The sequence below is a fragment of the Mesoplodon bidens genome (genome assembly GCF_964165515.1).
Source record: "Mesoplodon bidens genome assembly, chromosome: 1".
In the NCBI taxonomy this organism is placed as follows: Eukaryota; Metazoa; Chordata; class Mammalia; order Artiodactyla; family Ziphiidae; genus Mesoplodon; species Mesoplodon bidens.
Window position 1 is genome coordinate 53,797,131 of NC_138176.1, and position 144,179 is coordinate 53,941,309.

The 144,179-nt window shown below is 38.3% G+C and overlaps 1 protein-coding gene and 2 pseudogenes across 6 annotated transcripts; all 3 read right to left on the reverse strand.

Moving 5' to 3' along the window:
• Positions 1–1,041: 1,041 nt before the first annotated feature.
• On the reverse strand, positions 1,042–116,303 carry LOC308623518 (recombining binding protein suppressor of hairless). Of its 4 annotated transcripts, none has more exons than XM_081246001.1 (12): positions 116,143–116,303; positions 77,099–77,281; positions 44,925–44,963; positions 29,237–29,332; positions 22,148–22,313; positions 17,506–17,680; positions 13,550–13,687; positions 13,282–13,394; positions 7,119–7,259; positions 5,894–6,049; positions 5,420–5,523; positions 1,042–5,259 (listed from the first exon to the last, which is right to left on the reverse strand). In XM_081246001.1, the coding sequence occupies exons 2-12, from the start codon at positions 77,113–77,115 to the stop codon at positions 4,944–4,946; spliced, it is 1,461 nt and encodes a 486-aa protein (XP_081102127.1). In that variant the 5' UTR covers positions 77,116–77,281; positions 116,143–116,303; the 3' UTR covers positions 1,042–4,943. The 4 variants fall into 4 exon arrangements, with proteins under 4 accessions (XP_081102127.1, XP_081102126.1, XP_081102125.1 ...); XM_081246000.1 differs by lacking the exon at positions 116,143–116,303 and adding an exon at positions 115,910–115,995; XM_081245999.1 differs by lacking the exons at positions 77,099–77,281; positions 116,143–116,303 and adding an exon at positions 115,910–115,993.
• LOC308620070 (large ribosomal subunit protein uL6-like) lies at positions 36,444–43,399 on the reverse strand (annotated as a pseudogene). The gene is made up of 3 exons: positions 43,324–43,399; positions 41,189–41,358; positions 36,444–37,001 (listed from the first exon to the last, which is right to left on the reverse strand). The product of its transcript is annotated as a large ribosomal subunit protein uL6-like (transcript).
• LOC308624509 (H/ACA ribonucleoprotein complex subunit 1-like) lies at positions 98,079–99,326 on the reverse strand (annotated as a pseudogene). Its single transcript has one exon. The product of its transcript is annotated as an H/ACA ribonucleoprotein complex subunit 1-like (transcript).
• Positions 116,304–144,179: the final 27,876 nt, after the last annotated feature.

Here is a 144,179-nt window from a genome sequence, read left to right on the forward strand (position 1 = left end):
GGTTTTTCAGGGGGTTTTGTACTGTATCTTTCGAGATTTTTGTTTGTTTAAGGAGAGGACTTGCTTCTGTGATCCCTCACCACTAGCACCTGATGTAGCTTGCCCTCTGCATGTTTTTAACTGGCAACCATCTACGGGTTCAAGGACAAAAGATATACACATTTATACACTTAACGGACCTTTCTTTAGGTTGCTTAGAAAGTGATCATATACTATTTATAACAAGGGGTAGAAACATATTATTCCCATCTAAATTCTAAACCAAGAAGCTATTACCCAATCTATACATAGACTGGGAGTTTGGAACTGACATGCACACACAGCTATATTTAAAATAGATAACTAACGAAGACCTACTGTAAAATAAATAAATAAATAAATAGTTTTTTTTAAAAAGAAGCTATTACCAATCCTAGCCATTAAAGCCTCACAACTCAAATTCCAACTATATTGTTTCTAAATTATTTAACAATCACTATTTTTAGATGTATTTAGCAAAAATCCTGATAACTTTGCTTATATTTTTTTCTTTTGGGGGAGGTCAGATAAATGAACTTGTTATGACTGAAAAAATATGTAACTTCCCCCCTTTACTTTCCCTATTAAACAAAGTACGCTTTCTCTCCAACGAGGAGCTCCCACCAAAAAGGAAAAAACATTCTATGTTCTTTCAAACACCAAACCAAATGACAACCTTACACTGGAAAAGCAAGCTACTGTTAAATAATGCTCTCCAATCTTGTTGAGATTAGCTCGAAAAGTTCCTGAATTGGGAGACAACCCTTGAGTGGCGAAGCCCATTTCCCCGTGAAGAAGGAAGAACCACCCCCCGCAAAAAAAAACTTTCTCTTTTTAAAGCACTGTGTAGTTTAAAACATTAAAAAAAAAAATCAGCACAGCCATCACTTTGATGTGATGTAGATTAGATAGCAAGGTAAGACTGTAAATATACCAACTGTAATATGGAATTTAATTTTATCTCTGTGAAGTATCCTGAAATCAAAGACGATAATACATGCATCAGGCACATCCAACAGAAACTTTTACAATGGTTTACATTTCCTTTTTATTTATTTCTTGAAACTGCCCATATTGCAGGTTTCTCATGGATGAAATATGGAACTGAGCAGATTCTTTTTTCTACAAAATTATGGTATAAACTTGCTCAATTTTCTATCTTATTGCTAATAAACCTTACAGGTGCACAGTTTGTAAAATAAACCCCTTAAGGACTGAATGCATAGAGCATGCTGCAAGGTACAAGAAATAAGCTAAAAATGAGCATATAAACCTACATCTGGACCAACACAGTACTGAATGCTGGCAAACATTTATCACAACACATGGAAAAATTAATAAAAGGAAATACAGTTCAGTCCTGAAAGGGTTAAATAGAAACCCTAATATATTATTGTTTCTAACCATCATCCCACATTACAGTGCTTGAAAACAAAGTCGAAAGTCTGGCACAGAAAATTACACACATTTGTTCAGTACTCATCAGAAACACAGCTGCTTTTGAAATCAAAAATAAGTAACTTGGTTAATAATTGAATAACATTTTGTTTCAAAAAGGAACCCCCCCACCCCCTGCATGGATTATCTGATTAAACATGACTAGTTAGTTTAGTTCTTAAAAACTGTGTTGGAAATTGAGGGCACAGATGGTACTAGTTTCATTAAAAAAAAAACCCAAAAAAACTAACCAGTTACAATTGCAAATAAGTCTGTGCAGTACGAGTGACAAATATTTCACTAATTAATACATATATGAGGACGCCTTTAGTTGCCACAGTTTAAGAAATGTCAGCAGCAGGGTAAATTTTATACTAGTGTTCAACTCTGAAATTATTTAAAATAAAAAGGGCATTTTATATTTAAAGCCTTTAGCTTGCCATCCCAATCTACGTGATCAAATTCAACAGAACTAATAAAAACATATTGGATAACAGACTCAGCTTCTATGCATATTTTCAGAAACTGCATAGAATCATAAGAGCATAGGCTACACGTCTAATACAGAACTTTAAAAAAAAAAAAAAAAAGCTTGAATGTACTATACTTTAACTGAAGTGGTTACCATTCTGAGAGTCTTTATAAGGGAAAATGACCAGCATCTCTAACAATGCCACCACTGGAGGAGGGGCCGTGTTCTACCATAACCAGAGGACAAGGCTCCTGTAAATTAAACACTGAAAATAATTCACAAAAAAATTTTTAATCAGCTGACAAAAGAACTACTAGTAAACAATAAGCCACAACAGACAAATCATTTCAGTCTTTAGTTTGTGGTATGTAGAATGTCACAAAATAGTGGGGGGAGAATGCCTGTATAAGTATATTCTTGGACTTTTCAAAAAGAAGAGGAAAAGGGTTTACAGTCTAATATTTCAATTATCTTATTAAAATAAACAAAGAGCCAAAATTAGATATAGTTAAGCAGTAAAACAGCAAAAGTTCATTTTAATAAAGCCATAAACTTGAAAAAATTATTTTGAGTTGCAATGCTGGGTAGGAACAGTTTGTTCTTCAAAAGCATCTCATCTGTTATCAGTTAATTTAATATAATTTGGTAACTAAATACCAAACCTGGGAAGTGGAGGAAACTTGTGGCCCATTCAAAGTAAGGCAGCACTGAAAACATTTCGGCGCTCTGAACAAAAAGCACTGTGTAAAGACTACTTCCAGACTCAACAGAGAGAAGAATAAATACTACTCAGAAATAAGCAAGTTTGCAAGAAAAAGCCAGTAAACAGTTAAAACAAAGAAAGATAAGGCCACAATGAATTCTGCCCTTGGTCACTGAAACAGATTTAAAGTGTGAGGCAGGATTAGCTTACAAGAGAAGCTAGTGACGGGAGCAGACTTAAAGAGAGAAAGGCTATATATAGTATAATGCAGCCTGTGAGTAATTAAAAAGGCTTGCAGTAAAGAGAAGACCACAATAACTTTTATTTAACCACTAACATGTTTTACAAATGACTTCCCCCTTGAAAACTGAGGAAAAAGTGATGTAAAGATGTTAGGAATTGTATTTACAATGGCAGAGTCTGAGCAAAAGAATGAGTAATGAAGATATCAAAGCTGGGGGTGGAGGGGAGTGGGGGGAAGTTACTAACAATGATGTTTTAAAAAGTCTACTGACGGAAACTTTTCAAAATAGCCCAGGACACCAGAAAGACAATTTCTGTATGGAAACTGCAGGAAGTTAGTTTTGCATTCTTAAGGTACTTGTGGCTCCTGTTTTATGGGACAGTAAAAGCTTACCACAATCTAGAGGTAGTTTTTACTCAAAGATAGATGACTGTATTATTACTAGACCATGTCCTGTAACATCACACACATAGTTCCTGTAGAAAATGTAGCCCAATGAGTCTGCTGCAACTTCTAAGACACCGAACACAGGCGTGCCCGAAGTGCAGGAACAAAACCAACGTGAAACCGGTGAGCCCAGCACACACAGCCAGCACACAACCCTGAATGCAGCCAAATCTTAACTGAATGGAGAAGAAATGCTTTCCGAGTAGGAGACATTTGTGAAGGTGCTCAGTACTGGGGAAAAGAAAACAAAAAAAGGCAGGGAGAGAAATGGAAAGATAAAGTACATTTGCATTTTTATCATCTTACAGCTATCTGTTCCTAAAGCCCTGTCTTCCAGCTATTTTAGTTGGTCATCTAGTAAAAGCATCTTGTTTCAAGGTTACAATGATGTTTTGGCCTAGGCTACCCCCAACAAAAAAAGTAAGTAAAAACATGCTTTTGCTGAGATTTTCCTCATTATACAATAAGGGCACCATCTACCAACTGGTAGCAAATACTTCTGATGATATTTTTTTGTTATATGCCAACAAGGCAGAACACCCTGCTGAATGAAATCACTGGGAATATTCTAGCTTCAAAATAAAATGTTTAACTTACACATAATACAAGTTATGTACAAGATTAGGAGGAGGAAAAACCTGAACAAATCCTGGACCGCGTAGATACATTTCTGCACAGGAAAAGGGAAGGGAACACTGTAAAAACCAACATGTTCCATGCCATTAACTCATTAATGACTAAATGGCCACATTTAATTCCAGGTAAATGTTAGAACCTCTTGGATTACAACTATAAATACATTTTTTTTAAAAAAAGGAACACACAGAAATAACTATCAACGGTGTCTGAGAATAGAGACTAAGTCAACGTACGTTGCATGTATTGCAGGCAAGGCAGAGGCATTTTTTTTAAAGCTTTTGCACAGACTTCAAATAATCTTAAAAGAAATATGCAGGCCTTTACAAGATTTGACTTGCTGAAATCAAAACACCTTCCACTCATGAAAAGTCATAAGACTTCAGCTTTTAAAGAAAATAATAAAATAAAAAGAACAGTTCCAGCCTTAGACCAAAAAGACCTGGAGGAGTATGGTAATTAGATTAAACAAGCATGGTCAGGCTTGGAACCTGAATGTACTTAAGAGCAAAAGCTCAAAGGGGGTGGGGAGGAGAACAACCTATTTGGTAACAAAGGTGTACTATATATACTGTGATATAAAAAAGGTATGGTGAAAATGTACCTTTTACTAAAGCTTATACAAGTTCCTTGGTCCATAAAAACTATGTTAGATTTTTGTCTTCTAGTTTGATAACCTTTTACTCCAGCCACATCTCTATTTCTTGCCCATTTAAACAAAAACAAACAAAAACCAACCAAACAAAAATAACAGCTGAAAAAAATCAATTTCCAAAAGTTTGCACATTTTGATGTTTTTTTGTTTGTTTTACTGTGGCTTCTGCACTTCAAATCAGCACTTGCAGGTAATGGGGTTTTTGAATAGTATCACCGGGTATGAAAAGTTTTCCCAAGAAACCACAAAAGATTGTTCACTTTTTTCTTTCTTTTTTTGTCAACATTTTGCCGCACTCAAGTCAGTGTAAGTCCTAGCAAAAAGACGGTAGTTAGGACACAACTGTTGCTGTAGATGACGTGACATTGGTTGAATTTGTGCTGACATTTGTGTAACTCCCCTCGCTGTTTGTGTTTGACTCATTAGGGGGCACTTGGCTGGAGTTGGCTCGAAGGATTGCTCCCGCCGCACTGCAATGTGGCCGTGGCCCCGGTTCTGGGGTGTAGGTAAAGGTAAGGCTGGTGGAATAAATGATTCCATCATTACGGACCAAAGTTACTGGAACCTGGACTGGCTGCCGGACCCATCTCCAACCTTCTCGGAATGCAGAAATGTCTGGGACAACACAGAGCATACTCTCTCCACATCTGAGGAGGAAATAGAAATCACTTAAAAGCACAGAAAATTTTAGACCTGAAACTTAAAACAAGGTTGCTTAAATACAGGACAACCAATATCAGGAAAGAGTCTCATGTACCCACACCCCCATCAAAAACTCTGGATGATGTAAAAAATTATATTAAGTACCTGTACATAGTTTCAGCTTCTACATCCCCAAACCACACTCGTAAATTTGGAGTGAAATTCTGTCCTGTAAGTTCAAGCATTGCTACGTCCCCACCGCCATTCAACTGCAATTCACAGAAAATCAGAACAATGTTGAGAAAACTTTTCATTTTTCATTAAAGTACAGTTTCTCATTCGATTATCATGTGCAAAAATATGGATAAATAAAATGCTTCCTTTAAATGACATGATTATAAAGACAAAGTGAACTAAAAATATCAAGATAATATACAAACTGATTTACATTTAAATTTTCTTGCATAAAATTATGTTCCTCTCATTTTCTTTTTTTTTTAAATCAACAAATGATGTGTAACAAAACCTCCAAATCACAAGATTTGGAGAAAAATCAAATTTATTGTGAAATAAAATTATGCCATGTCATAGCTGAGAGCAGTTGCAAAGAGCTAAAAGTCAAGTTGTAAGTGGTCTCACCTGAAGACTTTCTACAACAGGCACCGGTGTGACTGGGGCAAGGACAGGGCCCATCCCCTCGTAAAATGTATACTCTGCCTTATCCGTACTAATGATTGTCCAGGAAGCGCCATCATTTATCATCTCTTTATTTGGTTCTTTTGGGCATGGAGTGGCCTTATGAAAAAAAATTGGTTAGAAATTGAGTTTTATATACACTGCAGTATAAGACATTTTAACAAAGTAACACTCATAGACTGGCATTAACATGAAGAGAATTTAGTACAAATTTATAAACTTCCCAAGCACGATGCTTTGCCAATCCCTAAACAAACAGAATATTAACATGGAAACGTCACACATGGCAGGTTTTATTTTAATACAAAATATTTCAGTGACATACTAAAAACTAATAATACCTTCAGAATAACCATTTAAGTAAGAGTATACCAGTACCTGTATAATTTCTTTAATAAAAGATCAGTATCTGTGATGTAAATAGCTGTTTAAAACTCTTTAGGGATCCCTGAGAGAGAGAGAGAATGGGAGCCCCCTCCTGCTAAGAGAACAGTTAGAAACTTACGTACTTTCAGCTGGAAGGAACCAAGATGTTGACTGACAATCCCCTACCCCTACCTCGCAACACCTAGGCCAGACCATCAGTGCTGGGTTGAGGAGACTGGCTGTGTGTGGCCATCTCTCTGTAAAGTCTCCAGATGTTCAGAAATGAGTTTCATGTGAAAGTATAACTATTCTATTAAGTCATCTGTTCATGTCATAAATGTCCTCATAAAAGCCTTCTGAGTAAATATAGTTAAAAATTAGCTTTTGAAATGTGTCATCATTACTATCTTAGAAGACCCCAATATAAATCTGATGAGAATTATGAACGCTCCTCCAAAATAGGCATGTATCATATACAATGTTGTCTGCACATAATTTCAGGTGATTTACTGAATACCCAACATCTACTTTTGGATAGTCTGAGGGGCTCTTTGTTCCTCAGAACTAGATGTTAACTGCTTCTTAGAATATCTTCATAGTTTTGAGTTTTTCCTTGATGTAGGATGACTGCTATATCCGAGGAACATGTGGGCTAAGGACCCTTGAACTTGAGATAAATATCTGAACACACAACCTCGTGTATTTGCATACAATTAACATTAAGCAAGAGTTTCATGTTTCTAAATGCTGCTAACCTAATAGTTTGTACATTTTAGATTTTACCAGTAATTTAAAAACATACCTGAAACTGAATTATTCTTTCTTGAGAAAGGCACAAGTACATTCTTTCTGTATCCTTAAGGTAAAATGCACATTTATGGAGCTGTGACACAGGATCATCTGCATCCAGTAATGCGGTCTGCTTATCAACTTTCCTAATTATCTGTATTTCAACAATTAAAAAAGAAAAGATCATCACATACGGAGTTTTCATTTGGTACACTGTCAAGAGTACACAGAAAGAATCTGCTATGTAATAACACATCACAGGTATTTGTCACACACCTACATACACAAAAGAATTTATAAACAATAAAGCTAGGTATAAGAATACTTTTAGATTGCAAGCATGTTAAGAATGTAGATATGTTACCTTTTTCCTTGAACTCCTAAAAAAATAGGGCAGACTGGCACCTGTTTTCTAGATCAGTGGTTTTCAAACTTTAATGTCCATACATATCATCTGGGGTTCCTGTTAAACACACATCTGTTCCGATCCCACAGATCACATACGGGGCCTGATATTCTGCATTCTAGCAAATTTCCAGCTGATGTTAATCCTGACCTTTCGAATAATATACAACGACAAATATTCCAACATCAAAGGGGAAATTATCTCTAAAGGCCACTGTGGGTGTGCTAGTCGGTACCTAAGTCCAGTATCATACTTATATGTTGTTTTAATTTTAACCTAAAAGAGGTTATCATTTTGCAGATTAGGAAACAGGCTCAGAGGTCAGGTTAATTTCCTCAAAATCACTTGGTTAGTAGCTCAGGGACCAGAATATGATTCCAAGGCAGGCTGCCTGTCCAGCGCGAACTCTTCCCATTACACACTATGACTTTATAATCCAAATATTCCACAAAACACATATGGATATCTGAAAGATAATCCTATCAAACCTTAGATGTTACTTATCACATGGAAGGTAATCACTAAGTGTTTGAGGACTATGAAAATCACTCCCAACAGCATACAAACATGTTAGAACCATTTCTCATCTAAAATCAGAAGAAACCCCTTCCTTGACTACACATCCCTGTCCTTCCCTCTCACCACCCTGTTTCTCTGCTCTCCTTCACAGCAAAGCTCCTCTTCCTCACCACCCCAACTCCTGAAATCTCTCCAGCCTTTTGTCTCAAAATTGCTCTTGGTGAGGCCACTAAGGAATTCAAGACAGTTGAATCCCATGAGCACTTCTCTGTCCTCATCTTATTAGCTTTCTCAGAGGCATCTGACCCACACATTCTTCCTTCGGGGATACACCTGCTCTAACCGGCCTTTAGTCTCCACAGCTGAGTCCCCAAATCTCTTCTCCTCTAGCCATACTCTATACTTTCTATACTATTTAGAAGTTGGCAACTCCTAAATTTGTATTTCCGGCCATAGCCTTTCTCAGGCACTCAACATGTATATTTAACTACCTATTCAACAGTTACACTGAAAATTTCTATTAATAGGCATCTCAATCTTAATCAAAACCGAATTTTTTATTTCTTCCTAAATGTGATCCTCCCTCAACTCATAGCTCAATAAATGACACCACGTTCACTCAATCCTAAAACCGTGGAGTCATCCTTGACTCCTTGCTTTCTCTTACACCCAAGCTGTCAACAAATTGTTAGGTCTACCTTCAAACAGATCGGTCACCTCTCATCACCTTACCAGTACCATCCTAGTCTAAGGTACCATCATTAACTTCTTGCCCGAATTTTGACAAAAGCCCAACCACCTTTCTCTTTGTTTCCCCAGCTATGTCCCTATGCTCTTATCCACAAAGCAGCCAGAATTTATTCTTCCAAACATAAACCAGCCATCATTCCCTGTTTAAAACTCTCCAGTGGGGACTTCCCTGGTGGCGCAGTGGTTAAGAAGCCGCCTGCCAATGCAGAGGACATGGGTTTGATCCCTGGCCCAGGAAGATGCCACATGCCACGGAGCAACTAAGCCCGTGTGCCACAACTACTGAGCCTGTGCTCTAGAGCCCATGAGCCACAACTACTGAGCCCATGTGCCACAACTACTGAAGCCCACACACCACAACTACTGAGCCCATGCACTGCAACTACTGAAGCCCACGCACTCTAGGGCCTGTGTGCCTCAACTACTGAGCCCACATGCCACAACTACTGAAGCCCATGCACCTAGAGCCCGTGCTCCACAACAAGAGAAGCCACCGCAATGAGAAGCCTGTGCACCACAATGAAGAGTAGCCCCCACTCGCTACAACTAGAGAAAAGTCCGCACACAGCAACGAAGACCCAACGCAGCCAAAAAAATAAAAATAAATAAAAAACACACACAACCCTCAAGTGGCCTCCTATCTTACACAGATAACAGAAAGTCTGTACTATAGATAGAGAGAGGGACTTGACAAGATGTTGCCCATGGCTAACCTTGCAGAATCATTTCCTGGCACTTCCCCCCCGCACCCCGACTTGGCTCTAGCTACAATGGCTTCCTTGCTAGTCCTCACACATTCCTGTTTTAAGTTCTTTTTGCCCTCATTCTGTCAGCCTGAAATGCTCCTCACCCAGTTTCTGCTTTCCCAACTTCATTCTGGTCTCTGTTCAAATAGCCCCACTTCAAAAAGACTTCTCTGACCACTCTAAGCACTCCCATTTCCCTTTCCCTTTATCCTGTTTTAATGTCTTATCACTTACATTAACCTTTTAATACATTATATGGGTATTTCTTTAGTTGGTTTTTGTCGACCTCCCTTCCAAAATCTAAGCTCCAGGTTTCCCTGGTGGCGCAGTAGTTAAGAATCTGCCTGCCAATGCAGGGGACACAGGTTCGAGCCCTGGTCCGGGAAGATCCCGCATGCCGCGGAGCAACTAAGCTTGTGCATCACAACTACTGAGCCTGTGCTTTAGAGCCCGCGTGCCACAACTACTGAAGCCCACGTGCCTAGACCCTGTGCTCTGCCCCAAGAGAAGCCACCACAATGAGAAGCCTGCTCGCCACAACTAGAGAAAGCCCACACGTAGCAACAAAGACCCAGTGTGGCCAAAAATAAATAATAAAATAAAATAAATTAATTAATTAAAAAAAATGTAAGCTCCAAAAGGAAAGAAAGTCTACCTTGTTCACCAATATATCTCCAGCATCTAGACAGTTCCTGGCCCATGGGTTCAGGGCTATTTGTAGAATGCACGTATGCATGTAGGACTGTAATACTTTGCTCCACAATGAACATCCTTAACAGTAGCTACTCACAGGATATTGTGAGGACTAAATGAATCAATATATGTAAAAGTCCTCAGAACGGTGCTATTAATATTATGCAATATTATTGGGTTTTTATGACTTGATTCACACCGGACATATTCCAAGATGATTTTTCTTTACTTAAGCCACAGCTATTAAAAATCCCAATCTTTTAAAGTCAACATTCTTCATATTTACACATTTTTAGCTCTGCAGTTTATTAGTCAGAGTATTTGTCATTTTACTCACATCACCACTAATTTTTGAGTTTAAAGGGAGACACTACACTTTTAGCAATTACAGTTTCTAAGATCTTCTGTGAGACTAATTAAACTCAAGCAAAATGTTGCCATTCAATGCTAGTCTTAAAGGTGTATTTAAATTTAATGTTTGGAGTTTATGGAAATAAGTGGATTTTGAATGATGTAAGTTTAAAGCTTACTGTAAATCTACCACACTCACCTATGACTTCACCACGTAAGAGTCAACATTTGCCTATGACACTGTCATTTCTGTAATCCACTGTTTCTCCACTACCTAGTAATAATAAGCATATTGAGAACATGGGCCATGTTTGGTTCAATTTTATTTCCTATAATAGTTCTCTGGACATAGACACTGCTGAATGACCTAGTCTCACCAATAAAGAAACCAAAGACGTCCCCTACTATTTGGTATCAAACTTGCTGTGATCATTTCTAATTATTAAGAATAGGAAAGAAATCTGAGAAACCAGATAGTACGAATGTTCTAACAACCTATGTGTGATGAATTCTACATTCATAAAACACCAGTGGTTACTCCAACCAGCTCTCTCTCTTCTATGCTGGCTTTGTAGGTTACTGGTACAGTATCTTCCATATTTCTGAGGTAAAGAGGATATAGCTCTTAAGGACAGAAAACATATCTTATTCATATTCCTAGACTATACCTGGTAAATGCCCAGGCTGAATTCATGTCACTGATTAGTTTACCTAACAGATTCTAGATGTCCCAAACCTCTGGGGCATCTGACAGCCTTGAGGAAGTGGGATAAATACTAACCAGTGTTTCTTGTTAGTTGGCTAGACCTACGTAGACTGTGCCTGTTTTTAAAGTACCCTAAAAAACAGGATTTCTCACTAGGACATTCATCCCACTGAAACTTGATCTTGGAGGGAGAGTGTTTTCCAAGCAAAGATCTCCAATAAGGCTAATATTCTAGGAAGCATAGTATGCAACGTTCAGCTATTAAGACAGTGTCATCCTTCTTGAAAGCACGTGAAAGCCTCCTCTGAAAAACGTGCCTTTGTTGAAAACTGCACGTAAGTGGAGGTAAAGGAGGGCATGAAGTAGTGCAGACCATATAAAGCCTAGCTATGACTCTGAGGAATCTAATTCCTCAGTCACACAATCTCTAGAAAGAGGTATTTATCGGTACATTGTTAACGATGGTACTGCAACTTTTCCTAAGGCATTCTCTGGATCAGGTTTTTTATTACAACATTTTTATAATCAGAGCCCCATACTTTTGTATGTTGAAAATATTCAATTAAAGATGATGTTCAAGGGGCTTCCCTGGTGGCGCAGTGGTTGAGAATCCGCCTGCCAATGTAGGGGACACGGGTTCGATCCCTGGTCTAGAAAGATCCCACATGCCACGAAGCAACTAAACCCGTGCGCCACAACTACTGAGCCTGTGCTCTAGAGCCCGTGAGCCACAACTACTGAAGCCCGTGCGCCTAGAGCCCGTGCTCCACGACCAGAGAAGCCACACAATGAGAAGCCCGCTCACTGCAACAAGGAGTAGCCCCCGCTGACCACAACTAGAGAAAGCCCACGCGCAGCAGCGAAGACCCAACACAGCCAAAACTAAATAAATCAAATAAATAAATTTATTAAAAAAAAAAAAAAGATGACCTTCAAGCAAGGCAGACCGGTACTTTACATGAAACTAAGTGTAAACACTATTTTAAGATTTGAGTCTGTCTTCTAAGTGGCCCATATATAAGCTGTTGCTGATCAGAGGCATAGGCCTCTGAATAGTGATTCTATAGTACAAGCATTTAATACCAAGCAAATAAACATTATCCTTGGAATACAGTGACACATAATGAATGAGAAGAGAAGAACTTGAGTAAATGTTGATTTAGCTTGTTTTTTGGTGTGTCTTTCTTTCTAATTTATGCACCCTTCTTTCCCTACCTTTCCCCTTTTTATAATTTGCCTCAGGTTCAAGGTTTTGTAAATTTATATTACTATGTTTCACGTATTTTGGCTTATGAAGTTGAAATGGGAAATAAAATCACCTTGTACAACCATGACACAGAAAAATATAACAAAACAAAAACAATAATATGATGCATCTACTTAGATAGTTATAGATCAACCCAGCTCCTGCTGAAATAGTCCCAGAAAATATCAGCCAATGAAATACTTCATCAAAGAGATACAAAGCATATTCAGGAAAGTAATACTAAAAGTTCTTCCATTCACTTAACCCCCTCCCCCAACCTGACCTTGAATCAAACTTACTCATAAACCCCCTCCATCTTTAATATAACTAAATTGTGTTCTGTTTCAGAAAAGGAGGGGGAAGATGACAAAGGGTATATGAGGGGCTTTTGCTTCATTCTGCTAAGAAAAGCAGTTTTTTACAGTTTCAAAAAGCCCCAAACACTATGCCTCTCTACCAGAGTAAGAAATACCAATTTTATTTAATTTTTAAATCCATCTTCCTTTGGGAGAATAAAATAATAAAAATTATGCTTATATTTTTAAAGAAATTTGAAATTCTATGCTTTTGAAAACTTGGTCCTGTGTTGGGATGCAGCAGGTACCATAAAGAATGAATAATGTATCTACATTAGTTAAGAAAATAACTCCTAATGTAACTTTATAGTGCCCTCTATTGAACATATCCAGATATACAACCAAAAAGGGAAAAGGCCACCAACATTTATTAGAAACAGTCATGAAGTCATTAAGGCCATACCAATCTTGGGAGTGCCATGCCAGTAACTGAACACACAAGTTTGACTGTTTGCCCATAATGGATGTATCCATCGCGGACTGTGAATTCTTCTCCTTCTGATTCATCATCATCCACTGCAGTGCAATGGAAACAGATCAAATTATCATCTTTTAGAACTTATTAATCTGCTTATAAAAATGTCAAAACTTAATACATCTGTATGTCTTATTAGTAAAAAGAATTTAACAATTTCACACGAAAAAAATCAAATGCATATTTTTATACTCACAGAGATGAATGTAAAATGCTCCCCACTGCTGAGAACTGGCATGGAAATTACCTCCTTCTACATGCAAGTATCTGGTACTAACTGTCTGGGATCGAAGTCGATTAAACAGAGCCACCTTTGTTCCTGAGGCAATGCATACTGCAAAGAAAACACAGCTCCTATTTATGTGAGTGGGGTTTGGGGGCGGGGCAACAGTGGAGAGCAAGAAGGGACCAGTACCCGGTGAATCAGGACTATGATCTACTATTATTCAATAATTAATGGATTCTGCTAACAATTTTTTTAACCCTCTAAGAAAATACAGATGATACCCCTCAAAAATCAAGGTAACTCTTTATCAATAATGTCAAGCTAAAGATACATAATATGTCCATAAAAATCTTTTTTTTTTTTTTTTTGGCGGTACGCGGGCCTCTTACTGTTGTGGCCTCTACCGTTGCGGAGCACAGGCTCCGGACGTGCAGGCTCAGCGGCCATGGCTCACGGGCCCAGCCGCTCTGCAGCATGTGGGATCTTCCCGGACCTGGGCACGAACCCGTGTCCCCTGCATCAGCAGGCGGACTCTCAACCACGGCGCCACCAGGGAAGCCCCTTAAAAATCTTTTTTAAGTGAGAGTTACACAGTATGTTTAATGCGGTGCTGTTTTTTAAAAGGAAGTTACTTTTAAAATAATAAGTGTCCAACAGTAGGAAATTGATTAAATAAATTATAATATCATTCATCTATTTGAATAATGTGTATTTAAACGCATTGGTAAGAAAATATCTCCCTGATACATCACTGAATGGAAAGTACACTCTTTATACTGTGGTTTCATTAGGTAAACATATACATTTTTATGTGACAGCATGTGTCTCCATGTGCTCACATCTATTTCTATGGAATACATTCATAGAGAGGGGTGTGGAAGGATGTTTACCAAAGTTGATGGCAACTGCCTCTGGATACTGTGATTTTAGAGATTTTGTTTCCTTCTAAATACCTTAAAGTATAGCACTGCATGAAATTTCTTGAAAAAACAACCACATCTATGTAAGCAAGAAAATACTCTGAAATATGTTCTCTGCCATCAAGTAACTTAGAGTCAATAGAAATACAAAATTAAAGAGGTAATCCTGTAATTTGAATTGGAAACAGCCTAAATACATGACATTATACCTCCTGATGCAAGAACACTACATCGCTGTGAAGTAGGCTTGCCCTCCAGTAACAAACAACAAAAAAGAACCAAAGAACAACCACCTTAAATCTGATCAAGTTTCTAAATTTACTGACAAAGACTCTCTCCTTGACCAAACTTTAGACAGGCTCCTCTGAGCCCTTTTTCCACCGGGACTCTTCCTTGGGCCCTGGCATTGGCATGCCTAGCCCGGTTATTGCCAAGAATCCTGCTAAACCATCCTCCCATCCTTGACAGCTGATCAAGTTCCTCCCCTCCACCCTTTATATCTGATCATCTAGGCCTGTCTTCATAAAAATTCTGGTAAGCTAGTTTGTCAAGAATCCCCCTTCCCTTCATGTCTCTCTCCTCTTAGTAACTTCCCATCCACTGATCCCTTCAACTCTGTTCCTTGGCTATAAATCCCCACTTCTCCTTGTTGTATTTGGAGTTGAGCTCAGTTCTTTACTGAAATCTCTTTTCCCTACTGCAACAGTAGTGAATAAAATCTGTTTCTAACCACCTTTAGTGTCCAGCTCTGTTTCTCTTTGACACTACAATTTACAGAAAATACATTAAACTACACCAAGGAAATATAATTAGCAAATTCCAGTATGTGGAAATCTCTCATGGTCAACTGACTCAGTCTCTTGAATAAATAAACTACAAGAAGAGAGAGAGAAAGAGAGAGATGAAGAGAAAATCCACAGATTAAAAAGAACTCAAGGACATGTCAACACAAGATATAGAATATCTGGTGGATCTTATTTGAATTTTGATTCAACCAAAGGGCTACCCCCCCCCACATTTTAGATGATTTTAAATTTGAGCACTAGCTAGGTATTTAATGATACTAAGAAATTATTTTTTATAGTTGTTTTATGTTTAGTTTTATGTGACCATGGTATTGTAATTATATTAGAAAACAAGAGACCCTATCTTTCAGAGATACACAGAAATATTTACAGATGATATAATGTCTTGAATTTGCATCAAACTAAAATGAGGGCAGAGCAAAGTGTGGTGGGGGGTAGGGTTACAGATGAAGATAAATCAAGACTGGCTTGAAGTTAAGATCACTGCTGCAAGTTAGAGGATGAACATAAGAGGTTTCATGTCATTATGCAACTGTCTACTTTAGTATGTTTGAAAATTTCCATAATGTAAAGTAAATGATGATGATAATAATGACTGAGCAGACTAAAAACCATCTACTACATAAAATCCCATTAAGTTCATAATAAAACAAAACAAAATAAAAACAAGCAAATAAACCAAAATCCTAAAAGCTCATTGGTCACCTTCAAAGAATACTATTGTTATTCTGCAAATTAGTAAATAAAAACTTATCCTGGCTTTTCTCCATAGACTATACTTAAAGCAAACAGCTAACAAATGCACAAGTTAAGAATAAGAGAATTAGAAAAATCATCATTTTGCAGCCCTTAATGAAATACTAGATTTAAGCAGCCATCATGAAGGGCTACTAAAATCACTAGGTTAAAGGTCGCTGAGGAACTTTATAACTGGTGGATTAGACTAACAACAGCTCAAATTACTATAACCAATCTTAACATAACAAGAAGTGGGATAACCAGATATTACATGACTTCTGATCTGATAGAAATGAACATACATAGGATCAGCTAATTCTAAAATAAAAGTTTAACCAACAGTTTGTAGAAAATATGAGAGACAGAGGAACACGTAGCCAGCCAGATCCAGAATATGGAAATTCCACAGGAAAAATGACCCAGTTTCAACAAATAAATAACACAGAAGGAAAAACAGGCTGGTGGAGAGAGAAGAAACTATTACATATTAAAATGTATGAACCTTGTTTGGATCCAAGTTTGAACAAGCCAGCTGTTAAAAACAACAACAACAGCACAACGGTAAAAAGATATTTCTGAGACAATGTGATAAATCTGCACACGGATTGGCCATTAGATGGCATGAACGAACTACCATCAACTATTGTTGGGTATCATGATGTTTAAAAGAAAATTATCTGTTAGAGAGTCACTACTGCAGAAATGGTTGAAAGGACAGGATGTCTGAGATTTACATTAAAAAATTCCAGCAGTTGGAGGAGGAAAGGGTGGTGGTGATAGAGATGATAAAACAGAATTGGTAAAACCTGTTGAGGCCGGGTGGTCACCTTATACTACTTTCTCCCTTTTACGTAAGTTTGAAAGTTTTCATAATAAAAAGTTAAATTAAGAAAACTGGGTACAGAGGTTGAAGTGTATAATTCAACCGGCATTCATCTGCTGTAGTCTAAAAACGTGCTGATGAGGCAGCAGTCTCTGCCAGTGCAGCTACATTAAAAGTGTTGTTCAGGTTCTCAGGACAGCCTTCCAAAGCCCATTTGATACAACGGTGTTTCTCAAAGGGGTGCTTTTGATATTCTAAGTGAATCAGTTCTTTGTGGAATGGGAACCTTCTTGGGCACTGCAGGACATTGAGACACCCTAATGCTAACATTACTCCCTCCAGTCACTGTGACAGCAAAAGGAAACTCCCATTTCTCCAAATGACTCTGGGTGGCAGTGATGTACCAATTCTGTTTAAAAACCACTTCCCTGCACCAGGTATTGCCCATTTTTAATTAAAGAAAAAGACAATAAAGCAGCAGTAATAACTGAATATGACTTTTTCAGATAAAGACCACAAAAATATCTGCAAAAAATGAACTGGCTACTGAAAACCAATTTTTAATTTAAAAAATAGTTGTATTTGTCTTATTAGTTCGTGTTGGGAGTTGAGGACAAAAAAGAAAACAAGTATACATACAGTCAGCATTTTTCAATGACTGCTTCTTTTTGGAAGGTTTGGAGATGACTTTTATCCGCTTGCTGAGGAACACACCAATGTCATCACTATTGCCATAGAACATCTTTACAGAGAGCATGAAGTGCTTTCTCTTGTCTGAATCAGATATATACAATGTTTTGGCCGTGCAATAGTTCTGTGAAAGAAAAGGCAAGTTTTAATAGCACCAAAACCCTGTCAGCTATGTACCTGCAACTCAGTATGGCCACGTCAAAGTTTGATCAGACTTAAAGGCAGTAATTCCACAGAAGAGCTGATAAAACCAACTGTGAAAAGTACTGATCTCTGAAAACAAAGTACAAAGTCTTCCTTATCAAGTCTACAAAATACTAACACTGTGTTTTCCCCTCTCAAAAAGGCTTTTGAAAAATAGTCTTTTCTTGTTTTATACAGCTCTACATCTATTTCGCAGAATTACCAATGTTATAGCAGTAAGTTTTTTTTTTTTTTTTTTTTTTTTTTTCTTTTTGCGGTATGCGGGCCTCTCACTGTTGTGGCCTCTCCCGTTGCGGAGCACAGGCTCCGGATGCGCAGGCCCAGCGACCATGGCTCACGGGCCCAGCCGCTCCGCGGCATATGGGATCCTCCCAGACCGGGGCACGAACCCGTATCCCCTGCATCGGCAGGCGGACTCTCAACCACTGCGCCACCAGGGAGGCCCAACAGTAAGTTTTTTAAATAAAATTTTACAGTTAAAAAATTCCATGACTGCCTTTCTGCAAATAAGATATAAAGAAGGCTATCAGAACTCAATTAAATTATGCAAAAGATTTTAGCACTGATCCTTCTCAAAATAGTGTATACAATGTTTTTTCTTATATAGCCGAACACTAGAGTAACCACCCATGAGTCTGAGGAAAACAATATTTTTTGAAATAGCTAACACTTTGCCCAATGGGATAATTCCTATTGCATCACCAAAAGAACTGAATTTAAAGGTACTAGAGAAAACAAACGCAGCAAAGTACTATGTCAGTTTACCAGAAATTAAATTCTGGTAACTGAAAGGATAGTATTAAAGAGTTATAGCACTTGCAAAATAACAAAGATATTTTGAAATGCTACTATTTCAATTATATATGACAATTCTAAAATCTTTCCTATTCCCTTGATCCCTGTGAATGAGGGAAGAGGCTAACTTATTGATCTCCTTTTCCAGATTGAGTACATAATGCTCAAGTACAGCTTAAGTATTTAAAAATCTGAAATACATATATATATATATATATTAAAAATCATTGCTCTACTTTAAAATTAAGCTAAACAAGTTTCTTGACTACCTCTGCTGTGCATTCCTTTTAAAAAGTAGTGCAAATGCCACTCATTTAGAAAACAACTAATGGGTTCTAGGTTTTTCATCTTTAAAATATTACTCACAGCCAATTTTAGTACCAGAACAAAAATCATGCCATACTTTATTTCATTTCTCAACAGCAAAGTTATATAAGAAAATTTAGGTGCCGTCTTGAATATTTTACTCAATTAAGTTTTTATAAATTCAAAAGGGTGATAAAAGCTTTGAGAGGCTTTGTTCTGTACAAGGCAAAGTTAAGATAAAGCTCATAATAGTAATAAGAAAAATTAAAACAACAGTCTTTGCACTCACTCAGCTCCTTTCACTCCAGGATCTCTAAGTGCTCAGGGATGCTGAACCATGGCCCTGCCGTACTTTAAAAAGCTCTGAAAGTCAAATAAAGCCTGAACTATGGAATTATTCTACAACGTAAGACAAAGTCTAGGAAGATGGGTATTGATACACTAAAGCAGAGTACTCCCATGGAACAAAAATAAAATGTGTATTTAAATGAAAGCAATTAAATTCTAATGGCAAAACTTAAAAATGATGAGATCACTTAATTTGAGTTTTAACATTAGGGGATATGATCTATATCAGAAAAGAGAAAATACTGAAATCTAGCATAAATGATAAGGTAGACTGGCAAACAGGAAAGGAAAAAAGAGCAGAGAAAATTGGGTCATTACACAGACACTCAAAGGGCTTTATTTTGTTTGGAAAAAGCAAACATACATATATCTCCTTGCAAGGAAAGGAAATATACCCCAAATTACAAAAGTGAGTAGTTTGAATCCACAAAAAAATTCTAATAAAGCTATCTCAGATACAATTTATTATTTTTTAAAAGCTATAAAGCTACTGACCACAAACTACTCAAAATTCACAAGAAAAAAAAAAGGACAAGTCACTGATTCAGAAAGAGTATTATTACGGCTTTAAGACACTAAGTAAATAAAAACTGAAGTTACATTTGCTTCATCATACCAAAAGGCTAAATTAGCTAATAAAATTCTAAAACAGAAAATGGCATATAATAAATCTGTCTATAAACAATGAACAGTTTAACTTAAAGAACAACTTTCTGAAGACAAGATCTTCAGGCAAGAAAAAAAATCTGCCCTGAAATAAAAAAGAAATACCAAATATAATGCTACAAAAGTTTATGGAAATATCTGAATTGTAGAATTTGAATTATATAAACAAAATAATACTAGCAACATAGGTGTAGGGGATGTAATTCTTTAAAATAAAAATACAAGTGTGCTAATTAGGGAAGTAATTCATGTTGCATAGCTTACCTAGCTCCAACTATGTAAGACAAAAACTGAGGAAATGAATAGTTAACAAATTAAAAACATCAGATCCAAAATATTACCAACATATAGTTAAATGTCATGACCATAAAAATAAGGGCTGCAATACTAGAACTTTGTTGAAATGAAGATTAAAATAAGGACAAATACCCAATAATGCAAAATAACATCCCTCCTTTTTCAATAATGACTAATTGTACCATTCAATGAACAAGCTGTTGAAAGAAAATAATATTACCTTAAATGAACGGAGGTTAAGTGAGATAGGACCAAAGTGCCTCTTTCTGAAGCTCAGCATCTATCCCACTGCTTGGTCCATCTTTGCCTACCTGGACCCACACTTACCTTGTTCCTGTACCTTGACAGTCCAAGCATATGATTATGTTGTTCTTTCTGCCTGGAATGACTTCTGCTGACTCTCAACCAGTTTTATTCTCTACAGACTTCTCTAATAGCATTTTTCATTATAACTAAATATTAACACATAATTTTGGCATACAGACACTGTACTACCCTGTAAGTAGGTATTTTAAGTACTATTTAATGCTCAAGCTCTCAGGTATTCTCTTCTGCAAATTTCTAGGGCTTGGGGAAAGGATATAATGGCAGAAGTTGAAGAAAGATGTACTAAGCCTATGCTGAGAAAAGCAAGTGGGGGTGCTGTTTGTTATTACCTCCCTTAAAATTGCTGGAAGCTGGAAGTGTTAAAGCAAGCAATGAAGTTCAATTAACACAATTATATACAATGGTAGCTAGAATCCCTGGCTTCTTACTACCTATCTGATCTAATTCCCTTTCACAGTTCCAAATGTATAGATGTACAGCTTAGAGACATATCACTAAGACTTTCTATATAACAGAAAAATAGATGAGACATGACTAAAGCCTATTTGTTCAACCCACTACTTAAATATATCTTTTACATTGGCTCAAGGGTCATAATTCAGAAATATTTTACACTGCTCTATTTTAAGATGAAACAACCTTTACTGTAGTTAAGTTTTATCCCAAACCTAATTTAAAATACATAGTTGACAAGCCTTAATGATAAAAATATAAAGATACAAATGACATAAACATACTCAAATTTGAAGGAGGTTGATATTAAGGCTTATTCTCAGTGCTCATTATCTGTAAAATGACTAAAATTGAATGAGAGTACAAATCCACTAGCTCACCACCCTCAACCTTGCCCTCCAAACTCCCATTCTTAGTGTCGGCTACAATACAGCAAACACTAAGACATTCAACAAAGACTTACTGAATGAGAAAACAGCTATTTATGCAGTACTTTAAAAGACATTCATGTGGTCACTGAAATCAGAAATAACCATTTTTCAAATTTTAATATCAAGAGCAAACAAAGTAATAGCTAATGCTAAGTCACTGAAGAGCTACTTTTGAAAACTAAAGGTACAGACTGAAATAACTGCTTTCTAAATCCATAAAATACAATTAGTAAAACTAACTCATAAATTTTATTCCCTGGTAAAGTAATCAAAGGAAATACCTAAAAGTTTGAGTAAAGGTAATCATGGCTGTTCTTGTCTACACAGCATATTTCTGTTCTACACTGAAGCTAAGTAAAACATTTATGGTGTTTATAACCCATAATACTTTGTTTCTAGTATAAGACTAAGATTAAATGAGTAGAATAAAACATTATTGAACTATGTATTTTCATTGTTGTTTGACTATCATGCCCCTGTCAGATGGATGAGCAATTAGCCTCCTATACTGGCCCCCAACAGAAATCTGATTCACAGCCTGCTAAAACTGCTAGCAAGCTGAGGAAGCTTATTGTGTGCCACCTTTAGATGTCAATAGCTCAGGCTCCATGAATCAGGACTAAACCACAGCTACTTGAGAAGTTTATTTCTGGTTCTGATTTATATATTCAAAAGAGTGCTACCAATAGCCATAAAAGGAAAAAAAAATCACCACTACAAATACAAGTAAGAAAACTGCATTCTGGTACCATGGTTCTCTTTACCTTTCCTTCCAAGTTCAGCTGCTGCATTTCTTGGTCACTATTTCCTATTCCAATAAATGCACATGGTTGAGACTCTTGTTCAGAACAACCATCGCGTTCCATTTGTTCTTTTTTTTTCTTCCATCCACTGCCCATGAGATATACACAAGGAGGAGGGCAAAAAAACCTGAAACAATGAGGGGAAAAAAACCACAATGCAATTACATTCAAGAAAGCATTTCCTTTTCTTAAACACATGAATACAAAATCATGCTGAACTGCACAAAGTTAGCTCCTAATGAAACATTTTGGTGAAGCCTTTTGTAATGCAAATAATCATATCCACAGCACAGAAATCAAGACTTTTCACTTCCATTTGTTCAGGTAAGGTTCATCTATATTGATGTTACGCATTCACTTAGCCTAGATATTTTTTAGAGCAGGGAACATCTCTTTTCACATAGCTCAGAGTTTTGAACTACTGCAGTTCAACAAATCCAAAGTACTCTAACATATACAAAACATGGTATACCATCACAGAATCTGCAGTTACTGATTAATGTCTACTCAAATGATATATCATTAATTAATGACATTCTTGGTATGGATATTACTCTTAACTTCATTTGGTAATTAACCTGGAAAACAGAATTAGAGCAATGCCCAAAGTAGAAAATTTTGAAATACTAATACAACTAAGTAAAAGAATTAAAAGCAAAATGGATCACTGAATTACTATATATCTTACATCCTGAACACCTGCTGTATGTGGATGACTGAAAGAACAATATACTGTATCCTTTCAACTCACAGACAACCAAGAGATTTGTTTTGCTAGTTGCCAAAAACCCGCCCTCACAAATTCTTCCCACCTAGAATAATTTCCTTATAATCTTCTCTTAGTAATTACAAAATATCTACTTCAAAGCCTAGCTCAGGCAGGCCCCACATTTTACATAGTTCAGACCATCAATCCAGTCCTTATGTACGGTGTAAGTCCTTTGCTCAATCACACACTGACTTACACATACTTTAAAACATTTATGTCGGGACTTCCCTAGTGGCATAGTGGTTAAGAATCCACCTGCCAATGCAGGGGACACGGGTTTAGATCCCTGGTCCAGGAAGATCCCACAGCCGCGGAGCGATTAAGCCTGTGCGAAGCCTGTGCGCCTAGAGCCCGTGCTCCACAACAAAGAGAAGCCATCTGCAATGAGAAGCCCTCGCACCGCAATGAAGAGTAGCCCCCCGCTTGCCGCAACTAGGGAAAGCCCGTGAGCAGCAACGAAGCACCAATGCAGCTAAAAAATTTTTTAATAAATAAAGTTTAAAAAACATTTATGTCATGTCTTGTCAAGGGGCCTGAAAACTCAAATACCTACTCAAATAGTAGCCAAGTAAATTCAAATAGCAGCCAGGTAAGTAATATAAATGGGTGGACCAGCTGTACAATAAATAAGTAGAAATATCCCTTAATTACCCAAAGAAGTAGGTTCCCTCCCTTCTTTCTTGAAACACACAGCCCTCATGGTAATTCCCACTTTTTGTATAGCTATAAGCATAGAAATTTCTTTCTTAATCTTTTAAGCCCACTGTAAGAAAAAAAAAAAAAAAGCTTAACTGCACAGAGCACCAGCCAATGCTGTGTGGCTCTGATGACAAGGAAACAATTGGGAACAGCAAGCATGTGAGTATACATTCACCCACCCACTCACAGGGCTGAACTATGGGCATGGAGGCCTAGTGCTGGCCACATCCTCCAACTTCCCAATAGTTGCCTGAAATCAATTTTTACATGAAATTCCTAATTTTAAAATGTGGCAAATAATTTATGCTTTTTAACACTTTTTAGGCCAACAATGTACAGACTTAAAAAAATAAAGCACGAAAGAACTGTACACAGGCATGTGTGTGTACGTACATACACACAGATACCATCATGCTGGATTTAGCTTTCAGGCCACCCTAAAGGTAGTAGATTGGGAGGCTGGGGTCAACATATATATATACTACTATGTATACTAATGAGAATCTACTGTGTAGCACAGGGAACTCTCCTCAGTGACCTGTGGTTACCTAAATGGGAAGGAAATCTAAGAAAGAGTAGATATATGTATACGTATAACTGATTCATTTTCCTGTACAGTAGAAACTAACAACACTGTAAAGCAACTATACTCCAATAAAAATTAATAAAAAAATAAAGGTAGTAGAGTAGTGTCTATTTGTTTGCCTCCCCCTCAGCACCTACTACAATATTGACTGAATTGAATCAAAATATATGGCACCTACTTTTTGCTCAACTCTACCAAAGACTACTTTAGAGGCAATCTACATACAATTTACAGGAAGTGAACTGGGTTTATTTAATTTTCATTAATTCACAAAAATCTATTACACCCCTTGTCTATACTAGATACTGGGAATATATTAGTAGTTAAAACAAACAAAAATTCTTTTCCTAATGGAACTCACAGTCTAATAAGAAAGACAATTTAAAAAAGCTAGGTGACTAAAATATCATATATACTCTGTTAGCTGATGGTAAGTACTGAGGGAAAAAAATAAAGCAGGGAAGGGGTACTTTAAAATGTAGAAGACCTGGGTGGCCAGAGGAAGCCTATTTAAGAAGATGACTTTAAGTCATGACCTAAAGTCATGGGTATCTAGGGTAAGAGCATTTCAGAAGAGGGAATAGCAAGTGCAAAGGCTCCAAAGTAGAAAGGACTATAATGGACAGCAGAGAAACAACAGACCAGCGTGGCTGGAGCAGAGATGAAAACAACAGGAGATGAAGCCGGAGTAATGGGGAAGTAGACCTAGTAGGTCGAAGGGGTCAGGCTGAGTTAGGAGGAAAATCTTCTGGGGTCTTCTCATATGTATCTAAACCAATAGAAAGGAATCAGAGCAGCCTTTGTTCCTGTATACTCTCTGTCACCATGGACATAGAGGTCACAGCCGAGGCACTGGGCTCAGTTCCAGGTCACTCCAAGTTTGGAGGGATGCCTGGATTAGCTGGGCTAGTTCAGGAGTTGGCTCAGTTCAAGTCTGTACCACGGATCTTTCTGGCCTCTAATGCTGGGAACCACCCAATACTTACCATGGCACAGATTCAAATATCTAGCTGGCACACTATCAGGAAGTTGAGAAGGCATCAATTTTGGAAGCTTGTCTACTATTAGTATTTTATTGACAGATGTTAAGCCTCCTTAGTAAGTTGGTATATCAGCTATAAAATTCGAAAAGCTGTGTTTTACTATAGTGTACCAAATGTAGTGCTGGTTTTCTCAAGAGTACTGTGATAAAATGGCATGAAACCAACAGGGCATAAAAATCAGACAGATTGAAAAGAAATTCTTTACCACTCAAAACACTGACCTAGGTTCTATATTGAAAGTGCTTTCCAATCTTGTAATAAATGTAAGAAAAATGAAGATTCTTCAACTGCCTCTGAACTAGCCTTATTTTTTTATCAACTCTACAACTATTCAAGAAAGCTATGATGCAAGAAAATAGCAAATCCAATATAAACATTAAGATTATTTCTACCATGTGATGATGAAATCATATTTTAAACATCCCAATATTGTCACTCCCTAAAAATCAGCTAATGAATCAAATCTTCATTTCCAGAAACTTCAGTAGTAATATAATAATCAAATAGAAGATAAGCATCAATACAAAAAAATTTACAGACAAATGAAAGGAAATTAAAGGGAGGAGGGTAAGGAAAAAATGCCACCTAATTAACAAAACAAAAATTAACATACACCTTTATAACGTGTATGTGAATCGATGATTCTTTGAATTTGGACAGCTGGTCAATATGTACCAAACATTCAGTGAAAGGTCTGACCAAGTGGCTAGCTTTTGGAGTTTAACAGCTGCTGTATAAGGACACTTTATGAAACATGTGCCTTTATTTTCTAATCTAAGCAACTATGACAAACAATGCTTTTATTTGCCACTTGATGGCGATATGCACACATTTATGATTTCATTCATTTCCTAGTTCAACAGTCAGTCTTTATTTTCAGAGAATGATTCAACAACTTTTTCCTCATATCCTGAGATGAGGTCTGGAAAATACCTTACAGATTCAAAGAAGCCTTTTTATTGAGCCCAATATATAAGATTAGACAAAATCCAAACACATCATTTACATTTTTTTATTTTGGCAGAATCATTACCCTTTGATGATTATTCATACTTCCCCTAACACAAAGTTGAAGAAATGTTAATATGTCTAATGGCATTTCCATATCTTTAATAGAAATTTGCCTCTAGACAAAATAATTTTTTCTTTAAGTTTATTTTTCAATTTGAAAAGACCTTCTTCGATGAAAAAGTAAAACTAGCCACTAACATACTAAGTGGGATACCAAATACGTTATGCAAACAAATACTCATCATTAGGCACAAAAGTGAATCCTGAGAATGATTTAAAATTTTAGGATAAAACTTCCTACCCAAATATTTCTAGCATCATTCACTGGAGTTATTTTGTAAGCCAAGATGACTGTGGTCATGTCCCCAGGTTACCTCATGCCTAATGCAAGAAAGAAAGCAGATCTTTCTCTTTCCGCTGCACTCCACTAAGGAGTAAGGGACAAGACCTCTTCCAGTAAGAAGCCCTGCCAGTCATCCAGGAGGCTGACCTGTGTTAGCAGCCCCTGACGACTAATACCTTTTTAAAATCAAGTAATTTTAGTAGGTTTTTACCTTTACTGTAAAACCAGTGCATGTCTCTTCTGGAAATTTTAATAATACAATAAACATAGGAAAGTAGTTACTCTGGCTTTTTCATCTTTTTTTTTTTTTTTTTTCATTCTTTGGAGTCAGAAGCTTAGATTCTTTGAGCTTTCCTCTGACTGGGGTTTTAGACCCACCAGGCTATACCCCAAATAATAGAAAGAAATTGAAAATAAGGGCAAACATAATAAGTTAACCATTAAATCACCTATTTTAACTTGATAAACCACTATAGCTTTGTATTTTCAACAGTGACTAACAAACAGGAGCCTTATCTGGACTCTAATTTTCTGAGTAGCTCTTCCCCTGTTGTTATCTGCACTGGGCCTCAGTTATCCACCGAAGTATTAAATGACTTAGTGACTTTTAAAATTCCCATCCAAGATGCTTTTTGCACAGTACCTGGAACCTAACAGGTTGTGAGAAATAAAGAATAAATGAGTTAATAAATGAATCCAATTGTATTAAACTGAGCAACACGGCCCAGGTTGGCAGCTTATACAATGAACATATGTTTTCCTATCTTCATTAGATTCAGCCCAATCTCACTCTGCTAATGGTAAAAAGAGAATCCCAGACAAAGTGAAGTTTACAAAGTTTGTGTTTTTTAGACATCTTTAGGTTCTTCAGGTACCTTTTCCATCTTCAAGCCTTGCTGTAGATAATTAACACTCAAACACAAAATGCAAGGCTATGAAAACTAGGGAAATGAAAAAAATATGAAATTTGGAATTACAGACCCAGGAGTTCCAATCCTGGCTCTTATCAACTCCTAACTAAAGTGAATCTGGGCATATTTAAAGTCTGATCTTTAGTCTCCTCACTCACAGAATGGGGATTAAAGCATGCCTACTTTACAAGATTATTCTGAGGATTAAAATTTAAAGACATTTGTAAGGCATTTCCAGAACAACGTCTAGCTCGTGACTGGATAAAGGGAAGCTGTTCCTTCTTCAGATTCACTATGAAATACAAGGCTGACCCTTTAGACCCATCTCAAGTAATGAGGGTACTGACTTATGCTGTTTTGCTTGGTGGGAGGGGAAGGAGACAATCTCCTATATACACGTGATTTCATTACTGGCGGGGGGAGGGGGGAAGAGCGGGCAGAACACCTGAATTTCCAGTACCAACTTCATGCAAAAAGGGGTCACTATCTCGATTTGATTTCTTTATCCCAAACTGTAGGTACCAACTTCTTTACATATTTAACTCTAAATCAGATGATTTAAGTTCCATTAGTAAAGTAATCAGAAATTTAGTAAACTTGAATAACTAAAAAAGAACACTTGGCAGTATGAGTCCTAAATGCTGTTTTCAGCTGTTCATCCTCTTTGAGGATAACATTATCAACTAAATAGTTTCACCTTTTTTTCAGCTCAGATTTAGAGGACTTTGAGAAAGAGACTATTTAAAATTCCTCCAGCCTGTAAATTAATATACTACCTTTTCCTTCTCTTATGCATATGCTAAGATCTCCTTTATCTCACAAATTTAAGATTCCACTCATTCCTTTCAATCCAACACCCAAACCTGAGTTTTCATTCCTTCTCCCAATTCAGTTTTGGTGCCTTTCTAGCCAATCCAAAAAAATCTTTCATCTTCCCCCATAAGCAGCCTTTGTCCACAAAATGCTTAACACAAAAATGCTGTCTGAAAGACAAAGGCTTGAGAAACTATTAACAAGAAAATTCCAGGAACCAAGTGAAAAAACAAATAACAAAAATCCACAATTATATACCAAAAATGCTGAAATTAAAAAAATACTAAGACAAACACTAAATATTAAAATCCCTATTATAATTTAATTTTGGCTAATCTGATTTATTGGTCATTTCTGTAGTGCCACATTCATGTGGTATGAGTACCAGCTCAGCTTTGCTTTTTTTTTTAACCTGAATAGGCACAGGGTCAGGGTGGAGAGGGCTGGGAGTACTTTTCGTCACAATCACTCCATAATTCAATTTGGGGGTTTCTTTAAGCCTTTTTCTTTTTAAAATGGTACTTTTGGGGTCACATTTCTTTATAAAACTACATTTTCCACCGAAAGGAAAGCTACTTTTTGAATGAGCTAATGTATCACAGAAATACTTAGGGAACACCATGCAGCCCCAAATAAAAACTATGGATTATTTCATTTTGTGAAATCACGGATTTAACCAGAGGATCTTTACTAAATAAGCTACAATTTACTTTGTTTCTCCCTCTTCAATAGAGACAAATCCCCTACTTTTCATTTTGCACTTGCAAATTAACCCAATAGAAACCATCCTCTTACTTGTATATTAATACATCACTTGCAAATTCATGATAGCTATTATTAGCGATAACTATCTACCAGAAAAACAATAATCTTACCTTTTTTCATTTCCATATGACTTCTGTGCAACTTTTGCATGAAGAATAAGTACTGTTTGATCCCCTCGCTCTTTTAAATAATTTCGCATAGCTTCCCTAAAATAAAATATAAATATCACCATTTACAGGGGTAAGATTCAGAGTATTACTATGCTCTGTAATGAGAATACTTAAGAATATGTTTCAAACAAGCAACTCCAAAAATGAAAACAATAAAGCAAAACAAACCCATGAACTAAATTTAAAGAATATTATACAGTGGGGAAATATATACTGCTCATCTTCAACTCTATTCTTTGTTCTTTGAAAGAAGCTGTCCCTCACTCTTGGAATTTATGACATAACTCAATTAAACCACAATTACAACTTAGAGAATAACTAGAATCACTATGTACACTGCTAATTAGGCTTTAAACCCTTTATAAAATTAATGACGTGCAATACTTTTGTATTTAATAATCTGATTCACTACCACCACTAGCCCTTCTCCTCCAGCTATTAGAATGAGTATTTTTTACTGAATACAAAGCCATAAGAAATCCTTAGGTCATACAAATTTATTATTATGTGTTATTAAAGTAACAATCCTACAAAAGGACTAAGAAAGGGCTACCATTTATATACAGATACATAATTTACTCTCAAGGATGTTACTAAACACATAAAGTTAATAAAAGCTAATGCAAATTAGTGAAAAACAATTAAATTTTGGAAAAAATACAATGTTAATTATTTCAAGCACAAAATACTCCATCTATTTATTATGCAAGTGTATAAAAAATTCAATGTCTTAAAAATATTTATTCACCCAATTATTTTGCTAAGCAATATAACAGAGTATAAAGTACACAAGGTATACAAAGATCAAACTCTACATTTCTGAATCAGTAGAATCCCAGTTCTTGAGATGTTTAACACATTACAAAATAAAGCAAAAGTGCTTCAAAGGCAATCATCAAGAAACTTTTAATAAACTGAATGCTATTTTTACTTATAAGTAAAAGACAAATGTATAGGGGATAGCTATAGAATAGTAGTAAGTTATTAAACATGGGGAATTCTAGACTTCCGGCACTTTGAAACTAAGTGGCCTGGGGCAAATCTCTTAACCTCATCTAGCTTGGGTTTCTGTATCTGATAATAACAATAATGCTGACATAACAAAGAGTGGTTGTGGGGATTAAATGAGATGACAGCGAGTATGTTTACTGACTGAAAACCTTTTGGCTCAAGGCAGGAATGGTAACACTGGAATCCCACAGATTGCACATTATTCCTTACCACTGAAACAAAGCTCAAAGTCCAGTAAAGACAGCAAAAAATGTTTGGAAAACAAATTGTAATGAAATTCATGTTCCAAATAGAGCTATGACCAAAGAGCTCCAATAGGGAGTGCCTATGTAAAGGAGGGGAGGGGTGATAAAGGACCACTCCTAGGAAAATTTTCTTAGAAGAGCTAACTTCTGAAGGAAAAGGAACAGTCACAGTAAGTGGGACAAAGAAAGAGTAAGGCATTCCAGGGCCAGGGAGAGAAGTATGGAAGAGCAGGAATGACCCTGCAAATTTGGGTACATCAGAGATTCAGGCTGAGGAGTAAACCAGCCACAGAAAACAATAGTAGCTAAGATTTCTTGAGTGTTTACTATGTGCCAGGCCCTGAATAAATGCATTATTTCACTTAATCCTCATAATCCAAAAGGTAAGTATTGTTAATACCATGCTGAATGTCTTGCAATTAATAAATGGTAGTCAGGAAACAAACAAATTCTCTAAAATTCTAAAGTGAGCCATGGCAGTGAATAAAATTGAGAAGCTGGGTACAGTCAAATTGTGAAAAGCCTATAAAATCCCTTGAAAATCTGATATTTGTAAACTTAAATACTAAGTATAAAAGTTTAAGCTAATTCAAATATCACCCTATGATAAGATGGTGATAAAAGTGGTAGCAGGTAATAAAAAATTTTAAGACACCTAAAAAAAACTTAAAATCTTTACAAAAAAAAAAAATCCATCTCTTTGAGAGTTAGGACACGATCATCATTTAATTTTATCTCCACTCCATTATAGAAAAACACCATGCTGTGGAAAGTGGATTTTCAATCTACACAAAAGGCAATGCAAGATCTTGAGGTTTCTTTTAAACATACAGTTAATTTTCCTTTTTAGTTAATTCTAGTGGTGAAATAGAGAAGGAGTTTTACAAACCATAGAGAAAAGAGGAACTTGAAAAAAAGGCTGCCACACCAAGAGGTAATAGAAGACAGTACAGGAGAAGACAGGTTTTAAGTCTTTTGTTTCAGGAGAAGCAAGTGTTAATAGGTTCTATTGGACAAATGTCAACTCTGAAGTGCCCCAGAACTCCAAGCTGGAAGTATTTAATAGGTTGTTGGAAACAACCATCTGTAGTTCCAGAGAGGGATCTGGGCTGGAAAAGTAGGGTTCATTGGTATACACAATTCACAAATAAAGCCATGGTAGTCAATGAAGTCTCCCAGAAAGAAAACACAGTGATAGGAGAGTCAAGAAGAAAATGTATAAAAGGAAATGAAGAACCGGTAGGGGTAGAACTGAAACTGTCTATTAGATGCTATGGAAGGAGACAACCTCAAAAGAGGGGAACAATCAAAAGGTAAGATGCTGGTGGGCTTCCCTGGTGGCGCAGTGGTTGAGAGTCCACCTGCCGATGCAGGGGACATGGGTTCGTGCCCCGGTCTGGGAAGATCCCACATGCCACAGAGTGGCTGGGCCCGTGAGCCATGGCCACTGAGCCTGCGCGTCTGGAGCCTGTGCTCCGCAAAGGGAGAGGCCACAACAGTGAGAGGCCCGCGTACCGCAAAAAAAAAAAAAAATTAATTAATTAATTAATTAAAAAGGTTAAGACGCTGGAGAGGTGAAGGTCACTTTAATTTTAGCAAGAAGTCTAACACGCACCAGCTAAAGCCTCACAAGTTATTTGTAAAATGAGAGGCCATTGTGATGCCTAACAAGTAAGAAAAGAGCCATAGGTACTATCTGGAAATACCCTCTAGGGAATGGAGAAAGAAGCTGACTATGTACAAGTAAATGATTGAAAATCGGTATTGAAGGACTGGCTAATGTTGAAATCCATAAATGATAGTGTCAAGTCCCACTAACATTCCAAGGGAATAGAGACAGCACATTCTCAAACCTGCTGGGTACTGGACAAGAGGTGCATCATGGAGGGGATAACGATTAATAAGGGATTTGAGGTGTTACTAAGCCACAGGACTGACCATAGCATTCAAGGTAGATAAGAAAACAAAAGCTAAGCCAGGAGAAGGTCAATATCTTGACAAAACTGGCACAGAAGCCCAGTCACTGGCATAAAAAGTGAAAAGTTGCTATATACTTGAAAAAAAAATTTTTTAAGAAACCATTTTAAATATATTTCCCCACGCTGAATTCTATCTGCATTTACTGTCTCTATTTTATCATTTAGCAATTACTTGATACGTTTGTCATATTTCATGTCTTTTTTCCTTGTCTTCCCAAACAGTATGCAAAGCCTTTAAGACACACTATTACGTACATTTTAGAAATGGAGGAGGGGTTAAGTAACTTTCCCAAGATGATACTGAAGTCCCAGGATTCAAATTTAGGCAGTCTGGCTTTGGAGGACAAAATTAATACTATCAGATATTTTTGCACTGGTATTATAAGCACAGCTTTGGTATAAAACAAACAGGGAGGGGTCTGAATCTTGACGCCTGTCAATTACTAAGCCTGCGTTTTCTCACCTGTTTTAAAAAACAAAAAAGACAGTAATAGCACATATTGTGAAAAATATTTTAAATTAAGTACCCCCACAAACTGACAAATATCCAGTGTCAGTAAACTCTACCAATTATTATTATTTTCTGAGAACAATGGCAGGAGGTAGGGGGAGATGGAGTTCAGAAGACTTACACTGAAGTTTGAGGGCAAACTTGAAAATGACCTGGAGGTAAATCATCAGGTGTCTCACCTGACTTGCAAGGCACAAGTTTTTGCAAGCATAATAGGTAAGCTGCACTTTTATCCATCTTCCCATGAAAGATTTATTGAGAACCTATTATATCCCAGGCACTATCGTGCTAGCTGAACTGTTCACAATAATGATTACGACAAAAGATTACAGATCTCAAGGTATTTATGATGAATGCAAGATGACAGCTCTAGTTTTCCTTGTCTTTTCCCTTCATATTTATAATACAAATTCTTGAAAAAAGCAACCAGAACCTTAAGTAACCATTAATAATAGTTGTCCTGTAGTAGTAATTTGCCAAATAGCTTCTTTCAACAAGAAAAAATTTTGCTTTGTTAATAGAATATCAAACATTAAAATTATGTTATCTGGCAGTTAAAGGTTGACAGTTTTGTTGTGCATAAGGAGCCGTTAAAAAAGATATAGGCAATATACTCAAAAGAAACACAATTTAAAAATAAAGACCATGGAACGACAGCCCATGTGCTCTTCATTTACTCTAGGGTTTGGTTAATTGAATAGGGTTTCAATTTCAGCAGTGTTGACATCCTGGGCTAAACAATTCTTTGTTGTGAGGGAGCTGTGCTGTGCATTGGAAGGTGTTTAGCAACATCTCTAACTTCTACCCATTAGAAGCCAACAGCACCTTTCCTACAGTTGTGACAACCAAAAATGTCTCCAGATATTGTCAAACGTCAGGGGGGTAAAGGGGGAGGTCACCTGGGTTGACAACCAGTGGATTAAAGAAAACCAAAAATGTCCCAACAATAAGATGAGAAAATCGCTCAATGTCTTTTTAAGAAAGAATGAGGGAAATTTTGTCATGTGAAAACATAATATAGGTGCTGTAAGAACGTTACCAGTAGAATTACTACTTTGTATTACTGAATTGTTAAAAAACAGTAACAACAAAGCTAAAACTCATAATTTGTTGTAACAGTTACTATCTAACAAGTTTTGAAGCTTATGTATTCTTTGTTATTTCATTTAATAATTCCTTATAAAATATTCATTCTGAATGAAAGCCAATTAACAATTATTCGAAGAACACCATGGAGCAACTATTTTTGAAAGTGTTTACTCACTTAAAACACATTAGCTTAAACGTTTAGAAAATCAGAAATTTTTACCAGTATTTTTACTCACATGAAAGCATGGCAAATGCCATTCTAGTTTGACATGTTTAAACTATCACCATCTTCGTCAAACTTTTGGCTCTTTTTTCCTTTATAAACGTCTACTTTTTTTTTTTAATATCGCAAACAAAATTCACAAAAAAGAACGTCCTTAACAGTGTTAACCCCTATTCTTCTGAAAACAGAACCCTTACTTCCTCACCACATTCATATACACCACCATGATTAGGCCAAGGGGCACATAAGTGATTTAAACCAGATGTACATGTGCGTGCACACGTTGGGGGCTGGGGGGAAAGCATTTGAGCTGGGAGCTAACCATAGCCAGTCCCAACTACTCAAGGAATGAAGTGGCCCACAAAGTTGGAAAGTCCAGACAGCCATCCTTACCAATAGGATCAGTCCCTGTACTACTCAAATTGGATTTTTGTCACTTGTAAAATCCAAATAATAAAGGTTCCAATGTGAACTGTCTTCTGGTAAAGAAACCTAGTTTTGTTGTATCAAGTGTGCCCAAGGTAATTCCATACACACACCTCTGTACCTGCAAACATTTTAGAGAGCTACAGAGCATACTTTGAGAAATACTACTACAGGCTACAGGTCAGCAAACCACACTAGCAGCTTGTTTTTATACTCTCTAGGAGCTAAGAATGCCTTTTACATTTTTAAAGGGTTGTAAAAAAGAACAGAAGTCTATGCAACAGAGATAGTATGCAGACCTCAAAGCCTAAAATATGTACTACTTGGCTCTTTACAGAAAACATTTGCTGACCCCTGCATAAGCAATAAAAAATAAAATGATTTTAAAAGAAAAGTTGCAAAAGTGGAATTTCCCTGGTGGTGCAGTGGTGAAGAATCCGCCTGCCAATGCAGGGGACACAGGTTTGATCCCTGGTCCAGGAAGATCCCACATGCTGCAGGGCAATTAACCCCATGTGCCACAGCCACTGAGCCTGTGAGCCACAACTCCTGAAGCTCACGCACCTAGAGCCCATGCTCGACAACAAAGAGAAGCCACCACAATGAGAAGCCCGCGCACCGCAACAAAGAGCAACTCCCGCTCGCCGCAACTACAGAAAGCCCACGCACAGCAACGAAGACCCAAAGCACCCAAAAGTAAATAAATAAATTTATTTAAAAAAAATTTTTTTTAACTGTGTCAGAAAAACTGTGCTTTTAGAACACTATCTAAAAGATCATCCTCTAAATAACAACACACACCTTTTCACTGTTGTTTAAGTTGCAAGATGGGGGTTAGGATAGAATAGGGCAGGTTTAAGAGATTTTTTTTAAGGGAAAGAAACCCTTTCTGAATTGAAGTGTCCAACCTCCATACACCCCAATGAAAAGTGATATAAAATTCCTTATTTATTCATTCATTCATTCATTTATGGCTGTGTTGGGTCTTTGTTGCTGTGCGCAGGCTTTGTCTAGTTGCGGACAGTGGGGGCCACTCTCCACTGTGGTGTGCGGGCCTCTCATTGTGGTGGCCTCTCCCGTCGCAGAGCACAGGCTCTAGGCGCCCAGGCTTCAGGAGTTGTGGCTCGCGGGCTCTGGGGCGCAGGCTCAGCAGTTGTGGCGCACGAGTTATACCTATATGGCTATTATAACTAACACTTCCACAAACATCTGTATTCAGGTCTTTGTATTAACATGTTTCCATTCTTCGTAACTGAATATGTAAGAATGAAATGGCTAGGCCATATGGTAGGGGAGTTTTAACTTCTTAAGTACCATTTTATTGTGCTTCACTTTATTGCACTTCACAGATATTGTCTTTTTTTAAACAAATTGGAGGTCTGTGGCAACCCTGCATCAAGCAAGTCTGTCAGCACCATTTTCCCAACAGCATTATTTTTTAATTAAGGTAGGTACTTTTTTTCCCCCAGACATAATGCTATTGCATTAGACATAATGCTATACATTATAGCATAAACATAACTTTTACATGCAACAGAAAACAAAAAAATTTGTGACTTTATCCCCCAAAATCAAGAGCTTTTATTGCATCTTTAAAATATCACAAACGAGTCCGAAGAATCATTTGGCATCTTGCTGTTTCTGTAGCCAGACCACTCAAATCTTATTCATCAGCCTGCTGAACTGTTTCTTTTTTCAGAAACATAGATACCATCCAAGAATTTTCTGATATCCTTGTTTTTAACTCTTGGGGCTTGTTGAATCAAAGCAGCTAAATTTGACACAAGCTCAATGTCATTTCCTTCAAGAATCAACTCACCTTTCTGGGCCTGATACTGAACAAGCAACGCCTGGCCTCATCCAAACCCTGCGGATGTATTTTTCACCCCCAAAATTTTGGATTTCAACAAGAGAACCATTCTCCTGAATATCAACATTGATGGGGAACTGATCATATACAGACCTCATAACAGAAGCCCAGTGTAACACCCTTGATCATGTTCTGTATATGACCACATACAGTGCTGCAAACAGTCGCCAGTTCCTTTCTATTTCCCCACCATTTATGAAGCCAGAGTCTCTTCTTTTTCTTTCCGAGGAGACTGAGTTCTACATTGATGTGACTGAAGTCCCTCCACAGGGTGCCTCTAGAAAATGTGTCTTGCTTGTTTTCGTCTAAAAGTTGTATAATTTGAAATTTTACATTTAGGTCTATTTTGATCTAATTTTTGTATATGGTTCCAGGTATGAATCATAGTTATTTTATGTTATGTAAGTGGTGGGTGCATATGGTTATCCAACTGTTACAGAATCCTTTGTTAAAAACCCTTTAGCTGACTAAACTGCCTTTGTACCTTGACTGAAAAACTTACCTCAAGAACAATTTCTGGCCACTATTCTGTAGCAATGATCTACTTGCTATCTTTAAACCAATACCATCCTTAATTACTGTAGCTATCTAACAAGCTTTGAAATCAGGTAGTGTTAGTTCTTACGGCCCTTTTTCAAGGTTGTTTTGGCTAGTCTAAGACATTTGCATTTGCATTATAAATTTTAGAAACAGCTTGTCAACTGCTATAAAAAGCCCATTGGGATTTTGATTGGGATTATGTTGAATCCATAGATTAATTTGGGAAGAACTGACACTATTGCGTCTTCTGCCCGAAGAACATTTATTTAGGACTTCTCAGCAATGTTTTGTAGTTTTCAGTATATAGTTTTTGCACATCATGTGTCAGATATTTTCCCCTAAGAATCACATATTTTTTGATGCTATTGTTTTTTAAATTTCAATTTCCCACTGTTCATTATGAGTATAAAAAACGTAATTCATTTTTGTATGCTTTATACGTTGACTGTGTAGCCTACCACCTTGTTAAACTCACCTATTAGTTCTAGTAACTTTTTTTTTGGGGAAGATTCCATAGAGATAATAGTAATGTCTACAAATAAAGTCAGTTTTACTTCTTTCCAATTTAGATGCCTTTCTTTTTCTGGCCTTACCCGTACTAATTAGAACCTCAAGTACAATGTTAAATGGAAGTGGTTAAAAGTGGACACCCCTGCAATTGTTCCTGATCTTGAGGGAAAACATTCAGTCTTTCACAAGTATGGTGTTAAATGTAGTTTGTTTATAGGTAAGCTTTATCAGAATGAGGAAATTCCCTTCTATTCCTAGATTGATGAAAATTATGATGAAGAATGAAATGTCAAAAGCTTTTTCTAAATCCCTGAGATGACCAAATGATTTTCCTTTTGTTGTTAATGTATTAAAATGACATTGATTGATTTCCATTTCTGAGATAAATCTCATTAGATCACGATGTATTATCTTTTTAATATATTGCTGGGGGACTTCCCTGGTGGCGCAGTAGTTAAGAATCCACCTGCCTATGCAGGGGACATGGGTTCGAGCCCTGGTCCAGGAAGATCCCACATGCCATGGAACAACTAAGCCCATGCGCCACAACTACTGAACCTGCGCTCTAGAAACCGCAAGCCACAACTACTGAAGCTCGCGCGCCTAGAGCCCCTGCTCCACAACAAGAGAAGCCATCACGATGAGAAGTCCACGCACTGCAACGAAGAGTAGCCCCCATTCACCGAAATTAGGGAAAGCCTGCGCACAGCAACGAAGACCCAATGCGGCCAAAAATAAAAATAAAATTTAAAAAAGAAATAAACAGATCAAAAAAAAATACTATTGGATTCATTTTGAAAAACTGTTAAGACCTTTTATATCTGTGTTCATAAGGGATATCAGTCCACAATTTCATTTTATTTTAATGTCTTTGTCTGCTTTTAGTAACAGGGCATCACTGTCCTAACAGAATGAACTGGGAAATATGTCCTGCTTTCCAGTTTTCTGGAAGAGTATGTATAGAACTGGCATGATGTATTTCTTAAATGTCTGGTAGAATTCAATAGCAAAATCATCTAAGCCTGGAACTTTCTATGTGGATGGCTTAGAATTACAAGTTCAATTTCTTTAGATATAGGGTTATTCAGGTTATCTATCTGTTTCTTCCTAAGTAAGCTTTAGTAGCTTGCCAGTTTCAAGGAATTTGTGTATCTCTTCAAAAGTTGTTGAATTTATCGGCAGAAAGTTATTTCTAATATTTGCTTGTTATCCTTTAAATATCTGTAGAATCTATAGTGTATTACCTTTCTCACTCTTGATGCTAGTAATTTATACAGAAACAGATTTCTATTTGATATGATTATCCTTCTGCATGAAGGATTTCTTTAACATTTTTTGTAGCTCAGGCCTGTTTATGATTAATTCCTTTTCAGTTTCTTATGTCTAAAAATGTCTTTATTTTGCCTTTGCTAGGTATAGAATTCTATCTAGGTTGCCATATTTTCCCCCCTTGAGTACTTTAAAGCTCTTGTTCCACTGTCTTCTCCCTAGCAAGGTTTCAGATGAGAAACCTCTGTCATCCTTATCTATATCTTTTTTCCTCTGTATATAATTTATCTTTCTTTCTCTGTTGCATTTAACATTTTCTCTTTATCACTGACTTCAAGCAATTTGATGATGATGTGGTTTAAAAACAATGATAGTTTTTGCACTTGGGGTTCACCGAGTTTCTTGGAACTGTGGTTTTATAGTTTTCAAAAATTTAGAAAATTTTCAGCCATTATGTCTTCATATATTCTTTTAGTCATACCTTCCCCTTCAATGACTCCAATTACATGTATATTGGTGTATTTGAAAATAAACCACAGCTCATTAATGATCTTTTTTTTTTCCAGATATTTTCTCTGTGTGCTTCATTTTGGATAGTTTCTATTGGTATGCCTTCAAGTTTGCTAATCTCTTCTTCAACAGTGTATATCTGTGCTTAATCCCACCAAGTGTATTTTTTTCATTTAAATAGTTTAGTTTTCATCTCTAGAATTTGCTTTGGATCTTCCCTTTTTTATCTTCCAGGTCCTCTATTTAAGTTGTTCAACCTCTCCTCTAGCTCAGGGATCTACAAGTACAGCCTGCACGTCGAATGCAATCCACTGCCTATTTTAGAAATAAAGTTATACTCCAGTACACAGAAATGTCCATTGGTTTACACATTGTATGAGGCTGCTTTTGTGCTACAACAGATTTGAGTAGTTACAACAGAGGCTGTTTGGGTCACAAAAATACCTACCATTTTACCCTTTAACAAAAATTTTATACACTCCTGACCTTAGCTTCTTTTTTTAAAAAAACATCTTTATTGGAGTATAATTGTTTTACAATGGTATGTTAGTTTCTGCTGTATAACAAAGTGAATCAGCTATACATATACATATATCCCCATATCTCCTCCCTCTTGCGTCTCCCTCCCACCCTCCCTACCCCACCCCTCTAGGTGGTCACAAAGCACCTAGCTGATCTCCCTGTGCTATGTGGCTGCTTCCCACTAGCTATCTATTTTACATTTGGTAGTGTATATATGTCAATGTCACTCTCTCACTTCGTCCCAGCTTACCCTTCCCCCTCCTCATGTCCTCAAGTCCATTCTCTACGTCTGCGTCTTTATTCCTGTCCTGCCCCTATGTTCTTCAGAACCACTTTTTTTTTTAGATTCCATACATATGTGTTAGCATACTGTATTGTTTTTCTCTCTCTGACTTACTTCACTCTGCATGACAGTCTCTAGGTGATCTTAGCTTCTTAAACATAAAGAAGACAAATGTAATAACTGTTTTAATGTCTTTGTCTAATTTTATCATCCGTGTCATTTCTGGGTTGGTTTTAATTGACTGATTTTTCTTATTATGAATTATATTTTCCCTACTTCTTTTTACAACTGGTTATTTTGATTAGATGTTAAGATACAATGAATTTCACCACCTTTTTGAGTGCTGCATATTTTTATATTCCTTTAAATATTCTTGAGCTTTGTTTTAGGACACAGCTTAGAAAAAGTTTTATCCTTTCAACCTTGCTTTTAAGTTTTGTTAGGTGAAACCAGAGCAGCATTTAGTCTAGGCCTAACTTTGTACCACTACTGAAACAAAACCCTTCTGAGTACTCTTGTTGATGCACTGTGAATTATGAGATTTTTTTCCACTTTGGCTATTGGGAACAGGCACAATTCATAGTATTGAGGGAGCTCTAGGAATTCTTTCCTCTAATTGTTTAGGTTGTTTTTCCTCCCAACCTTGGGTAGTCTCCTCACACAGGTGGTAATCAATACTCAGCTTAAGACTAGAGAGGACCCTCTGTAGGTCTCTGGAACTCTGCATAGCTCTTTCCTCTCCAGTTCTCTGCCCTAAGAGTTCTGGCCACCTTAGCCTCCTTATAGTCCCAGCTCTACCTCCACAACTCAAGGTGCTTACTAGGCTCCACCTGGATTCCCCTTCCCTACATCATGTACTGGAAACTTTCTCCAGGCACTAAGCTGAGGCAATTGTAGGGCTCACCTCATTTGTCTCCTGTCTCTCAAGGATCACTGTCCTTTCTTGCCTGCCATTCAATATCTTGAAAACCACTGTTTCATATATTTTGTCCAGGTTTTTAGTTGTTTTAGGCCGAAGAGTAATTCCAGTCCCTGTTACTCCATCTTGGCTAGAAGCAGAAGTCCTAAAAGCTACTAAAATTTTCCAAACAGGGAAAATTGCTTAAAGGGTAAATGGAAAATCATGATAAAGTAGATGGGACCTAACTATATTATTATTTATATTTAAGGAAAGGAAAGGAAATTTTACATATGCAGGTAACTATTCATCAAAATATATTTTATCAGGGACTTCCCTGGTGATCCAATGGTAAAGAATCCACCTTCCATAGAGTCTGTCATACAGAGTGAAGTAAGTCAGAAAGAGAAAAACAAATACCATATGCTAACACATATATATGGAATCTAAGGGGAAAAAAAAAACAAAGTTCCTGAAGAACCTAGGGGCAAGACGGGAATAAAGAAAGACACAGACCTACTACAGAATGGACTTGAGGATATGGGGAGGGGGAAGGGTAGGCTGTGACAAAGTGAGAGAGTGGCATGGACATATATACACTACCAAACGTAAAATAGATAGCTAGTGGGAAGCAGCCGCATAGCACAGGGAGATCAACTCGGTGCTTTGTGATCACCTAGAGGGGTGATAGGTAGGGTGGGAGGGAGGGAGACGCAAGAGGGAAGAGATATGGGAACATATGTATATGATTCACTTCAACATATGTATAACTGATTCACTTTGTTATAAAGCAGAAATTAACACACCATTGTAAAGCAAAAAAACAAACAACAACAACAAAAAAATCCACCTTCCAATGCAGGGGACATGGGTTCAATCCCTGGTCAGGGTACTAGGATCCCACATGCCGTGGGGCAACTAAGCCCACGTGCCACAACTACTGAGCTCATGTGCCTCAACCAGAGAGCCTGTGTGCCACAAACTAGAGTCCACGTGTGCCACAACTACAGAGACCATGCACCCTGGAGCCTGTGTGCCACAACTAGAAAAGAGAAGACCTGCACACTACAACTAGAGAGAAGCCCGTGTGCCACAACAAAAGATCCCGCATGCCTCAACGAAGATCCTGCATGCCACAACTAAGACCTGACACAGCCTAAATAAATGAATGAATAAATAAATAAATATTTTATCGTTAGGAGTCACTTGAACCTATTGTTGCTGGTAATGAAATTAAAATGTTTATCTATTAAATTTCAAATTTCAAAATGCCTATATATGTGAATTAAGCAATTCCAGTTAGAATTTCAAGATATATAAAAATAAGTAATTGAAAATACATTTACATGGACCTGTGAGATAAGTTATATTTTCCCAGCCCACTTGATCTGAAATACACCTTAATTTTTTTTTTATTTTGAATTTCAGGCATACAGAAAAGTTACGAAAGCACAAACAATTCCTAGTCTCCATTTCCCCCAGACTCTCGAATGTTAATATTTTACCATATTTGTATATTATGTTTTTAAAACCATTTAAGAGCACATTATAGACATAAAGTCCCTTTACCCAAGATACTTGTGTTTATTTCCTAAAAAGACAGTCTCTTATACAATCACAATGCAATTATCACTGATACAATACTTTTTTTTTTTTTTTTTTTTTTTTTTTTGTGGTATGCGGGCCTCTCCCATTGTGGAGCACAGGCTCCGGACGCGCAGGTTCAGCGGCCATGGCTCACGGGCCTAGCTGCTCCGTGGTATGTGGGATCTTCCCGGACCGGGGCACGAACCCGTGTTCCCGGCATCGGCAGGCGGACTCTCAACCACTGCGCCACCAGGGAAGCCCGATACAATACTTTTAACTATAGATTTTATTCAGATGTTTCCAGCTGTCCCTCTAATGTCCTTTATTGGGGATGGGAGTATGGAGCAGTATTGAGAAACAGCTGTCCTCAGGCCAAATCAGAATAGCCTTCAGTTTGTTTGTTTGTTTTTAATTAATTTGAGCTGGAACACAGACACACCATTCATTTACATATTGTCTACGGCCGATTTGGGGATGCAAGAACAGAGCTGAAAAGTCAAAACAAACTCAGTGTGCCCCAAAAAGCCTAACACTTTTATTATCTGGCCTATTACAGAAAACGTTTGCCAACTCCAGCTTTAGAGCACAAGAAAAATTTGTTCCTGGTCCAGGTTCAGTTGAATTTGCCATGTTTAACTTAGCTGTGATGTCTTTTTGGTCTCCTTTACTCTGGTACTCCTCAGTCTCAGTTTTTCATGATTTTGAAAATTTTGAACAGTAGATGCTGTTTATTTTATAGAAATGTCCTTCCATCTGTGTCTGTCTGATGTTTCCTTAAGCTTAGATTTAGCTTATGCATTTTTGGCAAGAACCACTACAAAAGTGATAGTATGTCCTCAGGATGCATATGATACTTATTTGTCCATTATTAGTGATGTTAATTTAGAACGCTTAATTAAGGTGGCATCTGCCAGGTTTCTTCACTGTCATGTTACTACTTTTCACTTTATAATTAACCATACTTTGTGAAGATATGCTTAGACACTATAAAAACACTTTGTTTCTCATCAGACTTTAAACCAGTAGTTTAAGCATTCACTGATGATGTTGGCCTGAAACGATTATCACTGTAATGGTTGCCAAAATGTGCTTTCCAAGTTCCATTCCTTCTACACTTATTAGGTGGAATTCTTCTGTAAAGAAAAGCTATCTCCTCTCCCCCATTTATCGAATTATTTATTTAACTCAGTGCAGACTTCTAAACTGTCATTTTATTTTATGGATTTTAATCTATTACTATCATTACTTATTTTGATGACCAAAGTGTCCATGATTTGGCTAAAAGAAGCCTCTTCAAACTGGCTCCCTTTGTGTGTACTTCTGGCATGCCCCTGTCATTCTTTGAGTGAAACAGCTTTTTTAACAATAGTAATAATGTGGAAATAACCCAAATGGCCATCAGTGTGAATTAAATAAGGAGCAGTGGGAAGACAAGGAAAAGCTATGGAGACACTAAGGAGAACAAGGTAGAAGATCTACAGTTAACAGAACAATGGTAGAGTATGATGCCAGACTTTAAAAAGAAAAAAGACAGGTATATGTTTATACACACATATGATTTTCTTGAAAGATACTAACGACACAGGGTAGCATTAACTCTAGGACTGTAACTGTGGAACTGAATGTCTTATTTTTATTTTACAATCACTGATTGTTAGAAATTTTTAAAATCATTTTCAAGACTAACACTTTTAAATTTAACATGTGTAATTAAAATGCATACCATAAAAATTACATAATTAGAATATAATATTTATAGTCTCATTAAAAATGGATAATATCTTTGTTTTAAAATTCTTTTCTAAAAGCATTTAAGTATCTTTCAAGTTCCAGTTGTGGTCAACAAATTGTGACTGGCTAATGAAGCTAGATATAGGAAACTATCTTTACATTGTAGCCCTTGTTATATTAACTATATAATACTCAATATTAATTCTTGAAAGGTTTCATTTTTCCCTTTGAACTGTATCCTCTTACCCTGTTTTTTGAAGGGAGAAAAAGAGGAGATGTGGGGAAGGGAGGATGGAAATATGCTTATGATCTAGATACCATTATGTGAATAACTTCTTGCAAAGAACCCCTAATATAGCTTCCAAAATGACAGGATCTAACACTTTTATGAAATGTTTGGGTGAAAGACTAACATAATGCTTACCTAGTAAGTCGTTTAGGTGGAGGCCGCTCACCAAATTTTCTAGAGAAAAAATAAGAAAAAAAAATTAAATAGGCTGTATGACATGCTCCACAGTTAAGCGTTTTAGGCACCATGAAATCTCCTTTATGACTTATATTCAACCCTACTAAAGTCTAATGTAAAAAGAAATCCTCTAGTAAACACCTATACCCAGTTATAACAAAATACATTCTTTAAAACCATTCCTAAACAAAACAACACACCCTAACTAGGCCTGACACATCCACTCTGAGCATGTACCATGCTGATTAGATGAGGATGACAGGTACCTTCCAGAGACACCTTGCTAAAAAAACATCTAACCAAAGACCCCCCTGCCCCAGTCTCACATAATCTGGAGCACTCAAAAAAATCCTCACAGCCCAAGAGGTGGTGTAGAGCTCACAACTGTTTACCATGTGCCAGGCACTATGTTACACATTTTTTTACCCTTTTTCATCATTATAAAATAATTCTGGAAGGTACATATTGACCCATTTTAAAGATGTAGAAAGCAAGTTGCCCAATGTCACAGAGTAAATTAAGTGAGAGTTAAGATTTAAGCCTAGATGTTGACTACTTAATTAGTTTATAGCATATGGCCCTTCAAAAATAAATATGCTAAATGTACTAGCATAGAAGCATTTCAGTTGCTTGGGAGAGGGCAAAGAGAAAAGCATGAGCAAGGATAAGCACAGTTTAGGTTGGAATTAGAAATACATACACCATGCAGGTTAAGAGAAAGACTCAAGAGTGAGATTAGCTGAATTCAAGTCTATGATTTGGTATTGGGTTGGCCAAAAAGTACCTTTGTTTTTTAAGTAAAAATAAAAGACACATTTTTCATTTTCACCAAGAACTTTATTGAACATATTCACCGTTTTGTTCTACTACCTTCTGCCATTTTTCAGGCAACTTCATAATTCCATCTTCCCAAAACTTTTTACCTTTTTGAGCAAAGAACTGTTCCAGGTCCTTTTACAGTCTTCCAAGGAATTGAAATTTTTTCAGTTAAGAGAATTTTGTAAAGACCAAAATAAATGGAAAACCAAAGGTGCAATGTCTGGCGAATATTCGAATGAATCAGAACTTCCCAGCCAAGCTGTAACAGTTTTTGCCTGGTCATCAGAGAAACGTGCAGCCTCGCGTTATCCTGGTGGAAGATTATGCGTTTTCTGTTGACTAATTCTGGACGCTTTTTGTCGAGTATTGCTATCAGTTGGTCTAATTGGGAGCAGTACTTGTTGGAATTAATCGTTTGGTTTTCCGGAAGGAGCTCATAACAGAGGACTCTCTTCCAACCCCACCATTATACGACATCACCTTCTTTGGATGAAGACTGGCCTATGGTGTGGTTGGTGGTGGTTCATTTCGCTTGCCCCACAATCTCTTCCGTTCCACATTGTTGTACAGTATCCACTTTTCATCGCCTGTCATAATTTGTTTTAAAAGTGGAACGTTTTCATTACATATCAGTAGAGAATCGCATAGGAAATACTGTCAAGAAGGTTTTTATCGTGTTATGTGGAACCCAAACATGAAAGCGATTAACATAACCAAGCTGGTACAAACGATTTTCAGGGCTTGATTCAGATATTTTGAGTATGTCTGCTGTCTCCCACGTGGTATAACATTGATTGCGCTCAGTTAATGTCTCGATTTGATTGCTATCAACTTCAACTGGTCTACCCAACCGTGGAGCATCGTCGAGCAAGAAATCTCCAGCACAAAACTATGCAAACCACTTTTGATGTGTTCGATCAGTCACAGCACCTTCTCCATACACTGCCCAAATCTTGTTTTGATTTCAGTTGCATTTTTGCCTTTCTTGAAATAATAAAGCATAGTATGCTAAAAATGTTGTTTTTCTTCCATCTTCAATATTAAAATGGCTAAACAAAAATTCACCAATTTTGATGTCTTTTTTTAAATGCACGCTGATATGACAGCTGTCACACACAATCTAACAAAATTGTCTCAAATGAAGTTTTAGACAACTAAGTGCTACTAGAGCCATCTTACGGAAAAAACTGAACGAACCTTTTGGCCAACCCAATATTTACTTCCTGTGCAGCCCTGAAATTATTTGACTCTCTACACCTCAGTTTCCTTCCTCATCTGTAAAAAGGACACAGTGGTTGTACTGACCTCAAGGAGTTGTTGAAGGAATTAAATGTGCTAATTAACATACAGCAGACACATAGAACAATGCCTGGAATGCAGCAAATGACCAATAAATGTTAGTAATTATTACTGTTTTTTAGTTATAAATGGTTAAGCTAAAATAACTAAAGATATTAAGTATGATATTAATAAAGATAAATAAGTATAAGAGGAAGAAACGAATCCCTATGTGATGACCTCCTATTTCCCCTGAAATAAGAAATGAGGTCTTCTGAAAGACATGGTGGAGGCACACAGCACTTGAAGAAAAATGATCAATAGAATTTTATTTTCTTTTTAAAGCAAGATTGCAGTTATAAATAGTTTTTAAGTGACTTGTTCATAATCACAGTTATAGGTTTGTGAAGCCTAATTTGACTTAAGATTTCTCTACTATATTTGTGGTATTTTACATAAGTATTAACTTTGATGACAAAAGTCTTAGAATCCCATGTACTTCCTTTTGTTGAGTAATTTAATGCTATATGACATTGTTTATGAACTCCATTTATAAACAACGGGCATCTGTGACTGTTGGTATTTTAGTTAACTCTAAAATATTGAAAAGTGACTTTAATTGAAATAGCACTAAAAATGAGCAAATAATCCAAGTTTCTGTCAGAAGAATTAATAACAAGTAATTCTCATTGATTTTATCCTATAGGATATTCAATTTTAAACACAATGATTTAGTAGTAATATCAGCAAGGCTGCTGAACACCGTAGGTTTTAAAACACTGAACTATTGGCTAATCTATGATGTGAACTCCAATTATGGAGTTAAAGGCAAAACTCTACTCCTGAATCTTTTTCCACAGGAAAGATTTTTTTTGAACCTTTGAGATTGACTAAATGTACCACTGCAGCATATGATTAAAACAAAACTGCCTCACTAGAATATTCTACAAAAACCAGGAAGTTTAAGACAATCTTTAAATTACTTCTTCACGTATGTATTTAAGAGCAGTTGTACTTTATAAAGAGAAGCGAAGTGAGGTGTGGCCAGAATTTAACTAAGGGTTTAAAATGCTGAAAATTTTAGAGAGAGACACAGTTAACAAATGAAATAAAACTTTTCAGTGAGAATCACGATGCCACTAACCCTTCAAACTAGCTCATAACTCCAACCATTAAGCATCCTTTGGGATCTAACACAGAATTTAACATAAGTTTATTACATGGCTAGTAAGAGATCCACTGCACTCAAAATTCAAATGCAAATTTTGTTTCTTGGTGCTCTGAAATGCTTACAAAATTAGATTAACAACTGAATGCTGATTAAAATATGTGTCTACATTCTTTTTTGGAGCTACCCATTAGATGAAGTCAACAATCATATAGCATGCTTGTGCAATATCACTCCTGCCCCAATAGAAAACATGAGCAAGAGAACTCAGCAATTTGCCTGCTAAGCCTAAACAGCATTTCAAAATGATGCAGTGTTCTATCTAGGTGCTATCCTAAGGCTAGAAAGCTTAAAAATGTTAATAAGATTCAACTGGTTCTTCAGTATATAATAAAGCATCTCCAATTGTGTGCAGTCTCAATCCTCTCTTTAATGAATATGCCACCACATTCCTATCTATCCCATTAAAAACTAATGGCTACTGCAAATATCATATATCACTTATATATGGAATCTAAAATAAAAGGGTACAAATGAACTTATTTACAAAACAGAAGTAGAGTCACAGATGTAGAAAACAAACTTACTGCTACCAGGGGATAAGGGGGGAGGGATAAACTGGGAGATTGGGATTGACATATACATACTGTATACATATATAAAATAGATAACTAATAAGAACCTGCTGTATAGCACAAGGAACTCTACTCAATACTCTGTAATGGCCTACATGGGAAAAGAATCTTAAAAACAAAACAAAACAAAACAAAAAAAGAGCGGATATATGTATATGTATAACCGATTCACTCTGCTGTACACCTGAAACTAACACAACATTGTAAATCAACTATACGCCAATAAAAAATAAAAAAAAGAAAACCTAATGGTTACTGTATCTATTAGAATGGGGGAAGGATAAGAAAATGAGGTTTCTGAGAAAATTCATAAAAGTGTTTAGCAGGTTCACAATGCATAATTCTGAAGCTCACAATTGAACTAAATTCTAATTATTCAATAAAATTCATAGGTCTACGTATTTAAAACTGTCATTATACCAAGATACTATATGTATCCTATACTTATCAAGATCCATTTTCCTCTACTAATCTGATGTATTGATAGAATATACAAAACTTCAGGAATTATCTACTACAGAAAGAAGGCCCATCTTTAAACATGAGTGACTCAAGAAAATTCATAATGTATCTTTACATTATGCAATCAAAATAACCAGTTTTCAGCAGAAATGACAAGTCAGCTAACAATTACTCAGAGACTGATTATGATTTAAAGATTAAGTTCTATCCCTCCCTTTTGCAGTAGGGAATGGGGAGACAGGCTGCTACAAATTTTTTACCTTTACTTGTAATCTATTTTCTGAAATTTTATTTATTTATTTATCTTTGGCTGCTTTGGGTCTTTGTTGTCGCGCAGGCTTTCTCTAGTTGCGGCGAGCGGGGGCTACTCTTCGTTGTGGTGCACGGGCCTCTCACTGCGGTGGCTTCTCTTGTTGCAGAGCTCGGGCTCTAGGTGCACAGGCTTCAGTAGCTGTGACTCACGGGCTCTAGAGCACAGGCTCAGTAGTTGTGGTGCACTGGCTTAGCTGCTCCGCGGTACATGGGATTTTCCCGGGCCAGGGCTCGAACCCGTGTCCCCTGCATTGGCAGGCGGATTCTTAACCACTGAGCCACCAGGGAAGTCCCTTGTAATCTATTTTTAAAACAAGATATCTATTGACGTGTTGACAACTGAAAACCAGAAATAAATTGGATCAACCAAGTTTAGGCCACTCTTCCGTAAGACACTTTCATAACAGTTGCACGGTATATTTAACAATGCAAAAACAAAAAAATCTAAATCCTTAAGTACCCTAGGAACACCTTTGATTTTATGAAGTACTGACTTAATCCCTCATTGTAACAAAGAATCATTGTTATCCAATTTATCTTTTTGATATTATAGGTTGTCAATATCTCATTTGCATGAGTAAGTTTCTCAAATTTTTTGCACACTATATAAAGCATAGTTTTGATTAAATGTGATCATCAACGCTGTTATAAATTTAAAAGAAAAAAGTTGTAATTCTGGACTTTTTTAAGTAACAAGCAAAGGTTTAGCTTATATAAAGGTGATTACACCCTTTTCTTCTTCTATTATGTATGCTTTTCCCTCAGATTGGGATTGGTGAACAAAACACAAAAACCTACGTGCTGGACTTCCCTGGTGGCGCAGTGGTTAAGAATCCACCTGCCAATGCAGGGGACATGGGTTCCAGCCCTGGTCCGGGAAGATCCCATATGCCGCAGAGCAACTAAGCCCGTGTGCCACAACTACTGAGCCTGTGCTCTAGAGCCCGCGAGCCACAACTACTGAGCCCACATTCCAGAACTACTGAAGCCCACGTGCCTAGAGCCCGTGCTCCGCAACAAGAGAAGCCACCGCAATGAGAAGCCCGCACACCACAACGAAGAGTAGCCCCCACTCACCACAACTAGAAAAAGGCCATACGCAGCGACAAAGACCCAATGCAGCAAAACATAAATTGGAAAAAAAAAAAACACAAAAAAAAATCTATGTGCTATCATTACTTAGTAATGCTCATAATACTATGGCTCAAGAAAACTTACACTGTCCAAAGTATCTATGTTGTAAGTATAATTTTAGGCTAGCAAACTCATTTTACTTTAATTTCACTAGCTTTCCCTTTCTAAGATAACAATGATCTTTTATTCAAAATAGAGAGAGCTAGGGAAAATATTATTATAGCTAAATCTATTTTCATATACCTGGCACCGTAAGGATTTTTTAAATTTTGCCATCGATCACTAAACATAGCACTTCCTACCTATAAATAGTATTAAGATTCCCACATATCCTCCAATCCATTAGAATTTTCAAATAAGTAAAATACCTGCATAAACTTTACACACTTGTTTTCCCCACAACAGATACATTTCCTTCTATATTAACCAATCTGTTTAGGAAGTATATGACCACAAATGTATTGAGGACAAACATGATAATATCAAAACTTCACCATCTTAACACCTTTTCTAGCTAACAGATGATTCACACGAGAAAAACCAAGTCAAAAAGCAAAAGGCGGGTGTGGAAGGATAAGAAAAAACTTTTTTGAATATAGAACAACTTAGTAATTACACTGCTAGACTACTGTCTAGTAACAATATTAGAACTTCCAAGTTTAAAAACATAGAGCTAGATGGAAAAGCAAGCTCAAGTAGTGTGGGAAACTATTCTGCCCTTGGGTGTAGAACTAAAAGTAATTTCCTCTATTTTTTTGTATTTCACAAATTTTTTGCTTCATGCAGAAACGATATTACAATAAATTAACTCAAGAAACACTGGTGCGGTATTTGCAGGAAAAACATAGAAAAGAAAGCATGAACAATTCAAACTCATAATTAAGCCAAACTTTGCACCAAATCTGCTGTAAACAGTATACAGTTCAAAAAAGTACTAGAATTCTTGAAACATGATTCAAGATACTGAAATTAAACAACATTTGATGGGAAAATTAGGAAACCTGATTCATACACTCAAGAATCCATACCTCATCATTCCACCAGGAGAAAGAAACAAATAGGTGATATACACTATCACCATAGTCTATGCTAAAATATAATATGAAAAACAAAGCAAGTGGTACTATGAAGCTGTTTAGTAATTTACTCACAAAAATAGAAGATGCTAATTAGAAAGGACTACACATAACATACCGTCTTCATCTCTAGATTCATTCATTCACCTAGTATGTACCAAATATAGGTACTTGGTATACATCAGTGAAAAAAAGAGACACAAAATCCATGTCCTTATGGAACTTACATGCTACTAAAACAAACAGACAATGGCATACGTTCAAAGATATTGTCTAAATAGTTTATGAAAACAAAAATGTAAGAAACAACTTAAATATTGTACTTATTGAATATGACTTAAAAGATTAATATTTGACTAATCTAAAAAATATATTTAAAGTAAATATGTAACTTATTTTTACTTCTAAAAGCTTATTCATTCTATACCTATGGCAGAAAACAGCCTACGTATTAAGTCACATAACTTTGAGCAAGACATGTCACCCTTTGTCACATTTCAGTTTCTAGCTTTGAAACTACTCTTACTTTAAGAATCATATTTAATGGCACTAATGCTCAAAACCTGTCAGGGTGTAACTAGTGGTCTTGGACACTGTAACAAAGACAATCAAGGCATGATGTAGTCTCCAGAACCATCACATTTATTAAGCATGTTTATATTAGAACAAATATCCTATGGGGTACACTTCAAAGACATGCCATACTTGCAGTTGACCCCATCAGGTGGAGAAACATGCTCCCCTTCTTACTAGTATACTGGGTAGAACATTTGAAAAGCACTGCTTCCTTAATTTTTAAAGTCCCTTTATCCTACCTTTTCTTTTTCAATTAAAACCACAACAACAAACTTAACTTTGTAACAGTCTGTCAGCAGTTTGGTAAAGAATCAGGAAGAGTGGAAAGATACAAAGAATGAGTGACTGGGACCATCATTTCCAGCTATTCTCAGCATCTGGCTTTTTAGGTATCCCAATATTATTATTACCAGGTTAAGGTAAAGATGTCCTTCCTAAAATCCATACCTGAGGAGGGATTTCCCCCAATTGAATCTGCAACAGCCATCAGCCTCACCACCCAGTTAGCATAACTGAGTTATGAGAACACTGGCATCCATTAACATCACATATAAAGATCTTATATGAAAAGTATATGTCAAAACCTATGGCTCAACAAGAGGGAGCAATGAGACACTGAGCAAACTACTCCAATTTCATGTCAAGAGACTGAATAGGACAAATTGACATCAAATGCCTCCTAACATGGTGCGTAAGAGCACAATATCACTTCTGTGATACCACTGACAAAAAAACACAGAACTTGAATCTAAACACGAGGAAATATAACATAACTAAATTGTGGAATAGTCAACAAAATAAGTGGACTACACTTTTAAGAGCATCAAGGTTGTGAAAAACAAGCAAAAAACTGAGAAACTGGCCCAGATTAGAAGGGACTAAAGATACATGATCACTGAATACAACAGACTATCCAGAATTTACTCTGCTATAAAAGGACATTATTTAGACAACTAACAAAATCTGCATAAAATGGTAGATTAGAAAATAGGATATCAATTTTAATTTCTGGTTTTGACAGCTGTACAGGGGTTCAATAAGAGAATGTCCTTATTTTTTAGAAACACTCACTGCGGTGTTTAGGGAGAAAAGGGCATGATGCCTAATTACCTTCAAAGGGTTCAGGGAAAATAAGTATATATGTATATATATATATATGTGTGTGTGTGTGTGTGTGTGTGTGTCTGTGTGCGTGTGTGTGCGCACGTATGTGTAGATACACAGAAGGATAATGCGAGTGTGGTAAAATGTTAATGACTGAAGTATCTGGCTGAACTTCTTTGTAATATTCTTGCAATTCTTCTGTAAACTGAAATTATATCAAAACAAAAAAGGCCACAATCAGAGAAGCACTAATCTCCTGATCAAGTTGCTGGCCTGCCCCTAACTGCCACAGAACCTGGTGGTGACAAACCTATCAAAAAACATCCAATGAAGGTGACACATAAGACACTCTATGGCCAGCTTCCTGGCATAGCTCTTATGTTCTTACGACAATCATTTAAGAATTGTTGGGACATCCCTGGTGGCGCAGTGGTTAAGAGTCCGCCTGCCCATGCAGGGGATACGGGTTCGATCCCTGGTCTGGGAAGATCCCACATGCCACGGAGCAACTAAGGCCGTGCACCAGAACTACTGAGCCCACGTGCCAGCCACAACTACTGAAGCCCACGCGCCTAGAGCCTGTGCTCCGCAACAAGAGAAACCACCACAATGAGAAGCCTGAGCACTGCAATGAAGAGTTGCCCCCGCTCGCTGCAACTAGAAAAAGCCCACGTGCAGCAACAAAGACCCAACACAGCCAAAAATAAATAAATAAGTAAATGTATATTAAAAAAAAAAAAGAATCGTTGCTGTAGATTTAAAGTTTGATAATACCCATCGTTGACGTACAAGTAGAGAAACAGGAATTCTCATGCACTGTTGGGAGTTTAAATTTGTGCAATCTTTTTGGAAGACATTTGGCAATGTCTATTGTAATTCAAGATGTGCATTTCTTTGAATTCCTAGCCATTTCTATTCTGTAAATTTATTATATAGGTACACATAAATTGTGACTATGCAAAAATTTGTATACGAAAATATTCAATAAAACATCATTTGGGGCTGCCCTTGGTGGCGCAGTGGTTAAGAATCCGCCTGCCAATGCAGAGGACACGGATTCAAGCCCTGGTCTGGGAAGATCCCACATGCTGCAGAGCAAATAAGCCCATGCACCACAACTACTGAGTCTGCACTCTAGAGCCCGCGAGCCACAACTACTGAGCCCGCATGCTGCAACTACTGAAGTCTGCGTTCCTAGAGCCCGAGCTCCTCAACAAGAGAAGCCACCGCAAGGAGAAGCCCCTGCACCGCAACAAAGAGTAGCCCCCACTCACCGCAACTAGAGAAAGCCTGTGTGCAGCAATGAAGACCCAAAGCAGCCAAAAATAAATAAAATAAATAAATTTATTTTTAAAAAGCATCATTTCTATTAACAAAAAATTTTTTAAATCCATGTGTACAATTAGGAATAGATTGCTGGTTACACACAGCACCTCCCAGTCGTGCCCGGCCACACACACACACACACACACACACACACACACACACACACACACACAGAGAGAAAAAAGAGAGAAAGAAAAGGGGGAAAAAAGCAATCCAATTAGTAGCATTGATCTTTTCCTTCCCCGCCACCCACCCCCGGCCATGCCGCGCGGCATGCGGGATCTTACTTCCCCGACCAAGGATCGAACCTGTGCCCCCTGCAGTGGAAGCAAGGAGTCCTTACCACTGGACCACCAGGGAATTCCGAGTAACATTAATTTTGAATGAGGACATGAGATCTACATTTTCATCCCCTTTCCCCAAGTGCATGTATAAAACACACAAATACATACACCCCACTACGCCCAGTATTAGTGATAATGGTGGGCAGCAGCAAAAATTCCATTTTCCTCTAGAATGTATTATACAATTTGACAGATGTTTTATTCATTACTAATTAAGTTTGGCTTAGGTAAACAGCAAAATAAAATTTCAGTATCTAGACATCAGTTAAAGCCACTCATACACCAAGTCTAGAATACAGGTGGCTTAAAATAAAGAGAGGGCTTCCCTGGTGGCGCAGTGGTTGAGAGTCCGCCTACCGATGCAGGGGACACGGGTTCGTGCCCCGGTCTGGGAAGATCCCACATGCTGCGGAGCGGCTGGGCCCGTGAGCCATGGCCGCTGAGCCTGCGCGTCCGGAGCCTGTGCTCCGCAACGGGAGAGGCCACAACAGTGAGAGGCCCGTGTACCACAAAAAAATAAAATAAAATAAAATAAAAAATAAAAAGAGAAAAACATTTAAGTTAAAAATTTACCCCCATGGGACATATGTATATGTATAACCGATTCACTTTGTTATAAAGCAGAAACTAACACACCACTGTAAAGCTATTATACTCCAACAAAGATGTTAAAAAAAAAATTTACCCCCAAAATGGTCTCAGTAAGCAAATTTCACTAGGGGAAACATTTTAGAAAAAAGTATGCCAGACCCAAATAAAGAACACACCTTTATGGAAAACATACTTCCAAAAAAGGAAAACATAATGCAACTTAAAGAATTTTAAAGAGGTTCCAATCTTAACCGTCTGTTTAATTTTTGCTAAGAACTTCTTCAGACACCTCACTTGATCTTATGCACTGCCTTTTAAGACAATGTTTAAGAGGTGAAAAGTGTCATCTGATGAGAGCACACACACAGTTTGTCACCAATGCAAGTCATGGGAGAGGTAGCCACATATTGTGGTAAGGGCATGGACTCAGGAGCTAGATTGCTTAAGCTCACATTCCACCCTTAAAGCAAACTAGTGGAAGTTACTTAAACTCTCTGTGTCTCATTTTTCTCAACTGAAAACACAGATGAAAGTATGTCCATATAGGATTCTTGCAAGAATTTAAAAAGTTCATAAGTGTACAGCACCAAAAAGAGTTCTAGGCACTGAGTAAGCACTAGACAAAACACCCCTACTGCTTCAAGAGTGGATTACTGAATATTTGCCCTAACAAATATGGACAAAACACCACTACTGCTTCAAGAGTGGATTACTGAATATTTACCCTAACAAATATGGTAAAACTGAAATAGGCCCTTCAAAACAAATACATATTTATATTGCTTTAAAATATATATAATTAATCATACATCTCACAAAGAGATTATCATCCAGACTACATAAAGAACTATAACTCAACAACAAAACATCTGATTTACAAATAGGCAAAGGACTTGAAGAGATAAGAAGATATGTATCTCCAAGAAGATATACAAATAGCCAACAAGCACATAAAAGCAGCTCAACGTTACTAATCGTTAGGGAAATGCAAGCAAATCAAAACCGTAATGATACCACTTCACACCCATCAGGATGCCTATTATCAAAGAAAACAAAAAATAACAAGTGTTGGTGAGGATGTGGGAAAATTTGAACCCTTGTATGTTGCCGGTGGAAATATAAAACAGTGCAGCCACTGTGGAAAACAGTATGGCAATATCTCCAAAATTAAATGTACGATTACTACATGATCTACCAATTCCACTTCTGGGTATATACCCAAAAGAATTAAAAGCAGAATTTCAAATAGATACTTGTACACCAATGTTCAGAGCAGCATTATTCACAATAGGCAAAAGGTGGAAATAACCCAAATGCCCACCAATGGATGGACAGATGTGGTATACACATACAATTAAATATTATTCCACCTTAAAAAAAATTCTGACATATGTTACGTACAACATGGATGAACCTGGAATACCTTGTGCTAAATAAAATAAGACAGACACAAAAGGACAAATATCCTATGATTCCATTTATATGAGGGACTTAGAGTATTCAAATTCAGTAGAATGGTGGTTGCCATGGACTGATGCCGGGGGTGAGGGTAAAGGAGCATGGAGAGTTATTGTCTAATGGGTACAGTTTGGGAAGATAAAGTTTTGGAGATGGATGGTGATGGTGGTTCTGCAATAATATGAATGTACTTAATGCAACTGAACTGTACACTTAAAAATGTTTAAAATGGTAAATTTTATGTTTTATACATATTCTACCGCTCAAGCAGTACATTTAGTTTTGCTTTAACTATGGCTTAGTGAGGGATAATAGCTCAGCTTTGAGGGGTATCCTATGTTACTGCCAGGTTAGGTGGTGGCAGCTGTCCAGTAACTTAGAAAAAACAAACAAGTGGGTGCCACAACAAACAAAAGAAAAACATGAGGAGTATATGTACATATATAAAAATGGTTCCTATTACCATCAAGGCAAAGATACAAAAGGAAAGAGAGAAATCTGTCCTAGAATCTACACCTCCCAAGGTAGGGCAGCCCAGAAAGCATGCAAACAATCCATCAAAGACTGTTTGGGGCTGAACATCTCCCATGGAAAATGCCAAGTGATCATGGAAAGCAGCTTGTACATGAGATGAAATCACACAGTTTTTGCCATTGCACCCCCCCCATTACTTCTCACCCCCACCTCAAATTATAAGTAGTGAAGATCTTTTTTCTCCACAAAACTTCTGCCAAAGATGTTAAGGTTGTCAGTTCTCCGAGGTCATTTGAAAATTCTTTCCAGGAAGAAAGAAATCTGATATTAATCAGAAGTTATTAATTTTCTCTCATCTTTTGAAATGCTCTTTCCAATCCTAGTGAGACTTTAAAAAAAAAGAAGGAAGGAAAAAAAAGCCAATAAAAGTAAATGTGACATTTTCCCCCCTTATCACCCTTATCTAAAATGAAATTTAGAAAGCCATAGATTATAACTATCCATAATAGGATTTCTTCACCTGTTCTCCTTGGGTTCTATTCTTGAAAAGGTATGCAACATTTAGTGTGTAGTTCATTTATCTAGGAAGGGGTCCAGTTCCTATATGCTAACCACTGTTCATGACGGGTGTTTTGGCACTGAGAGATCAGATCCCCAAGAAGTGACCATCAATCGTTTCTGGTAGGGAAGCTTGACTATAGCAGAAAGGGCCAAAGAGATTTTTAGTGGGGAAGGACATGAGGAAGATGAATAAGTTACATTTCAGGAGACCTCTCAAAGTAAGTTCTTGCCTGCATGGAATAAACAAACTATGGAAAAATAGGCGATTTTCAGTTAAAAAAGAAAGCTACTAAGCCAAAAGACTTTGCAATTTTGAAACTGGGCTCTATATTGATTCCTAACACCCTAGAAATAAAAATTTCCAAGTAACTGTTGAGGAATCAAAGGATTAAACTTGGTAGAGAAAAACCAGGCATTGTACTACTTAGCTCCCATCACACGGAAAGTATGAGTAGAAAAAAATAATATTTCCCTGTAAAAGTTAGGTCCAGTGGACCTCTCTCTAAATTAATTGATTCAGCCTGTGGAATGGAATAGCCTCAGAAGCAACATCATGCAATTAGGTGGTACGTGAAGGCCCAAGACTTTTCCTTAATGAAAGTACACCTGAGAATATAGTGACACTGATAAACCATTGACAACAGTTTAAAATACATGCTTGTTGACTTGAGATTATTACTGCACATGTTCAAAAGTAGTAAGAATGTTATACCCCCACAAATGTGTATACATGGGTACCAAAAAACATCTACAACAATGTCCACAGCATCATCAGACATAATAACCCCAATCAGAAACTCAAATGACCACTGTCAAAGGATCAGATAAATTATAGAATAATCATAAAATAGAGTGTTATTCAGTAATGAAAGTGAAAAAATTATCATTATATATGCAATAATGTTGATTACTAGCAAAAGTAGTCAGGCTCAAAAAGGTACAAGAATTGTATGATTCTATTTATATGAAATTCAAAAAAAAAAGAAAGCAAAACTAATCTACTATGTTCACAAGAATACAGGTTACCTTTGGGAGGGAGGTACAGACACTAGGAGGAGCTATAAGAAGGGTCCCTGAAGAGTTAGTAATATTCTGTAACTTCATCTGTGCGATGGTCACCCACGTATATTCACTTTGTGAAAATTTACTTTACTGTACATTTATGATTTGTATGCTTTGCTTTTCTGTAGGTATATTACTTTAATTGATAAATATATTTCTAGATATATAAATATCTAAGTTTCTTGAATGAATGGATGGTTTTGAAAAAAAAAGTGCTTTCCTAGACTTTTTTCCTATCGTCTTCAAATTTTATTTTAACATCAAAATTTAGAAGCTGGTGATTTCTAGTCCTCGGCTATACCATTCCCGAATATATGTATTTCATACCAAGAAAGGTTAGTATAAGGGTATAAGTCCTGACAAAATTGGTCTTCTTCTCTCCATTCAAACTGCAGATCAGAATTTACAATCTCCTCTCCTAATTAGTAGGCAAAAAATCAGGATCAACTATGGTCCTCTGTTGGGGCAAATCTATTCCAGAGTAGGCATTTTTTTTTTAAATCACTAATTATGCAGTGTCACAGAAAAAGGCTGAATGTGTACTAGGATTAGAATCTTCCTATTGTTAATTTTTAAACTGGCTTCCTATGCCTCCCTCAACTAAAACCAAGATGAAGAAGAAGGATAGAGAGTGGAATAATTAATTGTTTTCCTACAGTCTTATTCCTTTGTTCTTTCATTAACATTTAACACATATTGAAGTGCCTATCGTATGTTAGGCACTGTAGTAGACACTTGGAACGTACAACAGCAAATAAGAAACATGGTCCCTATGCATACAGAATACACTACAACAGCAGTATCAGGCTATGCACTGTGCATGCATATCTCACTTCACACACACAAGTCAATCTTATTAAGGTAGGTGCTATTATCCTCATTACACAGATCAGTTTAGAAACTACCTTGCCCAAATAGACACAATGATAAATTTGGTTTAAAATGTAACTAGAGAGATAGCCTCATCCACCACAGGGCAGGCAGCAGAGGCAAGAAGAACTACAGTCCTGCAGCCTGTGGAACAAAAACCACATTCACAGAAAGACAGACAAGATGAAAAGGCAGAGGACTATGTACCAGATGAAGGAACAAGATAAAACCCCAGAAAAACACCTAAATGAAGTGGAGATAGGCAACCTTCCAGAAAAAGAATTCAGAATAATGATAGTGAAGATGATCCAGGACCTTGGAAAAAGAATGGAGGCAAACCTCGAGAAGATGCAAGAAATGTTTAACAAAGATCTAGAAGAATTAAAGAACAAACAGAGATGAACAACACAATAACTGAAATGAAAAATACACTAGAAGGAAACAATAGCAGAATAACTGAGGCAGAAGAACGGATAAGTGACCTGGAAGACAGAATGGTGGAATTAACTGCTGCAGAACAGAATAAAGAAAAAAGAATGAAAAGAAATGAAGACAGCCTAAGAGACCTCTGGGACAACATTAAACACAACAACATTCACATTATAGGGGTATGAGAAGGAGAAGAGAGAGAGAAAGGACCCAAGAAAATATATGAAGAGATTATAATCGAAAACTTCCCTAACATGGGAAAGGAAACAGCCACCCAAATCCAGGAAGTGCAGAGAGTCCCATACAGGATAAACCCAAGAAGAAACACGCCGAGACACACAGTAATCAAATTGGCAAAAATTAAAGACAAAGAAAAATTATTGAAAGCAGCAAGGGAAAAATGACAAATAACATACAAGGGAACTCCTGTAAGGTTAACAGCTGATTTCTCAGCAGAAACTCTACAAGCCAGAAGGGAGTGGCATGATATACTTAAAGGGATGATAGGGAAGAACCTACAACCAAGATTACTCTACCCGGCAAGGATTTCATTCACATTCTACGGAGAAATCCAAAGCTTTATAGACAAGCAAAAGCTAAAAGAATTCAGCACCATCAAATCAGCTCTACAACAAATGCTAAAGGAACTTCTCTAAGTGGGAAACACAGGAGAAGAAAAGGACCTACAAAAACAAACCCAAAACAATTAAGAAAATGGTAATAGGAACATACATATCGATAATTACTTTACACGTGAATGGATTAAATGCTCCAACCAAAAGACACAGCCTTGCTGAATGGATACAAAAACAAGACCCATCTATATGCTGTCTACAAGAGACCCACTTCAGACCTAGGGACACATTCAGACTGAAAGTGAGGGGATGGAAAAAGATATTCCATGCAAAAAGAAATCAAAAGAAAGCTGGAGTAGCAATACTCATATCAGATAAAATAGACTTTAAAATAAAGAATGTTACAAGAGACAAGGAAGGACACTACACAATGATCAAGGAATCAATCCAAGAAGATATAACAATTATAAATATATACACACCCAACATAGGAGCACCTCAACACATAAGGCAACTGCTAACAGCTCTAAAAGAGGAAATGGACAGTAACACAATAGTGGGGGACAGTAATACTTCACTTACACCAATGGACAGATCATCCAAACAGAAAATTAATAAGGAAACACAAGCTTTAAATGCAACAATAGACCCGATAGATTTAATTGATATTTATAGGACATTCCATCCAAAAACTGCAGATTACACTTTCTTCTCAAGTGCACACAGAGCATTCTCCAGGACAGATCACGTCTTGGGTCACAAATCAAGCCTCAGTAAATTTAAGAAAACTGAAATCATATCAAGCATCTTTTCTGACCACAACGCTATGAGATTAGAAATCAATTACAGGGAAAAAAACGTAAAAAACACAAACACAAGGAGGCTAAACAATACATTACTAAATAACTGAAGAAATCCAAGAGAAAATCAAAAAATACTTAGAGACAAATGACAACGAAAACACGACGATCCAAAACCTATGGGATGCAGCAAAAGCAGTTCTAAGAGAGAAGCTTATAGCTATACAAGCCTACCTCAAGAAACAAGAAAAATCTCAAATAAACAATCTAACGTTACACTTAAAGGAACTAGAGAAAGAAGGACAAACAAAACTCAAAGTTAGCAGAAGGAAAGAAATCATAAAGATCAGAGCAGAAAAAATGAAATAGAAACAAAACAATAGCAAAGATCAATAAAACTAAAAACTGGTTCTTTGAGAAGATAAACAAAATTGATAAACCATTAGTCAGATTCATCAAGAAAAAGAGGGAGAGAACTCAAAGCAATAAAACTAGAAATGAAAGGAGGAATCACAACTGACACTGCAGAAATACAAAGGATTTTAAGAGATTACTACAAACAACGATATGCCAATAAAATGGACAACCTGGAAGAAATAGACAAATTCTTAGAAAGGTACAACCTTCCAAGACTGAACCAGGAAGAAACAGAAAATATGAACAGACCGATCACAAGTAATGAAATTGAAACTGTGATTAAAAATCTTCCAACAAACAAAAGTCCAGGACGAGACGGCTTCACAGGTGAATTCTATCAAACATTTAGAGAAGAGCTGACACCCATCCTTCTCACTCTTCCAAAAAATTACAGAGGAAGGAAAACTCCCAAATTCATTCTATGAGGCCACCATCACCCTGAGACCAAAACCAGACAAAGATACCACAAAAGAAAGAAAATTACAGACCAATATCACTGATGAATACAGATGCAAAAATCCTCAACAAAATACTAGCAAACAGAATCCAACAACACATTAAAAGGATCATACACCATGATCAAGTCGGATTTATCCCAGAGATGCAAGGATTCTTCAATATACACAAATCAATCAATGTGATACACCATATTAACAAACTGAAGAAGAAAAACCATATGATCATCTCAATAGATGCAGAAAAAGCTTCTGACAAAATTCAACACCCATTTATGATAAAAACCCTCCAGAATCTAGGCATAGAGGGAACCTACCTCAACATAATAAAGGTCATATATGACAAACCCACAGCAAACATCATTCTCAATGGTGAAAAACTGAAAGCATTTCCTCTAAGATCAGGAACAAGACAAGGACGTCCACTCTCGCCACTATTATTCAACATAGTTTTGGAAGTCCTAGCCATGACAATCAGAGAAGAAAAAGAAATAAAAGGAATACAAACTGGAAAAGGAGAAGTAAAACTGTCACTGATTGCAGATGACACGATACTATACACAGAGAATCCTAAAGATGCCACCAGAAAACTACTAGAGCTAGTCAATGAATTTGGTGAAGTTGCAGGATACAAAATTAATGCACAGAAATCTCTTGCATTCCTATAAACTAATGATGAAAAATCTGAAAGAGAAATTAAGGAAACACTCCCATTTACCATTGCAACAAAAAAAATAAAATACCTAGGAATAAACCTAGCTAGGGAGGCAAAAGACCTGTATGCAGAAAACTATAAGACACTGTTGAAAGAAATTAAAGATGATACTGACAGATGGAGAGATATACCATGTTCTTGGACTGGAAGAATCAATGTGAAAATGACTATACTACTCAAAGCAATCTACAGATTCAATGCAATCCCTATCAAATTACCAATGGCATTTTTTACAGAACTAGAACAAAAAAATCTTAAAATTTGTATGGAGACACAAAAGACCCCGAATAGCCAAAGCAGTCTTGAGGGAAAAAAAGGAAGCTGGAGGAATCAGACTCCCTGACTTCAGACTATAGTACAAAGCTACAGTAATCAAGACAATGTGGTATTGGCACAAAAACAGAAATATAGATCAATGGAACAGGATAGAAAGACCAGAGATAAACACATGCACCTACGGTCAACTAATCTATGACAAAGGAGGCAAGGATATATAATGGAGAAAAGACAGTCTCTTCAATAAGTGGTGCTGGGAAAACTGGACAGCTACATGTAAAAGAATGAAATTAGAACACTCCCTAACACCATACACAAAAATAAACTGAAAATGGATTAGAGACCTAAATGTAAGACCAGACACTATAAAACTCATAGAGAAAAACATAGGAAGAACACTCTATGACATAAATAACAGCAAGATCTTTTTTGATCCACCTCCTAGAGTAATGGAAATAAAAACAAAAAGAAACAAATGGGACCTAATGAAACTTAAAAGCTTTTGCAAAGCAAAGGAAACTACAAACAAGACAAGACAACCCTCAGAATGGGAGAAAATTTTTGCAAACCAATCAACAAAGGGTTAATCTCCAAAATATACAAACAGCTCATGCAGCTCAATATTAAAAAAAACAAACAATCCAATCAAAAAATGGGCAGAAGACCTAAATAGACATTTCTCCAAAGAGGATATACAGATGGCCAAGAAGCACATGAAAAGCTGCTCAACATCACTGATCATTAGAGAAATGCAAATCAAAACTACAATGAGGTATCACCCCACAACAGTTAGAATGGGCATCATCAGAAAATCTACAAACAACAAATGCTGGAGAGGGTGTGGAGAAAAGGGAACCCTCTTGCAGTGTTGGTGGGAATGTAAATTGATACAGCCACTATGGAGAACAGTATGGAGGTTCCTTAAAAAACTAAAATCAGAATTACCATATGACCCAGCAATCCCACTACTGGGCATGTACCCAGAGAAAAACATAATTCAAAAAGACACATGCACCCCAATGTTCATTGCAGCACTATTTACAATAGCCAGGTCATGGAAGCAACCTAAATGCCCATCAACAGATGAATGGATAAAGAAGATGTGGTACATATATACAATGGAATATTACTCAGCCATAAAAAGGAACAAAATTGGGTCATGTGCAGAGACCTGGATGAATCTAGAGACTGTCATACAGAGTGAAGTAAGTCAGGAAGAGAAAAACAAATATCATATATTAACGCATATATGTGGAACCTAGAAAAATGGTACAGATGAACCAGTTTGCAGGGCAGAAACAGAGACACAGATGTAGAGAACAAACGTATGGACACCAAGGGGGGAAAACGGAAGGGGTTGGGGGGGTGGTGTGATGAACTGGGAGATTGGGATTGACATGTATACACTGATGTATATAAAATGGATGACTAATAAGAACCTACTGTATAAAAAAATAAAATTAAATTTAAAAAAAATGTAACTAGAGTATAATGTCCATGATTTTCCATATAGTCTGCAGTAAGATAGAATTTAATTACAGTTCAATTCTGGATACTAACATATGAAGAGGTATGAATATAAAAATTATAAAAGATTTTTAAATGTACTAACTGACCCTAAAAGTTTCTATGCTATAGTACAGACCCGTTTTGCTTCAGTGAGGGGTCAACAAACAACCTGAAAGGAAACCTTTCATTATGCTCCCAATACTTCCGCTACTGACTAAATTTTATAATTGTAAAGGATAATTTTTTCTTTGATAACTAGAAAGTGAAAAAATCTTTTCTAAAGCTATAAATGCATAAAATTCAGGAAGTCTAAAGACATCTGCTGTGGGAGCCATACCTTAGCTATGGCATAAACAGACACGCATGTTCACGCATATCTGTATGTCAAATTTTTGATGATTACTCTTTCATATTCCCTGCACGAAGACAACAAGTTATATTGTTCATGTGATAGTGTCTACCCTATCAATCATAATTTCACAAAGTACATTTTTTTCTGAGTTGAAAAGGACCAAGAATACATAGAAAATTCAATTTTCTAAAAATTACAAAGACAGTACCAGCCCAACCTCTATCAAACCATTTTTTGGCCAATTTCTTAAACAGCCAAACCTCTAGGATACAGTTTGGTATTCTGAAGTATTTGAATTCTGCAGTGCATCTGCCTTGTATTTCTCTTTTAAATACACAGACCAGAACACTTATGGACGTGTAGCCAAAATAAGGTCTAATTCATAAAGGAAAGGCTACGATTCAGATTTACAAGGAGTTAAACCTTTTCAAAGAAGCCTGTCCCTAAGGGAAAAAAATAAAAGATGGCAATTATCATTTTAAAACATGCAAAATAGGACAGTGAAGGGAGACTATTCAATAAACAAAAATAATAAGGTGGTCAAAATTTGTATATTCAGAATAGGGAAGAAAAGATTTCCAGAACGTATTTTATAACACCACTGCACGAATAAGGAAATGCCTTTCTGCTTGAGTGTTTATACCCAAAACAATACATTTCTTTTGAACCGTAACTTAACTTTCTGTTATCACGTCATGTTATAACGATCAAACCTACATTTGTGGTAAAGCCAAAAACCACTCTGAAGAAGTGGTCTTAACCACAATTCAAAGCTTAAAGAATGGCTTTTCTGCCAAACCTTATCTGAGCCATTAACCTGTCGTGCTTTCATACACTGCTAGGACCAAAAAGGCAAGCCCAGCAGCTAGCATCTGCTCACGCAAGCCTCACAAGGAGGCCATGCGGCTCTGCAAGGGGAATACACAACACGGGCACGGAGGTTGATGGTACAAAATCTGGCAGCAAACTGCTTTGCCTTGGGTGGTACAATAGGCAGCCTAATACTTCAACAACCATCTGAGGAGCCTTGGCTCGGCACAGGCAAAAGAAAGATTCTGAATTGAGAATCACCATAAAGTGATTAAAAGTATAGACCATGAGTAAACTATAGTAGTAAAACACAAAACAGGAGGCAAAAGCCTTGGGATTTGATAGCAGCAATGAGGAAAACAAGTCTATACTCTTAGCAGGTGTAGACTTAACTGTCACAGTTTGGGCCATTCATGCTATATATTTACTTGGTATTTTGCTGTGCTATGAATTCAAATTATGTAAACTGCAAAGCTGTTGTGTTACAAATTTACTAGTTAACTGGCTAGTCAACTGCCCTAACATCAGCTGTCTAACTAGAAAATAGGAGGGCACAGTTTTTCTTTAAAGATGAGCTGCTCCATTGCAGCAGCTAATTCTTAACATTCCTTTCTCACCAACTTCTACACATGCATGTTCCCTAAAGACATGGTGGTCTCTCTTCTCTACAGTACTAGTATTATTGACCTCTTCCCCTCATTCTTGTCTTCCATCACAAGCAATTCATTGACAAATGCTATCAGCTGCATTCCCAAATTATCTTCTGTATCTCCACTCGGATTCCATAAGGTTAGATGAAGCTCTTATTACAACTTTTATATCCATAGCATCCTAAACTGGCCTCATGCAGTAAAACAGACAAGCACATAAAAACAAACAGAATATATCTGCTTATATATGCTCTCATTTAACTCTCATTAACAATTCTGATAGGCATTATTTCAAACTTAGAAGGGAAAACTGAAGCTCAAAAAGTCACAAGGTAGGACTTTCCTCTGTTTCTGATTACACACTCATACTAAGATTGAAGATTACATATAAATATATAAGGAAGCCATAGTCTAGTCTTTAAACAACTTTACTTTGCCTTCGCAAAATAATTGTTTTTCCCCCAATTTTAACTTCTATTTGCTTTTTTCCATTAAACAAACCACATATCATATGAAAATTTATTTAAATGTTTCAGAAAAATCACTTCTTAACCTGTAAACTATTTCTCAGCAAACCAGAACTGCTGATTCTCAAGGATGAAACGCTGTAGTAATCCAACTACGGAATACAGAACGATGCCACATTTAAATAAACCAGGAAAATCTGACTGTGTTAACAGCTCTAGGAATTAGTCAAATCTAGAGCCTTTAAAGAATTATAAGTATCCCAGTAATGAAGAAAATGCCAACCTGTTTCCATAATAAACTGAAGATGCACAGGGGATTTTTTAGGCTGTAACTTTTATGCTGGACAAATTTTTTTTAATGGCATTAGTGTACATAAGAGAAATATGCCCAACGCTATAAGCATGTATTGTTCATAATTAAAGTTGACTCAACTGAATAAAATATTAAGTTTTCAAATGCAATTCTGTACACAGTGTGTGCTCACTAAATGAATGAACCATAACAATAGCAAGTCATCTGTTAAAAAAAGGATAACAAAACAAAACACTGTCATGAATTGTAGTTCTTAAACTATAATATTATTTAGACCAACTATTTTGAATTAACGAATGATTATGAACAAACTGATCTGAAATGTCTAAGTTATTTTCTACAGTGGAGGAAAAAATTATAAATGGTCCACCAAACGAGTTCATACTAACTTCACAAATTTTATAAGAGAAGAAAAAGGAATTAACTATTTTACCAAGTCCAAAGAGCTAAAATGATGATTAATTTCCTCACCCTAATGAAACTGTCTACTTTTCCCATAGAGAATGCCCTGGAAAGATACCATGCTATAGATAATTACTGTTACTCGCTCTACAACAGCAGTGTAGTTTAATGTGGTACGCTGCCACTTCAAAAAAGTGATAATCCATGTTGTTGACAGATTCTATTAGGAAGTGGTATCAAGATCTAAATGGGGCTACAAACAATACAGCTGAAAAGAGGTCCTTAGAAGTCTATGTTCTTTCATGTAATTTTGTTGAGTCTAAAACTAATTGCTAGGAAAACTTACATACACCAGATGTAAGTCTTCAACAATTTCACACAGGTTTTTTTTTTGTGTGTGTGGTACGCGGGCCTCTCACTGTTGTGGCCTCTCCCGTTGCGGAGCACAGGCTCCGGACGCGCAGGCCCAGCGGCCATGGCTCACGGGCCCAGCCACTCCGCGGCATGTGGGATCTTCCTGGACCGGGGCACGAACCCGTGTCCCCTGCATCGGCAGGCAGACTCTCAACCACTGCGCCACCAGGGAAGCCCTAAGTATAAATTTGAACTCTGGAATGAAAATCAAAGTCAAAGGGGGGTCATTCTAACTGCTGACTGTTTTCCTGGATATTCGTCAATGCCTTGGTTTGTTTCCAGTATTCCTACCAAAAAATTAATCCTACTTGTCTGGCCATTATACTCAATGACTGTTTATTCTGAAAGAGGAGTATTACTTTGTCCTGAGTCAGCCCTCTTCACTTTTGGACAACTTCCTAGGACCTATATTCTATGTTATTTTCATAGCATCCTCATTTCTCACTTGGTTTGCCAGGTTCTCGGACTCAAAAGCACATTCACTGGACTTGAGGACACAGGGAGGGGGAAGTGTAAGCTAAGACGAAGTGAGAGAGTAGTGTAGACATATATACACTACCAAATGTAAAATAATTAGCTAGTGGGAAGCAGCCACATAGCACAGGGAGATCAGCTCGGTGCTTTGTGCCCACCTAGAGGGGTAGGATAAGGAGTGTGGAGGGAGACGCAAGAGGGAGGAGATATGGGGACATATGTATATGTACAGGTGATTCATTTTGTTATACAGCAGAAACTAACACACCACTGTAAAGCAATTGTACTCCATTCAATAAAGATGTTTTAAAAATAAAGCACATTCACATATTACTCTGAACAGTAAGAATGTAGAGCTAATATTCTTATTCATTTAGGTTGCATGTAAATGAGGGAGAGAGAGGGCTGAGAGATAGGAAGGAAGAAGGAAGAGAGAAGACTGCAGTGTAAGAGAGCAGTAAAAAATATGGAAGAGAAAAAAAAGATTGCTCGAGGAAGTGTCAGAGGCCACCAAGTGGAAGAGACAAAAAAGAGAGCAATGGAGTGTCTAGTGGCCATAAAAGGGCAACTATCCACCTCCTAACAAACCAAATCTGGTCAATACCAAATATGGAAATATTTTCATTCAAATACAAAGCTTTTCTTCTGTGGGATATGAGCACAGATCACAAACGTCTTTCCCTATTAAAAAAATCTCACACTTGGATATCTACCATTGTGAGAAAAATATGTTGAATTATTGTGTAAACTATTTCCAAGTTTTACTCCACCAAAGTTCAGGACTTTCTAACAAAGAAAACACTCCAGCCCTTTCTCTGTAGCTCCAGTTATTCTAGAGTTTCTTCAGTCTCCACATCTGTAAAATAGGAAAGTTAATTGTAACAACTTGGAGAGCTGCGTGAAGATCGAGTTAATACCTGTAAAACACGTGAAAAGGGGCATTTTGTAAGTGCAATACCTACTAAATGTTAGCTATTATGCACTCAGATTTTCTCGGCCTTTAGACATACAAACCCCAACTCACAAAAGAGCTAACTGATGACAAAACTGTACAATTAAGATGAAACTAGGGACTTCCCTGGTGGCACAGTGGTTAAGAGTCCACCTGCCAATGCAGGGGACACGGGTTCGATCCCTGGTCCAGAAAGATCCCACATGTCACGGAGCAACTAAGTCCGTGCACCACAACTACGGAGCCTGTGCTCTAGAGCCCGCGAGCCACAACTACGGAAGCGCACGTGCCTAGAGCCCATGCTCCGCAACAAAAGAAGCCCCCGTCGCCACAGCTAGAGAAAGCCCGCACAGCAAAGAAGACCCAACGCAGCCAAAAAACTATAAATAAAATGTTTAAAATAAAATAATAAATAAATAAATAATTTTAAAAAGACTACCTCCTTATATATCCACTCATTCTATTTGTAAAGTAAGAGGTTAGTTAATAAAAGAATGGCATGTTCTGCCATGACAGGACAGATGCATGTCTTAAAAATCTAGTATTATCAAAAAGTTCATTCATTCAACAAATATTTACTGAGTACCTGCTATGACTAGTCACTGTCCTGGGGCTGGGGATACAGGAGTCAACAAAATAAAAATCTGTATAATGTAGAGGGGTGGGGGGTTGGGGAGGGGTAGGATTGGAAACTGGCTCCCTGCAGAGGAAGCTACAGCTTTTATTTCAAAAGTGAATGCTTTCAGTGGATTCTACCTGTTCCAAGTCACACCTGTTTTATAAATTTATGTTACCTGCCTCTGCCCTATCCCTGCCCCTAGGCTAGAATTTCTCAGAGTACTTTTTCCACAGGAATTTCAACAATAAAGGAATTCTAATAAAGTTAAATTTCATGCACACTTAATTAATCTAGCTGCTATCACCAGCACTTGTACTTACATTATTAATCACCTTCACCCACCCATTGCTGTGATAAAACACAAAAGCACTCAATCAAAGTAAATGCTTTGAAAGTGTTTTCTGTCCTATCTCCCCCACCCCAGGAATCCCCAGGATTCCTTATAACAAATAATTAAGGGGCAGGGGGAAGGAGGCAGTTGCCATTCCTGACCACTATCTGCTAAACTAGCACATTTTCAGTCATTATCTTTCAAGATTGTATGTTGATCTGATAATTGTTAAAGCAACACCCAAAAACTTGTAGAGGTCTGTTAAAGCTGCATGATTTTAATTGCCGTTCCCTCTTCATCAGCTATCAGAGCCTCACAGAGCTCACTCATTCTGAAGTGTAGAAACCTGTCTACACAAGATATGGTCTCCATAATGAAAGCTGTACCTCTCACTGAAGTGACAAGTTTGGCATTTCAAAGAAAGAATGCATGCACATTTTCCTGCTCAACTACCTACACTCCTCATAAGCCCCTAACAATTCAATAGAACAAGATCAACTGACTTCACTGTATTTTTCAAAAGAAAGAGATTCCCTGATTTTCATGACAATTACTGACACAGCATATACCACTTTTCAATTAGGTTCATACTAGAGATGGGTTCTAAAGTACCCTTTTAATAGATATCCCAGATCCCATTAAAATGCAAAATAGTATCATTTTTCAAAGTAATGAAATATACATTAGTTTGAGAAAGTGCCTATTTCTAACAATACTACCATTTACGTAAAAGATTTTTTAAACTTTGTTATCTTCAGAATCTAAAACATCTTTTTTTTTTTTGGTGGTATGCGGGCCTCTCACTGTTGTGGCCTCTCCCGCTCTCCCGTTGCGGAGCACAGCCTCCGGACACACAGGCTCAGCGGCCATGGCTCACGGGCCCAGCCACTCTGCGGCATGTGGGATCTTCCCGGACCGGGGTAGGAACCCGTGTCCCCTGCATCGGCAGGCGGACTCTCAACCACTGCGCCACCAGGGAAGCCCTAAAACATCTTTTTAAATACTCTCAAAGAATTTAACCTTCATTCTAAGAGGGTGTTTTTGACTTGTTTTCAGTAACCAAAAGTATACTGGAGCCATATCTAACAGCTGACTCAGTAATTTATAACATGCTCTTTCTTCTAATCCTAGACCTGCAGTTGGGGTGCTGCCTCCGGTCAGTTCTCTCAGTTCTTGGCCAGCTAAACTAGAAGGTAGTTTAGTTTCTTCCTAAACTACACTTCAGGGACTTCCCTGATGGTCCAGTGGCTAAGACTCCGTGCTCCCAGTGCAGGGGGCCCAGGTTCAATCCCTGGTCAGGGAACTAGATCCCATGTGCCGCAACTAAAGATCCCGCATGCTGCAACTAACAAAAGATTCCACTCGCAACAACTAAGGTCCCGCCTGCCACAACTAAGACCCGGCACAGCCAAATAAATCAATAAATATTTTTTTAAATAAAAAAATACACTACGCTTTAGGAGGAAAAATCTTTGAAAGAAAAAGATGACAAGCTGCTCTTGTGCGTTATGATAACCAAAGTAAAAGGAACACAGTTGTGCACAAATGCCACAAGGTGACAACATGAAACCTTGCACTCAACAGGATAAGCAGCATGAGGCAGAAAGTGATGACGCTGGAAGTAAATATGACTGAAATAATGATGAAAAGCTAAGCAATGCTACTGATAAGAGGAGAAAAGGTTGGACAGTCTGGGAGAAGACCAGGTTGGGGTGGGGGCGGGGGGACACTTGGGGAAACAGTAATAAGAAAAAAGGGATTCAACTCTCCCATTCTCTGAATCCACAGGCTCTTGTTCCCTGCCCGCATCACTAGCAACAGTATGTCTTTACGCACTGACGCAAAGACAAGCCACCATCATGAAGGCAGTTAACCCACGGGGCGGGAGGGAGGTGGGATTTCTTTACCTACCTTCTGTAATTCCAAAAGATAATTTCTAGGTTTAATACATCGTACCCAATTCAGAGCAGGAACTATATATGTTTTTGACTCAATTTCCAAGAACTTGCAGAGAAACATGAATTGTACTTATTATCTTTTGGCCTCTTATTTTGGCAAAGATTTTATCCATTGTTCAACTCCCAAGCGTAGAAAAGTAATGTACAAATTCCATTGTTGTGAAACAATTTACCAGAAATCTTCATTCTCGTATTGTTTTCTAGGAAGGAGGAAACTGTATTTCAAACACAATCTTAAAACATGAATATGCTGATACTGTACTACTCTGAAGCTTTATTTTTTAAAAAATATTCACCAGAAACTCTGTGATCTTCTTCAATATATCTGTAAAGCAAATATCTGCTGTTATGAGGACACTGGAATAGGCAGAGGCACTAATCCAAGAAAAATAAAATTTTAAATATTATCAAAATCCTCACAAAAACATAAGTTCTAACATTTGACTACCTTAAATATTTGTGACATATCTAATTTAAGGTTAATTTTTTTTGCAACATTAAACTTTTATATTTACCTTTTGAAGTAAAGAAGTACCTGGTATATGAAAAAGTCCTAAGATATAAGGAATGGGAAAATGAAGTGGGTGGATTTTAGTATGTATCATCAGTTTTTTTGTACTTTTTAATTGCATGGGTCATTTTCATCAATGCAAAGAAAGAGTAAATTCCTTCACAACTAGGAAATATTATAAATTTCTTACCTATGAGCCTTTAAATATTTACGAGGGCAAGCAAGCAAGAAAACACACACACACACACATACACACCCCCCCCAAATAACACAACAAAAAACAAAAACAAGGTTTCATAGCTAACTGTTTCCTACTGTCAGAGAGAAAACTACTGAGCTAACAATCCTGTTTTAGATATCTGAAGTCTTCTCTGGCTGAGGTCAGTTTGGCAATATAGATTTATAAGACTGAGTGCCATACAGTTTCCCAGATGATCATTACCAGAACTTAGGTCTGCAATACAGTACACATACATACCCTCAAAACAAGAGTTTTATAGAACTATATCATATGATCCATTCATGACATTTCCTATTCTGTTCTTTTCTGCTTCATATAATTTGCAGGGTGGGGGGGGAGTAGGGGAGGGCAGCAACTTATTGAATTGACTCCAGAATGGGCTACCACTGGCAGTTTGAAAACCACTCATCTATGAGTTGATTAACACATTAACAGAATGCATGCCAAGGGGTAGTTTACTAGATTACTTGACAAAATATCCTTAGTTAATGCCACTCATCAGCTGCTGCTATTATGTTCCCCGTTTCTCCCTGCTCCTTAGATATTCTCCTGTAATAAACTTCACTTCAAACGCAAAGCATGGTAGGGAGATCCTTGAAGATGATATAGAGAGTATGGCATACCATTAAAAGCCACAGACTGGAACCTATCCTGGTCACTTTTTCTCAGCAAGGAAAAACAATATAAACCTAATACCACATCTCAGGGACATCTGTGACTATGGGAGGCATACACTTAGTGGAACCAAAACGATCCAAGCAACATACACATAAATGTGCATATATCTTATTTATTTCAGCTTTTTTAAAAAAATGAAACAAGTTTTTTTTAAAAATGCTCTTTTCTACATTCACTGCACTGATTTTATTTTCTATTACAGTACATGTATTAATGCTGATCATAACCCCCACTAAATCGAGTTCTTAACCAACTAAATCGAGTTCTTGACCCACTAATGAATGGGCTGAAACCTGCAATTTGAAAAACACAGCTTTAGAGGACACACAAATCGACCTAGCAGGATAAGAGGACCAGAGATAAATTACCAGTCTCTAGTGGCCACCTTCTTTCACTGATGAGAAAAAGCTCAAAGAATTGAAAACATTAGTCAAAGAGTGATTGTTTATTTAACTCTAGGAAGATCATACAAGAAAGTATAAGATTCAGGAAAAGAAATAATGTAATAGCATCTCACCCCGCAAAAAAGAGGTTCCTGATCTGGCATTTAATAATCATCATCGGGCTTCCCTGGTGGCGCAGTGGTTGGGAATCCACCTGCCAATGCAAGGGACATGGGTTCGAGCTCTGGTCCAGGAAGATCCCACATGCTGCGGAGCAACTAAGCCCGTGCGCCACAACTACTGAGCCTGTGCTCTAGAGCCCGCGAGCCACAACTACTGAAGCCCATGCACCTAGAGCCTGTGCTCTGCAACAAGAGAAGCCACCGCAATGAGAAGCCCGCGCACCACAACGAAGAGTCACTCACCGCAACTAGAGAAAGCCCGCGGGCAGCAACAAAGACCTAACGCAGCCAAAAATAAATAAAATAAATAAATTTAAAAATAATCATCATCACTGTTAATCTAACACTGGCTTCTTGCATGCTCAATCCTACGCTAAATGTGTATGGAATTTATTTATATATGTGTGTGTATATATACACATACATATACACACACACATATATAATGCAATATATAATTATATAATTACGGTATTATATTTTTAATACACAAGTTTATTTTTTTTCTAGATCATTCTTTCAACCTGTCAAAACAAAAAAAGTAGTGCCAGATTTGAAACACAGATCAGCTGGCCGCAGAATCTAAGCTCTTAACCACTAAGCTATAAACTCTTCCAAAGAGAAAGGAGTTCCCAAATCTGGCTGTGCATCAAGAATCCTCTGTGGCATTAAAACAAAACAAACAGATGCCCAAGTACTACTCTAAAAAGAAATTTTTTTTAAGTTGAAGTGGCAAATATTATGGAGAAATATATTTTGTAAACAATGTATCAAATACCATCTCCAGCCAAAGAAAAGATCTTTTTGGAGAGTAGACACTGTTGTATTGGACATAAAATACCTGGTTGAACTTGGTTAACAGGCAGCTGACTTCACCTTGAAACTTGATTCACTGTCATTACAGACCAGAATTTAATATAAAGCAGTTTTGTCTTAGGTTTAATAACTCAATTCCATTAATAATTTAACTGCTGACATGTCAAAAGGATCTTAACATAAGGTAGACTAAATGATAAAAATTACAGGCTTCACCAACGTATTTCTATTATATTTATATACCCATGATTTAAACATCTATCTTCCCAACATGTTTTCCTTCATTACCTAAAAGATAAAGAATTTTGAACCCAATGTAACATTATGAACTCAGCATTCTCCCTGGGTTGACTCACTTCCACTACCCCAAGAAAACATTCAGTAGCAAGCAAACAGTACAAAATTAGGTTTCCAAGGTTTCCAATAATTAAGAAATGGTTTTGACTACATCACTCAAATAAAATGTTATGAACATAAAAACCTTAAAGATTTTTGACGGTTAAGTGGGTAATATGAAGCCTAGAATTACCACTACTAGCAACCACAAGTAACAGTGGGACTACATACCACAAACACATGAAAGACTAACTGTATGCATATGGTGGTGAAAAGACAACAATCACAGTATTAGTAAAGAATTACTCATTTTCCTCTCAGTAAAAATTCTTTGTAAAAGACAAAAACAAGCACAAACTATCAATGGTCCAAGTAAAAATTATTTTCGTTTGGTCAAATTAATACTCCAACTGAAGAACTGTATCCAATTATTTCCTGTTCAGGCTACCATGAAATGACAGCACTACAGAGAAACTGGTCTATGATGTAAACCAGAAAGATAATTACGGACTAACATACGAATAATCCCTAAACTGTTTTGTGAAAGAAACTATAGCCCATTACTATTAAACTCTAGCAAAAATATCTACCCTAGTGTCTCCTATAACCATATCTCAAAAAAGGGGGGGGGGGAATCACTCAACAAGCTTGTGATACATGGTTTTTTTACAACAAAAAATACTTTTGCCATAACTCCATAACCACATCTGCAATCTAAATATTAAAATATCTTAAAATATGCAATAATTAAATGTAGAACCATGAGTGTTCACTCTATGCATGACCTTGGGGCCACTGGAAGATTTCTAAAGCATACCTTTTAATCCACGCCATGGTACTTCAAGAACATGTTAAGGTAAGCCACAGGCTGGAACACTTCGATGCACCTCAAAGCACCTCAGCCAGTGTATCTGTATCATTCTCCTTTCCTTGTGAGATCATAATGGTTCCGAAGAACTATAATGCTTCCATTTGAATGACAGTTTCATAATTTCAATGACTTAAAAACAAAAACAAAAAAATAAGGACTTAAGTGTTGGTATGTTAAGCCACTAGTGAGTGCACTGTGTTAACTGCTGCCACGGCTAAGAAAAACAAAGCAGCTACTGCTACTACCACGTAACATTTTTAATATGACCCTCATGTGAATGAGGAGTACATGCTTAGTGGTCAGAGTGACAGCCCTTGCTTTATAGAGATCTATCCATAGCCCACAGATCTCTTTACTCCAACTGATTCTTCAGTTTTCTTCTCAAGGAATGAAAATAACCTAAAAGACAGGTCTGAATACTTGGTAGGTGCCAGGTTCACCACTGACCAACTATTCTATTCTGTGTTGAATGAGCTGGAAATCACCCACACACCTGCATAAAAGGGAACTCATTAATAGACACAACAGGGATTCCTTCAAACAATGCCCCTTCTGGCGTTAATATTACTGAATCATTTTAATTCCATGGAAGTCATTAAACTGTAAAAAGTTACAGTTTCTAAAGCTTACTTCTACAAAGAGCATGCAGATAAATGAACAGATCCATGGCTAACTATCAGGTTTTAGTGCTTCTCTGTGATTGCCTTCACAGGTTACCTGATTCCTCCTTCCTCCTCACCCCACTCCACCTTCCTTACATAAAAACATTAAAAACACTTCATTATTTAAATGATACAGGGCTTCCCTGGTGGCGCAGTGGTTGAGAGTCTGCCTGACAATGCAGGGGACACGGGTTCGTGCCCCGGTCCAGGAAGATCCCACATGCCACAGAGCGGCGGGAGAGGCCACAGCAGTGAGAGACCCGCGTACCACAAAAAAAAAAAAAACAAAACCTCACACTCACGTTGCTTTGCCAATCTATCTCCCAGAAGCAATCAGAAGAAATCAAATCCAAACTTAAGTTTTATTTTTCAACCTGGCTGATCTAGCAATAATCTAATTTTATAAATGCTGCTGACTCAAAATGTAGTCAGTGTATATAAACAGATTTTTTTAGCTATAGTTTTTAACAAGAGACTATATGCACATTCACTAAAGCCACTAAGAAGGTTTGGAATCATATTTAATAACTCAAATCAGAAAGTTCATTTGATTCCCACAAATGAGATCCAGTTTTTTCATGAAGTTATGCACTTGAAGATCTTTTAAAGCTGACTTGTAAATCATGGTAGTTATCAATATAAATTTTAGCTGACAAAACAAAAATAAGCATAAAAGTTCTTTTCCTTAAGAGGGTGCACTACCATGTTTCCCCATGGACTGCTACCAGTCTTAGCCTCATGGAAAGCAAACCATTTATTAGGTGAAGGAGGTGAGGCCATTCAGTCAGATTATCAGTAATTAAAAAAGAGAGAGAGAGAGAGGGAGAGAGAGAGATGGTCAGCTCTCTACAATGCTTCAAACCGTGATTAAACTAAGGGTAACAAAAAGCACTGGAAAAATTCCCCAAATTAAGGACAGGAAACTCCTAAGCAACTTCAAATTTGAATAGAAACCAACACTCACGTTGCATGCCATAACTGCCTGCAGAAGTGATCAACAGAACTACTACACCAGTGTTTTTGGTAACAAGTTAGATGACTCAAAGAAACCATTTTTTAAATTGCTGAAACAAAATTTTGCAGAATTACCATATTTAAGGGTTCAAAACTGTTACAGGAAGAAATTAAATAGTCACTTCACAAATCTTCATCAGGGACTTCCCTGGTGGCACAGTGGTTAAGAATCCACCTCATAATGCAGGGGACATGGGTTTGATCCCTGGTCTGGGAAGATCCCACATGCTGTGGAGCAACTAAGCCCGTGCACCCCAACTACTGAGCCTGAGAGCCAGAGCCCACGAGCCACAACTACTGAGCCCACGCACTGCAACTACTGAAGCCCGCGTGCTGCAACTACTGAAACCCTGTGCCTAGAGCCCGTGCTCCGCCACAAGAGAAGCCACTGCAATGAGAAGCCCGAGTGCCAAAACGAAGGGTAGCCCCTGCTCGCTGCAACTAAAGAAAGCCCACGCGCAGCAACAAAGACCCAATGCAGCCGAAAAAAAACCCCAGAAATCCTGATGCCCAACTACATACTTTTTAATAAATTTATTTATTTTTTATTTACTTATGTTTGGCTGCGTTGGGTCTTCGTTGCTGCGCACGGGCTTTCTCTAGTTGCGGCGAGCAGGGGCTACTCTTCGTTGCAGTTTGCAGGCTTCTCATTGCGGTGAATTCTCTTATTGCGGAGCGTGGGCTCCAGGCGCGCGGGCTTCAGTAGTAGTTGTGGTGCCTGGGCTCAGTAGTTGTGGCTCGAGGGCTTTAGAGCGTAGGCTCAGCAGTTGTGGTGCAAGGGCTTAGTTGCTCCACAGCATGTGGGATCTTCCTGGACCAGGTCTGGAACCCATGTCCCCTGCATTGGCAGGCGGAGTTTGAACCACTGTGCCACCAGGGAAGTCCCCCAACTACATAACTTTAATTGCAAAATTAATGTGTATTAAAACCCTATGCAATTGTCTACAAAACATTTCACTTCTTTTGGAAGAGACAGAAATACATTTTCATGACAGTTGTTATGACCTCCTTCACTATGCTGTGTCCAAAGGGGGTAGCTTTTGTCTTTCATCTCAGTAAAACTATTATCTAGCCACCAAAGCCTGGAACACAATTGGCACTAATGACTTAAGCATGTGAAAATGTTATAAACCCCATTTGGGACACACAACTGATAGCTAAATACAGAACGTTCGTGATGGAGTGCTTGTCTCATGTGCTCTAAAATATGTTAGGCACACAAATATTCGAGTGATTTGAAGAAATTATTTAGAAATGGCTTATACATGCTGCAACAATATCAAGGACAATAGAGACTTTGAAAGAAGATGATTTAACATGGACACCATTTTTTGACTACTGAATTTTGTTCGTTTTGTTTTTGACTACTGAATTTATAATACACAATGATTATTAAGGTATAAGATCAGCATTACTGCTAAAACATAAGCTTCAGGAATGTAATTTGAAACAAACGCCAGTAACTTCAAACTTCTATGCTTTTATAAACAGCCTCACATAGTAAGCTGAAATGACAATAATGAATGCATTCCGAGGCTCACTGCAATATTACCAAGCAAGGACTGGTAATTTCCAACACAGGAATAATTACATCATGGCACATCCATCTGATGGCAATAAGTCAGTAATGTTGAAATTTATAACATGGTAATATTCTAGTTATAAACATGGTTAGTTAACTATATATAGTGTTGGGACTTCCCTGGTGGTCCAGTGGTTAAGACTCCACACTCCCAATGCAAGGGGCCCGCGTCCAACCCCAGATCAGGGAACTAGATCCTGCATGCCGCAACTAAAAGATCTCATAAGTGGCAATGAAGATCCCACGTACTGAGACTAAAACCTGGCACAGCCAGATAGATAGATAAGATAGATAGATAAATGGCGTTTTCTCACATTACATGTTGTATGTGTATGTATATATATAAAGTATAGAAAGTTATAAATATATTTATAAATATAAATAAGTTAAGTTCCATGAGATCAAGAACCATTTCAAATGTATCGCCAGCATTTATCACAGTGACATCACACAGCCGGCAATAAAGCCTGGTGGTTAGAAGAATGGACTCTGAATGGACTTGGGTTTGAATCCCAGATCCATAACTTACCAATATATAACTCTGAGCAAGTTAATTAATCACTAGGTAACTTAGTTTCTCCTTTTGAAAAATTGGGATAAAAATTTCATGTAATAGGAGACAAGGGATCTAATATATGCAAATCCCTTAGAACAGTATCTGGCACATAGTGATGACTCAATGAATGGGGGTTGGGAGGGTAGGGAGGAGAAACAGTAGATTCTCAAATACCCAAGTAAATGAATAGACATTATTTTTAAAACATACACAGAAATGTTAGTAGGCATATGCAAACATTAAACAGGGTTTTTCAAACTGCTAATTGCAACCAAAAGTAGGTTTTAACATAACAGCCACACACATTCAGGTAGATAAAATCTATTCTATTTTATATCATGAATTTACTTAAAATGCTGGTTGTAACCCAATACATGGATTTCACAATTAGTGAATCACTTTCTAAATGATGGACTCACAAATAATTTCTCCTTTATTTTTATCCTGCAACTTCACTTTTCTTAACAAGGAGCAAGAAGAATTAAGTATTATATCAAGAATCTAAGGTCAGAAAATACTCCAGGTTGGGGAAAGGTGCAGGGGAGGGATAAATTAGGAGTTCAGGATTAACATATACACACTATTATATATACAACAGATAACCAATAAATACCTACTGTATAGCACAAGGAACTCTGCTCAATGTTATGTGGCAGCCTGGATGTATATGTATATGTATGGCTGAGTCACTTTGCTGTGCACCTGAAACTATCACAACATTATTAATTGGCTATATTCCAATATAAAATAAAAAGTAAAATAAACAAATAAGTAAAAATAAAATGGGAAAAAAAAAAAAGAATCTAAGTCAGAAAATACTCCAGACTGGGGAAAGGTGGAGGGGAGGGATAAATCAGAAGTTTGGGATTAACATATACACATTACTATGTATACAGTAGATAACCAACAAGGACCTGCTGTATAGCACAGGGAAATCTACTCAATATTCTGTAATAAACTAAATGGGAAAAGAATCTGAAAAAGAATAGATACATGTATATGTATAACTGATCCACTTTGCCCTGCACCTGAAACTAGCACAACATTGTAAATCAACTATACTCCCGTATAAAATAAAAATTAAAAACTCCAGAAAAGGCTTTAATCTGTTATATAGTTTTAATTTTGTTTTATAGTCTTCCAAATTTTATTATTTACTTTTTAAATTTTATTTATTTATTTTTGGCTGCGTTGGGTCCTCGCTGCCGCACACGGGCTTTCTCTAGTTGTGGTGAGCAGGGGCTACTCTTCACTGTGGTGCACGGGCTTCTCATAGTGGTGGCTTCTCTTGTTGCCAAGCACGGGCTCTAGGCACGCGGGCTCAGTAGTTGTGGCACGTGGGCTCTAGAGCACAGGCTCAGTAGTTGTAGCACACAGCCTTAGTTGCTCTGCGGCATGTGGGATCTTCCCGGACCAGGGCTCAAACCCGTGTCCCCTGCACTGGCAGGCGGATTCCTAACCACTGCGCCACCAGGAAAGCCCTTATTTACTCTTTTTTCTTTTTTTTTTTTGCTGTACGCGGGCCTCTCACTGTTGTAGCCTCTCCCGTTGCGGAGCACAGGCTCCGGACACGCAGGCTCAGCAGCCATGGCTCACGGGCCCAGCCGCTCTGCAGCATGTGGGATCTTCCCGGCATGTGGGATCTTCCCGGACCGGGGCACGAACCCGTGTCCCCTGCATCGGCAGGCGGACTCTCAACCACTGCACCACCAGGGAAGCCCGGGCATATTTTAAAGACAAAACTAACAACATCTGATGACACTCTGGATCATGGAGTTGAAGAAAAAAGAGGAAGAGAGCAATGCTGACTCCAAGGTTTCTAGCCTAAGCAACCCAAAGGATAAAGTTACTTAATGAGATGGGGAAAACTTAAGGAGAAGATCTGGGGCGGGGAGGGTTCATGTCTTTAACTTTGTATCTATACGACATCGTGGTTGTTCACCAAACTTATTGTGATGTATGTACGCTATCATTATGCTATACACCATAAACATACAATGCTGTATGTCAATTATATCTCAATAAAACTGGAAGAAAAAATACATTAGGAAAAAAAGAGGGGGTTTCAGTAGCTCAGTTTGGATATAATAAATTGGATATGCTCAGATATTCTAACAGAATTTATTACAGTTTATCAGAACTTTCTGCAAAGAGTAGGGAGGTATGACAAGTCAAGTTAGCCTATTTAGTTCTTGCTTGTAGTTGGAATTTTTTAAAAATGAGGTAAATGTATTATTTACTAAAGTATTCTAATAATCTTAGCGTTTTAATTATGCATCCTCTGCCATCTATATCTGTCACTGTTAAACGATAATGTGGTAAAAATATTTTAAAGAATCTCTAATTACAGAGACTAATTTAAGGGAGACAGTCCATATTCAAACACAGGTAAAATAATAAAGGCAATCTCAGATAAGAACAGGAACCTATTATCTGATGCTCTCTAGTCACCAAAATGCTTCTCAGTCTCAATCCCATAGATTAGAAACAATAAATTTGACAGACAACACATATGAAGTGCTTTCCACATGCTAAGCATCTCAGTTAAATTACCAACTACCTTCTATTAGCTTACCTATTACAATGAGACTGAAAGAAATGAATAAAGTTTAAGAACTGTCCTATAACTTTAGCCATACTAGAAAGAACTAGTTTAAAAGTCTCTAAGGACTTCTTTTGATCTGTTGCTTTAATTTTCCATCACCATGCTTCATCTAGATTTTGTGTTCTCTTCAGGCTTTTCATTTTCCGATGCCAAATGATAGGAAAGGAACATGAAGGAAAATGATATATTAAAGAGTTCCAAAACCTAACACATGTTCCTGAGATGGAACTGTGTTGAAATGTATTAACAGAAGTCACAATTTCAGGCTGTGCTGTGGGCCTAGAATTACAACTCTGCTAAATAGAAATGAACTGCAGAGAGCTTGGAAAGTGAATACGTGTTTTCTGGGGAGTAATGAATAAGAAGAGAAAGAAACCTCTCTGATATACTTATTCTCACCTCACTGCTCTTATTTTAACTTCAATTAGAAAATTACTGCCACAAAGTATCAAGATTTTAGAGACACTTTCAAAATTAACAGGTAACACTTGACAACTCATCCCTATTTTAGGATAACCTTATCACTTAACTTTTTTCATCAGATGCAGGGGCTGTTTTATTTCACCTATCTAATAGTTCCAGTTCTTCAAGCAGTTCTTCAGTCAGACTAGAACATGTACAACACCATCTCTGTTTTGGGCACTTCAAAGTGTATATAATTTTGTACATTTTACTTAATCCTCACAATAATCCAATGATTATATTAAAAACCTCAAGTCTGGGCTTCCCTGGTGGCGCAGTGGTTGAGAGTCCGCCTGCCGATGCAGGGGACGCGGGTTCGTGCCCCGGTCCGGGAAGATCCCACATGCCGCGGAGCGGCTGGGCCTGTGAGCCATGGCCGCTGAGCCCGTGCGTCCGGAGCCTGTCCTCCACAACGGGAGAGGCCCACGTACCGCAAAAAATAAAAAAATAAAAAAAATAAACCTCAAGTCTTCTAAGTCCGGTTAACTTTATACTATACCTCCATTGTGGTGTCTACCACTAGTAGGATAAGCATTTTAGGTCATTTTTCCAAAAGTCATAATATATTTGAGTTGTACAAAGTATTTATATGATTTTCTGTAATCATCCTTGTGGCAGCAAACATTATTTCGAACAGGGGGTCTCTACAAGACTGTAGTGGTTTGCACAGTTTTATCAAACTCAATTTTATTATATGCAATCTCCAATAACAAACAAAAAACCCAAGATTCCCCCCACGAAAAAAACAAAAACACAAAAACAAACAAACAAAAAACTCAAACAAATGCAACCCAAATGTCCACCAGGAGATGGAGAGATTTTTAAAATGTGGTACGTGCATACAATGGAATGCTATTCTACCCTAAAAAGGTAGGAAATTCTGACATGCTACAACATAGATGAACCTTGAAGACATTATGCTAAGTGAAATAAGCCAGTCACAAAAGGACAATACTGTATGACTCCACTCATGAGGTACATAGAACAGTCAAATTCATAGAGATAGAAAGTAGAATGGTGGTTACCAAGGGCTCAGGGTAAGGGGGAATAGAGTTATTGTTTAATAACTTCAGAGTTTCAGGTTAGGAAGATGGAAAAAGTTCTGGAGATGGATGGTGATGATAGTTGTACAACAACATGAATGCACCTAATACCACTGAACAGTAGAGTTAAAAATGGTTAAAATAATAAATCTTACATTACATATATTTTGCTACAATAAAAAAAACTGAACACACATCATGGAAATACATCAATAGCAGATAGTGAATTATCTTCTTCCTTATATTTTAATAAAGTTTCCCTTATTTTACCCCAAACCTACTTCTCATTCTAGTTTTGTTTTTGTAAATGGTGCCGCCTACCCACTCAGATAGCCACAACATTCAGTTTCTCTGTTCTCATCCTAAGCCACCAACCTTACAAACTGGTTTTAACTCTATACCACTGCTTGAATCTGATTCTTTAATTTCTAATGTCATGCATGGCCTTCATTACAGCATTTGATTACTATAACAGTCTCATAGCCAATTTCCCATATCAAAAACCTAGCCTTCACAGTTACTGCTTTTGAAATAAAGCTCATGTGTAAAACCTTTCCAAAGGCTCCCATTGTCCATTCAAGTTTAAAGTTCTGAGCAACACAGTAAAAATACTTGGCTATTTAATCCAACCTACCTTTCTAGACTTGTCCACAAGCCCTTCTTGCTTCCTATACTCTACACATCAGATTCTTTACTCCCTTTTGTCTCACCATATTTACTAGGCTGTCCTGCCTCCATGCTTTTTCTCACACTTCTCCATCTGTACAGAAGTCCCTTCTTCTCAATTCCTATTGAAATCCAGTCATCAACTCTCACACACTGCTATACATATGGGTGTGAGTTAATTTAAGGTTCTGGAGCTGGCAGTATCTATCAAAACTACAAATGTACATGTCCCTGCAACCAGCAATTCCACTTCTAAGTGTATGTCCTACAAAAATACTCACGGATATGTGGCTACTACAGAGCGTTGTTCCTAAAAGAGAAACACAGGTAGTTGTATGCCAAATGCAAACTGGCTAATAAATTCTGTTACATCTATATTATGAATATGGACTACTACACAGATTTTTTTAAAGAAAATTATTTTTTTTTGGTGGGGGGGACCCGCGCCATGCAACTTGCAGCATCTTAGTTCCCCGACCAGGGATGGAACCCAGGCCCATGGCAGGGAAAGCACCAAGTCCTAACCACTGGACCACCAGGGAATTTCCAAGAAAAATAATTCTAAATGTATGCTAAGAACTCAAGAATGATTAACTTTTTAAAGTAAACATAATATGTAACATACAAATACAATAATATGAGCCCATCTGCCCTCTAGAAAACCCAAAGTATATGGAAAATTGTCTGGAAGAATATATCTCAAAATTTTTAAACTGGTTACCTCTGGGGAAAGAAGTAGAACTGGAGGCTTCTAAACTATCATAATAATGATACAAAAATATATTCCTGTATTAATTGCATAACATTTCAAGGAAGAAATGTTATATATATATATATATAAGGAAGAGCTTATACAGACAATCTCTCTCACTCCTGATCTATTTGGCCTGATACGGCTCCTACTCCATTTATCCAATGATACAGAACTTAACTGAATGTCACTGGCTACACAGAGCAGAAGCACATGCAGCCTATCTTGGCACAGATTTATCTTGGCTCAGGCTCCCTAATGACATTCACAGCTGCCAGTGACACACGCCTCAGGTCCAGGGAGAAAACAGCCACATTCTCACTCGGCCACTACTCAGGCTTACCCTTCGACTGACTTTGTTCTCGTCCATTTGAAGGAATGTTTACAAACTGAGCACTCATGGTTTTTTAATTAGTTCATCTGTCTCCTACAAGAACCACACCCTGACTGGGAGGGACGAAGGACAGAGAGTACCCAGGTATTCCTTTTCTTTTTTTTTTTTACGGTATGCGGGCCTCTCACTGTTGTGGTCTCTCCCGCTGCGGAGCTGGACGCACAGGCTCAGCGGCCATGGCTCACAGGCCCAGCCGCTCCGCGGCATGTGGGATCTTCCCGGACCAGGGCACAAACTCGTGTCCCCTGCATCGGCAGGTGGACTCTCAACCACTGCGCCACCAGGGAAGCCCTCCTTTTTTTTTTTTTTTTAACATCTTTATTGGAGTATAATTGCTTTACAATGGCGTGTTAGTTTCTGCTGTATAACAAAGTGAATCAGCTATACATATACATATATCCCCATATCTCCTCACTCGAGTCTCCCTCCCACCCTCCCTATCCCACCCCTCTAGGTGGTCACAAAGCACCAAGCTGATCTCCCTGTGCTAGGTGGCTGCTTCCCACTAGCTATCTATTTTACATTTGATAGTGTATATATGTCAATGCTACTCTCTCACTTCATCCCAGCTTACCCTTCCCCCTCCCTGTGTCCTCAAGTCCATTCTCTATGTCTGCGTCTTTATTCCTGTCCTGCCCCTAGGTTCTTCAGAACCACTTTTTTTTTTTTAAAGATTCCATATACCCAGGTATTCCTGAACAAAATCTCATCTCCACATTTCCAGAACTCACCTTCCTCTAGCATAATTTAAAAGTTTAAGGGGAATTCCCTGGTGGTCCAGTGGTTAGGACTCGGTGCTTTCACTGCTGAGGGCCCGGGTTCAATCCCTGGTCGGGAAACTAAGATCCCACAAGCCACACAGCGCAGCCAAAAAAAAATTTTTTTTAAGTTTAAAAATATGAAGAGGAATAAGAAATCCTTGATGAAGGCTTTGCTGAAATCCCCAGTCCAAATTAATCACTCCTTCTTCTTCTGTACTTGTGAAATGTCTCTATTATAGGAGTCATTATGTTCATCTTTATATTACAGTAAAAGTTATGAGCATAGCTGGATTCCCCACTAAGGTACAAACAGCCAAAGACCAAACTGTCTTAACTCATCTTTTATAAAACTTAAGATGTTCAAAGATCTTGCCTGTAACAGGTTTTCAAGAAATGACTCCTCAATAGAATTTGTTGAAAATAGTTCAGTGCATGGTACTAAGAATAAAAATGTCAATAGGAAATATCAAATCAAATAAGAAGGATCAATGAGAAGTTTTAAATGGAGTTCCTGTTCAACTTATGTGGTTAAATGAAAGCTTTGAATTGGAAGAGAGAATATAAACCTTAAAAACCACTACACATCATAGGCAAAAGCAGTATAGAACTTTTAACAGCGTTTAAACAGAAAAAAGTTAATCTCCTTTGCAACCTAAAGGAAAAAACCTGTTTGTATCCCCTTACATCACAAGAGCCTAAATACAATTACAGCTTCTTCACTTTCTGATTATTTTACCAGTTTCCTATATAAAACTTTGCCAAAAAAATGAAAATACAAATCTCATTTACCACATTTTGTGTCTGTTTTCCTTGTGACCTACATTTGACAGTAAAAACAAAATCCAGCCTTCTCAAATTTTATATTAAATAAAATTGATAAGCATCTAAAATTATTTGAAAAATGTTAAACTTGCTGAAAATATTCCTTGACAGTGGTATATGTTATGCCATGCTCTGAAGAGTACTATGAATTATAAATGACAACTGCAAATTAAGAGCTAACACTTACTATTAGTAAATTCAGTGTGTAAAAAAAATTGTCAGGAATTATCTCCTTTATTTACTACCAAGCTCTATGGACAGGTATAATTAATTCCATTTTACAGATACACAAATTGAGGCTTAAAGAAGTCAAGTAACTTGCAGAAAGTGACATTTAAGTGATAGAGCCAGAATTCAAAGCCTGGTCTTCCTGATTCCAAAATTAATACCGCTGATCCTTGAACAACATGGATTTGAACTAGGCAGGTCCACTTACATACGACGGATTTAAACTATGCAGGTCCACTTACACACGGATTTTTTTTTTCCAGTAAATACATACCATAATACCATGCAATCCATGGTTGGGTAAATCCAAGGAAGTGGAACTGTGGGTACAGAGGGCCAACTGTAAAGCTATATGAGGATTTTCCACTGCACAGGGGTCTGATGTCCCTAACTGCCAAGTTGTTCAAGCGTCAGCTGAACTCACCTGCCACTCACCCTATACATTTAACAAATCAAATCAAAACAAGTGTAAAGTTTGTTCTGCCATAATGTATGTTCTTTGCTGTGAATTACTTCTTAGGCAACTATAGATAGGGGAATGATACTAGTGTAAAAGGAAGTTATGTTGCTTCATACACTGTTTTTCCTAGCATGTTAATGTTTTGAGGCAAACGGGGAAAGCTTTTCCACAAATAAAGATGAAAGCTTAGTAACAGATGAATATTTTAAGGAAAAAGCCCTGAAAAATCTACAAAAGTACTTTTCTTTCTTATGAGTAGTAAGTAGCTGGTTTAGTGGCTTCAGGAATTGCTACTCTTTCAGCTAACTGGGTTAACCTATTTGACAAAGCTGCCTGTGCAGATGAAGAAGCTGCAGAAAATTCTCCCTGTATTAAAACAATGGATTCGGACTTCCCTGGTGGTGCAGTGGTTAAGACTCCATGAGCACTATGCAGGGGACCCAGGTTCGATCCCTGGTCAGGGAACTAGATCCAACATGCAGGCCGCAACTAAGAATTCGCATGCCACAACTAAGGAGCCCACGTAACGCAACTAAGAAGCCGGCAAGCCGCAACTAAGACCCAGAACAACCAAATAAATAAATATTAAAAACAAACAATGGATTAATGAAGAAAGCTACACATAGGATTAGATTTTTAATTTTAATGAAAATAGTCTCTTAGAAGCAATGTCCTTCCAGGACCTACAACTAGAAGAGGCTGAATCCAAGGTTCAAGATTCCAAAGACTGATGGTAATACAAGGTACAAATGCTAGTCCTTTGTTTTTTTAGGATTGCTATTGTTTTTAGTTAGTATCCAAGATCACAGTTTCATAGAATTTCACTAGTCTGTCCCAAACCTTTTTTCCCCATGAGTTTTATTACTTCCACTGCACGATTTTGCAAATCTCAAGTTTTGTCAAGCTACATATTCACCCCTCAGTATTTGCAGGTGATTGGTTCCAGGACCCCCCTGGATACCAAAATCTGCAGATGCCCAAGTCCCTTATATAAAATCACATAGTATTTGCATATAACCTATGCACATCCTCCCACATATATAGTTTTATTATTGTTATTCTTTTTTTTTCTTTTTCGGCTGTATTGGGTCTTAGTTGTGGCATCCGGGATCTTTCATTGCGGGGCACAGGCTTCTCTCTAGTTGTGGTGTACAGGTTTTCTCTCTTTAGTTGTGGTGCACGTGAGCTCTGTAGTTCGTGGCATGCAGTCTCTCTAGTTGAGGCAGATGGGCTCAGTAGTTGTGGCACGTGGGTTTAGTTGCCTCAGGGCATGTGGGATCTTAGTTCCCTGACCAGGGATCGAACCCGCATCCCCTGCATTGGCAGGCGGATTCACCAGGGAAGTACCCCCCCTCCCATATACTTTAAATCATCTCTAGATTACTTATAATGCTTAATACAATGTAAATGTTCCATAAATACTATGTAAATAGTTGCCAGCAAGTTGCAAATTCAAATTTTGCTTTTGGGAACTTTCTGGATTTTTTTTCTCCCCAAATATTTTCAAACCACAGTTGGTTGACTTCTCAGATGCAGAATCTATGGACACAAAGGACCAACTGTGTGTGGCATTATGGCAGAAACTCCTGTGTGCATTAGACAAAACAATCCCTATGAATCTTTAGTGCATGGATTTATCAAAATGCCATGGATAGTTTTTTGTTTGGTTTTGGTTCTGGCTTTTAGAAGTGTGATGTAAACGCCAATGCTACAGAGAAAATAATAAAAGTGTGTTAAAGCTGCTACCATTAGGACAAAAATGCAGTAGTGGTGATTAATGATATTTTGATGATTTGTTGTTGATCTTTTTTTTTATATGTATTTACTTATTTATTTGGTTGTTCTGGGTCTTAGTTGCAGCAGGTGGGCTCCTTAGTTGCAGCTTGAGGGTTCCTTAGTTGTGGCACTCAAACTCTTAGTTGCAGCACTCAAACTCTTAGTTGCGGCATGCAGGTGGGATCTAGTTCCCTGACCAGGGATCGAACCCGGTCCCCTTACATTGGGAGCACAGAGTCTTAACCACTGAACCACCAGAGAAGTCCCTGTTGTTGATCTTTAAACAAAGATCAATGTCAACTAATCGTGATCCCAAAGTAGACATGAGGCGCCCGCACGCACGCGCACACACCCCCCCCCAAAGCAGCCATTAATGTACTTCATTTCTTAACATAACAACTAGAGAAGATGATCCTATGGGGAGTGATTCTATTGAATAATCTATTATATAAACTAAGGCAATGGAGCCTACCCAGCATGCATGTATTTCCAAATTTATAAATACAGCATCAAAACAGAAAGCTCATATAGAAAGATAAACATAGTTTGTATAGAAAACAGGCCATATAATGCAGATATTTTGATACACAGTTGCCCAGAATTAATTGTTTTTAACATAAAGCATTCTCAGAAAAAAAATCGTTCAAGTGATGCCTGGAGACTGAAGTATGTGGTTAAATGTAGGTTCAGGTTCTGGTACTAATTCCAACATGGAAAGGGGACTTCTCATACCAACAAGCAGTTCCCTGGACAGCAGAAAGGTATCCTACAATTCAACTCAATTCTGACACTATCTACCCAGAGATAGATCTCCGAGGTTCCAATGACCTCCAACTTGGGTTTCAGAAGCCAGTCTCAAGCCCAACTTATTACGTGTGTTTCTGACCAGCGAGCTATATAGATCAGAGGTTCCCATGACCCCCTCCTTGGGTTCGATTAATTTGCTAGAGTGGCTCACACTTACTACATTACCGGTTTCTTATAAAAGGATATAACTCAGGAATAGCCAACTGGAAGAGATGCAAAGGGCTAGGTATGGGGAAAGGGCCACGTGTTACCTCATTAATATAACAAAAGACACCTTTATCACTCAGGAAATTCCATGGGTTTTAGGAGCTGTGAGCCAGGAACTGTGGACAAAACCAAATACGTATGAGAAATATATTCTGGTCATCTGATGACCAGATTTATAAATCACAACATCACAGTGGTAAAAAATTTGTTTCTTCTTCCCATTAGTCTTAATATTATACCTCCCTATTTCCCTGTTTCTATCTAAACAGATCTCAGAACTATGATCAGAGATTACATACTAATCTGTACAATATTACCACATTTATTGTTTAAATCAACAGGGTTGGGGGCTTCCCTGGTGGCGCAGTGGTTAAGAACCCGCCTGCCAATGCAGGAGACAGGGGTTCGAGCCCTGGTCCGGGAAGATCCCACATGCCACAGAGCAACTAAGCCCATGCGCCACAACTACTGAGCCTGCACTCTAGAGCCTGTGAGCCACAACTACTGAGCCCACATGCCACAACTACTGAAACCCACGCGCCTGGAGCCCATGCTCCGCAACAAAAGAAGCCACAGCAATAAGCTCACACACCACAATGAAGAGTAGCCCCCGCTCGCCACAACTAGAGAAAAGCCCACATGCAGCAACGAAGACCCAATGCAGCCAAAAATAAATTAAATCAATTAATTAAAAAAAAACAGGGTTGGGAGAGACGTTTTGCATTTTAATAGAATAAAGCAAGAAAATTTCAAGTAATCATTTAAGAAATCCAAAATTAGTGTGTGAAACACTCATTTACTCCAGGAAAGTTCCCTTCCTTTATTAATTACCTTTGGCTTGAGCAAATAAATTAGTTTATCTTCCCTAAGTGTCATCAATTTAGAGTGAAAGTTATTCAAAATCACATTTATTGCCTGAGTGACATTTTTTGATCCGTCACCATGCAAAATCCAGAAGCCATGCCAGCAAATTATTCCTGTACATACCTCCTCATCTCCCAATCTCACACCCAAAACCTGTTTCCCATATCAAATGATGGCGACCCTGTAATTACCATTGCTCAAACCAGAACATGAGGTTAACTTTGATTCTTGTCTTTACTTCACATACCATATCTAATCTAGGCACGCTTTGCCTCAGGGTCTTTACATTTGCTGCTCCTGCTTGCTGGAACGTTCTGTCCCCACATACAACATGCCTCACATTCTCACCTTATGCTTAAGGTCCTTTGCTCAAGTGTCACCACCTCAGAGACCCACTTTATCTTGTTGCAACCTCTTTCTGATACTCCCTATCCTATTTCCAACACTCTTTCTCTTCTGAAGCCCTTATCGCAATAAATATTTAACTTATTTGGTTTTTGTCTCTCTCACTAAAATGCAACCTCTATACACTGGCAGATTATACATATTTAAATCTATATTTTTTGGTCTGTTTTGTCCACTGGTATATCCTAGTGCCTGGGACACAGTTGGCACTCAAAATCCTTTGAATACATCACTAGGGCTCAGTCTATGTCAGATGATCCCAACCTGAGGGAATAAAAGGTGTTCCACAATGTGAAGGGTTGATAATGGTGCCCTCACTGACTGATCTGTTTCAGCACATCACAAATTACCTAGTTTAATGACCTGAGCCCTCAAAAAACAGGTGAGGGACTTAAGATAATTTCTGCAACAAAGAGGTATTGGAGATAGTACTAATAATTTAAGCACACTAAATAAATAAATGGCAGAAGGGTACCTCTTCCTCCTAGTATTCCCTCTTTACCAAGTAAAAATAATGATTAATCAGATATAACAAGACAGTCAAAAAGAAGATAGAAATAACCAAGATAACTTTTTAAAATATAGATTTACATCTATTATCAACAGTAACTTCACCGTATATATAAATTTTGCCCCAAAGTATTAGCAAATGACAGTACAAAGCAATCACAATTAGTAAAATACTTAAAATTTTAAGTACTTAAAACATAACAGGTCTCTATAGGTTGTGAGTTTTTTCTCTCTGGCAAGGTTTAAAGTCATGATTTTCAATTCAGTACTTTGGAAAATGTCATTGAGTTTACATGCCTCTTTTGTGACTTCTTATAAAACAGTATAAGATAAAAAGCCACAGGGACTTCCCTGGTGGTCCAGTGATTAAGACTTCGCGCTTCCACTTTAGAGGGCACGGGTTCAATCCCTGGTTGGGGAACTAAAATCCCACGTGCCGCGGTCAAAAAAAAAAAAAGAAGCCACATATCATGGGAAAGATTTATTCTTCCTGTCATGGTAGAAAAGGCTGAAGTATGACTTGGGGAACAACATGAACATAAACCAAAATGTATTTTTCTGTCAGTAAATTACTATATAAATATGCACAGAAACACTGTTGAAGATTATGGGGGGGGGGAATTGGTATTAGAAAAAACTACATACTGCGGGAAATTTGTCATACAGTAGGTAGTTATGTTTTTTCTGATATGCCTCAGTTTATTTAGTCTTTGCTGGCTTCTTAATGAAATGCAAAGTTTTCTAAGAAAATACCTATAGGAAAACATATTCTCAACTGCAAATTCATTCTACAGTTAAATATTTACTGAGTGCCTTTTACATGACAGGAACTCTTATAGGTACAAGGGATAGAAAACTGAACAAAAAGACACAATGTCTTCAGGAGGGAGCTTCTTTGACCTCTTTTAATTAAAGCTTTTTATGGAAAATCAGTAAGAGTATTATCTGCTATGAGAGTGGCTGCTTTAAGCAAAATAAAACAAGATTTCTATAAAAAACTTACTGAGATTCCCATCACACAAGAAACTCATTCATTTCATCTTTCAATTAGGAAGCAAAGAAAATGACAACAGAATGACACAAAGTACTACCAGATGTCATGGATATGGCTAGTTACACTGTATCTTCATGAAACGGAGTAACCATGAAAACCTTTTGTACCACAGAGAGGTTTGCTCTTCATCTTGTGGCAAAGCACTTAAAAGGTTTTGAAACTTGACGAGTTACTCATTTTTCTTACACAAAAAGGTCCCCAAATTGATTACTTTTCCTGTGAAGACATGCAGCTTCCTGTAGTATGTGATCTAGCAGTTACTTCTGTAAAATTAAAAACACTTAAGGTAAGCATGGCATTTTAAACAATGGCTTTTCAACTATGAAAATCACCTGATTTGTATAGAAATAACTTAAAACTAGCCCTTTGAATGACTCTCACAAAGTATTAACCAAGATTTTTTTAAAATAATGATGTATATTATATATACCACAATTAAAAAGTAACAAAGTAAACTTAAATACACTGTTCTCACAAAATACTTGTAAAGATAAAAAGGGGTTCTACCATTAAAAGTATCTTCAAATTTTTGTTTACCTCATTTTTATCACAAAATTTTTAATATTTGAAATTTCTATAGATACTTCAATGTGTATATTAGTAAAGTACAACACTTCATTATAATTTATTAATACACAATCACATATACTGGGGTACACGTTAACTTTCTACTGATATAGGTAAACAACCAAAAGTCTAGAGACTATAGTATAATACAAAGCAAAACAAAGTGCTGCACAGGCCACATAGCTCTTGTAGTATATGGATCAAGACCCCAAAGACAGGCAATCTTCTTTGGCTTCATATGAATTAATTAAATCCACCACATCAGTCACCAGGGACACCAAGCAAAAAAAATATGGAAGAATCAACGAATAAATATCAACCCTTGAGGAGAAAAACAATACAGAATATTTTCCCTCATTAAAATGAGATAGTCAGGACTTCCCTGGTGGTCCAGTGGTTAAGACTCCACGCTTCCACTGCAGGGGGCACGGGTTCAATCCCTGGTCAGGGAAGTTCTACATGCCACATAGTGTGACCAAAAAAAAAAAAAAAATTTTAAATGAGATAGTCAATGTGGAAAGACTCTGAAAAGTTAAAGAGAATCAAGTTCATGAATGTCTTCATTGTCACAACGTTACTGAATGTGTGCCCCTGTCCCCAACAAAACCCCCTTTAATGCTGACTTTCCATTAACACATGAGAAGCTGCACAATGTTACAGAAAAGGCACCAACAGGAGTTTCAAATTAAATTTCATCCCCTTCCCTCTCTGTGTTCCTTCCAATAAGCACCTAAACAAGTCAAGCCTATTCCTCCATCACGACACCTAGGTTCCATTCCCACCAAGTTCTGAACCACTGCTCTTGAAAGAGCTGTCTCCACTTCCTCAACCTGTGACAAACCACATTTTAGCTCCCACAAGTTCTTACCAATTTGAAGTCCTAAAGTCTTACCAACTTGAAGTCCTAAAGTGCTAAACTAGTGAGCATTTGTGTTTATCCCATTTGCCCTCTTTGTAGCACGTGACACAACTGACAAGTTTCCCTCCTCCTAGAAGTACTCTCTTCATTTTTGTGATACTACACTGTCTAGGTTTTTGTCCCACCTCTTCTTTTTTTTTTTTTTTTTTTTCGGGCCTCTCACTGTTGTGGCCTCTCCCGCTGCGGAGCAGAGGCTCCAGACGCGCAGGCCCAGCGGCCATGGCTCACGGGCCCAGCCGCTCCGCGGCATGTGGGATCTTCCCGGACCGGCGCACGAACCCGTGTCCCCTGCATCGGCAGGCGGACTCTCAACCACTGCGCCACCAGGGAAGCCCCCACCTCTTCTATTATTAGTTTTCCTTTACTAGTTTTTACACCTCTACCCACTCCTTAAGTATTGATGCTCACCAGTGGTTTGTCTCTGCTTAACTCCACCTCTCCCTGAGGAGATTTTGCCCACTCCCAAGGTTTTAATGAACATCTAACAGTCTTCAAGTATGTGTGTACAACCTTGACCTCTCTCTCCTGAGCTCCAGGAACCACACACATAATTTATATATGTAACTGGCCACTGGATATCTTCATCTAACTTTCTCACAATGGCCTCAAACAAAACATGTTCAAAACCAAAAACTCCCCACCAACACTAACTCTACTCTTCTACTATGCCATTTATCACAGTGCCATCTAATCTTAACAAATGGCACCACCATCCCCTACCCCAACAAAATGTGTAAAGCACCAGAGTTTTTTTCCTTCTTGACAATTTTTTAAAATATTTATTTATTTATTTAGTATTTATTTATTTTGGCTGCGCCAGGTCTTAGTGGCAGCATGCAGACTTCTTAGTTGTGGCATGCATGCAGGATCTAGTTCTCTGACCAGGGATCGAACCCGGGCGCCCTCCACTGGGAACTCAGAGCCTTACCCACTGGACCACCAGGGAAGTCCCTTGACAAATTTTTAATAGCTCCAAAATCGAGATATATCCGCCAAGACTCTATTCACTCTTACAACTTACCCCAACCAGTTATACTAAAGAAATAAAGCCCTACCCTGTCTTTTCAAAAGGCAACCTATCTTCACAAATTTTGTCACTAGATTTCTTTCATATATTTAAAAATGACTTCAAAAATACAGATAGTTCTTGCTACAGAGTAAATATAGCTTACAAATGCAAAGTTTTTAGGATCCTAATAGTTGGCTCGTGTTTTTGAAATTTTAGGAGCATAAGTATACATGTGGATCCCCAATATGCGTTTGTTTTAAAATGTCCAACAGGGGAATTCCCTGGTGGTCCAGTGGTTCCGCCCCTGCACTTTCACTGCACGGGTTCAATCCCGGGTCAGGGAACTAAGATCCCACAAGCCACACAGCGTGGCAAAGCCAAAAACAAAACAAAACAAAATGTCCAACAGGAAAAGGAAAACAGACACATTAAAAGGGAGAAGATAATCCTATTAATAGCAAATAAAAGCTCACACTAGAGCAGAAAAAATATGTGATTTTGTCATTTTAAGTAACTGTATCACTGTATTCTCTGAAAATCTTCCTTGTACACAACAGAAACCTATCCTTAATCCTAACAAAAACCTACCAATGCCTCAAAGCACTGGATGGGCTAGTCATCTGACCAAGCAGAAATGAAAAAAGCACCGATGTCATAGCTAAATGGAAGTCAAAAAGTGGAAGAGGTAGCTAAGGAATCCCTGAGAGGATAGCTGAGGCATCAGTATCCATTACTAGGTGATTCCTCTCACAGGAACAGACTATCTTCCCCCAGGAACATGGGAATTATATATACTCTCAACTTTTGTAAATTCTCAAGTTCACTAAGTCATTTTAATATCTACATCATATTCTATTGTCAGGTGTCATCTTTCAAAAGTATACCAAGTTGGTGTGATTAGGAAATCATCCAACATAAACAGGAACCTCAGTAGCACTGTCAGGAACCAGTGCTGGAAAAGCCATCTGTTTATGGAAATAATACTTCCATTTCCCTAGTGATTATAGCTACCAGTGACAACTGTAAGATCCCAAGAGAAGAAAAGAAAATTTAACTGCCTCGAAACTTTAATTATTCATATAAACTAGCCAAGAAACTAAAGTTAAATGTTACACAAAGGGCTCTCTAACCCCCTAGTATTTTTTGGCTAATTATTCCTTTGGTAGCCCACATCTGTTCTGCTAAAATCTGATTATGAATCAGAAGTAACTCACTGGGAATGCTTTTTTTTTTTTAACTTAAAGGAATAAAACACTTTATTTTAAAAATTCGAATATGCTTCAAATGAAAGCCGCCCCTTTATTAAACACCCACAAGTTTCAAGCTTTGTACAAAACATTAGAACACTTGTTCATACTCTTTTAGGGCAAAATTGCCTGTTCTGCCACACTTGTTTTTTGTTGACATTGACGTTTTAGCTCCACTGTCATAAAATGACCAGTTCTTTAAGATTTGATCAAGAAACAAGTTTCTGGTCCATAGAAGTAGATCATGAGGTTAATGCAGAAGTCAACTGGTGAAGTTTCTGTCAACTGTTACACTTCGTGTCCTCTTCCACCTCTGAAACCACGGCCTCTTGCACCTCTGCCACCTCCTCCTCTTCCTCCTCCGACCTCCCCGGCCACCGCCTCCTGGAGATCCCTTCTCACCTGAGGCTGAGGTAGAAACCTCTGCAACGGCAGCGGCTTACATGGATCTATATAAAACTTCTGTAGTTTTTTAAAGGAAGATGCCTTCATGTTCTCTGACAATTTAACGGAAAAAAAAAAATCTCTAAGCTGTCCAAATATTTCATCCACTTTTCCAATTTGTTCTTTGTTTTCTAAATAAACTGGAGCACTGAAATAAGGCACCTTATTCTCATCTGTGGAACATTTACAAACTATGTCATCTTCACAGAGGTGCAGGAACTCTCCTAATAAAACTACTTGCTCTGGAGGTCCTTGGTCCTGGTCTTTGTTAAAACCTCCACGGCCGCCCCTCGTCCAAATCCTCCTCTGCCTCTGCCGCCGCCGCCGCCGCCCCCGCGACCTCCGCCTCGAAAAGACATGCTCTGCTCCCACAGGAGCCACGTGCACCTCAGGCTCTGGGAATGCTTTTATATCTAAAAGTAATTGTGGATAATAACTACAATTCACAAAAACTGTTATTTTTATTGTGCATAAAATCCTGTCCCACACAATGAAAGAAGTTACTGTCAAGGTTTAAACTCTCTTAACTACGAGGAAAAATGAGGCAATTTAACAACAAAAAAGTTCATTTTAACAGCATATTCAACTTGTACTTTTTGAATATCTTCAATACTAAGCAATTTGGGCTTCCCTGGTGGCACAGTGGTTAAGAACCCGCCTGCCAATGCAGGGGACATGGTTCGAACCCTGGTCGGGGAGGATCCCACATGCCACGGAGCAACTAAGCCCATACGCCGCAACTACTGAGCCCGCACGCCTAGAGGCGGCGCCCGTGCTCTGCAACAAGAGAAGCCACTGCAATGAGAAGCCCGTGCACCATAATGAAGAGGAGCCCCTGCTCGCTGCAACTAGAGAAAGCCTGCAAGCGGCAAGGAAGACCCAATTTATAAAATTTATATAAATAAATAAATTTATAAAATTTATAAAAATAAATAAATACATAAAATTTATAAAAATAAATAAATACATAAATTTATAAAAATAAATAAATACATAAATAGTTTATAGGTTTGCAAATATATACTCTAATAACTTCCTAAATACTGACTATACTTTCACATATACAGTTATGGAGTTATTTTGTTTTTGGTTTTTTTGGTCAGGGAGCCTCGTTTCAACTATCGCTCTACCACCCTTCCCCCTTTTATTTTCTTTTTTTGAAATAAATATTTTCTAGAATTCTTTTCATTGGAGAAATTTATCTTCTAGATATTTTGATAGAAAATACCAAGGCTCACCTTATTTCTTGTAACTCAGCTCCAGGTGTGAGCTTTAGTATCTCAGAGTAAAACTACTTTTAATAATTAATAGTTAACTATTTGGATCTGCTCAATAACGTATTAAAACCATATACTTTTGAAATGAAAACAGGTATACGCACTGTGCCTAAAACTATATGTATGAGCTAATCATACCAAATGGAAAATATTAGTTCCAAACAATCCAACATTTAAACAGCAGACACAGGTAAAGCATCATCCATAAGTGCTATTACACACAGTAATTGCTGAGGGCAAAAATATTTCATGACAGAAACCATGTCCATAAAACAACTAAAATTACAATTTACCTTTACACATATCCAAGTAATACACTTAAAGATCATCAAAAAGTCATGCAAAACATTCCAAATTCCTTCAAAGTCATAAGAAATAAAGAGCAGTAGCAGAAATGACTGCTCCAAAGATTCCCAGAATAGAAACACTCTCTCAATTTGTACTATCCTAACTCACTCCCCTCAAAACACATTCACCCTTGAGAACAAACACAGAATTCACTGCAACTGTGGCTACAATTTGTAAGCAGCCTTTCACTGCTCCATAAAGGCTCATCATTGTAGAAGTTCATCAGTTTTTAAGCCACATCCACAGCTGCTGTCTTAGTTAGAAAAACAACAAAATTTGACAGCAGAAACTTTAAAATAAAAGATTTACATAAAACAAAATTAAAAGTACTCCAGTATAATAAAAAGAATGAATGTATCTAGAGTACCAAAAACATGAGACTTGAGTCATTTTTAATAGTGATACCTTTCATTTACATGGTGTGAGAATTACTCTCTAAGCTCTCTGGCACATACAGTATCATTTCTAACTTAAAGCCTAGATCAAGGATATCATCTACACAGAAAATAAGCAAAGCAGGGATATTACCAAATTAGTTAGTGGTGAAGAGAATCTATTTCATGACCACCAGCCTGTGTTCTTTCCACAACCTTCCTTCCAAAATCATATTCTAAAATTCAGAGGCAAAAATCCCACATAAAACTGTTCTAAAAAAATATCTATTGAAAAAAGTCTATTAAAAAAAAAAATCCTGCATAAACCAATTCCCTATTCAACTTTACCCTTCTGCCTCAGATCTATTCTCTGCCTGGACTGAGGGAAGGGGCTCCTCTGGTTAGTGAGCACAGCCAATCATGTGTTGATGGATGACTAAGCATTAACTACATATGGGGAAGCATTATCACATATTAGACTGCACAATCACTAGAAGACATTCATGGCAATGGAACTGGAATCCAGAGACATGAGTTTGAATTTCAACTCTCCCACCAACCAACAGGTGAGCTTGCTTAAGTTTCTGTAAAACAGAGGAACACTATCTTCCTCACTAGAGGATGGCAAGGGCTAAATGCAACAACAGACCTCAAGGCTACTGAACACCATATTCAGGTAATAGATTATATTTAAAACACATTAGATGAATCTGTATTTATACCAGGGGGCTTATAAAATTTTATAAGTATAACACATAGTAGTAAAAGTAGGACTTCAAATCAAGGAGAAAACAACAGACCATTCAAAAAGAGATGCTGTTAGAACACTTCGTTCATTCATTCAACAACTACATACTGAGTACCCACTACATGCCAAGCACTATATTCTAGCAGAGAAGAGAAATAAATAAAAGGCAAATAACGTATATTGTTAGAAGCTGACACAAACCAGTGAGAAAAATAAAACAGGGAAGGAGCACATAATGTGGGATAAAAAGTAGGATAAATGTAGTAAAATCAGAAAGCACTAGAAAGGAGACCAAGAAAAAGGTGCCAGTGAGGTAGGAAACTAGAAGTGTGGTATCCTAGAAGGCAAAAAAATGTTTGAACAAGACATCAAATGCCACTGATCAAGTCAAGTCAAATAACACTTGAAAAAAAAAAAAACTACTACATTCACCTGTGTGAAGGGAATTGGTAACCGTGAGAAAAGCAGTTTTGCTGAAATGGTCCAGACAAAAAGTGTGGTTGGAAAAGGTTTAGGGGGAATGGAGTAAGAGTAACTGGAGATAGAAAGAACTCTTCATACGAAGTTTGTTGCAAAGAGGAATAGAGAAATAGAAACTAGAGGGGAGTGCAGAATCCAGAGAAGAAATAACAGCATGTTTGTACTGTCAAGAATGCTTCATTAGGGCTTCCCTGGTGGCAGCAGTGGTTAAGAATCCCCCTGCCAATGCAGGGGACACGGGTTCGAGCCCTGGTCCAGGAAGATTCCACATGCCTCCGAGCAACTAAGCCCGTGCGTCACAACTACTGAGCCTGCGCTCTAGAGCCCACGAGCCACAACTACTGAAGCCCATGCACCTAGAGCCCATGTTCTGCAACAAGAGAAGCCACCGCAATGAGAAGCCCGCGCATCACAAGGAAGAGTAGTCCCCGTTCACCGCAACTAGAGAAAGTCTGCGTGCAGCAGTGAAGACCCAACGCAGCCAAAAATAAAAATAATAAATCAATAAATTTATTTTTTAAAAAAGAATGCTTCACTAGAAAGGTAAAAATTGAGACCAGAGGAAAGGCCAGTGGGCTAACCAATGTCCTAGAGTAGCTGAGAAGGGAAGGGATCTAGGGTACAAGTAGAGAGTTTGCCCTAAAGTTTGGAAGTATACTCGCCCCACTGTAAGCAGTGCATTATCTCTGGGGGTTGGGATTTAAGTGTGAAGAGGAACTATCTTATTCACTTTATACTGATTTCAGTTTACAAGTAACATGTATTTGTCTAAATTACTTTTTAAAAAACTCAAGACAGGATTTTAGGATGGTGGTGGCAGCAGCAGTTTTTCAACCTCTCCACATAGAAGAGCACCTAGACAACAAAATCAAAATCTACGGACACCAGTTACAACAAAATTAGGTTGCCAAGTGACCCCAAACCTCTAAATACTAACAACGGTACACTAGCAAACCACCAACAGCCATAGACTAAAGAAGGAACTGACAAGGCTATGACAGTGGTCCAACCAGGAGATGAAGGTGACCTGGAGAATAAAGCAATGGCAGTGAGCAAGGAGAGGAGAGCCCAGAATATGAGACAAGTAATCTGGAAGCAGAAAGGGAATGATTTGGTCATCAACAAAATAAGAAAATACAAGAGTAGGAGGAAATGAGGAAAATACGGAAGTTCATTTTTACCTGCTGGATGAACAATGGCATTAATAACAGATATCAAGCCTATTTTATAAGATGGTATAACAGGTCTAGTTGGTGGAAAAAACATGTTGTTTTGGAAAAAAACAAGTTTGGTGGGCCTACAGAACAACCAGTAGTAGTTTTAGAAATATGGATCTAAACATCTGAGGTGATGATACACATATCAAGTCAAAGAACAGATAAGACAGAGAGAAAGACAAAGATTGCAGACCACAATATTTAAGCTAGAGGAGGGGGGCTTCCCTGGTGGCGCAGTGGTTGAGAGTCCGCCTGCCGATGCAGGGGACACAGGTTCGTGCCCCGGTCCGGGAAGACCCCACATGCCACGGAGCGGCTGGGCCCGTGAGCCATGGCTGCTGAGCCTGCACATCGGGAGCCTTTGCTCCACAACAGGAGAGGCCACAACAGTGAGAGGCCCACATACTGCAAAAAAAAAAAAGACTAGAGGAGGAATAGGTATAAAAGATGGAATGTCCAAGAGATAAAGATAGTGTCTTATTAGTCATGAATAAAGACACCATGGTCAACAAAAACAAAGGAGGCAGAAAAATTAAACAAGGTTTTGGGATCCAGTTGAAGGGTTATTTATTGATGGCCTGGGATGGAAAACCAGATTTTACCATTTAACAAAAAAGATAAGTGGTAAAGAAAAGATCTGGCCCTGGCTTGAATGAGAAGAAAGGAAATCAACAGTAAGCAATTCTTACAGAACAGCCTAGTCTGGCAGCCCCTTGCATACATACATTTGATCCTCACAAGAATTCTGAGATATGCTCCCCACTTTACAAATGGAGAAACTTAAGTTACAACACAATTAGGTAACTTGTCCAAAGCCAAACAATGTGTATACAAAATAATTAAATGACTTGAAAATTGGTCTTTAGGCAGAAAATGAATAAGACGACAGATAAAAACTAAAAACACAAATAGGAGAAAGAGGACTAACTGATTTAACATCATCCCAGGAGTACCTGACAAGATTATTTTTTAATGATACAAAATTTTACTTAAAGATAAACGATGCTACTTCAGAGAACCTTCTGAATTCACACACTAGTCAAGAATTTATATTTATTTTTAAAGTAATGTAATAGAGAAGAGTATAATAATCTCCTTTTCCTTAAAGCCTTGTGTTAGGCTTACCTATGTCTGGGACTGTCTTGCCACCTAGTAGAGAGCTTGGAAGCTTTCAAATGATTAACATTTAGGTGGAGAGATAAACAAAAGCTCTCTGAGTACATGGTAGTGCAATGACAAAGGCAGAAGGGAAGCTGTGTGAACTTGGGTTAAATCACTAAATCCCTGACCCTGGGACATCTATAAAATGGAGATACTATCTCCCTTCACAATGTAGTTGAGGACTCAGTAGGTATTCAACAAAATGTCAGTTCCCTAATCCCCTTAAATATTGTTTGCTAAACTACTGACATCTTTAATATGTCAATAAAATAGAATGTTAGCATTTCCATTTAAAACAAAAGAAGTTGAAGAATATGCTCCCAAATTGGTAACAGTAGTTAATTTCCTGGTGGAAGACTACAGTGGCTCACTTTACATGACATATTTAAATAACTTTTGAGTTTCTTATAACAAACATTATTTTTCCAACAAGAAAAATAATCAAGATGAGTGTTTACAGATGACACTAACTAGCCCTTAAGGAAAACTTCCACTCCATAGTCACTTCCCTGAAATAATTTTAGAAACAAGGTAAAATACAGTAAAAAAATAAATCAACTGCACACCTAAGCTACCATGTGAACTTAAATTGTAATGTAATTCAAACGATATTTAATGTACCAAATGACAACTTCCAGGACTTACAGCTAAGAAACTAGGATTAAATGAATAACATGCCACTAAATTCTGTATTAAAACGTACCCATCACACTATAGCATAGAGGAAGGCCAGAATGAAAAATACTTGTTACCAATAATTATGAAATCATCTTTGAAAGCTATGGCTCTCCAGGTTTGTTTTTTTTAACATTACAACAGTGAAGCAACAACCCCCACTAATGCAGTACAATCCATTTAATCAAATAATGACACTCATTACTGTAAGCTGTAAGTTAAAGTTCCAAACCAAAACTACCACTACTATCTTTGGAATGCTGAAATGGATTCAATTCAGTTCCCTGACATTTGGATAAGCACAGATGACAGACACAACAGATTTAATGAATTCCATAGTCAAGTGTCATATTGTTTTGACATAAATACACTAAAAAAATCACTGTATGAAAATCATAAGGTTCATAAACAAGCCCATCTTTCAGTATATGATTTCAGGTTGTGGCCTCCTTCCCTATATGACAGTCTTCTTTTTTCTCAATCTCCCCTCCTGTCCATTTCCTTGGAAATAGCCAGCTGTAATTTAGTGCAGGTGGCAAAACTAAGAAGCTAAGGAGGCAAGAAGCAGAGACTGGAGTGAACCACGGGTAAGTGAACCCAGGCAGTTCTTGCATGGGGCAACTAAAGCAGACTGGGTGAGGAGGTGTGCAGTGAGAACAAGTGTGTGGCCACCCTGGTCAGTCACAAGTACAGTGCAAGATAAAGAACGCAAGCAGCATCAAGAACAGGAAAACAGCAAAGGAAGAAAGAACAGGCAGGCTCAGAGCTGACCGCTTATTAAGCAACACTGGCAGCAGCACTCCCGGGTTTGGGGCTGAGAAATTTGTATTCTTGGTCTAAGCCCACAAAAATAGGGGGAAGAAAGTATTTTTAAAAACAAAGTGCATGTAACATTAAAAGGCAGCTGAGTGGTATAAATACAAAGGAGTGAAAGACCAGCATAAATCTCTCCCCTTAAAAAACAAACCAGGGGCTTCTCTGGTGGCGCAGTGGTTGAGAGTCCACCTGCTGATGCAGGGGACACGGGTTCATGCCCTGGTCCGGGAAGATCCCACATGCCGCAGAGCGGCTGGGCCCGTGAGCCATGGCTGCTGAGCCTGCGCATCCGGAGCCTGTGCTCCGCAACGGGAGAGGCCACAACAGTGAGAGGCCCGCGTACCGCAAAAAACAAACAAACAAACAAAAAACAACCAGAACAAGTCTCAGCTCAGGCACTGAATGTGTCTCAGCCATTAGCTAATTGTAAATTATTTACTCTGTCTCTGCCTACGTTTAAATGAGTGGTTACTTTAGAACATATGATTAACAAGGTCTTTTCCAGGTGTGAAGTTTCCTGAATCTAACGGATTTAACAACCTATATATAACATTTGTCACACAGGATGTAGTTACTTTCTATGGTATGTATGTTACTCCACAACAGGGAGAGCACAGTACACCAGAATATAAATAAGAGAATACAGAATCGTGTCCAGTATCTCTACAGACCACACTTCATCATCATCTTTCATTAAATCCAGGAACAAACAAATTCCCAATCTTCTCCTTTAAAGCAATCCACAAAGTCTTAAGAAAAAACAAGGCCTAAAATCTAAGCACCAGGCTTCACTTTAAATACACTCAGAAATGGGTAATTTAGTCACTGTGAATTTTAACTGAGCTTCACTTGAGCTCCTTTTTACAGGACATATTCTAATGCCATTACACTTTTCTGTTTTTCAATACTCTGAGGTTTCTATTTGCTATATGTTTCATATCCCACTTCAAAAAGTATAGTCCAGAACTGGCAGAAAGCTAAACAATAATCCAGGGGGTCAGTTTATCAGTGGGCTCTACATACAAAAGCCAATCTATGCTAAATTTCAGCTTTATCACTTAGACTAAGTGCCACCTAGTGGCAAGTATTGTATTTTATTAAATCCATTCAAGTCATGTTCATCCAGCAAGTACAAACTGGCCAATAGCAGTTGCTCCACAATTATGCAACAAAAGTAAAATATTGGCCCAGTCTTTACGAAGCTCGCTGATAGATTAATGGATATAGACAGAAGGAAAAAAAAAGATAATACAGGTATATTTACACAATTGCAGAAAAATGTTAAATGTTATATCAGAAGCATGCAAAAATATTCAGTATTTATTTAAAAGAAACAAATACTGTTACGTAGGTTCTCTTACACCTGTTCACCTCACTCAGACTTTCCCACCTGCAAATACTTCATCACCCAGGTTTCAATCGTTCAGTGTCCCCCCACCCCATCCCACCTTCTCTTCCATGCTTCTCCCCACCCCCATCTAATATCCTTTAAATTCTATTCCAGAAAGGGGGAAGACGAGAACCTATTTTTTGAGCACCTACTACTCCCAGAACTGAGTTAGGCATTTTATATCCTGTATCTCATTTAATCCTCATATCGATACCATGAAGTATTATTTTCTCCCACTTTTTAGACAAGGGCAAGACTTAGATTAAGTGACATGCTCACAGCCACAGATTTTATCTACTGCATCGATTCCAAAGCTCCCTATACCACCCTGCCCCCAAAAAGAAACAAACAAGCTGCTTTGTTCCTTCCATTCCTAGGCTTTCCAAGATCAGACTTTGCTCATATATATTTCTCTTATGTTCTCCATCAACTCCAATCTATTTTACACTACAACTGACCCTCGAGCAGCACTGATCCACCTATATGAAGATTTTTTTCAGTAATGAATACTAAGTGCCACGTGACTCAGGCTCGTTGAATCTGAGGATGGGGAACCATGGGTACAGAGGAACCTCAGGTACCTGAAGGTCCTACTACAAGCTATTTGCCCTAACCCACCCCCCCCACACACCTGTGTTATTCAAGTGTCAACTGTATCTACACCCAGCCGCACCTCTTCAAAACTCGGTCAGTGCCCCCGCCATCCCTGTTTGATATCCAAATCCTTGGCTTAGCACTCAAGGTCCTCTAAGAGGCCCCAACCACTTTTCTAGCTTTATTTTCTACCGCTCCCTATGATCTCTCCTCTCGAATTAAAAGATAATCATTTGGGGCTTCCCTGGTGGCACAGTGGTTGAGAGTCTGCCTGCTCATGCAGGGGACACGGGTTCATGCCCCAGTCCGGGAAGATCCCACAGGCCACGGAGCGGCTGGGCCCGTGAGCCATGGCCGCTGAGCCTGCGCGTCCAGAGCCTGTGCTCCGCAACGGGAGAGGCCACAACAGTGAGAGGCCCGCGTACCGCAAAAAAAATAAATAAATAAAAGATAATCATTTGCACCCATGTTCCCATCAACATTATACATCTGTTATACACATAAAATCAATCTCCCTTATTATCTGTGTACTTTCCACTAAATCATGAACTTCACTGGACCATTTTTTAGCCATCTTCAAAAGGTTTTATACAGAGGTCTTATACCTACTAAGTGCTCAATAACTTTAATAAATACATTACTAAAACAATTATAAAGAACCACTAAAGCATGGTTATACTCTTTATTTCCCTTAACCACTCCTTCATGTCTGGGGATCTCAATGTTTCTACCTCTTCCACCTGGTGTATGGATCAGGAGCTCTGTACAGAACTACATAATTTTTTCCATGAAAAAGTTCCTCATACTCAAACCAAAAGTTAAATGATTTGAAAAAGTATACTGGAAACAATGGAGACAATAAAAAGTTCAGTGGTTGCAGGATGGGATAAGGGAGGAGAGAGCAGTGAACAGGCAGAGCACAGAGGACTTTCTAGGGCAATGAAACTACTGTTTGATACTACAACGGCACATACATTTGTAGATACATTATACATTTGTCCAAACCCACAGAATGTACACCAAGAGTGAACCCTAACGTAAACTATGGACTTGGGGAGATAATAATGCGTCAGTGTAAGTTCATCAGTTATAACAAACGTACCACTCTGTTGGGGGATGTTGGTAATACAGGAGGCTATTTGTGGGGGGGCAAGGAGTGCACAGGAAATATCTGTACCTTCCCCTCAATTCTGCTGTGAAACTAAAACTGCTCTAAAAAATAAGTTCCAATTGAAAAAAAAGGAATTCCCTGGCGGTCCAGTTGCTAGGACTCGGTGCTTTCACTGCTGGGGCCCGGGTTTGATCCCTTGCCGAGGAACTAAGATCCTTCAAGCCGTGTGGCACGGCCAAAAAAAAAAAGTATTCTGGATAAAAAAGCAAGATCTTAGTGGATCTGCAGTTTTCCATAAATGGAATACCACTGTTCCAAAAGAAGTTGTTTAAAGAAAACATATATAACACTGATTCTCTATTTTATAAGGCAACTGATATTGCAGTCATATAACACAATCTTTACAACACTAGTAAAAAATAACAGGGTTTCATAAAGTGATGAACATTTTTCCTAGTTATATAAACTTTTTATGAGAAACTATTCTTATTCATTTACAACTCTATCATCTAATTAACAAGTGCACAAAAAACATTAGTTCTAAGGCCAAATTAAAAATATGGAATATAGATGTGACTTCCCTGGTGGTCCAGTGGATAGGACTCCGCACTCCCAATGCAGGGGGCCAGGGTTCGATCCCGGGTCAGGGAACTAGATCCTGCATGCATGCCGCAACTAAGAGTCCGCACGCCACAACTACAGATCCAGCCTGCCGCAACTAAGACCTGGCGCAGCCACAATTCATTCATTAATTAAAATACTGAATATAGAAAAGCAAGCACGGGAGGGGAATTAAAAAGGGTCAACTTGATTTTCTAGTGTATTCCAACTCACATCCAATCAGCACAGCATCTTCACTGCAAGGCTTTTGCAACTTAGGATACCCAAGATGCAGTGGTTTCTTTCTTTTCGTTTTTGTAAATTTAAATAATTTAAATATTCCAAAAACTGCTATGAACTTACCAACGTGACTGAAAAGCTGTCATGCTTATCACTCTTCATTGTCTCAACACAACAAACCTACACAAATATTTATATAGATAAGTAATTACTACCAATTATACAAACCAAGCCAGAGTGCCTCAATGCTTGCTTTTTCCCCAGTAGTAAGTTGTGTTCAGGAAATGCATTACCCTTTTCACACCATTAGGATATCATTTCACTCCCTGAAGCAGAATCAGGCCTGATGAGACATAAGTGACATCATGATGTTGTACCAGGCCTAACGGGCATCCAGAACTATGGGCAAGGTGTCCTGAGAGATGGTAGCAGCTGGGCATTCAACATTCCTACATCATTATGGCTGTCCAAGCAGAGAAGAGAGCAGCAAGAAGCAGACCCCAAAAAGTTGGGGGTGACTCAATGACAACATGTGTGGTCAAGCAGTAATATATCAAATACGTCTGCTCAAAATGCCAAGGCATATATTCAAAGGGCTGCAGTCCTCTGCACTAAATACACTGCTGCCTTCCTAAGACATGAGCCACAAACCACAGGTTGCAATATAAGAAAGTTCATCTTGAATCCTGCCTGTGAAAGGTTACCAAAAGAAACTGATTATTAAAATTAAAGTATTTGTATACAGTGCTTTACTATTTACAAATCACTTACACATCCATGGTTTTGACACACATTTTACCTTATTTGATAGTCACAATGTGTCCAGCAGATAAACACAACAAAATTATCATTACTTATTTTATAGAGGTAGAAACTGAAGCTTAAAGAAATTATCTATAAGTAATCTGTCCACAAAACCTGAGCCTTCCTGAAGATTATAAACTTCTTACTTGGTTCAATCGTGTGGATTCCGCAAAAAAGCAGCCTACAGTGTCTTAAGGTTTAATGCATGTCCCTATGCATCTAAGAAGTACTTAAAACACTTAAAAATAATGAAACCTTTTGAAAAACACTGAATAGTCAACCATACAAAAAACAAAATATGATATTTAAGCTTGTCAGTTTGTACAAACAATACACTACTTTCTAAAAATCCAAAGGAACTTTTGCCTAAGAATTTTACTACAATGTTGTCAGGGGCTATAAGACTGTCTTTGACTGAAAATATCAATTCCTTTGGGTACTTCAGCAATTAAATACCCTATAGAATCAATATATTCCCTGTACACGTCAAATTCTGCTTACACGAACCATGTTGCATCATGGTTTCAAAGTTCTCTGAATCCTGTGTTCAAAAAACTTTTTACTGAGTCCCCATCATGTTTTAGACACTCTTCTAAGAATAGATAATTTTTTTTAACGTTATCTGTCATCAAGTGACCAACAGCCTTTGGGTATGACAGACAATTACAATTCAGTATGACACCTCCAAGTGAATTATACCCAGTCCTTTAAGAACACAACGGGAGGGGTAACTGAACCCAGCCTGGTGGATCAGGGTAGAATATCCTCAGACCACAATCTTGAATAATAACCTACCTAACACCAGCACTTTTCAAGCACAGGGATACATTAAACTGTGGAGCCCATACAAGGAACTCCAAGTTCTTGAATATGGCTGGAGAACTGAATATGAAGGGAGAGAAAGGCAAAAACAGTTCAGCTGGAGAAAAGGTAAATGAAATAGTTATAGAGGACCCTATATGCCGTGCTAGCTAACATTTTTCTGAGCACTTGCTATATGCCAGGCATCCTCAAATGTTCTCTTGCATTTAATCCTCACAGAGAACCACTGAGCTAAGAATAATTACCTTGCAACTGATGGAGGAGGCAAGGAGAGGTTAGATCGTTTGTCAATCTTATAGAGGTTTTAAGTGGCAGAGACAGAACTGGAACCCAGTTCAGATAAAATCCTAAAAGTGAGCTCATAAACTCTCCACTCCGCTGCCTCTCTTAATGAAGGCTGCTAGGGGGAGCCATTGAAAGGTTTTTAAAGTAAGGAGTGAAGTGATCAGATTTGCTCTTTAGAAAGACTATGTGGAAGTTGGATAAAGGGGGTGAGTCTAGAAGCAGAAAGAGGAAGCTGCCAATGTCTGTAGTAATCCAGGTGAGAAACGATGAGAGCATGAATTGTGGCAGTGAGGATGAAGGAGACAAATTCAAGAGTTTTTCAGGAGGGAAAATCATCAGTTCTTAGTGATTAAACATAAAGAGTTAGTGTGAGAGAGAAAACCTGGCTTGGGGAACTATTGGGACATGACATAATCTACCAGGAATAGAGAAACAACTGGTTTTGTTTTTTCAATAAATATCTACAGAGTGTCTCCCAAATGCAAAACACTTTTCTAGGCCAAAGGTCAAGTCTGAAATTATGGTACTGGTTGTTAGAAAATATTGAGAGTAAATGACAAAGCATTAAAAAATATAAGGTATATTGAAAATTAGTCACTACTATTAACAGACTTGGCCTAGAGTCTAGTGAAAACATTTTGTGCTACCATTTAAAACAAAAGAGTACCACATGCAGAAAACAAATCAACAGAGGAAAGGCATCCCACAATTTTAAAATGTGTTATTACATTTGAGTTTGACAGATCTTCACTCTCTTACACAACACAAACACACACACACACACCACCCTGTAATGTGTTTTACTTATCCCTCTCCCTCTTAAAAACAGTATCAATTTTATTACCCTAACTATAATACATATTTGGGGATTTTTCATCCCACTATCACCACTGTGATTTGCCAAGAACTTAGTTCATAACCTCCTACTTGATTTCCTATAAAATATGACCTACTTCACATTGGCTTAATTCAGTAACAATTCCTAGATTTTTTAACCACACCTTTCATCCAAGGATGCTCTCTGCAAATCCTAAGGCACAGCAATCCTGTGCAGATGTGGCAAGTTACTACAATTCCCATTTTACTACATAGTTAGGAAACTGGCCCAGGGGAAGTAGAGTAACTTGGAAATAATCACAAAGCCAGATGCCAAAAATAACAACTTTTAGCCAATCCATGAGAAAATACTGCCCCTAGTTGAAATAACATGAAATTTAGTATTAGGAGCAAACAAAATGTGAATCATGTTTTAAAGCCAAGTCCTGGGTTTTTAAAATATATTTTTAAAAATGACCGAATACTAAAGATTTGTAAGAACTTTCAAACACACCATTTTTTTCCCTAATACTTTATCCATCCAGAGCGCCAAAGATTATTTAATGAATTGCATCTGGCAAGAGTAGCTTCCCTCCCACCCCCAAAACGTTTTTTATCTTAGCCACTTGAGACACTGATAGAAATCTGTGGGTATAGAATAGGTAAGTTTTAAACAAACCTATTTAAGAAGATATATTAGGAGTGAAAATACCCCAAGTGAGCCTCTTATATTTTTTCCTGAAAATATACCCTCTGCAGACCCATCTGCAATACGCATGGGCAATAAATTTAAAGCTTTAATAGTCAATACTCAAAATGAAAGTTTCCCAATTACAACTAATGCTGCATGTTTCTAAATATGCTGCTATTTAATATAATTTAATAAAGGTAGCTTTATTTGGTCACGAAGTAAAGGTCTTACACGATTTAGAAGCAAAAAGCACAACTTGATTTTTAAAAGTTGCTTTTATGAGGTTTGTGTGATCATTCTTATCTGCACACGTCAGAGCAAAATACCTTCCATTATTACAAGGTATTTGCTTACAGTCAGAAACAACAGTATGTGCTCAAGATTTTTCACCTTCAAAAAGAATGATTATGCCCTAGGAACAAGTAAGGAAGACAAATGATTATCAGTGGAATCCACTCATGGAACCCAGACTGCAAATTTTCACAGAAGCCTCACGTATCAATCGTGAAAGATGATTTTCCATTAATTAAAATTCAAACTAATTCATACTAATTCTAATCACAGCCTTAAAAACAAAATGCTTTCCTCTCCACCAACATCCCTCACACTTGTATATCCTCTACTAGTAGCAATTCATGTGGTTTACAAATGAAATGACACTCCAAGTGATTTTATGGATAACGTATCTTCTAAAGGTAGTGATCAGCTAGTTGGGGCGGGGGTGTACCTCCTGAACAGTCTACTCAGCCTAGTAATACTGGTAAATCGAATACCTCTTATTCCAGCACCAGAATATCCAGGCCATTTAAACACACCATACCACCCTCCCCCAACTCCCACTCCAAACTCCAAGCTTTTAACATTTCCATAACAATAGCACTCTGAACAAATTAAAGCTCCTTTAACACTAGAAGTGCCTTTACCTTACTTAAAGACTATTACTTAAATGTCTTTTAATTGCATTTGATTAATGCATTCCACAAAGATTCCAGAAGCAGTATTCATCAACCCAAACTGCACTCTTAAGCGCTTTCCCCGTTTCAACTTCGAAGATGGGGCAGAAGAGCTGTCATACATCTACGGAGCAAAAGCACGTAACTGTAAACTATCTAAAAATTAAGAAAAAGTAAAATATTTATATCAAATTTCCAAGCAGGATGCCCTCCCTTTTTCCTTGCGAAACAGCAGTTACTGGTAAAATAACTGAACTCTTGAAAATGCTGAAATTCTCCACCTCAAACCAACATTCACAAGTTTTTTAACACCAAATACTCAACTGCTATGCACGTACCAAATGAATATCCATCTTAACAACTGAAACTATTCCCGCACACCAACAGAAAAAAAACACCTTTCGTCTCTACAACACCCTCAGGTAACCCAGATGCAAAGCTACGACAGCTGCCCTTGGCCTAGGCCATCAGAAACCAAGGGGCGGGAGGGCGAATAACCAAGAGACCTTTTTCCAGGGCTACTGTTGCCAAGCAAAACAACCAGGGGCCCAAAGAGATCGCGAAGAAAACTGGAGACACTGTAATCCCGAGAGAAAGGGGTGGTGGGGAGGTGTGCACGTAATCCCGAGAGAAAAGGGTGCGGAGAGGAGGAGCGCTGAGGAGGAAACCAAGTATCCCCACGCATCTTTCAGACGCACAAAAACAAAAACAAACCCTCGGGTCTGTCCGTACTTAGGAGCACCATATGCAGTCCTCGGGGCTGAGACAGTTCAGCCGACAAACACCGTGGGTAGTGGATAAATCAACCGATGATGGAAGGTGAAGGGGGTACCAAGCGAATAAACCACTGGACGGGGGAGACAAAGCCTCCGGGGGTGATCAAGGACCAAGCAGAAAGGTGAGAGGGAAACGCAAGAGAGAAATAATGGGGGAAAAATTAGAAGAAAAACAGAAATCTGGTACCTGGGCTGTCGCAGGTCACTGAGCTACCGAATAGAGAGGGGCACAACAAAGGGGCACGGAAGGAAGGACAGCTGAGGGGAGGAGATGGAGAAGGGATGCGGGGCGCGACGGGTCGGACAAAGCGCCCAAGGAGGCGAAACAAAGGGCCGGGGGTAGAGAGTCGCGGGGGGCAGCGGGGAGAGACAAAGCGCCGGGGGCACCCGCCCGGCGAGAAGGCGACGACGGCCTCAAAGAACAAAGCTGCGCGGGGCCGGGAGGCAGGGCCCGCGAACGTCGGCGCGGAAGGCGCGCTGCGGGCACGGAGCCCGCGGGCCCCGCGCGCCGGGCCGCACTCACGCCCGCACCCGCCGGCCTCGCCGCCGTCGCCGCCCGCCCTCAAGCGCCGGAGCCCGAGCCACAGCAGCGCAGAGCAGGCAGCGCACGGCCACACGCCGTCGCCGCGCTCGGCGCACGCTACACCGCCCCCGTGGCCCCCGGACGCCAAGCGTGCCGCGGCCCTCGAACCCGCCGCCCGCCGCGGGCTACGAGACGCCCGCAACTTTCCCGGTTCCCAGCGCTCCGATTCCCCCAGACTTACCCTGTCACAACAGGCGCCATCTTCCACAAACTCTCGCCAAAACTCCAACCCTCGCGAGATTCCCCCTGACGCCTTCCCTGGTCCCTCTCCCCCGCCCCTTCCCTTTTTCCTCACTCCTCGATTCCACCCAGCCCCCGCGCTCCCTTTCCCCTCGCAGCAGCCGCGAAGAGCCAGACGCCTCGCGCCGCCAGCGGAGTAAGGGATACAGCTCACTGCCTTCCCTGGAAACCTACCCAAGAGATGGAGCATGCGCAGGCGGCTCCTCCGCGGGCGAGCCCTCCATCTGGTCCATGGGGAGCGCTCCGGTTATCCGGGTTTTGGGACGCGCCCTGAGGGACGTACGTGGAGACTGAGGAAAACCGGAGGGGATTACAACGGGGACGGAGAATGGAGGGGTCAGGAGGCGGAGCCGAGGGGAAGAGCGGAGGGGTCCTGGGAAAATCTGCCGCGTTTCACAGGCCTAGATGAAACACCTCCTCAAATGGGTGTTTTCCAAGTGGCTTCCCGCTCACTCTAGTTCCCAGCCCTTTTCATTCATTCAAACGTTCATTGGACGCCTCCATTATGGTAATGTCAGCGTTAGGTGCTGGAGCTACAAAGATGCCTGGAGTTCGGCCGAGTGACAAACCAAGAATTATCTTAGTTCATTCGACCCCCTTGCTAACAGAGAGACAGACAAAATTACAACGTGGTCCGACCCTCCAGAATTCTGTAAATGGACAACTTTTGCAGTTGAGCTCTATTAGAGCCTTAGCTTTCTTCTCCTTGGGTGTGAAATGAGGTCAGGCCAAGGCCTCAGGCAAAGACACCCCTACTGTGCCCACTTCGCATACACACGCCAGAGCACCGCGAAGCTTTCTCCAGAAGTGAAAACTGCGTTGTAATTGAAAGCCACCACTCCCCCACCCCGCACTCAACCAAAGGTTTTGCTTGGGCAGAGAGCTGCCTGTCGTGTAAATCTCCCTAGGACCTCATCGCAGCCCCCAGACTTGTGTGAACCCAGATATATACGGGGACAGACTGACAAGGTCCTCCCGTGGGCCTGGCACAGTCGAGGACGCTGCTCGTTGCCCGAAGTGCATCTCAGACAATCTAAACCTGGAAGCCCCCGAGCAAACTTGGCCCGTCTGGGCACTTACTAGAAAGGTGCAGGACCGAGCCCTACCTCTTCCTCCCTACCTGCAGCACCCCTTTCTTCCCCCCACCCTTGCCCTTTCAATTCCTAGAGATTCCCAGATCCAGCACTGCCTCCCGCAGGGAGCCCCAAAACCCGGAGAACTGGAATCCAGAGCCCGAAACCTGCTGAAGGCGCTGCAGGATTGGCGCGGCACGAGCGAGCGGCACTGCGCATGTGCCCAATGCGGGCAGCCCAGTCTCACGCTACACCTCCTTCCCACCGCCTTCCACTACTCGATTCAGACACAACACGGGCCGTGGGAAATTTCTTAAACCTCGCGAGAACCCTCCCACTGTTGCCTATGCTTTAGCTCCAAATCTCGCGGAGCCCAGGAGGGACAGGTGTTTGTCTACAGCCGCTCCCGGCGCTGTTCGTGCCGCGCGTGCCCGGGCGGCGGGCGCGGGCGGGGTGGGAAGGGAGCGGCTCTTGGAGGAGGCGCGGGGGCGAGCTGGGGTGGGGGGGCGGTGCGCGTGGCTGGGATCGCGGAGCGGAGCGCGGCTGGGAGCGCGGGGCGCGGGGCGCGGGGCGCGGGGCGGAGGGCGGCGGGGAGGGGCCCGACGTCTCGCACACACACGCTGCGTGACGCTTTGTGGAAGTAAAATGGGGGTGGTGGAGAGGCAGCTTCTGAAAGAAGAAGGGGAAGCCTGGAGATTAGAAACTCTTCCTGGTGTGGATGGTAAGAGGTCAGACTCTAGGGCAGGAGGAGCCCCAGGCCGGTCCCCGGGGAGGTTTCCTGTCGCCCTCCACGCGCCTGGTACTTTCCTAAAATGTTTTTGACGCCGCGCCCCCGGCCTCCGGGAGCTGACGGCCCCCAGTGTCGGGTTTGAGTCATGCCTCTGAGTCACCCAGTCTGGCCACCACTTTACTTGCTTTGAAACAAGTTCGGATTCCCTTAGCTACTCTCTTCTAGCGAACGGTTGTTTTCTTTCTGAGGTACCCGCTGGTCTCGCGAGTTGGGTAGGGAAAAAATTCTGCTCTGTGCGCTCTTGCGTTGTAGACTTGCATAGATTCCGCCTCCCACTCAGGGACACATTTTTAAAATTTCTCCCCCTTGATCTCTTTTTAGCCTTTTGAAGTAATCCGTGTATATAAGTTTCTGTGGAGTTTTTGTTTGTTTGTTTTTCCTTTCCCCTAACTTAACTTAAAATACTGGTTTTGCTTTCCTTCACCTTTTTATGTGTTTGTTGAAATATTCATTCCAAATTTTAGGTATTGTTTCATCAGATGCTTTAGTGACAGCTGTTTTAAGTGCATTCCTTCTTGGTTTATTTGTCCAGTGAATTCCGGTTTGCATTCTTCAACCAGGCACATTTCAGATTGCCTTGGTGTGGTTTCTGTAACCAGCCTAGCCTGGCATTGTCTAGGAACTGGTGTCTTGATGACATCGTAGACCCACAAATGTAGAGTTGAATTGAGTTTTTTATTTTCGGAGAACAGTGAGTCCTTTAATAAGGGTTCATGTTCTGCTAGTTATGTAGTGGACAAGAAATGAAGTTTTTTAGTTGTTTTCAAGGTTAGTTGTGTGTGTGTGTGCGTGCATTTGCATATCCCTTTGATTAAGTATTTCACAAAAAGAAGATGCAAGAACATTTAATGCAGTATCTCAGTGCAAGGCTGACTTGGAATAGGCTAGCACCAGGAGAACGATGCCCATGGGCACACATTCCTTTGAGCCTTCATCCCAAGAAGGCATTTCAGTCATGGCCGTGTCTAGGTCATTAATTGCATGTGGAACCATGGCCATCTGAGAGCCCCAGCCACAGAGAGCCACAAGTCAAATCACAACTCACCTTCACCCTAATACCTGCTCTACCTGCATTCTTTCCCCATTCCAGTAAATAATTCCATTCTTCCACTTATTTAAGCCAAGAACCTTGGAATCATTCTCATCTCCTTTCCATCTCACATCCAACATCCAATCTAACAAAATCTTGCTGGGTCCACCATCAAAACTGACGCACAGTCCAAACACATCCACACCTCCATGGCAACCAGCCCAGCCTAACCCATCTCATTTCTCACCTGGTTTTCAGGAAGTCTCCTAACTCATTCTGCCTTCCCTCAGTCTGTTCTCAGTAGAGCATTTAGAATAACCCTCTAGAACTCTCCAGTGGTTTTCCTATTTTCCTATGAGGCCTGCCACCCAAACCCCCTGACCTCCTTGATCTCACCTCTTCCCCTTGCTCACTGAGCCCTAACCAGCAGCCTTCCTTGCTGTTCCTAGGACATTCTAGGCACACCCTCAACTCCTACCTTTGCTCTTTCCCCGGTTGCCTTACAGATCCTTCCTTCACTGCTTTCAGGGCTTTGCTTAAATGTCACCTTCTCAGCAAGGCCTTCCCTGACCACCCTTCACGAAAGTAACTCGTCATACCCCCTGTTCACTCCTTCATTTTTCCCATGGCACTTATCGTAAACTAACATACCATATATCATATCTGTGTATTGTGTTTACTCTCTGCCTCCCCCCATTGTAATGCAATCTTAATGAGGGCAGGGACTTCTATTTTGTTCATTGTTCACGCCTCAGCCACCAGAACAATGCCTGGTGCAGGATATATGCTCAGTAAGTATTTGTAGAATGAATGGGATGTCTTCCACTTCTAAAACAGAGTAGAAATGATTCTTAAGACTCACTAAGCCTTCTAGGGTTCAAAACAATACCGAGGTTAGACCAGTAATGAATACCCCAATGCCAGCTTGCCTGGAGAGGAGAAATGAGACTACAAAGCAAACACCTGTGTTGACTTTTTGCAAAAAATATTCTTACTCCTGGGTTAGACCAGTAGATGAACCTATACTTAACTTGAAGTGTTTCCTTTACTCCATCCTAGAACCTCAGGAAACAAAACACTATTGGAAGGATATAAAGAAACAGGTATTCTCATGTGTTGCTAGTGGAGCGAAAACGTGTATAATCTTTATGAAAACCATTGTGATAAAACTTATCACTACCTGTTAAATCCTACAATTCCGTTTCTAGACATCTATCCTACAAATAAACTCATAGTGTGTGAAACTACCTGTACATATATTGTAGCATTATTGATATTAGAGAATACTGATAATAACCTAAATGTCGTTGAAGAGATGTCTTATTAAAAGAAAACCACCAGGCTTCCCTGGTGGCGCAGTGGTTAAGAATCCGCCTGCCAATGCAGGGTACACGGGTTTGAACCCTGGTCCGGGAAGATCCCACATGCCGTGGAGCAACTAAGCCTGTGCACCACAACTACTGAGCCTGCACTCTAGAGCCCGTGAGCCACAATTACTGAGCCCACATGTCACAACTACTGAAGCCCACGCACCTAGAGCCTGTGCTCTGCAACAAGAGAACCCACCGCATTGAGAAGCCCGCGCACCACAACGAAGAGTAGCCCCTGCTCACCACAACTAGAGAAAAGCCCTTGCGCAGCAATGAAGACCCAATGCAGCCAAAAATAAATAAATTAATTTAATTAAATTAAAAAAAGAAAACCACCCTGATATATACATAGAATCGAATAGTATGCATCTGTTAATAAACAGAGGCTGCTTTTTATGTGCTTATGTGGAAGGATCACAAAGTTTAAAAAAACAAGGTGCAAGGGACTTCCCTGGTGGTGCAGTGGATAAGACTCCACACTCCCAATGCAGGGGGCCTGGGTTCAATCCCTGGTCAGGGAACTAGATCCCGCATGCATGCTACAACTAAGAGTTCCCATGCCACAACTAAGAGTTCACAAGCCACAACTAAGGAGCCCACATGCTGCAACTAAGGAGCCTGCCTGCTGCAACTAAGACCCGGTGCAACCAAATAAATAAATAAATAAATATTTTTTAAAAGGTGCAAAATAGTGATAGATAAATGTATACTTATTTGCCTATATGTATCTAAAAGGGTTCTGGAAGTATACAGGAGAAAGTCTAACAGCGACTGGTTCACTGTAAGGGACTCAGTTGTTGGAGGATGTAGGTGAAGAGGTGGCTTATCTTGGATCCTTTGAATTTTGTACCAAGCACATGTACTGCCTGCTCAAAATATAAAACATTTTAATTAAAGGGGGAAAGAAAGAAAAGGAATAAATGTGCAAGAAGAAAAAAATGACCGAAGTGTTTCCTTTTTCCCACCTGCTAAAAAATCATTTTCTAATAGAAGTCATGTACTTGATGTATCGTCTCAGTAGAATTAAGAACTGCAGAACTGTCAGGACTTCACCCCAATCATTTGGTAACACTGAACTCAGTCCATTCAAGCAGCAAGTTCAGGGTCCCTACTACTCTATATCAGGCATGATCTTTGGTAGTTTACAAAGGATAGGTAGTGCAGAGACCTCAGGGGAACCCCCTGCCCCCGGCCAGCAGAGTACACAGACCAGTTGCAGGATATTTCTAGGGTAGAGGCATGAGTTTAATGGCATTGGGGTACAGTGGAAAAAGCACCTAACTCTTGCCTGATGGGCCCAGGGAAACCTTGCAGAGATGACTTTTGAACTAAATCTTAGTGGAGTGGGAGTTCAGAAGACAATAAGAGGAGGAAGCATAAGAAGCACAGGAAACAGCATGTTCAGGCTCTGAGGTGTGAAACAGCATTTTGTATTCAGGGGAACTCCAGGTGGTGCATGTAGAAGCGGGGGTAGGCAGCGTAGGCAGGGTCACAAGAAGGACCTGGTAGAAGGGTGGTCCTCAAAAGTTGGTGGGCCCACTCCCTACGACTTTAAATGAGTAAATCTGGGCTGAAGCCCAGGAATAGGCTTTTCTAGCAGGCTGGTCAGGGATTCTGATGCAAATTGTCCATGAACCAAGCTTTGAATCTTTGTTGTAGGAGTTTGGTGTACTCTTTCTTCAAGAATTTCACATTAAAGGGACCACTGGTGTATAGTTCTTTGTTAAAACAATAAATGAAATATTTAACTATTAAGAGGAATAAGTTTGGAGGCCCTTACGTGTATATCCAATAGACATGTGGAGCAGATAGTGGCAGTGAGATCAGCACATTTGTGATGCGATCACGTTTTGCTGTGGTGGTTTAAACACAGCGGCACGTTTCAACATTGCTTTCATTCTAAAGTTAAGTTACACCAACTCATATTAATGAGACACACTAAAATATTGTAAATGTTATTGAATACTAGGCAGCCCCATGATGGAGAACACGGGTTCCAGCATCACATTGCATGGTTCCAGCTGTAAGACCTTAGACCAGTTACTTAACCTGTCAGTGCTTGTTTCCTCACGTATACAATGGAGAAAATAGCAGTTAATTCATAGGGTTGTTATGAGGATTCAAAGTGTTTATTCTGTCTAAAGCACATAGAATGATACCTGTAACATAATTGCTATAGTAGTGTTCATTTTTATCATTAATATTTTTACTTAATAAATCCGTAAGTTGCCCTCATCCCATGAAAATTCTTGCAAAGCATGCCAAAATGTCTTTAATGCTTCAACAATCAATGTTAAAATAGCCAAACATAGTGATGATTCTATCCAGATTGATGTTGATTCATTTCTTTATCATACCCATTCAGAAATGGCAATATCATTATTATTATTTAATTTCTAAGAGGTTCACGTGTCCAAAAAGATTAGGAAAACTGCTGTAGATGGCCGACAAGAGCAGGGCTTGATGTGATCAGATTGTGAGGTGGTTGTGTGCCTAAGAAAACCTAACTGATAACTCACGTTAGAAATTAGGAGCCTTTTACTCCACAGAAGTCTCTTAACTCATGGTTTTCATTCATCCTTATACCTCCCTTTTTTAATAAAAGTATCCCTATCGTTTTCTACTTTGTGTTAATTAAAGTTAATAAAATGTATAGAAGATTGAAAAAGTGTCAAGAAGGATTCCATAAAGACTGTGATTCTATAAGGAAAACAAGCTCTAATTCTAGGATTAAAAGAAAGAAAGAGAACATTGAAAGTAAGTCACAGAGTGGGCTTTAGGAGAACTTGAGAAACAAAAATAAATATCCACCCTTTGCTTTCCAATTGCGTTTGATTTTAAACAGGATTCTTTGGCCCTGGGAATTTGATTTATTTTCTTTTTTTTTCTTTCTTTTTTTTTTTAGGTCCAAGTAAAGCAAAGCTTAACATGTGCAGCAGTTCAAGAAGGTGGAACAGGGGACTTCCCTGGTGGCGCAGTGGCTAAGACTCTGAGCTCCCAATGCAGGGGGCCCGGGTTTGATCAGTGGTCAGGGAACTAGATCCCACATACATGCCACAACTAAGGAGCCCGCATGCAGCAACAAGCAGCTGGCAAGCTGCAACTAAGGAGCCCTGGAGCCGCAGGTAAGGAGCCCGCCCGCCGCAACTAAGACCCAGCAGAACCAAGTAAATAAATAAAATAAAAATTTTAAAAACGCAACGTAACAATAAATTTTTTTTTTAATATGAAACAAGAAAAAGAACGAGCCATTTACTCTAATGATGTAGAATGCGAATGGAATCAAATGTACCTTTGGTGAGAATGTGTACAAGGTGAATAATCTGTCAAAAGTTGTTGCTCATGTAATTGAAAGAAAATGTTTCCATGTGTGATTGATACATCTTGTTCTTTCTATGACATAAACAAGATAAAGCCAGTTAATACTATCTATGCAATAAATGAAAACACCGTATGAGTTGCAAAATTCCAGTTATCTGTTTATAAAAGAATATATTTGAGTTTTGATTCTCTAAACGTTCCCCTTTGTCATGTATCATATATTGTGGTTTTTGATTCTGTATTGGGTCAATGTTGAACACTCATAATTAACAAAACAGCTGGGGTATAAAGGAAAAAGCATTGGAACAGCTCTCCCATTGAGTCCTACATCCACCACTAGCCAGCTGGCTAACTTTGGGCAAGCTAATATTTCCTCATGTGCAAATGGGGAATATAAAACCTATGATTTACGGTCATTTTGAAAATTATTTGAGATATTACATGAAATAACTGGGTACATAGTAAGTACTCAGTAAATGCTGCTGCTTTAGGAAATTCTACCACCCATGCCAATGCTCAGTTTTCTTTTCTATTAGATGGACTAAGACTCCCTGCCTTAGAGATTTGTTACACAGATCAAATCAGATAATGACGTAGGTAATTAAATGGCAAGAATTATCTTTAAATAAGTTTATTGTATTTATTTTTGGTTGGCACATTTATTTGTAAAAACTTGAGTATGCTTTTATAGCAAATCAATAGAACAGACAAAGATCCCTAAATTTTCTCCTCTGGCCCATGTTACTATTAACCTGGGGCGCAAATGACCTTTATCAGTTTTTCAAAGAAAGCCTACCAGAAAGGTTTTACTCTTTGCATCTGTGTTGTTTTGTGTCAGAGATAGTGTAATGATAAGCATCAGCTTGCGGTTATGACCTTTGTGGCTAGAATCCTTGTCCAAAATAGGCTAAGAACTAAGAAGATCAACTTTGGAACCAGTCTATTCAACCACTGACAAATAGTGAAAGATATCAAACAATTCCTATCTTGTGAAATACCAAACTCTGTCAAGGACAGCTGTCAAAGACAATGGAGAATCCCCTTGAACATCACAATCAAAATTGTACATTGTCACTTTTAAAACAGCCATGATGTCAGTATGTCAATAGTTTGTATTTTAATTAATTAAAATTTTAATTGTCATGTCAACAAGGGGAGTTTAAAAATGAAATCTTGTGAAATTACTGCAGGAAAAAATATATAAGATAATTTCTAAGTAAGCTATCAATAAATATTGAGTACAGATTTAGTTTAATGCAATAGGAAAAACAGAAAAGTTTCATCTCAGTCCCATAATGATGTACTTAATTTATAAAATGCATTAGAGAAACTCCCTATTTAAAGGAACCTTTGAAGACTCCGTGTTACATATTATAACTGGTATTGTTCTACATGAACTTTTTTTCTCTTAAATGGTTATTTAACAAAATTCTATCATGATTAGCATTCTGTGGAAGGTAAAATAAATTGTATTAAGGTGTTACTAATATCCCACTAGTGGAAAAAACATTTCTCAAGATCTTAACTGCAAATCTCCTCCCACTTAAGTTCTTTGGGAAGATTTGGAAATTTATGCATGCTTCTTTTTTTTTTTTTTTCTTTCTCCCAGCTTTCAAAACACTTGGCTTAAATTCTGCCCTCAGAATTACTTCTGACTTCAGTGAGAGTTGTAAACTATTGTTTGGGAGAAACAACTGTCTCCTACTTTTCAAGTCTAAAGTTCTCCCGAAATGTTCTTATGAAATGTGAATCTGATTTTCATCATGCAGTTTTACCTACATAGCATCATAGTTTCCTTCACCAGCAAACACTAAGTATTTTATTTTTAACCAGCAAAGCTATATCTGTATTTGCATGGTACTTTCCAAGTTTCCAAAATAGGCAACAAATCACAGAATCTAAGCCAAAGAAAAAGACTTAAGAACTGAAAGATAACTTCTGAAAAACAGATTACATACAGAAGTACTCAGTTTTATGAAACAGAGGGTGTTTTTAAAGTTGTATGCCAATCTAACATGCAACCGAACCCCTTTCTATTTAAAGGGATACTGTGATATGCAATTTGTGAAATGACAATAAATATGAGCGAGTCTACACCATCCCAAGCCTTCTCACAAATATCATCTCAGTCAGTCCTCAGGACAAAGCTGCAGGTAGGTAATTTTATTCCTGTTGTAGCTGAGGCTCAGAGAGCATGACTTGTACAAGTTAAAGTTCTGTAAGTGGAATTTATGCTTGTGAGGTTTGTTTGGACTTTTTGCTATAGAAATTTAGGTTATTTTATTATTACAACCTGATAGAGAATATCTTGTATCATATACTCAAAGTATCAGATTATAATTTTTAAAATTATTTACAAAAATATAAATGCTTAAGAATGCAAAAGATTTATTTTTAAATAGCAGGTAATATTTTATATATATAAATCAATCATATGAACTAGTAACAGTGGCTAAGGATGGGTAGCCAAAAAAGGGAGAAGACCTAATACCCTTGTGGATTTTTTCCCGTGTTTATTATTTTAAAAAATAATTCACCAAAGACATTACAAGAAAAGAAACCTCCAAACCAATAAATATAAACACAAAAATTCTCAACAAAATTCCAGCAAACACTGAACAAACTAGGAAGGGAACTTCCTCAACCTGATAAAAGCATCTATGAAAAATCCAGAATCAGTGTCATTTTTAAGCATAAAAGACTGATGCTTTCCCACTAACATCAGGAAGAAGACAAAGATTTCCATTTGGACCATTTCTATTCAACATTGCACTGGAGGTGCTACCCAAGCAATTTGGCAAGAAAATTAAATAAAGCCATTCAGATTGGAAAAGAAGAACAAAAAGTGTCTCTATTTTCAGATGATAGGTCTTTATATATACAAAATTCTGAGGACTCCACTAAAAATGTATTAGAACTAATACACAAGTTCAGCAAGTTTGCAGGATACAAGGTCAATATTCAAAAATCAATTGTATTTCTATATATTTGCAAGGGACAATCCAAAAATAAAATTGAGACAACAATTCCATTAGCATCAAAAAGAATAAAATACTTCGGAATAAATTTAACAAAAGGAATGCAGTTCTTATATTCTGAAAACTATGAAACGTTGTTGAAATAAATTTTTTTAAGAAATTTTTAAAGATCTAAATAAATAAATGGAAAGACATTCATGTTCATGGATTGAAAAATACTAATAAGATGGCAACGCTCCTCAAATTGACCTACAGAATCAACACAATCACTATCAAAATTTCAACTGTCCTCTTGGCAGAAATGGACAAGTTGTTCCTAAAATTCATATGAAGATTTAAGGAACCCAGAATAGCCAAAACAACCTTGAAAAAAAAAAAAAAAAAAGCTGGAGCAGTTACACTTCCCCTTTTCAAAACTCACTACAAGCCTTCAGTAATCAAGACTGTGTGGTGCATGCATGAGGTAGACATATAGTTCAATGGTGTAGAATTGAGAGTCCAGACATAACTCACATTTGTGGTCAATTGATTTCCATCAAGAGTGCAAAAACAAATCAATGGGGAAAAAATAGTCTTCATAAATGGTGCTGGGACAACTGGATAGCCACATGGAAAATAATAAACTTGGTCCCCAAACTTCACAACATATATTAAAATTACCTTAAAATGGATCATAGACCTAAATGTAAAAACTAAAACCATAAAACTCTTAGAGGAAAGCATAGATCTTCATGAACTTGGATTAGCAATGGTTTCTTAGATATGACACCAAAAGCCCAAGCAACAAAAGAAAAAATAAATAAATTGGACTTCATTAAAATTAAACTTTTGTGCTTCAAAGCACACCCTGAAGAAAGTGAAAAAGACACCCCACAGAATGGGAGAAAATATTTGCAAATCGTATATCTGATAAGGATCTAATATCTAAAATATATAAAGAATTCTTAAAACTGAATAGCAGGATAAACCATAATGGAAAAGAATATTAAAAAAAAGAATGTATATATGTATAAAACTGAGTCACTTTGCGGCACAGCAGAGATGGCACAACATGGTAAATCAACTATACTTCAATTTTTAAAAAAGTAAATAAAAAAAAGGGAAATAATCCAATTTAAAAATGAGTAAAGGCGCTAAATAGACATTTCTCCAAATAAGACATGCAAATGGCCAATAAACACTTGGAAAAATATTCAACATCATTAAGCATCAGGAAAGTGCAAATCAAAACCACAGTGAGATACCATTTCATGCCCACTATGATGGCAACAATCAAGAAGACATAACAACACGTCAAGGATGTAGAAAAATTAAAACACTTGTTGTACACTGTTGGTGGGGATGTAACATGACAAAGCCATTTTGAAAGACAGTCTGACAGTTCCTCAAAAGGTTAAAATAGAGTTACCATATGACCCAGCAATTTTCCTAGGTATATACCAAAGAGAACTGAAAACATATGTCCAAACAAAAACTTGTACATGAATGGTCATGGAAGCATTATTTGTAACAGCTGAAAAGTAGAAGCAAACCAAATGTCCATTAACTGATGAATGGATAAAATGTAGTATATCTATAAAATGGAATATTATTAGGCCACAAAAAGAAATGAAGTACTGATATATACTATAACATGAATTAACCTTGAAAACATGCTATATGAAAGAAACAAGTCACAAAAGGCCCTCTGTGTATATGAAATATCTAGAATAAACAAAATTATAAAGATAGGAAGTAAATTAATGGTTGCCTAGGGCTAGGAAGTATTGGGAGGGGTATGTTGTGAGTGACCACTAAAGCGTATAGGACTTCTTTTGGAATGATGAAAATGTTCCAAACTTGATTGTGGTGATTGTTGCACAACTTCGTGAATATACTAAAAACCATTGAATGTACACTTTAAAGGGTGAATTATATGGTATGTGAAGTATATCCCAATAAAGCTGTTAACAAAAAAAGCAGAAAAAGTTAAAATTTAACTTTATTCATTTAGTTGCTTTAAAAGTCAGTATGATCTTAACCTTTACCTTAGCCATATACTGATATAAATGTTCATGTGTGGACAAATAAATAATAAGCTCCATAGAAAATTAGAGAATTGTCATCACTATATCAATTGATTTATCCTCTAGCATCATAGTAAGTTTGAGATTATATTTCTGGAAAGGATGAGATTTCTTAACATTTCGGAAGTGAACTGACCTTGTTTTAAGATAAAATTAATAGCTGCAATTGTTGAGTACCAACTTAATCCAAGGGACTTCATGTCCAGGATCTCATTCAGGATCCCTGAATAGGATTCCTCCCCCTTTTAATAGCTAAGGAAGCTATGGCCCAGAGAAATTAACTAAATTTCCTTAGCTCACAGTTACAGATATAGCAGAATATGAACATTTTTTTTGTCATTTGCCCTATGCTGGACCTACTGGGTCACTTTCTCCCTCCTTACCTTTGATGAATTAAGAACCCAAAGTCCTGGGACTTGTAGGGTAGTTACATAATAGGTATGCTAATATTACCTTGAAGACCTAAGAATTGGGACACCACCTCTAGGCTATTCCTGAGAGCTGGTGATGGGGAGTTGGAGGGTTGGGGTGGGATGTAGAGGAGTTGGAAATGGAAATTCCTTATTTTCAAATGTGGAGGAAGTGATGAAGAAATTGAAAAGAAAACCCCAAAGTTTCCTTCCGGCTCTAAAGCTCAATCAATTTAAGATTCCACCTTTGTGGAGCTGAAGGTAATTGGAATTCAGATAACTATTTCTTCCTCTCCTGACTCAGTCTTATCCCAAGATCCATGATTGAGAAGGTGTTTCCTTTATGGCTCCATTGTTTACAATTTCATCAGGAAATGTGTTTTCAGACTTTTTTCCCCCTTAGCTGCACTATTCTGGCAAAATGCATGCCATCAAAATCATCTTTGCAAACTTAGTCTTTTTATACTTATTTTTAAAAATTATCCTTAAGTCTCATTTAATTTCAATCGATAACGATGTCCACTTCCAGTCCTTAGCTAAAATTGCCTTTAAATATGTGACAAACAGCAAAAACTGCCTTATTAGATAAAATTATTTTATTATTTTTAGAATGGGTCTTATGTACACATGAAACAAAATTTTAAATTCACAGAAAGGAATGCACGTAGGGTTGCCAGATCTAGCAAATAAAAATACAGGACACCCAATTACAGCTGAATATCAGATAAACAACAGCAACAAAATTTTAGTATAAGTTTGTCCCATGTAGTATTTGGGACATATACTTATCTAAAAATTATTTGTTATTTGTCTGAAATTCAAATTTAAGTGGGCGTCCTGTATCTTAGCTGGCAACACTAAATGCAGAGAAATGTAAGACTCCCTTTGGCTGGGGTCTCCCAGGGACCCAGTTGCCCTCTCCAAAGAAAATCCTATCACCAGTTTCTTGAGAATCCTTCCAGGGATATTCCATAATCAACTTTCTTTTACAGGAGTCACCTTATCAAGCCTCAGCACAAAATAGAATCTGAAAAAAAAGGATCTAAACAATATAATGATGTCCATATTTTTAATTTGGACTCATAGCAGTTACTAAAGGAACTTAATGGAGGCCTTGCAATGCACAGAGGAGGGATTTTAGTTCATACCAACTGGGTATGTTCCTTAACTTCTAGGATCCTTTACAAAAGGAGGTAAATATTAATAATCACCTCATATGTTTGTAGTGAATAATATACGTACAACATACATGCAAAATGCCTGTCATAACAAGGTAGGCGTCAGATCAGCAGAGTCCCCTCCCTGTTTGGGTGTTTTGGGATACTCATCTGTAACTTTCTTAAGAAGTTCAACCGGAAGGCCCCTGGATGGAAATACAGGCCAGATTAACTGAGGGTGTCTCAGTATAACCTTCTAAATTTGCAATCAAGTAACTAACTCAATTGCCTCCTTATAGCCTCTACTCCATCAAATACCATTCAGGGCCCTGATGGCTCAATTTATCCTATCCTACTTTCACCTTATTGAATCTATCCCTCTGTCATCCGTTGATTGAAAAAGAAATATTTACTGAACACTCACTCTGAGCCGGGCCTCTGAGCCGGGCACTCTTGTAAGCGCAGGGGAGACAGGTCTGAGCCAGTAAGACAAGATCACTGCCCTCAGGGGACTTGTGTTCAAAGATAGGGACATAGATAATAAAGGGGTAAGCAAATAAGTAAGACCATTTTAAATAATGATGAAAGCTAGGCAAAAAATTAAACAGGAGTGAAAAATGCTAAGAGGAGAAGGAAGCTGATTTTATTTAGATCAACTGCCCTCTTAATGGTAAATTCCTTTCATTATGCTTAAACTGCTCGGAAGTACTTTAATTGTGTAATTCTTTTAAAAAGATTTTCAAAAAATACAAGTGGCGAGCAACAACCTTTACAATTTTAAGTTCACTCTTTAGACTCTAGCAGGATGTAGATACCGAGGTCTTTCAAAAGTATAGACTTGGATATTTCTACCTTTCTTTGGTAAAGTTTACATAGGAAAAGGAAAGCGATTAGCATTCAAATTCTGAGTGCCAATTATAAATGGACGAAGCCTCTTACCAGCTATTCACGTTTATAATCCACCTCCCCATACCCCTATCCAACCCTCCCACCTAGTGCTGGGAGTTAGATGTTTTTATGTTTATTTTATAGGTGCAGGAAGTGAAGCTCCCAAAGTTCAAGTGATTTGACCAAGGACACCCAGGTCAGAAGTGGACAGACCAGATTTGATGCCGTCTTTCTGCCTCCAAGTCAAGAACCCTTTTACTTATACCAGGTAACCTATAATTTGCCATTCCCTCCAAAGCCTTGCTACTTCATTTAAAAGGTTTTCATTTAAAAAAATTACTGTGAAGGGAGTTGGGGTATGTTGAGATTTGGCATAAGTGTTTCAGCATCGTTAAAAAAAAAATCACAATATATAACTTCCCATTTCATTTTTTCTGTTAAGTCACATATTATCAGAGCTAATATTCAGAAATAATTATCCATTTGTAAGGAGAGTGATTACTACACTATTTTAAAAGCAGTCTTAACTATCTTTTCTGAGAAGCAGCTTGTTGTTTGCCAAGATAATACAAGTCCTGTTTGTGTATTATAAAATTAGCAGTTTATATGAAGAAAACCTTTTCCTTTGTTCCATCCAGTGAAATGATGCCTTTTCATGATGATTAAAAGCAAAACAGCCTAAAATGCTATATTAGTTCACCAAAATTTCTCAGAATGGTGTATTAAAACTGAAACTGAAATATGATGGAGGTGGTAAAATCTACTCACATTCAATTATCTATGAGGAAAAAAAAAATTAGATACCATCAGTATCTGCAGATCTACCCTATGTGTTAATAATGATGTTGAAAATAGCATGAAATTTAGGGTGAATCCTCTAGGTAAGGATTCTTCTCAACAGTTATAGAAGAGTTGATAAATTAGTAGATCCTTACAGTTAACTGAGGTGCAAAATTAGACACACTTAAGATGTTATATTAAACTTTGCTAAGAAGATAAGAACCATTTTGAAATGTGACTGGTTTCCAGCTTCTTAGTTGACTCTCCCTCCCCTGCCCTGTCCCTAAATAGTTTATCTTTTGAGGTATAAAGTATGTATTTCATAGCCTCATTCCCATGTTGGAGTTCTTTTCTTTCATTTTTTTGGAGCTGGAGGGAAATGTGATGTTTCTAAAGGACAGGTTGCATATTTTGAGATAATAATACAGCTTTCTCTGTCTTACCTTTTCCCTTAGAAGTCTAGATTTTAAATGCCTCTAAAATGGTTAGACTTAATTCTACTTAAATACACTTGACAGATTTACTTCTTAAAAGTGCTTTCTGTTTTTACTTTGTATTTCAATAACTTCACTGGTCTTCCTACCTCAAAAATGTGGATTTTCCTGACTTGGTGACATCATTTTTGGTGTTGTCCAGTGTTCTCCCCACAATGCCCTCCCACCCTGAATCAGTCTCCACTATTAATAATCACCTAACTAATAAGAACAGGCCTGTCAAGCATACTGCTTTGAACTTGAGTTTTATAGGAATTTATAAGCCAGACTGTTTCCTCAAATTATGGTTATATTGAACAAATATTAGTTATTAAGGAGATCCTTTTAATGCCTCTTCTTCGTCTTCATGCACTCTAAAGTGTTTGGTTTCTTTTGGAGGCACACAACTAGTCTGGAACTTAGCTTTGTCCATCTCGTGTAAATCCCCTGTAGGGTTTGTAAAACTGCAACCCATAATCCCCTCTTGAAAAAATACACTGATTATTTGTGCTTATCCTAGTTCTAAATATTACAATAGTTTCTGGATTTTTGCCACATTCCTCTCTAGATGGTCATTTGGGAGACTTTGTTTATAATATGTGTTTTGAATGAAATTTAAAAATTCCAAGACCACAGGATGTAAGACTCAATTGTGGGTTAAACTTAATTTTTGCATTTTTTCAAAGAGGCCTTACTTAGATTACAACAATAGCAAACATTGAATAGAAAATGAGAGAAGGTATGTTTTTTCCAAGGATTAGTGTTTGAAAGAATATAAGAAACCACGGTATTTCCAAGGATTACGGAATGTTTTCAAAGTGGCCTACACCATTCAGTTGGTGGTTTAGGTAAATTAAAACATTAAGCTGTTTTATGTACATCAGGAGAAACATTTTCTTTAGTGGTTGTGCTAATTGTGATTTTAAAATCAGAAACAAAACCTTGAATTTAAAATAGCACCCCTCCCCCCAAAAAGTAGTTAAATTCATCAGGATAAACAGTATAATAGCATTTTTTTTTTCAATTTAAGGCAATGTTAAAAATATAAAAGCTCCTCTGGGACTTTTTCCTTCTAATAAATTCTATTTCTTCCCCTCATATTCTTTGTTTATTTTAGAAGCTAATGCTCATTAAAGAACCCTCGTAGATTTTTTGACAAAATGAATTGGGTTTTTTTAATGTAAATTAAGGGTTTTTGCATCTGATTACGACTTCAGGAAGTTTTTTAACTTTACAAATGATAGACTTAATAAACCGGTGTGTCTGACTTTAGTTGTTTTGTGCTCTGGTTCTTTTGCCTGTTGCCTCTTGAATATATCCTTTTACTCCTTGCTTAGAAAACAGAAAACAGTGCCCACAATAAGGAACACTTGTAAGTTAAGGCCAGCATCCTCTTTAAACATTCTCAGTCACTATACACTGATGGATTTCTCCTCAGATGTTTAAGCTTACATTCTCTCTATAAATCAATCTCTCTCTCTCCCTGTCTCTCTCTTTCACACACACACACACACACACACACACACACACACACACACACACACGCCAGTGATTTCTATGACATAACCTTTCTGGAATTCTATAAACACAGGATATGCAACATGGGTTAACCACTTGTCTAGAAAAGAAAATAAGCAGACAGTTGCCCACAGAACACATCTTACATTTGGGCTCCGACCTATGCCAAGAAAGTGATCCAATGAAGTGATCACTTTGAGTCCCTGCCTGAATAAACAGCAGGACCTTGAAAGCTCCGTTGCTATGTTAGATGGATGTTGCTTGTTAACAGAATGCAGAATGAATTATGGCCTCTGTATTAAGCTCTTTCATTGTTGACCTTAATCTTCACAGAGAGTGAGGTAGGTAGCCAACTGCAAGTATAAAGCTTATATTAGGTACAAAGGAAAATATTCTACTTAACAGAAAATAGGATAGAAACATTAAGTCACAGGCTAAAGTAAAATCATTTGTCATTCATCAAGGTAAAGAATAAGATATTAACCGTTCAGGGCTTCTCTGGTGGTGCAGTGGTTAAGAATCTGCCTGCCAATGCAGGGGACACAAGTTCGAGCCCTGGTCCGGGAAGATCCCACATGCCGCAGAGTAACTAAGTCCGCAAGCCACAACTATTCAGCCTCTGTGCTACAACTACTGAAGCCCACGTGCCTAGAGCCTGTGCTCCGCAACAAGAGAAGCCACCACAGTGAGAAGCCCACACACCACCATGAAGAGTAGCCCCCGCTCGCCGTAACTAGAGAAAGCCCGAGTGCAGCAACAAAGACCCAACGCAGCCAAAAATAAATAAATAAACTTATTAAAAAAAGAAAAAAATTAACCGTTCATATTTAGCAGCTTCCTTAGAACATTTATGAAATAGAGTGAAGAATAAATGAGTAAATAAATGCCCTAAGTATTGCCCTTCTTCCCTAAGCTGATAGACTGATAATGAGCCTGATGAATATTGCCCTAACACAGGGACACCATCCACCACTTCAAACTTAGCACCTACATTCAACAGCAGAATTTTAGGTCCAGTTCTACTCCCAGCTACGTAGGCATTGTTAGAAGTGGGGTAAGTAGGGATGTGACGAATAGTCTTGTGTCCCCGTAATCATAGTGGGAGATCACTGTGCTAAATGTTTGCAACTTTTCTATTCTACAAAAGCAATGACATCAGGAAGCGATACTACTAGTGGTGATGACAGAAACTGCCATTTCAGGGAGTCAAATTAGTTCCTCTAAATTCCACTTAAGACAGATTCAAAGGAAGGCTCTTCAGTGGTGGCAGAGGGAAAACTTTCACTCCACTGCACCCTGATGGACTCGTTTGGGCTCATAAATTCAGGAGCTATCATAGCAGTTCTAAATGGGAAGAATCTGTTTTCACAATTACTGATATCAAATAAGCATCACAGTGAGGCCGCAGATAGATGAACTCCAGGCTAGACATTTACAACTAGCCTCCTGTTTATATTTCTTGAGGCAAGAAATAGATGGGCCCCAGGTTAGACATTTACAGCCAGCCTCCTGTTTACACTTCCAGATAGAAATAACAACAGGAACAGGGTAAAAAGCTGGACTCTGCCTCCGGTGGACACTTTAAGGTAACAGTAACGGCAGGGGCAGAGAGTAGCTGAGTCCTGTCCAGATAAAAGATAAAGAGACCACATATTTCTCATTCTTGAGGTCAAGGAGACCTCCCTGACTACACATGCTCAGAAGGGCTCTTTAGGGGTCAAAAGGGAGAGGGTGCCGCCCCATAATGGGTGTTGTCAACCTTCCCATTGGCCTCTGCGCTGGAATCCATCTTGGCTAAAAGATGCGCACGCATGTCGGGGAGGGACCTAGGACAGGTCAGGTGTGGAAAAAGAAGTGAGCTAATTGGCCAAAGGGAAACAGAGATCCGGAACTTTTACCGCCTCTTTACCGCACTCCTCCTCATTAGGGAGGATGCGCACACCCTTTCTCTCCAGGTGTGTATCTCTGCCTTGCTTCTGTCTTAACAAACTGTTTCTCTGTGTGCTTTCCCACATGTTGTGCTGTGTCTCTAATAATAAACTTTGTACCTGTTCTTACCGTTTTTGCCTCCTTGAAATATTCTTGCTTTCAAACAGGGCAAGAGCCAGGGGAACTTTGTTTCTAGTCTCTAGCCCTTGCTGGTCTCGCGGCTAGGATTTCTGGTTCTCATCCAGGCTACCCAGGTCCAGTTCCTGGACAGGGAACTGAGATCTCCCTTCAGGCCACCACCTACTGCTATCTCCACAAGACCCTCAGGAGTGAAGTGATTTACTATGGTTATACAAGTACACAGCTCCTCTCATTTTACCCCTGGGGTAACTCAACAGCATCACAATCTGAATGTGAACCCAGCAGAAGGGCTCAGACTGTGGAGGCAGGGAATTCCTTAGGAGGCTCCTTTCCCTTCAGAGATCCTTGAATTAATAATTACTGGGCGAGCAGGGACCAAGGTGGCGAAGATTCACCACTGTTGCCATTCCTTTGAGCCCCAAATCAGCCCTGTGATTGATTCTTTGGTGCAGCATGGCCAACAAGGGTGGAAGGGACCTCCAGCAAACTGGCCTTTTTCACAGGACTGATTCTGAGAATTGGGTGTAGTAGGGTAAAGTGGGCCTTTGGAATCACTATACTTCTTTTACCTCTCCTACTGCTATCAGCATTTTCCTCTCACTCCCATCTCCTCAGTCTTCTAGTCCTGCATTCCATCTTGTCATTTTCCTAATATTTAAGAATATTTCAAATATTTTCAATTATTCACAGCGCTTCATCCCCAAGCCCAAAGCTACTTGGTCCAAACGGGGCAACACTCAACTAGGTACTCAATGATTCATCCTTGATTCCTCTCTTTTCATCATCAACCCTATCCAATCCATTGGCAAGTCCTGTTGGTTCTATCCTCAAACTATGCTCCACGTCTAGTAATTTTTACCGTCTCCCCATTACATCCTAGTCCAGGGTACCATCACCTCTCTCTAGGTACCTGCATTACCTTCCCACCTTCTCTCTACTTCTACTCTATCCCCGACAATCCATTCTCTGCAGGATATCTAGAGTGATCTCTTAAAAATGTAAATCATGGATCATGTTACTTTCAAATTTAAAACTTTCCATATACAAGTCTACCATTTTTGTTATTCCTCAAGCATTTTGTCATCATCATTAGCATTGAAAATCCTTGAACAACAAAGCTGTGTGCTGTCTTACAGGAAACAAAGAAGCTGGGAACTGAGGGCACCACCTTCCAGAGGCAGGAGAAAGGGTGGGTGGTGATGGCCATCAAAGGGAGGAAAGCTAGCAGAGCCCTGGGGACCTGCAGTCAAGGAAGAAAGGAGGCTGCTGAGAGCTGCCTTGGGCCTGAGGAGGGGTCTAGGCTGAGCAACAGACCCCTAACTGGCCTCTGAGGCTCTATAGGGTGTGGCTTCTGCCCGCTCTCCAGCCTTTCCCCTCACTCTCACTCCCTTCCCTGAGTCTTGTGCTCCAGCTATTTTCCAATGTCTTTCCTTCCTCAATGCAGGAATACAGACTTGCCCTGCCATTCTTTTTCTCTACTTAGAAGGACTTTCACTAGCTTTTCTTCCTGGTAAATATTTATTCAGTTCATACAATTCCCCAGTAGATTTCCCCCACCACAATTTTTTTTTTCTTTTTTTAATGTTTTGGCCACACTGTGCAGCATGCAGGATCTCAGTTCCCTGACCAGGGATTGAACCCTCACCTTCTGCAGTGGAAGCGCAGAGTCTTAACCGCTGGACCACCAGCTCCCACCGCATTTTAATATCTTAATCTTCCCCCTTGCTCTGAAGTTTGTACAACTGTTAAGCCTATTCTTTTACTCTAAATGACAACTTTGTAATAATATCTTCCAGTAGTTTTCCAACTTTTGAAGTTTTCTACATGCCATGAAAATTAATACTTACAACTCTATTTGATTAAAAAGAAAAAAAGATAATGCTGAACAATGGCCTATTGAATTGGAAAGGCAATGCATCTGATGCATTGTTAAGGCTAATGCAGATGTTAACCAGTGGACCAGAAGAGCATCTAAATATACTAGTCATTCTGACAGGTAGCTTCTCTGCTCTGATCGCCTCCTTTTCTGGACTCTGGATCATTGCACAAAGAGTAACACTCATTTCTCTCTACTCTTCCCATGTACATTAATTTTTTTCTCTTTACAACACTTCTCAAACAAGTATTATAGAAATATAGTTAATAAAGAGAAAGCAAAACCTTATAAGTGAATACCTATTTGCTCAGGGCACATAAGCAGTGTTCAGGGAGAATGCTTTTTATTTTTTTAATGAAGGATTATTTACTTTATTATCTATCTACTTCCTTGAAGGAAGACCCAACTGGTTTAGAACAGAAATGAAGACTATTAATTTTTATGTATTTCATTCACAATTCTATTCTGGAAGGAGGATTCCCATTAATAAATAGAAGCATTTATAAGTATTATAATATCTAAATAAAAGTACACTAAGTCATTTACTTTGGGGTTAATATTTAGGGTGTATATTTCAGCTCACTGGAGAGTTCCTGACAGAACCAGAGTACTTGGAAGAAGGCACATTACTGAAGCTAAACTTGAGTTCTTTTATGGCAGGACTGGACAGCTGCTTGCACCTGCCTTAACTTTTTTTTCAGGCTAAAGTTATCTATTCCAGGATCCTATGTCATGCGGTATAAAGCTTTGGTTTCAATCAGTCACTAACACAGGAGCTTGGATATACTTGAAATTCCTTTTGGGGGAAAAAAATTGGCCAAGGCTTTTGGCAGCATTGCTTCTCACACCCAGGCCAAAGTGGGCTGGCTCTCTTTGGGGACAGGAATGCGTAATTGTATCTCACCCTTAAAGTCACAGGATCATAGCAATTTGGCCCCAGAAGTGATTTCGGAGTTCATGTGGTCCAACTTACTTATTTTACATTTTTCTATAACATTATGTTAGCATTTCTTGCTCCCTTATAGCAAGTAGCTGAAGCCCTTAAGTTCATTGACAATATAGAACATTTGTACTATAGGTGCCTGGTAGAGGATGTCAAGACAAAGAAATAAGATTAGGCAAGTCATTCAAGCGCTCTCACTTAGAATAACGGATACTTAAGACAGTCCAGCAGACAGATTAACCATCTATTTATGTATATTCTCCACATTACATTTCTTAGTTTAATAAAATAATTAGAGGGCAATGAGCCTGGGCCACATTTTCATTAGCCTCTTGCTCAAATATATTCACCAAATTAAAGGTGAGGTATGTCCTCTGTGAATATATATAGGGTTGAAATGAGAATATCTTCCGCACAAGCACAGTTGGAGATATTGACCGCAGTGTCAAGTGGCATTGTCTCTACACAGGTCCATGTAATAAACTCCTTCTTGAATTTAGTTTCAGGCAGTGATAACCTGTATGCTTGCGCCTGTCAGAAAGTGAAACCCCTGTAGCTTATCATGTTTCCCTTTTCACCTTCGCTCTCAGAAATATATGAACCAAATTTATTGCCAAGTGTTGTAGTCTGACCAACTCTGGTGCGTAGAGGTATTTACTCCTCCTGCTTTCTTCCTAAATATTTTATTTGTAAACCACCTCAAGTAATTTTAGAAGTATGTAAGCTGACAATAGATATCAAAATTAATAAGATGGGTAAAAAAGATGAGTAGGCAGTAAGGAATAGTCAAACTTGCCAATGACTTGTCTGTGCAAAGGCCTTTTTGCCGATTTTCCCATTTGAAAGGGAGTGAAGAGATCTTTGGGTTTTGTGTCAGAAAACCTGGTTTTAATTCCCAGCTATATAACTCACTTGCTGAATAACCTTACAAAAGTCACCTAGCCTCCATTTCCTCATTTTTAAATGGGGATATTAATGTTGTCAATCCACTAGGTCGTTGTGACAAACAAATGAGAAAACATGGGGAGATGCTTTACAGTGAGTCACTGTGGAAACGTTCATTTTTGAAATTTCCGTACTCTGTCTTGCGTGTTGAGCCACTCTACTTTAACCAGCACATGATGTTCGTGCGGGTTTTAAAAGAAGGTCACGAATTCATAAACAAATTCACAAATTTGTTGGTACTCTTCCTTTTAAGAGGTCGAGCATCATTTCTCTCCTCTAAGAGCATGGGCTGTATTTAGTAACTTGTTTCTAGCCAGTAGAATGCGGCAGACGTGACAGTGTGACTTGTGAGACCAGGTCATTAAAAGCATAATGCCTTCTCCTTGCTCTCATGCTTAGATCACTCATTACGAGTGAAGCCAACACTCAAGCACCCCGACAGGGAGGTCCATGTGATGAGCAAATTAAGTCTCTTGCCAACAGCCAATTGAGTGCTCCATCATGGAAACACACCCTCTGGCCCCAGTCAAGTTTTCAGAAAACTGTGCCCCCAAACAGCTTAACTACAAACTCCTGAGGGATTCTAAGTCAGGACCACACAGCTAAGCCACTCCTGGGTTCCTTGTCCTCAGAAAATCAGTAAGAGAATAAATATGTATTCTTGCTTAAAGTCCCTAAATTTGTGGGTAGTTTGTTATACGACAACAGATAACTAATAAAATGTCCACAGTTATGTACCCATCCTCTTGGAGAACACTGATGAGGACCGATAGGAGACCTTGCTCTTCCCAGATGTTTTTATTCAAGGAAATTCTTAGTGCCCCAGCACCTTAGATCATTGTATTGGAAATCACCTCAGAGCCATGTGGTGCAGTTCTCTCATTTTGCATAGGGAAAATTGAAGCAGAGAGGTAAAATGAGATGTTCAGGGACATTTAAATGAATGGAAAAATTGGGGCTAGACCCTTCTCTTTTCTTCTTCTATTTTATGTCATCTTTTCTTTTTTTAATTTAATTTTTATTTATTTATTTATTTATTTATTTATGGCTGCATTGGGTCTTCATTGCTGCGTGCGGGCTTTCTCTAGTTGCGGCGAGTGGGAGCTACCCTTCGTTGTGGTGCGCAGGCTTCTCATTGCGGTGGCTTCTCTTGTTGCGGAGCACAGGCTTCTAGGAGCGGGAGCTTCAGTAGTTGCAGCACGTGGGCTCAGTAGTTGTGGCTTGCAGGCTCTAGAGCGCAGGCTCAGTAGTTGTGGCGCACGGGCTTAGTTGCTCCGCGGCATGTGGGATGTTCCCAGACCAGATCCCTTCCCAGGGATCAAACCCGTGTTCCCTGCATTGGCAGGTGGATTCTTAACCACTGCACCACTAGGGAAGTCCTTTTCTTTTCTGTTCTTTTTTTTGTGTATATAAAATTTTTTTTATCCCTGTGTTCTGAATTCACAGCATTTTTAAAGTTTATTTTTAATTTAATTTTATTTATTTTTGGCTGCATTGGGTCTTTGTTGCTGCGTGCGGGCTTTTCCTAGTTTCAGTGAGATGGGGCTACTCTTCATTATGGTGTGCACTTCTCATTGCGGTGGCTTCTCTTGTTGCTGAGCAAGGGTTCTAGGCACATGTGCTTCAGTACTTGTGGCACATGGGCTCTACAGCGCAGGCTCAGTAGTCGTGGCGCATGGGCTTAGTTGCTGCGCAGCATGTGGGATCTTCCTAGACCAGGGATCGAACCCATGTCCCTGGGATTGGCAGGCAGATTCTTAACCACTGCACCAACAGGGAAGTCCCTCTTTTCTGTTGTTAATGATCTAAAAAGCTCCTTCATTTTTGAGCAGAGATCTAAGAACAATAGAATGGTTCAAAATTGATACTCACTTTTCCCCTGATATACCATGCTACCTTTCCTTTGCATTTTTTCACCCAAAAACATGCCAACTAGTAGTTTTTAGTTTACACCATAATTTTACAAAAGACAGGGTGCCCCCCCAGATAAGGAAATTGCGAACCAAATAAATGTCTGTGTGAACACTTGCTGTTTGTACAATACTGTACAGAATCAAAGAAGATTGAGCCCAAATTCCAGCCCTTAAGGTCCTCACAATTTGGTAGAATGGGATGTTCTAAGCACAATCAGAACAGTGAATTATGAGATATTGGAGGACAGAGAGATCACACGTGAGACACAAAAATATATTTAGCCAGGAGCCCACAGTACATATTCTACAATCACATTCCCACAGTGAGTCTCAAATCAGTCTTTGATCAACATTGTGAAAATGACTATACTACCCAAAGCAATCTACAGATTTAATGCAATCCCTATCAAACTACCAATGGCATTTTTCACAGAACTAGAACAAAAAATTTCACAATTTGTATGGAAACACAAAAGACCCCAAATAGCCAAAGCAATCTTGAGAAAGAAAAGAGCTGGAGGAATCAGGCTCCCAGACTTCAGACTATTCTACAAAGCTACAGTAATCAAGACAGTATGGTACTGGCACAAAAACAGAAATATAGATCAATGGAACAGGATAGAAAGCCCAGAGATAAACCCACGCACATATGGTCACCTTATTTTTGATAAAGGAGGCAAGAATATACAATGGAGAAAAGACAGCCTCTTCAATAAGTGGTGCTGGGGAAACTGGACAGCTACATGTAAAAGAATGAAATTAGAACACTCCCTAACACCATACACAAAAATAAACTCAAAATGGATTAAAGACCTAAATATAAGGCCAGACACTATCAAACTTAGAGGAAAACATGGGCAGAACCCTCTATGACATAAATCACAGCAAGATCCTTTTTGACCCACCTCCTAGAGAAATGGAACTAAAAACAAAAATAAAAAATGGGACCTAATGAAACTTAAAAGCTTTTGCACGGCAAAGGAAACCATAAACAAAATGAAAAGACAACCCTCAGAATGGGAGAAAATATTTGCAAATGAAGCAACCGACAAAGGATTAATCTCCAAAGTTTACAAGCAGCTCATGCAGCTCAATATCAAAAAAACAAACAACCCAATCCAAAAATGGGCAGAAGACCTAAATAGACATTTCTGCAAAGAGATATACAGATTGCCATCAAACACATGAAAGGATGCTCAACATCACTAATCATTAGAGAAATGCAAATCAAAACTACAATGAGGTATCACATCACAACAGTTAGAATGGGCGTCATCAGAAAATCTAGAAACAGTAAATGCTGGAGAGGGTGTGGAGAAAAGGGAACCCTCTTTTACTGTTGGTGGGAATGTAAATTGATACAGCCACTATGGAGAACAATATGGAGGTTCCTTAAAAAACTAAAAATAGAACTACCATATGACCCAGCAGTCCCACTACTGGGCATATACCCTGAGAAAACCATAATTCAAAAAGAGTCATGTACCACAGTGTTCATTGCAGCTCTATTTACAATAGCTAGGACATGGAAGCAACCTAAGTGTCCATCGACAGATGAATAAAGAAGATGTGGCACACATCTACAATGGAATATTACTCAGCCATAAAAAGAAACGAAATTGAGTTATTTGTAGTGAGGTGGATGGACCTAGAGTCTGTTATACAGAGTGAAGTAAGTCAGAAAGAGAAAAACAAATACCATATGCTAACACATATGTATGGAATCTTAAAAAAAAAAAAAAAAGGTTATGAAGAACCTAGGGGCAGGACAGGAATAAAGACACAGACGTAGAGAATGGACTTGAGGACAGGGGGAAGAGGAAGGGTAAGCTGGGACGAAGTGAGTGAGTGTCATGGACTTATATATACTACCAAATGTAAAATAGACAGCTAGTGGGAAGAAGCTGCATAGCACAGGGAGATCAGCTTAGTGCTTTGTGACCACCGAGAAGGGTTGGATAGGGAGGGTGGGAGGGAGACACAAGAGGGAGGAGATATGGGGATATATGTATGTGTATAGCTGATTCACTTTGTTATAAAGCAGAAACTAACATGCCATTGTAAAGCAATTATACTCCAATAAAGATGTTTAAAAAAAGAAAAATAAAGTCAGTCTTTGAAAATAATATGCTAGAACGAAAAAAAAATCTTAAAGGTTTCTTAGAATAAACTCTTCTTTAACTTTTTTAAAAAATTGAAGTTTAGTTGACTTACAGTGTTGCGCTAGTTTCTGCTGTACAGCAAAATAAGTAAGTTATACGTATGTATAAGTTCTTTTTAATATTCTTTTACATTATGGTTTATCACAGGATATTGAATATAGTTTTCTGTGCTATACAGTAGGACCTTGTTGTTTATCCATTCTGTATATGAGTTTGCATCTGCTAATGCCAAACTCCTAATCCATCCCTCCCCCACTCCCCTCCCCCTTGACAACCACAAGTCTGTTCTGTTTCTGTATTGTAGATAGTTTGATTTGTGTCATATTTTAGATTCCACAAATAAGTGGTATAATATGGTATTTGTTTTCTCTTTTTGACTTACTTCACTTAGTATAATCTCTAGGTCCATCCATGCTGCTGCAAATGGCATTATTTCATTCTTTTTTAT

Coding starts and splice junctions, on each gene's coding strand:
- LOC308623518 (XM_081245999.1), bottom strand. CDS start 115,929: ATGGCGCCTGTTGTGACAGG. Junction 44,964..115,909: donor ATGGCGCCTGTTGTGACAGG/GTAAGTCTGGGG, acceptor TTTTTTCTCTAG/AAAATTTGGTGAGCGGCCTC. Junction 17,681..22,147: donor AGCTGAACTTGGAAGGAAAG/GTAAAGAGAACC, acceptor TTTCTTTCACAG/AACTATTGCACGGCCAAAAC.